Below are 144179 nucleotides of genomic sequence, written 5' to 3'. Positions count from 1 at the left end.
GAGGTAATCCTCCCCAGTTTCGCGAACACTGTCTCGAAAGAGCATGCACAGCATTTTGCAGAAGAGTGGGCTCGGGCACTCGCACCGGCTCTGTACCGTAACCAATGTGGTTGGGATAAATTGTCCCCTTGCCACGAAATTCCCTTGCGGTCTCAGCCGCAGCCTCAACCTCAATATCCCATTTGGCGTGAAGCCAAGGCTTCCGTCGTGGAAATCCTTGAACAATTGGAATATCAGGGAGTTATTGAAACGTGTGTGTCACCGATGAATAATCCTCTTTTTACTGTGACCAAGCCTGATGGATCGTATCGTTTGGTATTGGATTACCGGCATTTGAACTCGCATTGCCGTAACTGTGCAGTACAGAATACTCACGGCTCTGCCCTAGTGGATAGTCTAGTGCGTAAGCGTTTTAAAACAATGCTTGACATTTCCAATGGTTTCTATGCCCACAGATGGGATAGCTTTAGCTCCCAATGGACCAGTTTTACATGCGCTGGGGTCCAAAAACAATTCCGGCATCTCCCAATGGGCTATAAGAATAGTCCTGGTATATTTACCGCACGCATAGTCTCTCTTTTGGGGAGGATCGACCCAGATGCTTGCTCGTATGTGGATGACATCTATCTCACAGACGACGAAATTTGGGACCATCTGTGTCGTGTAAATTCGATTATTTGTAACTTTGCAGACATGGGTTACAAATTTAACTTTGCAAAATCGCACATTGCTGAGTACACAGTGTTGTTCCTGGGCTATGAGCTCAACAATGAGGGTAGAGGTTTGGCTCCTCACTTCTTGGAGAAATGCGCACATTTGCGCGCTCCTACAACACTGAAAAAATTACAGTCTTTACTGGGCTTTTTAAATTTCGGGAGGACATACATTTCGGAATATGCCCAGCGTATCAAGCCTTTGTATGCTTTGATACGACCAACTTTTTTCAAATCATGCTGGCTGCCTGAGCACTCAGCCATCTTGCAATCCTTGCAGGCTGATCTGCTCGCTTCTAAATTCCTACTGACTCGTGATAAGTGATGGAGAAGTGTGACTCACTGGTTAGAGGCGGCAGATCCGTAAGCAGAGAACGGCCCGGGACCAGGGTTCGATTCCCGACGCGGCAGGGTCGTGGACCAGGGTCAGCGGACTCGATAATTCTCGCCTCGGTGCCTACTCTAGTCAGAAACCACACTCGGCAACTCTGGGCATCAGCTTGCCTCATCTTCACAACGGCCCCCCCAGATCGCCGGGGATGCTTGGTCGCACCTTAGAGATACCCATCAGGGATTATCTCTCAGGGTGAGCCAGGACGGGTTCCCCAGCGGTCGAAGCGTGGAGATACTCCTCCGGGAGTCGATTCCTAGCGCTATATAAACCCACAATTAAATTAAATTAAATTAAATACCCACACCAACCTGGTGATAAGAATAATTCCAGGGACAGTGGGTTTCACGTACCTCACTTTTAATGAAGGAGACACAGTACCTATTGCTTACAAGTCACACTTGTACACTTCGGCTGAGATGCGGTTTCCCACTGTGGAAAAGGTTTTAACAGCTGTGCAGATGGCGATTCTTAAGGAACGAGCTCTGTCACAGGGGAAACGCATGTTGGTTGTTACACCCTGTCCTCATTTGGAGGCAGTCACGAAAGCCAGTGTACCAAATTCAAAAGCTTTGCACCCTCGGTGGATTCAATGGGCTGCGTCCTTGACATCCACGGATGTCACGTTTATTTTTGACGCCTCGTTACGGTCGCAGGAGTACTTGCAGTATGAATACGTTCATCCTGCTCCTCTAGCAATGCGACCTTTGGAGGACTTCCATTGCATCATTTACACTGATGGTTCGGCGCAGGTTGCGCATGACTCTAAACACGCCTTCGTTTCCGCATGCGCCATTGTGGTCGGTACCATGGTGGACAATGAGTTACAGTCCAAGGCAGTACACACGCAGCCTCTAGGGGACTGCACAGCACAATTGGCAGAGCTTCGTGCTCTCTTACTAGCGTTGGAGTACGCTGATCCTGGTGTGACAACTCTTATTGTGAGTGATTCTTACTAGTGTGTACAGTCTTACAATGAAAACGTGTTCTTTTGGATTCAGAATGATTTTCGTGATTCCAAGGGTAGCACAATAAAACACAAGATGATCTGGGTTCAAGTGGCGGAGCTTAAGGCTACGTTGCCACTCGTTTTTGTGATTCATACTCTCGGCCATCAGCGTGTTGGAGTCCACGCTGTCGGTAACTCGCTTGCTGATGAAGCAGCGAAATCAGCGGTTTCTACATACTTAGTTGCAGCAGTTACTAGGTCCAAAACTAAAATTGATGGTGACATCTTGGCGGCTGTTGCTGCCACTGAGAAGGGAGGTAAACATCCTACGGGGTTCCCTTCGAAGTACCCTTACCACTTAAGTCCCGAAAGGTTCCTTTTGTGAAAATTCCTGATGTTGGAGAACGTTTGATTCCCAACTCGGATCGCAGGGCTGACTTGATTACAGCAGCACATGAAGGTGTGGCGTCTGCGCATGCGGGCGTCTCGGCCACTGTAACTCAATTACAATAACGTTTCTGGTGGCGGGGACTGTACAAACAGACGCGTGATTATGTCCTTCAATGTGACATTTGCCAGCAGATTAAACCTTCGACTGCTGCGCGTCCGCCACAGACACAGTTGTACATTTCTAATAAACCACTAGGTTGTGTTTATTTAGATCACTGCGGTCCTTTTTCCTCTGATACTGCGTATAAGTACATCTTAGTAGCAGTTGATTCATGCACACGCTTTGTGTGTGTCGGCCCCATCGCAGCGCTGATTCACGGACTGTCATTAGAGATTTGCGTATCTTTGTAGGGATTTTTGCCTGTGGTACCTTCCATTCGGATCAGGGTCCGGCTTTCGCCTCTAAGGCGTATAAGGATGCCATGAATTCGATGGGGGTCCAAGTCAAGTTTTCGTCTCCCTACAGACCTGAGGGTAATAGTGTAGTGGAGCGAATGAACCGTGATTTAAAGCAATCTTTGACAGCTCGAGTTATAGGCACTGGCAGAAACTGGCTGGCCCACCTCAATGGCGTGCAGCGTGCTCTTAATAATCTCCCTAGAAGGTCTCTGGGTGGGCGGACCCGGTATGAAATGCTCTTTGGCATCAAGATGTACGTCCCTGACCTTGACGGTCTAGACTGCTTGGCTCGCGCCACACCCTTTTGACGTAGATGAACATTGCAATGTTTTACAGGATCTACAAAAGACCAGAGACAGTCTTGCAAAAGAACATTTGCCCTCCACATCGGATGTTGCGTTGCAGATCCCGGTAGTCGGCTGGCTACCCCAAGTTGGAGAACTGGTTCGAGAGAAGATCGATAACAAAAAAGAATTTGGTCCTTCCTATCGAGCTCCGGTTCCAGTGCTTGGCGTGAAGGGCACAAGAACAGTCATTTTACCACCACTTCCTGGTCGTAAGGAAAACAGGTTTATCTCAATTGACAATGTCAAGATACACAGAGTGGCCGATTCTTCTTAGCATGACACCGGCAGTTTCCTGTCCTTCCATTGTGAGAAATTCAGTTTTGCCCACTGCTTCTAATCAAGAAACTGAAGTGGCCATCGAATTACCTGCAATTTCCAGTCCTTTATTAAGTACTTTGCCCGGAACAGACCATGATGAAATAGACTATACTTACCCCACTGACTTGTCCATGCCTGACCTGCAAGCACGTTTGGCCACGGAATCCAGATTTTCTTTTGACACTGTTTCCAATGCTTCGAAAAGACCCTCACGTTTTGCAGTTTATGCCACCTTATTTAAAAAACATTTTTTGATTCCCCCTTGGACATATATTTGGCTGGTGCTTTTTTCAATTTACCTTTTTATGTCAATTGGGTTTGTGTTTTATTTTTTCCGAATTATGAATGGACACTATGTCGAAGAAAGAACATGTATTCGACATCTAAATTGAACTTTGGCCCCCCTTTCCTCATCGCATTCTGCGCACAGATTGAAAACAGACTTGACATTTGTTAACATCACTGCTTGGCCTGTCCTTGATGGGATAGTGTGGGATGCCGTTAGGTTTCAAATTCATGGCCCTACCGAGGTTGTTAATGTCCCTAATGTGCTTAGAGTTAATATGGGAGATGTAGTGAAACAAAACATACGTTCTGATGATTGGGATGTTCAGGCCGTAGAGTCTTTGTTTTCTGATTTGAAATACTATGCTGCCTTTGATGCTGAGGATTTGCTTTCAACATTTTGGCAATCACTTCTTACATAAAACGACTTCCAGAAGGAATACTGTAAATTATACGCAATGGGAGCATTGCCCAGCACCTAAACAAGGCAGTTCAAGTACTTTTTTGAAAAAGTACACTTATTTTACTGACTTCAATCAGTCTAATCCCGAGTCCTTTTATTTCACAATGACACAGAAGCCTATGTCCAAGGTTAGACTTACCGATACCAAATTATTGTACTCGAAGTCCTTTCTTGATCAGCTAGCTGTTGGCGGCTATGAATTATGGAAGGAAACTATTGACTTAAAATCTGTTTGGGGTTCTAAAAGCTGGCAGGTACAAGGCACTGAGGCTTTGCACCGTGCTTGTCTCATCCCGAATCAAATGTTGTTTTTTAATTCTTCTATTTCACAGACAACATGCTTTGGATTGGCTACTTCTAAAAAATTGAATACTCCAACCATCCCTGAGTTAGAAGAATATTCTGGCTGGATTAATTATACTCAGTTTTCGATTAGGGACTTGCAAACCCTATTGCTGAATTCATCCTTTAACATATCCAGTATGGATTCAAAAGGTTGGCTGATGTGGCACAGGAGTGCTGATTCATGCCAGCATCGTTTTCTGGGTTTATCTGATGGCTTTACACAGGTCAGACCTGATCCACGTTTTGAAACTGAGCATTCTGTCACAACTTACTCTGTGGGCAAATTATGTCAAAATTGGCTGAAACATTCTAAATTGTCTGCAGTTAAATTACATCTTGCAAAGCTGAATGATGATGTAGATTTAAATGATTTCATAAAAGGCCCGGCTAGTGGTAGATCAAAAAGATGGATATATGCTGTTTACAATGAAATCTGGAAGACATCACAGATTGAGGCAGCGACACGCCTTAGAGCTATAGATCAAGCCAATCTAGAAAAAGTGCTTGCTGTGGTAGATAATAGTATTAACATGCTTTCTTCCCGCATTTACACTTTAGATAATATTGTGTCTTCTGTAGTGGATATTGTGCATGATGAAGTGTCTGTGTTGTACCATGGTCAGAATCAATTACGTTCTATCATGCAATTTGCTTGGACCCTTCAAACGCTTAAATCTGGCAAGGTGCCATGGACTTACATGAATGTTTCTTCTCTCTTTGCCCCCTTTAATTTGACTGACAAGCAGCGCTTGCTTTCCATGCGAGATGCTTCATTTTCTATGTTACATATTGAGAGATTGGAGTCCTTGCCTTTTTATGTGGCAGAGGCCAGCGCTGCAACGTGGCTTATCCACGGTTTGATAACATTACCTTTTGCGTTGTATAAAGTTACCAATTGTATGAGATATGTTGCCATAGGTCGCTATGAGCCCTTAGGTAGTGCGTTTCTCCATGAAGTCTGGTCCCTTCCTTTCACTTATAGATATTTGAAAGACGGACAGGAGGTTTATCTGAATGGGGAGGAGTGTACAGAAACACCGGATCACTCGCTAATGTGTAGGCATTTACAATTGCACGGTTCTTGTAACCAGGACCGGCCGAACTTAGCCTGTGTTTTAAAAGGGACTCCAGTTCCTGCAATCACCCCGACTTTTACCTTGCTGGGAAACGGAAGTTATTTACTTAAAGGTGTTGCTTATGTGGTTACCGTAACTGAGCGTGTAGTTTGCTGCAGAAATGTTCTGTACCCGCCCACACATGAAAATAGGGATGTTTCCATCTGGCCACGCATCCCAACCTTGACAGCAGAGTTCAACAGCATGAGCAGAATAAGAGCTCTATTGTCCCAGAAAGAAGTGGCCTTGAGTTCGGCTCGGGAAACTTTCGTGCTTCACATAGCTAACACCCGAACTGAGGTTCAGGCCCTTTTAAATACTGATTTACCGTTGCATTTCAGCGAGATGGTTCATTCTATCTTTAACGCGTCCTCCACAACTGGGCTGGTGCATTTTTTTAAAACTGTTAGCAGCCGTCTTGTAACTTCATTTGAAAAAATATTTGGGGTCATCCCTGCTTTCTTCCATTCCATTTTTTCGAGTTTGTTTGGTGGATTCCCGGTTTTACTGGCACTAGCGGCAGGCTATCTAGTGGTTGTTTGCTTCCTTAAATATGGATGCCCCACATGTGGAAGGAGCCGCCCAGCCCCTACTGGCGCTGTTTCGCAACCGGATGCTTGAGTATTATGGCACGCTGCCGCTTGCGATTTTAAGCACGGCATATGGATTATCGTTTCGATTTTCCTACTTCACCTGTGTCCAGCCTGTGTTTCATTGCCTACGCTGTGATTTTGACTGGGCAATTGATTTGTGTCTCTGCGGACCGGTTTCTCCTGACGTCGACTTTAATCAGCTGATGAGTCCCATCGTTACTCACGAGTTGGTTTGTACTGGCGAAAGGATTATGGCCTTGGCAGCGATGCATGGACTAATGGGTCCTTGGAACATTCTCGAAGCAGCGCAAGATTTCTTGGCACTGAGCTTTCTTGAGAACCCACCGAGTTGTCCTCTGATGGTAATAGAGGCTCCGGTACTGGGTGAACACGTTTGTTCTTTTCCTGTTTTGAATTGGATGGCTGAACTGTTTTCGGATGAAGACGGTGATTTCATGTTGGAGGCTGTTGCTGCATATTTTGCATATTCGGTCTTGACTTGATGACCTTCATTAGTTTATGATGATGCCACCTTTTTCTTTGCATTTTTTCACCTCCCAGTCCTATTGACTTGAGTGCTGTTGAATACTAAAATTGACATTTTGAGTTTTGATTTGGTTCATGTAGTTTTTTCCATCTCTTATTATGATTATAATGTTGTTCATAGTTCTTGAACTCTGCTCTCATGAAGTTGCCCTTATCTTATCTTATCTTATCCGTGCTTGGATCATGGGGGGCTGTCATATAGCTACTGTTTATCTTTATAATGTGTTAAGTTAGCATAGGCTTATTAAATGTTTAAACGCCATTTTTCCTTTTGCTGCTTCTGCACACGACACTTAATTGTTGGTTTAGCTTTCAACCTAGTAGCCCGTTGTGGTTTACATGAGAATAATATGTTATTGCTCTGATATCAGCTTTGCTTAATAAACTATGTCTGTACAGAGAGTGCTGAAGCTTCAGGAATAACACGATACAGAATTGTTATGAGGTCTGATCTCCGCACCTTCATAGACATAACATAAGTGCAGCTTCTGACAACTTTAGGCTTTAGGCGGGTTTTATATTGCTTTGCTTGGAGCACAGATACACACTTGATGCTGTTCGCATGCAGAGAGAGCTGGTGTATGCTGATGTGATCTCTTCATTCTAGGATCTTGAGGTATGGGCCCGCCCTGTTAAAACCCAAAGAGACCTTCTTAGTTATTAATATAATATGTGAGTAAGGGAGGGTGAGAAATAAGTGTGGTTAACCCTTATTCATTACAGCATGTTAACATGCTGTCACTGTTTGCTTTCTATTGACTAGTAACTATGCTGATAACTTTGCTTCTGATAATATGTTTCCTTGTATTATCTAAGATACTGCGTTTGAGAAAACGGCATTAGGAAATAAATATTTCAAATGTGCACGTGTCCTCATTTACTCTGCGTTCTGGTTTGAAATGATTGTATAACGAAAGAGTGCTCATGTGTTCCACGTAACCTGAGGTATTGTAAGTTCATGTTCTGGTTTGTCTAAACATTGGGAGTTTGTTATGACCAATGAGACACTGTAGCTAGCTCGGTAAGGGGTTTGTTGGGTACTGAGGTGAGTTTTGGATCACCCTAATTCGCCGAGGTTCCAATCCTCTGTGCACAGTTGTGTGGGGAGAACAGAAACCCTGCTACACTACCTAGCTAAAACTAACTTTATTTGGTGCTGCTAGCTTCCCAGATTAAAAATGGTCCCCTTCAAACCATAATCAATAGATCTACGCTGACATGTTTCGTTGCCAAGGGAGAATTTCGGGCAACTTCTTTAGGGCTATTGGGGTTCCAATTCAATGTCTCATGGTAGGTTTATATCAAACCATTTGGTTGCATCCATAACATATACCTGCAACCATGTGTAAAAGGAGAATCTGGTATGCGGCACTGGAGTAAGGACCGGACGTATCCGGTAGCGGTGAAAAGACTTATGGGCATTCACTGCAGAGAATCGCGATCCAAGTCCCCTTGGTGTTACTACCGTGAGGTGCCTCCTTTCCACACCACTCTTTTTTCATGCACATTGGGTGGATTATGATGGTATAGATACTTTTTTAGAATTTGAACACACCACAGCTGAGAGTCTTAGTTAAGTCCGGGAGTCATGTCATGTCATGTCAAAGGTTTTTATATAGCGCATCTTATTACCGCAAGGTCTCAAAGCTCTTGCAGCATAAAAAACAGATGGAAAAAGAGGCAATATCCAAAAAAGAGGGCTGTTAGCAGCTAAACAACAGGCAACAGTTACTTGGGAAAGAGCCAGGTTTTCAGGGCTTTGCGAAATTGTTTATGCTCAGCGATGGAAAGAAGATGGGAGGGCAGTTTGTTCCAGAGAGAGGGAGCCAGGTAGGAAAAGGAGCGCTGCCCGTACCTGGAGGTATGTGCACAAGGTTGTGTCAGTAGAGACTTATTACTGGACCTTAGAGACCTTTTAGGGGCATACCAGTTACGTTTTTTCTGAAGATATTGAGGCCCTTTGTTATACAGAGAGTTGTGAGTTAATCACAGGATCTTAAAATGGCTTCTCTGATGAATGGGAAGCCAGTGCAGCTTTTTCAAACACGGAGATGACGCAGTTCTAGGGGGCAAATCCAAAACTAGTCTGGCCGCCATGTTCTGCAGGGTTTGCAGTTTTACCAGTAGATCCTCGTTTAAGCCAAAGTACATGGCATTACCATAATCAAGATGGCTAACGATGAGGCCCTGGACCACAGGTTTTCTGGCTTCAATGGGAAGCCATCTAAATATCTTCCTGAGGCTGCGCATTATACCATAACAGGTACCTGTCACTTTGGCAACGTGATTTCTCATTGACAAGGTGCTGTCAATGATGATACCTAAGTTGCGAACCGCAGATTTGGGAGAGGGACATACTCCCAATTCCGTGGGCCACCAGTCTAGCGTCCAGTACCTTTCTGCCCTCCCAAACAAGATAATTTCTGTCTTGCCCACATTCAGTTGTAGTTTGTTGTTCCTCATCCAGCTGCTGATCTCAACCATACAGTTTTTAAAGCGTGTGCGAGTGCCGACGGGATCCACGACGCATGTGATCAGCAGCTGGGTGTCGTCTGCATACGACACAGTCTCAAAACCATAGGAATTAATAATTTTGGCCAAAGGAGTCAGGTACAGGTTGAAGAGCAGCGGGCTCAGGATCGACCCTTGAGGCACCCCCACTGTTACAGGGCGACTGCTGGAGACCAAGGTGTCGACTTGAGCGGTGGTGAGGCGGCCGGTGAGATAATCTTCAATCCAACCCAGTGCCCCTCCTCTGACACCTATCTCCCACAGACGATGTTTCAAAATGCAGTGGGAGATGGTGTCAAATGCAGCGGAGAGGTCCAGGAGGATGAGAATGGCTGATTCGCCCCTATCCACCGCGAGTCTGATGTTGTCTACAATGTCAACAACAGCCGTCTCTGTACTGTGGGCGGCCCGGAAGCCGGATTGAGAAGGGTCGAGGACTCCGCGTGCTTCTACGTAGGCCGCCAGCCGGGTATTTACAAGAAGTTCCAGCACTTTCCCAAAGAAAGGTAACAAAGATATAGGCCGGTAATGGGATGTCAGAGTGGGGTCATCAGAAAGTTTCTTCAGGATTGGCTTCACCTGGGCGTGCTTCCACTTCAAGGAACAGTAGCTTGCTCAAGTGAAGCGTTAAATATGGCCGTGAGAGGGTCAGCTAGCAGAGGCATAATTGCAGTGCAAAGGCGTGGCGGGAATGGGTCCAAGGGGGATCCAGATTTTATTTTAGTTAGGCCTTCCAGAGTTTCCGAGACAGTGATCAAGGCGAATTCCATCAAGTACGAGGGTTCGCTGCGGTCCTCCAACGATGGCGTGGGCCTCAGACTACTTTCTGAACGGGGCTGATCTAAATCTGCACTAGGGAAGGAGGAATAGATTAATTTAATTTTGTTATCAAAGAACTCGGACATTGATTCAACCCATTTTTGAAAGGGACTGAACAGAGACTGTTCGGCACCGGGGGACGAAAATTCTCTCAATATTTTATATAATTCTTTACTGGAACTAGCAGAGGTGTTTATACGCTGAGTCAGGTATGCCTTCTTGGCTAATTTAACGTTCTTTACATAACGCGAGTGTAGTAATTTATACTCTGCTCTGGCCTCATTCGTTTAGGTTTTCCGCCAGTTTTGCTCAGCTACTCTGCTGGCTTGTTTGTCTTTTTTTAAATCACTCGTGAACCACGATTTAGCTTTAACAGTGGTTTCAGGGATGATTCGGGCTAGAGTTTGTAATATAGAAAGCTCCAATTTGGCTACCCTTTGTTCCAGAGGAAGAGCCGGACAGTTAACAGGTTTAAAGAGGGTCACAAAGGCTTCCGAAGTAAGTTTACGCCACGGGCGAATCGGCACTCTTTTACCACTTGTAGGCTTAGTGAGAATCTGGCTAAGAAGACTGAACTTTAAAAGATAATGGTCAGTCCAGATCATTGGAAGAGGGTCTTCCGTACTAAGTTTAGAAGAGCTAGTGAAAATTAAGTCAAGGGTGTGGCCCGCCCGATGGGTCGGGCCCATCACTCCTTGGGTTAGACCCAGGCTTTCCATGGTTCTAATTAGAAGGCACGTGTCCGGATCTGAGGAGAGCTCGGCATGATAGTTAAAATCGCCTAATAGGATAAAGTTCTCAGGAGCCAGTGTATGGGTGACTATTATTTCTATAAATTGATTAACAAAACCTGTTTTATCGCCCGGGGGCCTATAGACTAATGCACCTCGCCAACTATCCAAACAGGAGAGTTTAATATTAACTATCATAACTTCAATCGTAGGACTGGAAAAGGATTCCAACAGCTTGATCTCATTTGGGACTTTAGCTGCAATGGCTATACCTCCGCCCCTCTGCATCTCCCTGTCCACCCTTGTTAGGAGGTATTCCGAGGGAAAAGCGGACGCTATGTCCGGTGACGACTGGCTGTGGAACCAAGTTTCCGTAAAAAAACAAATGTCAGGTTTATCTGCCTCCAGTAGACTCCATACCTCAGTAGCATGCTTGGGTATTGACCGTGCGTTGAGGAAGAGTGCAGTGATGATCTTATCTTTTACTGAGCTATTCCTGACTAATATGGTTGTCGGGCTTGATAACAGAGTCGACTTAGCTCTGCACATAGCCGTGGCTACAGGAGAACATTTCGATGTCTCATTCAGGAGGGTCACAGAGGGAAATGCTCGCGGCTGAGTCAGCTGGGAAATTGCTCTTAAGTCTGAAGTTCTGCCGGGGTCCTAGGGCCAGATGTAGGAGCCCAAATACCGGTCAGTAACGGCCGATTTAGGCCGTTACCGACTGGTATTTAGGAATTGGAATGTAGGGGCCATTATTTTACAGAATCGGTAAATTTACCGATTAGGTAAATTTACCGATTCTGTAAAATACCGAATCGGTAATTTTACCAATTCGGTAAATCCAAATGTAGGTGACACTTCTGAGAGTGTCACAGGCCCTTAAGAGTCGGTATTTTACCACACAATTCTATTGTGTGGTAAAATACCGAATCCAGGTGTGCATGCACGTCTGTGCATGCACACTGTGCAATGTGACACACAGAAATGCCCTTAAGGGCATGTATGTGTGCCACATGTCACACATGCCTTTACTTCGGGTGCTAGAGGGTGTCAAAGTGACACCCCCTGCACCCTTGCAACATTCGGTATTTACCGATTCGGTAAATACCGAATCGGTATTTCCCATTGATTCCGATGGGCTTCACAGCCCATAGGAATCAATAGGAAATACCGATTCGGTATTTACCGAATCGGTAAATACCGTATGTTACCGAATCGGTATTTCTATTTTAAAAAATACCTACATCTCCCACCGTCATATTTACCGATTCATAAATACCGAATCGGTAAAATTCGGTATTTATGAGTCAGTAAATGTCCCTCACCTACATCTGGCCTCAGGAGTTTTAATTCTGCACTGGAATACGATAACATCGTTCCCACGGCTTGCCAGGCAAACAGTTGCTATGAGACGGGGGAAAGAAATAAAAAAGGGCAGAGGTCCGGGCAACGGGAGACGTACAGGCGCGGACGGGCGCAGACGGGCTTGCCTTTGGCACGCCGCTGCGCGCGTCCGCGCTGAGAAGGTGTTTAAATGGGGAAGGGGGCGTGTCGTTGATAAAGACTCTGGCCAATCCGAGAGCAGATAGGCAACTACTACATTCCTTGTCCCTCCGCTCAAACGGCACAGGCCGCGGCAGAACGGGGACCGGAATGAGTGTGACACAAGTAAGCAAGCAGCACAAATTAGAGACAGTGATTACAAGAAAATGTGGAAACAAGGTTAAAACAGCCTCTAAATCAGGCACACAAGATAACAGGTCTGCAGTTTCAGCAGCTACCCCCAGACGCTAGCGCAACAGCGTAGAAACAGAACTAATGCCGATTTTTTGAGGGAGTGAGTTATAAAGTATAGGTGACCGCTCCATAGCTGGATACACAGAGTTAAGTGTAATACTGATTGATCAGGCCCCTTGTTGATGTACTTTTCTGGGGTCAAACCAAACTTTCTGATTAGGACCTCCTTCTTGGGGAATACCTCATCCTGTCACTCCATTTTAGGGCCAGTAGAGTGTCCCTCCTCTCACCAGGGGTATGCCTCGCTCCCCAAGCCTCCTCAGGGACCTTGTGAAACTATAAAGCAATTTCATAGGCCTCAAATCATCTGCCTGTGTCGTCTACCACCACAAAGTCAGACACCTGATCCTTGTGTATGTGGACCCTTCTGTCAAGTGGCATTGAAGAAATACTTTCATCATCTTGGCTGGACTCAGCATCTGTTTTGGATGTTCAGCACTTTTATGCTCAGCTCCTGAGCCAACATAATTTTCTTCTCCTCCATGAACAATCTCTTTTTCTTTACCTCCTCCACCATGGCCAGCCTTCTCTTCTATAAGACTCTCTCTTTATCCAATTGGAGCTTAGCTAGTTCTAATGTTAACTTTCTCTCTTCACTGCTGTCCGCCAACTCATATGGGGACCGGCCTCTAGATTAAACACTGCTCCTTGGCCTGGGAGGAACCACTGCTCCCTACAAGGTATTGACCTCCTGGCCACAATCAATCCTAGATTCTCCACTAAATCCTGGCCCAGCTCCTCACCATCCTCTTTCTCCTCATCCTCTCCCTCTGTGGTCTCATGTGCTACATCCCTAGCTTCTATCGAGGCCCTCTGCCCCTTTTGCAGCTCCACCTTTTTGGTGAAGCCTTTGGTAGAAACCTTAAACCCTTTGCAAAAATCTTTGAGCTGGGTCACAGTATCATCTCATAATCCATGTTTGCATGTTAGTCATCTCATAATCCATGTATAAAGGTGCAGCAATGGGACCTCCGATCAGTGAAAATGATTTTAGGACAAGCAGAAAAATGCCAATGGGAGATCAGAGACAATTGAATTGAATTGGATGGCAGTGTTCACCAAATTACTGTGCGGTACTGCACAAACACTTGTCCTCTGCCTACCACTGATCATCAAAGTTAGAAATGTGGTCTCTAGTTGGCAGAGGTTTGCACCCTGTCCAAATAGGGAACACAATCCTAGTGAGGTTAAGTTAGATACTCAACCTAAATTAACCTGTCCTCACCCTGCGGCAGTTTGGCACAGAGCATGCTTAACTAAAGATACAATTTTTTTAAATATTAAACTGCAATACAGTGCAGTAAAAAGTGTGGGCATCTGGACACTTTTTCCCAGGGAAATCCAAAAGTTCAGTCCTATTGCGATGGAGTGCGGGTTAGATACAGGAACTATGCAGGCCCCGCTGAAAACAGTACCTTTCCAGTGGAAGTGACGACGCCGAAAAGCAAGTTGCTTCAGTTCTGAGTTGAGTAGTTGGAAGATGCGTTGCTGGCGAACCCTTTGAGGTGTTGTCATCGCGCCACGGAGTGAGGAGCTGTGTCTTCGTCGTACCTCTTGGGATGCAGGCGATGAATCGCCATCGAACCTCGTAGTTGGGTGCCACACCATCATCGAGCCACGCAGTCGGTGCTGTGGTATCCTCAAATCAGTGCTGTGTTGTCGTTAGAGGGTGTAGAGTTCAACTGGCTCAAAGGGGACAATGCATGGATTTTGAAGAGAAACAGCTGTGGAATCCACTGCTATGGCCCAGGGCTAGATTGGCATCTCTTGGCAGGGCTCACAGATGGCAGAGTTCAGCAGCTGAAGAAAGGTAGTTGGAAGGCTTTGATGTCCCTGAAACTTAAGAACAGGAGGCAACCCACTCAAACCCTTGGAGTCACTTAAGTTCTTTGAAGATGTTGAGATGCAGGTACAGTCCTTCTCACTCCAAGGCAAGAGGCAGCAGTTCAGCAGAGTGGCAGACCCCTCCCACCCTCACCCCCTTACCGGAAGCACAGAAGTCCTTCTTCCTGGCAGAATGTCCTCAGGTCCAGAAGTGTACTGAAGTCATGGTGTCAGAGGTCCAGTACTTATACCCAGTTATGCGTTTGAAATGGGGGAGACTTAAGGAGAGACCTTTGAAGTTCACAAGGTCCCTGCCCTGGCTCCTGACTCACTACAGAGAGGTGCGCAGCTCTTTCTGTGATGCATGTCACCTGGTTTAAATTTAGAACACTTATTTGATTTGACTGTGTTTAATTTGATAACTTATCTGGGACGGTAAAGTAGTGACGTTTCTTTAGTGCAGGTATTTTATAGTTTATACATTGGCACATTTATGTTTACTCATGTAGTGAGTTTTATTAAGACACAAGGTGTGGGTGCACGCACAAGAGTTTTATGTATATTTATTGCATGTGTTTGGCTGTAAGTTTTTGTCACAGAGTACATTTGTTTTTCAATTGCTAGAAACTTGAAAGCACTATTTTGAATAAATTGGTTTGGTTGCATTTTATTATGTTTGTTTATTATTAGCACAGGAATATGGTTGTGCATTTATTTGACTTATTGATTGAATGTCATGCAAATTACATTACAAGACATCATGTTTATTTTTAAGTTTGTGACTGTTGATATGTACGGGAATTTTCTGTAATTATAGTTACCCCTGAGGAAGGGCAGTCTTGCCCGAAATGCATCAGGTCTACATTTCACATACTGCGCTATGAAGAACAGTGAACCGATGCGTGCTTTAGCGGAAATCCTGTTTGGCACCTTTTGAAACTGTTGATGAATTACTACATGGATGAATTTGGATTACTTATGGACTAAACCTGATTAAAATGGAAATAAGCAGTTAGAACTTGTTTGACTGACAATTCTTCGGTTGTGCATCCTGGTGCCTAAGGAGCCTGACGAGGTTTAAGCATCTTTTCATTATTTCACATGCATGGACGGAGAGAGTTCTAGGGTGGCACGCCCTACGTTCTTGCCTGTAAGCAGCAACAGCAAAATTGAAGACTGGAGTGCTTTCTATGGCATTTTTTCAAGTAGGTCAATTTGCCAGATCTAAATGGCAGTTTAAAACTGCACACACAGGTTCTGCAGTGACAGACCTGGGACACATTTAAAGGGCTACTGAATTGGGTGGCACAACCAGTGCTGCAGGCCCACTAGTAGCATTTAACTGACAGGCCCTGGGCACATATGGTGCACTTTATTAGGGACTTATAAGTAAATTAAATATGCCAATTGTGGATATGCCAATGTTACCAAGTCTGGAGTACAGAACACATGCACTTTAGCACCTGGTAGCAGTGGTAAAGTGCCCGGAGTTATAAAGCCAACAAATATGAATTCAGGAAAGAGGGGAAGAAGAATGCAAAATGTTTGGGGGTGACCCTGCAGAAAGGGCCACATCCAACAATCTACCAGTGGGTTGAACAAGTAAATCTGGGCCCTTGTCTGGTTTCAGTGGTGAAATTATGCACCAGGTGAAACCACTATAAGGGCAGGTTCTTTGGGCCTGACCGATGCAGCACCATGAGTCACCATATAAAACTGACCCTCTGACAACAGCACTGACCCTCTAACTGCCAACTCCTGACTCTTGCTTGCTGCCCGCTGGCATTTTCCAACTGTTCTGAGCTGATGGAAAATGCCAGGGGACTGGTTCCCAAATCGGAAGAAAAACACACTTAATTGGATTTGACATTCCTATGTCCTCGTGGTTATTGCCCATTCTGGGGACATAACTCATAAATACCAGCTTTTGGTGCTGGCATACTGGCTAGAATTGAAACTCAGAACTGGTAATGAGAGCTATTATGTTTTTTGTTACCCAGTTCATTCAAACCATTTTAGAACAGGAAATTGAAACAAAATTTGAACTGCCTATTTTAGTGGATTACAAGTCTAACTGTTAGTTCTAAAGTGAGTTTCAAATAAATATTGTGGCTTCAATCTGTAAAACTAAAACATAAACAATCACATACGTAGAAAAAAAATGTGGTCCCAATACAATTTGTGGATGGATTTAATACCACATATTGGTCTTTATTAGGGTGTTATATTTATTTACTTTTAGGAAGTTCTTTCAGTTTTAGAGAAAATGCAGATTTGCCGGTAAAAAACAGCATCTGTCTTAAATGTCTGTCTTCTCTTGTGCCTTTCTGATAGGGTCAACATTTCTTAGCAGCTCCGTTCATTAAATGGACCATTACCAATACAGAGGGAGGACCAAAAGAGGCACACTGGGTTGTATTAACGTTATGCAATATAGATCACTTGAATGCCATGTTTGGCCACCACCTGCAATGCAGACCCTAAAAGAAATGTTTCTCATATGTCCCTCCGAAATGGAAATGCTACTGCACAACCTCCAATCCAAGGTTAGAAAGTCAGGAAAGCCCATCTGTATCAGGAATGGAGGCTTACCTGTAATCCTGTTCAGGTCTTCGGCTGTACGATGTATGGGTAACTGGTTCCAGAAACAGCAATTTAGCCAAACGAGGGAATAAGTAGTAACCAAGTGCCTTCAAGCAGCTACCACCTTCTCAGGAGGAAAATGCTGAATATTTAAAAACCTACTCATTGGATTAAGATTTCAGATTATTGAAGAAAGCTAGGATTCTGGAATCCAATAGAAGAATTATTCAGGAGTTAGGAGTCAGGATCTGCAAGTGGAGGGAGGGATAAAACATGCAAAGGAATACAGCTTTGTTGTGATGCACCCTCCAACCAGACTGAATCCTTGGTAAAGTATTAGAAAAGAAAAAGGAAATGAGAGCAAATACCACATGACAGGAACATGAAACATGATGGATTGGCAAAAGCTGGTAGGAATGAAGGAAGAAAGAGTAATGATGGAAAAAGAAAAAAAAATAATGAAAACCTGAATTAGACTAATTGCAGGGCAGATTTAAAAGGCAGCAGTGTCATGTGGCTGGGTTAGGCCAGGGGAGAAATGCTCCCATTTTAAATACACATGCTTCTGGGCTCCGCAACCTACATAATGTAACTTTATGCGTGTTAGAGTCAGTCCCTCATCAGCCAGGAGGCTGGTCAGACTGGACTCCACTGCAGTGTATTTTGTGAATAAACTAGTTTGCTTATATTCTCTACTGCGTCATTGACTCTTCATTACTGGAAGGCAAGAGGAGGTCGAGAGTGACCCAGGTGACCCTAGTGGGTCACTTCCTTCAGTTGGTGCCCAAATAGGGACTCCACCAGGTGACCCATCCGGCACGTAATCTGGTCGAGGGGGTCGGCGTTGCGTCTGGTTGATGGGCAGATCGGGGATCCCCATATGGTAGAGATTGGTTCGCCTGTCTGATCGGGCGGCTCCTTGTCTAGTGGTCATCACGGCTGGGGTCTTGAAAAGGCGAAACCCTTGGATCTGACCGTTTGGTCCGAAGAGTCGGCAGTGGAAAATAATCTTGTTTGACTTGTGTCCACCGGGTGAGTTCATCTTGACTTGTCGGTCTGTGGATACTTGTGATACGGCGCGTTCACGAACATTGTGCTAGGCCGCTTGTTTAATTTTGCTTAATTTTGAAAAGGCCTGGGGCTAGAGCCTCTCTTGTCTTGGTGCAGTCTACGGACTGACTTGGAGAGCTCTTCTGTTTGTGTGTTCTTATTGTGTGTGTGTTGGTTTAGGTGGAGAGTGAATGTGTCTGATTCTACAATGCCTTGTTGGAGTAAAGTGTTGTGCTTGGGGTGCTGCTGAAGTTCTGCTGAGCATCAGCTGGAAGAAAAGCAGCCTGCGCCTCCACAAGGCACTGTCTGTTTGAGATGTATGTGAAGCACAGTATTGGCCCTATTTATGTTTCGTACATTGTGGCACACGTATATGAGGGACAATACTGAGCTTCAGTGGCCACTAGATGGTACCTTTGATGAACAAAAACTTAATTATTTACAGGAAGAAGGCAATGCAAACTGTGGTTCAGAAAGCTGTAGCTTGTGATAAGGAGCAAACTGAAAAGGGTACTGAGTGTGCAGATAGGAAGTTTTGATTGCAAGTTCTATGTTATTCGAGAGGATCTGTGGAGGATCTGTTGGACACCCGTCCCCCACCTCCCTATGCTTCACAGAGAATATATCCTGTTGTTCCATCGTCTCAGTCCTCCATTGCTCCACCACCCCCCTCTGGTCTTTCCTCAGATTCGTACAAAAGGGGGTGGTGATGGACGGAGCATCTGAACCAATCAAACACTCACACCCAGTCTACAGATCTGGGTTTAATCCATCACCGTTCTTTAGCCCACTCTGCCACCCCAGTTCAGACATGGCCATATGCAAATCAGTCTGACCCTGTGCCTCATGGGAACAGTCCTTAGAAAAGGAAAAGGAGTTAGGTCCTGGGACGTGTAGTCAGTTGGACCAACAGTATAAGGAAAAATATTTTTTACCAACTACAAGTTGTTTTAAACCTACTATTTATAGGAGAAAAAACTTACCATATGGAACTTATAGGTAATTGGGGCATATATTATTCGTGCCCTTTTATTTCATTATTTTCTTATTTTTTCAAAAATATAATTATGTCATGAGAATTGGGAAACTAAACATTTTCTACACATTTAACAATTTCTAATCATATATACAAATATACAAGACATTTAGACAATATAATACAACATTTACTTTGCAATATATACAAACAAATATTTCTCTAAACAAAAGAATCAAGAGTAAAGCTTGCGACTCATAAGACAATTTGATCACAAACCTAATTGTAAACAATTTTTTACACAACAATGGACCCTAGATAAATTATATGGTCCAGTTAAGCAACTATTTGCTATCCTTTGTCCTAGTGCCGACGCGTTTCGAACTCAGTGTATTCAATTATGAGTTCTCATCAGGGCTTGATCTCTTGGGTGTTTCTGGAAGTATATAAAAAACAAAGCGGTCTTACTTTTTTTGTTCTTGGCCTAGCTGCTTTTTGGCTGCATGTACAAATGTCTAAATAATTACCTTTGGGTTGGCAGCCGCCGATCCGCAAGTATTTTATTTATTTTTCTTTCTTTCAGGCTGGAGTTAATGGGACCTGGGGGTGAGTAAGGACCTTATGTAACTTATATATAATCTCTATTCAAATCGCCTTTGCTGGAGTTTTAATTGCACTTATTCCCAACATACCTTTAGGGCTTCTTTAGAAGATCTTTAATGGAGCCACTGGGGTATCATGCACTGCAATCCACGGCGCTTTATTTGCCTGTGGAATGACAGTGTATTACTTACATTATACATCCTCACCAAAGAGAAAACCGAGAAGGGATTCATTACTTCAAAAATCCTACCTTGCTGGCCCTTTTGGTTTAATGCTCAGGCTGCAGCGTTTTTTACCCTCTCTCACTGGTGTTTGGCAAGCATGCCTGTGGAGAAAAGTACAAATCTGATTCAAGGATCTGGTCTATTTACCAATCACCCAGCCAAGGCATTCACAACACTAAAAGGGGCATACCTGGCGCGCGCGCCGCTTTTCATCAATCTACAGCGTATCTCGCTGATTATTCTTTTATGGCGAAATCACTCGTTCTGCTCGAACTCCGGTCTATTCACCTATTCAAAAAAACAATCGTTTAGGGTCCATACCGCGAGGGGAGGTTTGCTGAAGCCCTAGCTCAGAACTTGCACTTACTTTCAAGAGACGGCAATCCGGCGACTTGCTCCTCGAGTCTGTGGATGCGGCGGCCATCTTGCAGTGGCTTTTTAAGTCCACCACTTAATGGCAGGGAATCAGATCGTCCGTGGCGGCCATCTTTGAGTGTATAGCGTACAAGGAAGGAAGGATCAAAACCACACAGTGTGACCAGATTTTTACACCAAAATGTGTTTGCTGGCCTTATTTTTACAGCCTAGCAATTTCCGATAGGGAGTTCATACCGTGCAATGCACTATTGAATTTCAGAATAAGGTATGCCTCTTTCTGCAGCAATATCAAATCTGAGTCCATGGGCTTAGTTTGTTGCAAAACATATAGGACTGACCACTTGAAGTCATTTTCTGTGTGGTTCTTCTCGATAAAATGTTCTACCATTGGAGCAGTTAAGGTTTTGTTTTTCAACCTGGATTTGTGCTGCGTCATCCGTGTATTCACTTGCTGTGTGGTCTTGCCAATATACAACTTTTGGCAAGGGCACACAATGACATACACGACATTTCGTGTTTTACAATTCGAAAATTGTAAATGTTTCCATTTGGTATTGCCATGCTGAAATTCCTTTCCTTCCACCGTGTTAGCACAAGCCACACATGACCCACATTTATGGTGTCCCTCTACTGGTTTCATCCCCCATCTAGATAACAAGTCGCTTTTTGGCTTTGGTAGTGCAATGTCAGCCCTAACCAGTTGTTGGCCAATGCTCCTATTTTTGCGATATGCAAACAGGGGACGTGGGAAAGGGCAATCCAGATTCTCGAGAAGGTGCCAATTTTTTAGGACCACCTGTCGAAATTTATTAGTGTCAGGGCCAAAAGTTGTTACACAGACCAATTGGTCCAATTCAGGTTTGATTTTTGTCTGGAGCAGGTACTCGCGAGGTGTATACCGTGCCCTCTTGAACGAGTGCTTCAACAATTTTTTAGGATAACCTCGCTCCGTCAATTCCTCACAGAAGCGATTTGCATGACTTTCATAATCCTTAATTTCTGTGCAATTCCTCCGTATTCGGAGCATTTGACCATAAGGCAAATTTGACTTCAAGTTCCTGGGGTGGGCACTCCGATGATGTAACATCGTGTTTTTATCCGTCTTTTTCTTATACAATGTGGAAATTAGCCGGCCTTCATTACATGTGATTTCCACATCTAAAAAGGTCATTCGTCTGTTACTCTGTTCCATTGAGAATTTTATATCTGGATGCTTGGCATTTAGCCATGCATGGAACTGGATCAGTTCGGTGTGGCTCCCCTGCCACAGGAGCCACACGTCATCGATGTAACGCAACCACTGTTTGATATTTCCATTGTATGGATTATCACTGTAAATGAACTTTTTTTCGTACTCAGCCATGTACAAAATGGCCATTTCTGGAGCATAGGGACATCCCATGGCTGTCCCCTTCGTCTGTAAAAAGAATTGTTCATTGAATCGGAAATAGTTTTTCTTTAGAGCGATTTCAGCTAGTTTCAGGATGAAGCTCGTGGGGACCCGATGTGGTCTTTCCCGGGTGTCGAGGTAAAGTTCTATCACCTCCAGTGCCTCATCCTGAGGGATCTGGGTATACAGTGACGTCACATCCATGGTGACTAATAGATGTGACGTGGGATCAAATTCTGTGCCTTCAACTTTAACCAGAAAGTCCATGGTATCTTTCAGATATGACTTGACTGTACTTATACAGGGTTTTAGAAAATAATCCACGTACTTAGCCAATGGCTCCAGGCAAGAATCACACCCGGAGACAATCGGTCGTCCGGGCGGTTCATTTAGATTTTTATGGATTTTCGGGAGGAAATATAGGACTGGCGTCCTAGGGAATTTTTTGATTAAAAATTCTCCTTCTTTTGTTCCCACATAGCCGTTATCTATTCCAGTTTGAACAATGCCCGCTATTATGCCTTGAATATTTTTAACAGGGTCCTCACTGAGGACTCTGTACCATGTATTGTTATTTACCTGTAGATCAGCTTCTTTGAGATATTTGTCTCTCGACCAGAGGACTACTGCACCGCCCTTATCAGCCTGTTTGATGACTATTGACTGATCCTCCCTTAGATTTTTTAGTGCATTCCTTTGTCCTTTGCTTATATTCTGAGGGATAAATTTATTGTTGGTCTTAGCAAGTTTATCAATAGAAGATAGCAAGATTTGTTCGAATGCGTACACCTGTTTCGGAATTCTTAGGGTGGGTACAAAATTAGATTTGTTACGCAGCCCTGTGGTTTCTCTCTCAATCATGGGTGGCTGATTGGCAAAAAAGGCCCTTAATCTGATTTTACGACAAACCTCGATGGTTTCCAGCTTCATTTGGGTAAAATCTGTGGGCTGGCGGGGAACAAATTTGAGTCCCAAGTTCAAAACGGACTCCTCGTCCTTTGTTAGTAATTTTGGTGATAAGTTCACCACTGTGGTGGTCTCATTCACGACTTGTAGTAGTTTCTTCTGGTCCGCATCTCCCATGGTTCTTTGAACCGTGTTTTTGCCTGTTGGCCCTTTTCTAAAAAAGACACCTGTTTTTTATTTTGATTCCCACGACTATCAGATCCTGATGATTCCGCAGAAGAAGAAGTTTCTGAAAAAGTTTTAAACCTATTGCGGGATCTTCCCTGAAAACTCTGAAGTGCCTGCCTTGAGTCAGATTGTGTGTAAAAATCGTCTTTAAGAAAAGGGTACGCCTTTTCGAGTGTGAATGCCTTTGAATCTTTTTCGTACTGTGCAAGTTTATTATTAAGCGCGTTGTCTTTAAAGGTCAAAATCTCCTTCTCAATTTTCTCAAGTAAGGCTTTTGCGTCAGATATTGTTGGACTAGCTTTAATGGCATCTGTGAGTGCCACTATTTCATCTAGTTCTTTTGCACTTAGTCTCTGTGCAGTCTCAATGGTGTGGACCATTAGGTCCCTGCTGCACTTAGTATTGATGCAACTGAATCCCTTCCTGTACTCAACGTCCTCGGTAAAGATTACAGGAACATTCTTTACCTGTAAACCCCACGGTATCGTCCCACCTCTGAGATGTTGCAACAAGAAGTGGCCGTGGAGATCGGTCCTAATGTGTTTTTTACTCAGTCTGATTAATTTTTCGGACTCATTCTGCTGGTGAGCAGTGGAGCTTAGAGTGACATTTGAAAAAGCAGCAGAAGCTATTAGGCTCTGTATGTGATCTTCACTGAACGACAAAGTATCCCGCTCAGACATACCTTATGAAGGATAAACTATCCTTCCTTATCTTATTTTTCAAAATTCAAAAAAAGGGGAGGAAGAAATTAATCATATGCCCTTTGAACTCTCGCGGGGGTTACCCGCTCTGTACTTAGAAAAGGAAAAGGAGTTAGGTCCTGGGACGTGTAGTCAGTTGGACCAACAGTATAAGGAAAAATATTTTTTACCAACTACAAGTTGTTTTAAACCTACTATTTATAGGAGAAAAAACTTACCATATGGAACTTATAGGTAATTGGGGCATATATTATTCGTGCCCTTTTATTTCATTATTTTCTTATTTTTTCAAAAATATAATTATGTCATGAGAATTGGGAAACTAAACATTTTCTACACATTTAACAATTTCTAATCATATATACAAATATACAAGACATTTAGACAATATAATACAACATTTACTTTGCAATATATACAAACAAATATTTCTCTAAACAAAAGAATCAAGAGTAAAGCTTGCGACTCATAAGACAATTTGATCACAAACCTAATTGTAAACAATTTTTTACACAACAATGGACCCTAGATAAATTATATGGTCCAGTTAAGCAACTATTTGCTATCCTTTGTCCTAGTGCCGACGCGTTTCGAACTCAGTGTATTCAATTATGAGTTCTCATCAGGGCTTGATCTCTTGGGTGTTTCTGGAAGTATATAAAAAACAAAGCGGTCTTACTTTTTTTGTTCTTGGCCTAGCTGCTTTTTGGCTGCATGTACAAATGTCTAAATAATTACCTTTGGGTTGTCAGCCGCCGATCCGCAAGTATTTTATTTATTTTTCTTTCTTTCAGGCTGGAGTTAATGGGACCTGGGGGTGAGTAAGGACCTTATGTAACTTATATATAATCTCTATTCAAATCGCCTTTGCTGGAGTTTTAATTGCACTTATTCCCAACATACCTTTAGGGCTTCTTTAGAAGATCTTTAATGGAGCCACTGGGGTATCATGCACTGCAATCCACGGCGCTTTATTTGCCTGTGGAATGACAGTGTATTACTTACATTATACATCCTCACCAAAGAGAAAACCGAGAAGGGATTCATTACTTCAAAAATCCTACCTTGCTGGCCCTTTTGGTTTAATGCTCAGGCTGCAGCGTTTTTTACTCTCTCTCACTGGTGTTTGGCAAGCATGCCTGTGGAGAAAAGTACAAATCTGATTCAAGGATCTGGTCTATTTACCAATCACAATCGGGTCCCCACGAGCTTCATCCTGAAACTAGCTGAAATCGCTCTAAAGAAAAACTATTTCCGATTCAATGAACAATTCTTTTTACAGACGAAGGGGACAGCCATGGGATGTCCCTATGCTCCAGAAATGGCCATTTTGTACATGGCTGAGTACGAAAAAAAGTTCATTTACAGTGATAATCCATACAATGGAAATATCAAACAGTGGTTGCGTTACATCGATGACGTGTGGCTCCTGTGGCAGGGGAGCCACACCGAACTGATCCAGTTCCATGCATGGCTAAATGCCAAGCATCCAGATATAAAATTCTCAATGGAACAGAGTAACAGACGAATGACCTTTTTAGATGTGGAAATCACATGTAATGAAGGCCGGCTAATTTCCACATTGTATAAGAAAAAGACGGATAAAAACACGATGTTACATCATCGGAGTGCCCACCCCAGGAACTTGAAGTCAAATTTGCCTTATGGTCAAATGCTCCGAATACGGAGGAATTGCACAGAAATTAAGGATTATGAAAGTCATGCAAATCGCTTCTGTGAGGAATTGACGGAGCGAGGTTATCCTAAAAAATTGTTGAAGCACTCGTTCAAGAGGGCACGGTATACACCTCGCGAGTACCTGCTCCAGACAAAAATCAAACCTGAATTGGACCAATTGGTCTGTGTAACAACTTTTGGCCCTGACACTAATACATTTCGACAGGTGGTCCTAAAAAATTGGCACCTTCTCGAGAATCTGGATTGCCCTTTCCCACGTCCCCTGTTTGCATATCGCAAAAATAGGAGCATTGGCCAACAACTGGTTAGGGCTGACATTGCACTACCAAAGCCAAAAAGCGACTTGTTATCTAGATGGGGGATGAAACCAGTAGAGGGACACCATAAATGTGGGTCATGTGTGGCTTGTGCTAACACGGTGGAAGGAAAGGAATTTCAGCATGGCAATACCAAATGGAAACATTTACAATTTTCGAATTGTAAAATACGAAATGTCGTGTATGTCATTGTGTGCCCTTGCCAAAAGTTGTATATTGGCAAGACCACACAGCAAGTGAATACACGGATGACGCAGCACAAATCCAGGTTGAAAAACAAAACCTTAACTGCTCCAATGGTAGAACATTTTATCGAGAAGAACCACACAGAAAATGACTTCAAGTGGTCAGTCCTATATGTTTTGCAACAAACTAAGCCCATGGACTCAGATTTGATATTGCTGCAGAAAGAGGCATACCTTATTCTGAAATTCAATAGTGCATTGCACGGTATGAACTCCCTATCGGAAATTGCTAGGCTGTAAAAATAAGGCCAGCAAACACATTTTGGTGTAAAAATCTGGTCACACTGTGTGGTTTTGATCCTTCCTTCCTTGTACGCTATACACTCAAAGATGGCCGCCACGGACGATCTGATTCCCTGCCATTAAGTGGTGGACTTAAAAAGCCACTGCAAGATGGCCGCCGCATCCACAGACTCGAGGAGCAAGTCGCCGGATTGCCGTCTCTTGAAAGTAAGTGCAAGTTCTGAGCTAGGGCTTCAGCAAACCTCCCCTCGCGGTATGGAGCCTAAACGATTGTTTTTTTGAATAGGTGCATAGACCGGAGTTCGAGCAGAACGAGTGAATTCGCCATAAAAGAATAATCAGCGAGATACGCTGTAGATTGATGAAAAGCGGCGCGCGCGCCAGGTATGCCCCTTTTAGTGTTGTGAATGCCTTGGCTGGGTGATTGGTAAATAGACCAGATCCTTGAATCAGATTTGTACTTTTCTCCACAGGCATGCTTGCCAAACACCAGTGAGAGAGAGTAAAAAACGCTGCAGCCTGAGCATTAAACCAAAAGGGCCAGCAAGGTAGGATTTTTGAAGTAATGAATCCCTTCTCGGTTTTCTCTTTGGTGAGGATGTATAATGTAAGTAATACACTGTCATTCCACAGGCAAATAAAGCGCCGTGGATTGCAGTGCATGATACCCCAGTGGCTCCATTAAAGATCTTCTAAAGAAGCCCTAAAGGTATGTTGGGAATAAGTGCAATTAAAACTCCAGCAAAGGCGATTTGAATAGAGATTATATATAAGTTACATAAGGTCCTTACTCACCCCCAGGTCCCATTAACTCCAGCCTGAAAGAAAGAAAAATAAATAAAATACTTGCGGATCGGCGGCTGACAACCCAAAGGTAATTATTTAGACATTTGTACATGCAGCCAAAAAGCAGCTAGGCCAAGAACAAAAAAAGTAAGACCGCTTTGTTTTTTATATACTTCCAGAAACACCCAAGAGATCAAGCCCTGATGAGAACTCATAATTGAATACACTGAGTTCGAAACGCGTCGGCACTAGGACAAAGGATAGCAAATAGTTGCTTAACTGGACCATATAATTTATCTAGGGTCCATTGTTGTGTAAAAAATTGTTTACAATTAGGTTTGTGATCAAATTGTCTTATGAGTCGCAAGCTTTACTCTTGATTCTTTTGTTTAGAGAAATATTTGTTTGTATATATTGCAAAGTAAATGTTGTATTATATTGTCTAAATGTCTTGTATATTTGTATATATGATTAGAAATTGTTAAATGTGTAGAAAATGTTTAGTTTCCCAATTCTCATGACATAATTATATTTTTGAAAAAATAAGAAAATAATGAAATAAAAGGGCACGAATAATATATGCCCCAATTACCTATAAGTTCCATATGGTAAGTTTTTTCTCCTATAAATAGTAGGTTTAAAACAACTTGTAGTTGGTAAAAAATATTTTTCCTTATACTGTTGGTCCAACTGACTACACGTCCCAGGACCTAACTCCTTTTCCTTTTCTAAGTACAGAGCGGGTAACCCCCGCGAGAGTTCAAAGGGCATATGATTAATTTCTTCCTCCCCTTTTTTTGAATTTTGAAAAATAAGATAAGGAAGGATAGTTTATCCTTCATAAGGTATGTCTGAGCGGGATACTTTGTCGTTCAGTGAAGATCACATACAGAGCCTAATAGCTTCTGCTGCTTTTTCAAATGTCACTCTAAGCTCCACTGCTCACCAGCAGAATGAGTCCGAAAAATTAATCAGACTGAGTAAAAAACACATTAGGACCGATCTCCACGGCCACTTCTTGTTGCAACATCTCAGAGGTGGGACGATACCGTGGGGTTTACAGGTAAAGAATGTTCCTGTAATCTTTACCGAGGACGTTGAGTACAGGAAGGGATTCAGTTGCATCAATACTAAGTGCAGCAGGGACCTAATGGTCCACACCATTGAGACTGCACAGAGACTAAGTGCAAAAGAACTAGATGAAATAGTGGCACTCACAGATGCCATTAAGGCTAGTCCAACAATATCTGACGCAAAAGCCTTACTTGAGAAAATTGAGAAGGAGATTTTGACCTTTAAAGACAACGCGCTTAATAATAAACTTGCACAGTACGAAAAAGATTCAAAGGCATTCACACTCGAAAAGGCGTACCCTTTTCTTAAAGACGATTTTTACACACAATCTGACTCAAGGCAGGCACTTCAGAGTTTTCAGGGAAGATCCCGCAATAGGTTTAAAACTTTTTCAGAAACTTCTTCTTCTGCGGAATCATCAGGATCTGATAGTCGTGGGAATCAAAATAAAAAACAGGTGTCTTTTTTAGAAAAGGGCCAACAGGCAAAAACACGGTTCAAAGAACCATGGGAGATGCGGACCAGAAGAAACTACTACAAGTCGTGAATGAGACCACCACAGTGGTGAACTTATCACCAAAATTACTAACAAAGGACGAGGAGTCCGTTTTGAACTTGGGACTCAAATTTGTTCCCCGCCAGCCCACAGATTTTACCCAAATGAAGCTGGAAACCATCGAGTTTTGTCGTAAAATCAGATTAAGGGCCTTTTTTGCCAATCAGCCACCCATGATTGAGAGAGAAACCACAGGGCTGCGTAACAAATCTAATTTTGTACCCACCCTAAGAATTCCGAAACAGGTGTACGCATTCGAACAAATCTTGCTATCTTCTATTGATAAACTTGCTAAGACCAACAATAAATTTATCCCTCAGAATATAAGCAAAGGACAAAGGAATGCACTAAAAAATCTAAGGGAGGATCAGTCAATAGTCATCAAACAGGCTGATAAGGGCGGTGCAGTAGTCCTCTGGTCGAGAGACAAATATCTCAAAGAAGCTGATCTACAGGTAAATAACAATACATGGTACAGAGTCCTCAGTGAGGACCCTGTTAAAAATATTCAAGGCATAATAGCGGGCATTGTTCAAACTGGAATAGATAACGGCTATGTGGGAACAAAAGAAGGAGAATTTTTAATCAAAAAATTCCCTAGGACGCCAGTCCTATATTTCCTCCCGAAAATCCATAAAAATCTAAATGAACCGCCCGGACGACCGATTGTCTCCGGGTGTGATTCTTGCCTGGAGCCATTGGCTAAGTACGTGGATTATTTTCTAAAACCCTGTATAAGTACAGTCAAGTCATATCTGAAAGATACCATGGACTTTCTGGTTAAAGTTGAAGGCACAGAATTTGATCCCACGTCACATCTATTAGTCACCATGGATGTGACGTCACTGTATACCCAGATCCCTCAGGATGAGGCACTGGAGGTGATAGAACTTTACCTCGACACCCGGGAAAGACCACATCGGGTCCCCACGAGCTTCATCCTGAAACTAGCTGAAATCGCTCTAAAGAAAAACTATTTCCGATTCAATGAACAATTCTTTTTACAGACGAAGGGGACAGCCATGGGATGTCCCTATGCTCCAGAAATGGCCATTTTGTACATGGCTGAGTACGAAAAAAAGTTCATTTACAGTGATAATCCATACAATGGAAATATCAAACAGTGGTTGCGTTACATCGATGACGTGTGGCTCCTGTGGCAGGGGAGCCACACCGAACTGATCCAGTTCCATGCATGGCTAAATGCCAAGCATCCAGATATAAAATTCTCAATGGAACAGAGTAACAGACGAATGACCTTTTTAGATGTGGAAATCACATGTAATGAAGGCCGGCTAATTTCCACATTGTATAAGAAAAAGACGGATAAAAACACGATGTTACATCATCGGAGTGCCCACCCCAGGAACTTGAAGTCAAATTTGCCTTATGGTCAAATGCTCCGAATACGGAGGAATTGCACAGAAATTAAGGATTATGAAAGTCATGCAAATCGCTTCTGTGAGGAATTGACGGAGCGAGGTTATCCTAAAAAATTGTTGAAGCACTCGTTCAAGAGGGCACGGTATACACCTCGCGAGTACCTGCTCCAGACAAAAATCAAACCTGAATTGGACCAATTGGTCTGTGTAACAACTTTTGGCCCTGACACTAATAAATTTCGACCTCTTGTGTCTTTCCCAGGCATTTCATCCTTGGTGTTGGATAGTGTTGGGACACAGGTGCGAGAGTCAGATGGAGGGGATTTGGCAGCAGCATAGGAGAGAATGGGGCGGGCATTGATTCGGTCTGATGTGGGTGAAAAGGAGAAGAAGATGGTTGCAAATCAGGCAGCACAATGTGTGCAAAATCCAATATATAGTGTGGAAGATTTATGGAGTATGATGAAAGATTTTGACCCGTTTGTACAACAGCATGCCCTTCAGCATATGTCGGCTACATTTATTGGTTTGTGGGAACAGTGTATTGGAGGCACAGCTCCTCAGGTTATTTATGATATTTGAGATTGTGTATATTCAGTTACTGTGGACCCTGCAGAAGTTTTTGGTAATGTTGGGACGCTCCTCGGTTATCGAGAAATATTGCATCACCGTACTCCAACTACAGTGGCCCAATTTCTAATCAGAGTGATGCACCCTGTTTTTTTACCCTGAGATCCCAGAACAGCGTAACCAGAATGGAGATGTGGTTCAGCAGTGGGTAGAGGCTCATTTTCGGGAACAATGGGTCTATACCCCATGGAAGAGAAGTGAGGTGTTTGCTCTTAAATGTCAGTTACTGGACCCTAGGACAAATCCTACAGCATAATATAAAGAATTAAAAGAGGCTGCCTCCAGTGGCGGTGTGTCCATTGGGGCACTAGGGCGTTGCCCCACTGAAGCCGCCTGTGCCCGCACCTCCCTCTGCATACTTAAGTAAAATGTCTTCAGTAAGTGTTTACTAGTTCAGAGATGCCGAGGGAGAACTGACAATCATTTCAGTCAGCATGAGTCTGAAGGGGGTGAAAGGTCCAGCGTCATGTTGACTGACATGCATTGTTAGAGTGAAGACCAGGGGCAGGCAGCAGCACAAGTGCGCATGACTGGTGAAGGTTGGAGAATTTTTCCGACGAGCCCAGTCAGGCACACTAGTGTCTGCTCTGGATGGTGGCTGCACATTAGGAGAGCAAGTGTTGATCAAAGGTGCAACCCTAGGTCTCCTAATGGGCAGGTGGGTGGCGAGTAACCCTGCTAAGCCAATCCTCTCGTTGCTGGAGCAGTGTCAGTATTGGCTGAGAGGGGTTGCCACTCTAGTGCTGTAGGTGAAGGCGCCAAGGGTTTAGGAGCAGAGGCGGCGCTGACCGGCGGTCAGGTAATCTTTCTTTTTTTAAAGAGTCGGTGCGGGAGCACACTGCTTCACCTCCCAGCAGAGTCGCCCCTGAGCATCATGGTAGATGCAGTTCAGATCGACAAGCGAGTACACTTGGAAAGTCTTGAGTGTTTCACCAGGTGGGTGCAGATTAGTGCTGGCCATCTCTGGACACGTGTTTCTGAATTATTATTCGTCATCAGCAGAGATTAGGCAAAATTAATCGGGGTTGCTGAGCAGGCTGCCGTATCCTTGGAACGTAGTATCTCTCCAGGCGCGCAGGTGCCTCTCCACGAGCTCGTCAGCCCACAGCGGCTCAAGGGAGCCTTTAAGTAAAGAGTCGGTGCGGGAGCACACTGCTTCACCTCCCAGCAGAGTCGCCCCTGAGCATCATGGTAGATGCAGTTCAGATCGACAAGCGAGTACACTTGGAAAGTCTTGAGTGTTTCACCAGGTGGGTGCAGATTAGTGCTGGCCATCTCTGGACACGTGTTTCTGAATTATTATTCGTCATCAGCAGAGATTAGGCAAAATTAATCGGGGTTGCTGAGCAGGCTGCCGTATCCTTGGAACGTAGTATCTCTCCAGGCGCGCAGGTGCCTCTCCACGAGCTCGTCAGCCCACAGCGGCTCAAGGGAGCCTTTAAGTAAAGAGTCGGTGCGGGAGCACACTGCTTCACCTCCCAGCAGAGTCGCCCCTGAGCATCATGGTAGATGCAGTTCAGATCGACAAGCGAGTACACTTGGAAAGTCTTGAGTGTTTCACCAGGTGGGTGCAGATTAGTGCTGGCCATCTCTGGACACGTGTTTCTGAATTATTATTCGTCATCAGCAGAGATTAGGCAAAATTAATCGGGGTTGCTGAGCAGGCTGCCGTATCCTTGGAACGTAGTATCTCTCCAGGCGCGCAGGTGCCTCTCCACGAGCTCGTCAGCCCACAGCGGCTCAAGGGAGCCTTTAAGTAAAGAGTCGGTGCGGGAGCACACTGCTTCACCTCCCAGCAGAGTCGCCCCTGAGCATCATGGTAGATGCAGTTCAGATCGACAAGCGAGTACACTTGGAAAGTCTTGAGTGTTTCACCAGGTGGGTGCAGATTAGTGCTGGCCATCTCTGGACACGTGTTTCTGAATTATTATTCGTCATCAGCAGAGATTAGGCAAAATTAATCGGGGTTGCTGAGCAGGCTGCCGTATCCTTGGAACGTAGTATCTCTCCAGGCGCGCAGGTGCCTCTCCACGAGCTCGTCAGCCCACAGCGGCTCAAGGGAGCCTTTAAGTAAAGAGTCGGTGCGGGAGCACACTGCTTCACCTCCCAGCAGAGTCGCCCCTGAGCATCATGGTAGATGCAGTTCAGATCGACAAGCGAGTACACTTGGAAAGTCTTGAGTGTTTCACCAGGTGGGTGCAGATTAGTGCTGGCCATCTCTGGACACGTGTTTCTGAATTATTATTCGTCATCAGCAGAGATTAGGCAAAATTAATCGGGGTTGCTGAGCAGGCTGCCGTATCCTTGGAACGTAGTATCTCTCCAGGCGCGCAGGTGCCTCTCCACGAGCTCGTCAGCCCACAGCGGCTCAAGGGAGCCTTTAAGTAAAGAGTCGGTGCGGGAGCACACTGCTTCACCTCCCAGCAGAGTCGCCCCTGAGCATCATGGTAGATGCAGTTCAGATCGACAAGCGAGTACACTTGGAAAGTCTTGAGTGTTTCACCAGGTGGGTGCAGATTAGTGCTGGCCATCTCTGGACACGTGTTTCTGAATTATTATTCGTCATCAGCAGAGATTAGGCAAAATTAATCGGGGTTGCTGAGCAGGCTGCCGTATCCTTGGAACGTAGTATCTCTCCAGGCGCGCAGGTGCCTCTCCACGAGCTCGTCAGCCCACAGCGGCTCAAGGGAGCCTTTAAGTAAAGAGTCGGTGCGGGAGCACACTGCTTCACCTCCCAGCAGAGTCGCCCCTGAGCATCATGGTAGATGCAGTTCAGATCGACAAGCGAGTACACTTGGAAAGTCTTGAGTGTTTCACCAGGTGGGTGCAGATTAGTGCTGGCCATCTCTGGACACGTGTTTCTGAATTATTATTCGTCATCAGCAGAGATTAGGCAAAATTAATCGGGGTTGCTGAGCAGGCTGCCGTATCCTTGGAACGTAGTATCTCTCCAGGCGCGCAGGTGCCTCTCCACGAGCTCGTCAGCCCACAGCGGCTCAAGGGAGCCTTTAAGTAAAGAGTCGGTGCGGGAGCACACTGCTTCACCTCCCAGCAGAGTCGCCCCTGAGCATCATGGTAGATGCAGTTCAGATCGACAAGCGAGTACACTTGGAAAGTCTTGAGTGTTTCACCAGGTGGGTGCAGATTAGTGCTGGCCATCTCTGGACACGTGTTTCTGAATTATTATTCGTCATCAGCAGAGATTAGGCAAAATTAATCGGGGTTGCTGAGCAGGCTGCCGTATCCTTGGAACGTAGTATCTCTCCAGGCGCGCAGGTGCCTCTCCACGAGCTCGTCAGCCCACAGCGGCTCAAGGGAGCCTTTAAGTAAAGAGTCGGTGCGGGAGCACACTGCTTCACCTCCCAGCAGAGTCGCCCCTGAGCATCATGGTAGATGCAGTTCAGATCGACAAGCGAGTACACTTGGAAAGTCTTGAGTGTTTCACCAGGTGGGTGCAGATTAGTGCTGGCCATCTCTGGACACGTGTTTCTGAATTATTATTCGTCATCAGCAGAGATTAGGCAAAATTAATCGGGGTTGCTGAGCAGGCTGCCGTATCCTTGGAACGTAGTATCTCTCCAGGCGCGCAGGTGCCTCTCCACGAGCTCGTCAGCCCACAGCGGCTCAAGGGAGCCTTTAAGTAAAGAGTCGGTGCGGGAGCACACTGCTTCACCTCCCAGCAGAGTCGCCCCTGAGCATCATGGTAGATGCAGTTCAGATCGACAAGCGAGTACACTTGGAAAGTCTTGAGTGTTTCACCAGGTGGGTGCAGATTAGTGCTGGCCATCTCTGGACACGTGTTTCTGAATTATTATTCGTCATCAGCAGAGATTAGGCAAAATTAATCGGGGTTGCTGAGCAGGCTGCCGTATCCTTGGAACGTAGTATCTCTCCAGGCGCGCAGGTGCCTCTCCACGAGCTCGTCAGCCCACAGCGGCTCAAGGGAGCCTTTAAGTAAAGAGTCGGTGCGGGAGCACACTGCTTCACCTCCCAGCAGAGTCGCCCCTGAGCATCATGGTAGATGCAGTTCAGATCGACAAGCGAGTACACTTGGAAAGTCTTGAGTGTTTCACCAGGTGGGTGCAGATTAGTGCTGGCCATCTCTGGACACGTGTTTCTGAATTATTATTCGTCATCAGCAGAGATTAGGCAAAATTAATCGGGGTTGCTGAGCAGGCTGCCGTATCCTTGGAACGTAGTATCTCTCCAGGCGCGCAGGTGCCTCTCCACGAGCTCGTCAGCCCACAGCGGCTCAAGGGAGCCTTTAAGTAAAGAGTCGGTGCGGGAGCACACTGCTTCACCTCCCAGCAGAGTCGCCCCTGAGCATCATGGTAGATGCAGTTCAGATCGACAAGCGAGTACACTTGGAAAGTCTTGAGTGTTTCACCAGGTGGGTGCAGATTAGTGCTGGCCATCTCTGGACACGTGTTTCTGAATTATTATTCGTCATCAGCAGAGATTAGGCAAAATTAATCGGGGTTGCTGAGCAGGCTGCCGTATCCTTGGAACGTAGTATCTCTCCAGGCGCGCAGGTGCCTCTCCACGAGCTCGTCAGCCCACAGCGGCTCAAGGGAGCCTTTAAGTAAAGAGTCGGTGCGGGAGCACACTGCTTCACCTCCCAGCAGAGTCGCCCCTGAGCATCATGGTAGATGCAGTTCAGATCGACAAGCGAGTACACTTGGAAAGTCTTGAGTGTTTCACCAGGTGGGTGCAGATTAGTGCTGGCCATCTCTGGACACGTGTTTCTGAATTATTATTCGTCATCAGCAGAGATTAGGCAAAATTAATCGGGGTTGCTGAGCAGGCTGCCGTATCCTTGGAACGTAGTATCTCTCCAGGCGCGCAGGTGCCTCTCCACGAGCTCGTCAGCCCACAGCGGCTCAAGGGAGCCTTTAAGTAAAGAGTCGGTGCGGGAGCACACTGCTTCACCTCCCAGCAGAGTCGCCCCTGAGCATCATGGTAGATGCAGTTCAGATCGACAAGCGAGTACACTTGGAAAGTCTTGAGTGTTTCACCAGGTGGGTGCAGATTAGTGCTGGCCATCTCTGGACACGTGTTTCTGAATTATTATTCGTCATCAGCAGAGATTAGGCAAAATTAATCGGGGTTGCTGAGCAGGCTGCCGTATCCTTGGAACGTAGTATCTCTCCAGGCGCGCAGGTGCCTCTCCACGAGCTCGTCAGCCCACAGCGGCTCAAGGGAGCCTTTAAGTAAAGAGTCGGTGCGGGAGCACACTGCTTCACCTCCCAGCAGAGTCGCCCCTGAGCATCATGGTAGATGCAGTTCAGATCGACAAGCGAGTACACTTGGAAAGTCTTGAGTGTTTCACCAGGTGGGTGCAGATTAGTGCTGGCCATCTCTGGACACGTGTTTCTGAATTATTATTCGTCATCAGCAGAGATTAGGCAAAATTAATCGGGGTTGCTGAGCAGGCTGCCGTATCCTTGGAACGTAGTATCTCTCCAGGCGCGCAGGTGCCTCTCCACGAGCTCGTCAGCCCACAGCGGCTCAAGGGAGCCTTTAAGTAAAGAGTCGGTGCGGGAGCACACTGCTTCACCTCCCAGCAGAGTCGCCCCTGAGCATCATGGTAGATGCAGTTCAGATCGACAAGCGAGTACACTTGGAAAGTCTTGAGTGTTTCACCAGGTGGGTGCAGATTAGTGCTGGCCATCTCTGGACACGTGTTTCTGAATTATTATTCGTCATCAGCAGAGATTAGGCAAAATTAATCGGGGTTGCTGAGCAGGCTGCCGTATCCTTGGAACGTAGTATCTCTCCAGGCGCGCAGGTGCCTCTCCACGAGCTCGTCAGCCCACAGCGGCTCAAGGGAGCCTTTAAGTAAAGAGTCGGTGCGGGAGCACACTGCTTCACCTCCCAGCAGAGTCGCCCCTGAGCATCATGGTAGATGCAGTTCAGATCGACAAGCGAGTACACTTGGAAAGTCTTGAGTGTTTCACCAGGTGGGTGCAGATTAGTGCTGGCCATCTCTGGACACGTGTTTCTGAATTATTATTCGTCATCAGCAGAGATTAGGCAAAATTAATCGGGGTTGCTGAGCAGGCTGCCGTATCCTTGGAACGTAGTATCTCTCCAGGCGCGCAGGTGCCTCTCCACGAGCTCGTCAGCCCACAGCGGCTCAAGGGAGCCTTTAAGTAAAGAGTCGGTGCGGGAGCACACTGCTTCACCTCCCAGCAGAGTCGCCCCTGAGCATCATGGTAGATGCAGTTCAGATCGACAAGCGAGTACACTTGGAAAGTCTTGAGTGTTTCACCAGGTGGGTGCAGATTAGTGCTGGCCATCTCTGGACACGTGTTTCTGAATTATTATTCGTCATCAGCAGAGATTAGGCAAAATTAATCGGGGTTGCTGAGCAGGCTGCCGTATCCTTGGAACGTAGTATCTCTCCAGGCGCGCAGGTGCCTCTCCACGAGCTCGTCAGCCCACAGCGGCTCAAGGGAGCCTTTAAGTAAAGAGTCGGTGCGGGAGCACACTGCTTCACCTCCCAGCAGAGTCGCCCCTGAGCATCATGGTAGATGCAGTTCAGATCGACAAGCGAGTACACTTGGAAAGTCTTGAGTGTTTCACCAGGTGGGTGCAGATTAGTGCTGGCCATCTCTGGACACGTGTTTCTGAATTATTATTCGTCATCAGCAGAGATTAGGCAAAATTAATCGGGGTTGCTGAGCAGGCTGCCGTATCCTTGGAACGTAGTATCTCTCCAGGCGCGCAGGTGCCTCTCCACGAGCTCGTCAGCCCACAGCGGCTCAAGGGAGCCTTTAAGTAAAGAGTCGGTGCGGGAGCACACTGCTTCACCTCCCAGCAGAGTCGCCCCTGAGCATCATGGTAGATGCAGTTCAGATCGACAAGCGAGTACACTTGGAAAGTCTTGAGTGTTTCACCAGGTGGGTGCAGATTAGTGCTGGCCATCTCTGGACACGTGTTTCTGAATTATTATTCGTCATCAGCAGAGATTAGGCAAAATTAATCGGGGTTGCTGAGCAGGCTGCCGTATCCTTGGAACGTAGTATCTCTCCAGGCGCGCAGGTGCCTCTCCACGAGCTCGTCAGCCCACAGCGGCTCAAGGGAGCCTTTAAGTAAAGAGTCGGTGCGGGAGCACACTGCTTCACCTCCCAGCAGAGTCGCCCCTGAGCATCATGGTAGATGCAGTTCAGATCGACAAGCGAGTACACTTGGAAAGTCTTGAGTGTTTCACCAGGTGGGTGCAGATTAGTGCTGGCCATCTCTGGACACGTGTTTCTGAATTATTATTCGTCATCAGCAGAGATTAGGCAAAATTAATCGGGGTTGCTGAGCAGGCTGCCGTATCCTTGGAACGTAGTATCTCTCCAGGCGCGCAGGTGCATCTACCATGATGCTCAGGGGCGACTCTGCTGGGAGGTGAAGCAGTGTGCTCCCGCACCGACTCTTTACTTAAAGGCTCCCTTGAGCCGCTGTGGGCTGACGAGCTCGTGGAGAGGCACCTGCGCGCCTGGAGAGATACTACGTTCCAAGGATACGGCAGCCTGCTCAGCAACCCCGATTAATTTTGCCTAATCTCTGCTGATGACGAATAATAATTCAGAAACACGTGTCCAGAGATGGCCAGCACTAATCTGCACCCACCTGGTGAAACACTCAAGACTTTCCAAGTGTACTCGCTTGTCGATCTGAACTGCATCTACCATGATGCTCAGGGGCGACTCTGCTGGGAGGTGAAGCAGTGTGCTCCCGCACCGACTCTTTACTTAAAGGCTCCCTTGAGCCGCTGTGGGCTGACGAGCTCGTGGAGAGGCACCTGCGCGCCTGGAGAGATACTACGTTCCAAGGATACGGCAGCCTGCTCAGCAACCCCGATTAATTTTGCCTAATCTCTGCTGATGACGAATAATAATTCAGAAACACGTGTCCAGAGATGGCCAGCACTAATCTGCACCCACCTGGTGAAACACTCAAGACTTTCCAAGTGTACTCGCTTGTCGATCTGAACTGCATCTACCATGATGCTCAGGGGCGACTCTGCTGGGAGGTGAAGCAGTGTGCTCCCGCACCGACTCTTTACTTAAAGGCTCCCTTGAGCCGCTGTGGGCTGACGAGCTCGTGGAGAGGCACCTGCGCGCCTGGAGAGATACTACGTTCCAAGGATACGGCAGCCTGCTCAGCAACCCCGATTAATTTTGCCTAATCTCTGCTGATGACGAATAATAATTCAGAAACACGTGTCCAGAGATGGCCAGCACTAATCTGCACCCACCTGGTGAAACACTCAAGACTTTCCAAGTGTACTCGCTTGTCGATCTGAACTGCATCTACCATGATGCTCAGGGGCGACTCTGCTGGGAGGTGAAGCAGTGTGCTCCCGCACCGACTCTTTACTTAAAGGCTCCCTTGAGCCGCTGTGGGCTGACGAGCTCGTGGAGAGGCACCTGCGCGCCTGGAGAGATACTACGTTCCAAGGATACGGCAGCCTGCTCAGCAACCCCGATTAATTTTGCCTAATCTCTGCTGATGACGAATAATAATTCAGAAACACGTGTCCAGAGATGGCCAGCACTAATCTGCACCCACCTGGTGAAACACTCAAGACTTTCCAAGTGTACTCGCTTGTCGATCTGAACTGCATCTACCATGATGCTCAGGGGCGACTCTGCTGGGAGGTGAAGCAGTGTGCTCCCGCACCGACTCTTTACTTAAAGGCTCCCTTGAGCCGCTGTGGGCTGACGAGCTCGTGGAGAGGCACCTGCGCGCCTGGAGAGATACTACGTTCCAAGGATACGGCAGCCTGCTCAGCAACCCCGATTAATTTTGCCTAATCTCTGCTGATGACGAATAATAATTCAGAAACACGTGTCCAGAGATGGCCAGCACTAATCTGCACCCACCTGGTGAAACACTCAAGACTTTCCAAGTGTACTCGCTTGTCGATCTGAACTGCATCTACCATGATGCTCAGGGGCGACTCTGCTGGGAGGTGAAGCAGTGTGCTCCCGCACCGACTCTTTACTTAAAGGCTCCCTTGAGCCGCTGTGGGCTGACGAGCTCGTGGAGAGGCACCTGCGCGCCTGGAGAGATACTACGTTCCAAGGATACGGCAGCCTGCTCAGCAACCCCGATTAATTTTGCCTAATCTCTGCTGATGACGAATAATAATTCAGAAACACGTGTCCAGAGATGGCCAGCACTAATCTGCACCCACCTGGTGAAACACTCAAGACTTTCCAAGTGTACTCGCTTGTCGATCTGAACTGCATCTACCATGATGCTCAGGGGCGACTCTGCTGGGAGGTGAAGCAGTGTGCTCCCGCACCGACTCTTTACTTAAAGGCTCCCTTGAGCCGCTGTGGGCTGACGAGCTCGTGGAGAGGCACCTGCGCGCCTGGAGAGATACTACGTTCCAAGGATACGGCAGCCTGCTCAGCAACCCCGATTAATTTTGCCTAATCTCTGCTGATGACGAATAATAATTCAGAAACACGTGTCCAGAGATGGCCAGCACTAATCTGCACCCACCTGGTGAAACACTCAAGACTTTCCAAGTGTACTCGCTTGTCGATCTGAACTGCATCTACCATGATGCTCAGGGGCGACTCTGCTGGGAGGTGAAGCAGTGTGCTCCCGCACCGACTCTTTACTTAAAGGCTCCCTTGAGCCGCTGTGGGCTGACGAGCTCGTGGAGAGGCACCTGCGCGCCTGGAGAGATACTACGTTCCAAGGATACGGCAGCCTGCTCAGCAACCCCGATTAATTTTGCCTAATCTCTGCTGATGACGAATAATAATTCAGAAACACGTGTCCAGAGATGGCCAGCACTAATCTGCACCCACCTGGTGAAACACTCAAGACTTTCCAAGTGTACTCGCTTGTCGATCTGAACTGCATCTACCATGATGCTCAGGGGCGACTCTGCTGGGAGGTGAAGCAGTGTGCTCCCGCACCGACTCTTTACTTAAAGGCTCCCTTGAGCCGCTGTGGGCTGACGAGCTCGTGGAGAGGCACCTGCGCGCCTGGAGAGATACTACGTTCCAAGGATACGGCAGCCTGCTCAGCAACCCCGATTAATTTTGCCTAATCTCTGCTGATGACGAATAATAATTCAGAAACACGTGTCCAGAGATGGCCAGCACTAATCTGCACCCACCTGGTGAAACACTCAAGACTTTCCAAGTGTACTCGCTTGTCGATCTGAACTGCATCTACCATGATGCTCAGGGGCGACTCTGCTGGGAGGTGAAGCAGTGTGCTCCCGCACCGACTCTTTACTTAAAGGCTCCCTTGAGCCGCTGTGGGCTGACGAGCTCGTGGAGAGGCACCTGCGCGCCTGGAGAGATACTACGTTCCAAGGATACGGCAGCCTGCTCAGCAACCCCGATTAATTTTGCCTAATCTCTGCTGATGACGAATAATAATTCAGAAACACGTGTCCAGAGATGGCCAGCACTAATCTGCACCCACCTGGTGAAACACTCAAGACTTTCCAAGTGTACTCGCTTGTCGATCTGAACTGCATCTACCATGATGCTCAGGGGCGACTCTGCTGGGAGGTGAAGCAGTGTGCTCCCGCACCGACTCTTTACTTAAAGGCTCCCTTGAGCCGCTGTGGGCTGACGAGCTCGTGGAGAGGCACCTGCGCGCCTGGAGAGATACTACGTTCCAAGGATACGGCAGCCTGCTCAGCAACCCCGATTAATTTTGCCTAATCTCTGCTGATGACGAATAATAATTCAGAAACACGTGTCCAGAGATGGCCAGCACTAATCTGCACCCACCTGGTGAAACACTCAAGACTTTCCAAGTGTACTCGCTTGTCGATCTGAACTGCATCTACCATGATGCTCAGGGGCGACTCTGCTGGGAGGTGAAGCAGTGTGCTCCCGCACCGACTCTTTACTTAAAGGCTCCCTTGAGCCGCTGTGGGCTGACGAGCTCGTGGAGAGGCACCTGCGCGCCTGGAGAGATACTACGTTCCAAGGATACGGCAGCCTGCTCAGCAACCCCGATTAATTTTGCCTAATCTCTGCTGATGACGAATAATAATTCAGAAACACGTGTCCAGAGATGGCCAGCACTAATCTGCACCCACCTGGTGAAACACTCAAGACTTTCCAAGTGTACTCGCTTGTCGATCTGAACTGCATCTACCATGATGCTCAGGGGCGACTCTGCTGGGAGGTGAAGCAGTGTGCTCCCGCACCGACTCTTTACTTAAAGGCTCCCTTGAGCCGCTGTGGGCTGACGAGCTCGTGGAGAGGCACCTGCGCGCCTGGAGAGATACTACGTTCCAAGGATACGGCAGCCTGCTCAGCAACCCCGATTAATTTTGCCTAATCTCTGCTGATGACGAATAATAATTCAGAAACACGTGTCCAGAGATGGCCAGCACTAATCTGCACCCACCTGGTGAAACACTCAAGACTTTCCAAGTGTACTCGCTTGTCGATCTGAACTGCATCTACCATGATGCTCAGGGGCGACTCTGCTGGGAGGTGAAGCAGTGTGCTCCCGCACCGACTCTTTACTTAAAGGCTCCCTTGAGCCGCTGTGGGCTGACGAGCTCGTGGAGAGGCACCTGCGCGCCTGGAGAGATACTACGTTCCAAGGATACGGCAGCCTGCTCAGCAACCCCGATTAATTTTGCCTAATCTCTGCTGATGACGAATAATAATTCAGAAACACGTGTCCAGAGATGGCCAGCACTAATCTGCACCCACCTGGTGAAACACTCAAGACTTTCCAAGTGTACTCGCTTGTCGATCTGAACTGCATCTACCATGATGCTCAGGGGCGACTCTGCTGGGAGGTGAAGCAGTGTGCTCCCGCACCGACTCTTTACTTAAAGGCTCCCTTGAGCCGCTGTGGGCTGACGAGCTCGTGGAGAGGCACCTGCGCGCCTGGAGAGATACTACGTTCCAAGGATACGGCAGCCTGCTCAGCAACCCCGATTAATTTTGCCTAATCTCTGCTGATGACGAATAATAATTCAGAAACACGTGTCCAGAGATGGCCAGCACTAATCTGCACCCACCTGGTGAAACACTCAAGACTTTCCAAGTGTACTCGCTTGTCGATCTGAACTGCATCTACCATGATGCTCAGGGGCGACTCTGCTGGGAGGTGAAGCAGTGTGCTCCCGCACCGACTCTTTATCTTTCTTTTTTTAATTTAAATTTAATTTCCCGGCCCCACACGTATCCCCTCCCCCGTGAGTATTGCGATGCGAGCCGCGACTGGCAAGGTGGGATAACAGTAATGACTGGAATAAGGTAAATTCGTGTATAGGTAATGTAGCTTGTCATAGCAACTACAGTAAGACTTCCACTGGTACTTGTTGGTGCAGGAATGGTGTTGCTGTGGGTGGCAGAAGTAGGAGTTACATTTACTTCCAACACTGGATGAGTTAGTTGCATTACTTCATTGAACCGGGATCTCAGGCCTTGGATTGTCAGGGTAATAAAAAATGCTTTTCTGTTTGGGGACCAAGAAAGTACTAAAATATGCATGTGCAAAATGTGAATTATGCACGTTAAAAGTTCAATGTTTATTCCTAAACGGAATATTTTGTAAATTGCATGACGTATGACGAGCTCAAAGAGAAGCAAAGATAGAGATCGTTATGGATAAATACCATTGATAAACTTTAAAATATGCAATAGATTGAGGCTTAACCTCGTAAGTGAAACTTCCAGGCGGTGCCCGGCCTGTCGCTTTTATGTTGACAAATGTGCTTGTAAAGCGGGACCTCGCCTCGCTGCGCTCTATAGGTATGTGGGAGGTGATTGGTAGACACAGAGAGAGAAGGAACCGGAAAGAGAGACACTTGGGGTAAATGGGAGTGGGGGGGCTCAGGGATTGGGGGGGCGAAGAGAGTACCTTGGATGAGGAGATAAAGGTAAATGGGCACAGAGATGGGACAAACAGTTGTTGCTTCATTAGTCTCTGTGCTTCCAGGTTCACTGCACCGATACACCCATGAGCACTAGCAATGCTCCAGTCTCCCCTTGCTGACGGCGGATGTGCGTTTGGACGCATATGGCGGATGTATGGATCAATGATTGTGAGCCGCTCTACGTCATTTAATGCAACAACATTCAGACACGTTTTTTCGAGTTTCATGTAAACTACAGGCACACTTCAACCAGTTGTGAAGAAGGGATCGATAGTAATAAGAGCACTGGCATCAACGTGACTGTAATTTAACTATACTCCGGGCTACTAGAATGATGCAAAACTAGCCCTTTTCTGCATGATTATGGATTCATCATGTAATGCAGCATCTTCTGCACAACTAGCAGACCTCTCCAATGAAAATAGTTTTATTTTTAGCTCAAACTGATTAAAGATTATTAAAGAGCGCAATGGCAGATTCTTTACAATGGTTAACTGATGTCCTTTCAGCTGGTGGCTGATTGCAGTGTTCAGGTGTTAAACTGGTACTAGTGAGGTGCAATTTTGTCATGCCCGTATTTCTAGTGCAGAAATTACTATCCTAATACAAACTGCTGGTCTCCCCCGTTAGTACAAGAAGGAGAGCGTATTTTTCCAAAGTTAATGCTGCATGCAGTGCAAGACACTCGGCAAGCATACATTTTAAAGGGCTAAAGTTGTCATGCAGAACAATTTACATATTACAGTAACTGTTGAACAAATTAATGCAAGAAGATACAGGCCAGTTTTTAATGTGTTTAATTTTTCAAGACTATACGTTCCCACTGCTCAATAAGCCTTGCTTTATCACTGCATTCATTTGCTTTAAAAGGCAACATTTGGGAATCTTTTTTAAAATTCTTTCTCAGGAGAGGGACTCTCCCTAGACCCCAGGTTTATCCAGCGAACTTGTTCACATCACTAACTAGTGTTTTCTATTGGAGAGGGTAGAGCCAAAGCAGTCTTGCTTAGTACCCTAGCCCTCTTCAGATGTCAGACTTGCTTGGCAACTAAGACATTCTCTGAAATAATGTATGAGTTTACTTTTATGAATGCCTAGAAGAACTGAATTTTTAATCCATTTATCACAGAAATAGTGCTGAAATTGCACAGAAAAGATGCCAATTTAAAAATCTTCATGGGGAGAACCCCTTATTCCCGTTGGGGTCGCTCGCTGCGCTCGCTCGTAATCGTTCATTCGTTCCGCATACGCCTCACCAGTTTCAAATTCCACCAGCCGCCACTGTCTGCCTCCTCGTCAGTTATGACTTTAGAAGACATTCAGATGTTTTTTGGGCTTTTGGTGCCAGTGGACATTTGGCGGCAAGTGCATACGCAGGATCATGTGGCAGAGCTGGATGGTACTTGGAATGAGATTAAGGCATGGAAAAAGGAGAGAAAGGCTGGTGAAAAGCCCAAAACTGAGATTTTGGGCTTGCCAAGCTGCATCATTACCGTTATGCATTCTCCTATCCCACCTAGATGGGTGGATTGGGACTAGTTAACGGCATGTCGTCGGAAGAAACAGGAGAGTGTGTCAGATTTTTTCACTTGTTTTGAAAGGGTGTTTCTAGATTCTAGTGGGCAGGAAGTGTCAGTTGTTTGTTAATAGGTTTGTCAGAAATTTTCTTCCTGGAATTGTCACTCGGCTGCAGGCTTCTGAGAGTACTTGAACTACTTCCTCCCCTTCAGTTTTTGTTGATGACAAATTGTGGGGAAAATCTATTAGGATTGGATTTGTTGAAGAAGTTACATGCTACCATTTATTATTCCCCGGATGATGTTTATTTAATGTTCGGACCTAATGTGGTTAGTGCTAAATAGTGTTTGGCAAAAGATGCACCGCTTCCTGTTAAATTTAAGGATGTGCCGTCTTCATTGTGGGCCACATGGGATACTTACATGGGTTGTTAGAGATACCACTTGTTTCAATAAAGGTCAAAGATAACGTTGTACTTCCTCGCATTCCCTAATACAAAATATCACAGGCTGGGGAACAGGCTTTTTATGCAGATTATACAGGACCTGATTAAGTCGGGGGTGGTAGAGGAGACAGTAGCGAACGTGTGCAATATCCCTATTCTCCCTATTCTTAAAAGGGCACATGTGGATTCCCCTGATGCCCATCCTGATGTCTATCGTTTTGTGATTGATCTGCGGGAAAAAAACAAAATAGTTGTCCCTCAGTTTCCGGTAGTCCCTGATGTTACTGTCCTTTTAACAATGATTCCTTCCACAGCTAAATTCCTTTCTGTTATTGATTTGAAAAATGCTTTTTTCTTAAAATTCCTGTCCATCCTGACAGTCGATATTTGTTCGGCTTTGCTTTAGCCGGCAGAAGTTTTCAATTCTGTAGAGTTTCTCAGGGGTATACTGAAAGTCCTAGTATTTATAGCCAAGCTTTGAAAAGTCAATTGGACTCTCTCTTCCCACAGGTAATGTATTATTGCAGTATGTGGATAACCTTATGATAGCCTCCGATACTAAAGAGGGTTGTCGGGATGCCACAGTCAAATTGTTAAAGCATTTGGCAAACACAGGACATAAAGTGTCCCTTTCCAAATTCCAATATTGTCAACAGCAGTTCACCTATTTAGGTCACCTGCTGTGGATGGAGGGTCGGAGGCTATAAATAAATAAATAATAAACACCCGAGCGAGTTGATGCCTGTCCCTGTGACTCAGAGGGACGTGCGTTCTTTCATAGGCATCACTTCGTATTGTCGGCACTGGATACCTGCTTATTCTTTATTAATGCAGCCTCTGCTTTACTTGATAACTAAAAATGTGCATGAACCTTTGCCTTGGACATCTGCTTAATTTAGATACTCTGTCCATCACCACCCCCTTTTGAATCATTTTGGCCACCACAAGTGTGGAAGGGTATGCTCAGATGTGAGTCCCTTGCTCACTGCACCATCAGGATTCAAGCAAGCCGGGCCGAAGATGGCTGTAATGCCAGAAACCGGTCCCCGGAAGCTTGTTTCCTTTCCAGTAAAGAATTGGTTTGGTAGTTTGGTCTGCCCTGTTCCCATGATGCACTGGGCCAGGTTCAGACTAATTTGCATATAGCCAGGTTCTGAACTGGGATGGTGCAGTGAGCTAAAAAACGGTGATGGATCAAGCCCTGATCTTTTGACTGGGTAGGAGTGTTCTGCTTAATTCAGATACTCTGTCCATCACCACCCCCTTTTGAATTGTTTTGGCCACCACAAGTGTGGAAGGGTATGCTCAGATGTGAGTCCCTTGCTCACTGCACCATCAGGATTCAAGCAAGCCGGGCCGAAGACGGCTGTAATGCCAGAAAGCGGTCCCCGGAAGCTTTTTTCCTTTCCAGTAAAGAATTGGTTTGGTAGTTTGGTCTGCCCTGTTCCCATGATGCACTGGGCCGGGGTCAGACTAATTTGCATATAGCCAGGTACTGAACTGGGATGGTGCAGTGAGCTAAAAAACGGTGATGGATCAAGCCCTGATCTTTTGACTGGGTAGGAGTGTTCTGCTTAATTCAGATACTCTGTCCATCAACACCCCCTTTTGAATCGTTTTGGACACCAAAAGTGTGGAAGGGTATGCTCAGATGTGAGTCCCTTGCTCACTGCACCATCAGGATTCAAGCAAGCCGGGCCGAAGACGGCTGTAATGCCAGAAACCGGTCCCCGGAAGCTTGTTTCCTTTCCAGTAAAAAATTGGTTTGGTAGTTTGGTCTGCCCTGTCCCCATGATGCACTGGGCCAGGGTCAGACTAATTTGCATGTAGCCATGTTCTGAACTGGGATGGTGCAGTGAGCTAAAAAACGGTGATGGATCAAGCCCTGATCTTTTGACTGGGTAGGAGTGTTCTGCTTAATTCAGATACTCTGTCCATCACCACCCCCTTTTGAATCGTTTTGGCCACCACAAGTGTGGAAGGGTATGCTCAGATGTGAGTCCCTTGCTCACTGCACCATCAGGATTCAAGCAAGCCGGGCCGAAGACGGCTGTAATGCCAGAAACCGGTCCCCGGAAGCTTGTTTCCTTTCCAGTAAAGAATTGGTTTGGTAGTTTGGTCTGCCCTGTTCCCATGATGCACTGGGCCAGGGTCAGACTAATTTGCATATAGCCAGGTTCTGAACTGGGATGGTGCAGTGAGCTTAAAAACGGTGATGGATCAAGCCCTGATCTTTTGACTGGGTAGGAGTGTTCTGCTTAATTCAGATACTCTGTCCATCACCACCCCCTTTTGAATCGTTTTGGCCACCACAAGTGTGGAAGGGTATGCTCAGATGTGAGTCCCTTGCTCACTGCACCATCAGGATTCAAGCAAGCCGGGCCGAAGACGGCTGTAATGCCAGAAACCGGTCCCCGGAAACTTGTTTCCTTTCCAGTAAAGAATTGGTTTGGTAGTTTGGTCTGCCCTGTTCCCATGATGCACTGGGCCAGGGTCAGACTAATTTGCATATAGCCAGGTTCTGAACTGGGATGGTGCAGTGAGCTAAAAAACGGTGATGGATCAAGCCCTGATCTTTTGACTGGGTAGGAGTGTTCTGCTTAATTCAGATACTCTGTCCATCACCACCCCCTTTTGAATCCTTTTGGCCACCACAAGTGTGGAAGGGTATGCTCAGATGTGAGTCCCTTGCTCACTGCACCATCAGGATTCAAGCAAGCCGGGCCGAAGACGGCTGTAATGCCAGAAACCGGTCCCCGGAAGCTTGTTTCCTTTCCAGTAAAGAATTGGTTTGGTAGTTTGGTCTGCCCTGTCCCCATGATGCACTGGGCCAGGGTCAGACTAATTTGCATATAGCCAGGTTCTGAACTGGGATGGTGCAGTGAGCTAAAAAACGGTGATGGATCAAGCCCTGATCTTTTGACTGGGTAGGAGTGTTCTGCTTAATTCAGATACTCTGTCCATCACCACCCCGTTTTGAATCATTTTGGCCACCACAAGTGTGGAAGGGTATGCTCAGATGTGAGTCCCTTGCTCACTGCACCATCAGGATTCAAGCAAGCCGGGCCGAAGACAGCTGTAATGCCAGAAACCGGTCCCCGGAAGCTAGTTTCCTTTCCAGTAAAGAATTGGTTTGGTAGTTTGGTCTGCCCTGTTCCCATGATGCACTGGGCCAGGGTCAGACTAATTTGCATATAGCCAGGTTCTGAACTGGGATGGTGCAGTGAGCTAAAAAACGGTGATGGATCAAGCCCTGATCTTTTGACTGGGTAGGAGTGTTCTGCTTAATTCAGATACTCTGTCCATCACCACCCCCTTTTGAATCGTTTTGGCACCACAAGTGTGGAAGGGTATGCTCAGATGTGAGTCCCTTGCTCCCTGCACCATCAGGATTCAAGCAAGCCGGGCCGAAGACGGCTGTAATGCCAGAAACCGGTCCCCGGAAGCTTGTTTCCTTTCCAGTAAAGAATTGGTTTGGTAGTTTGGTCTGCCCTGTTCCCATGATGCACTGGGCCAGGGTCAGACTAATTTGCATATAGCCAGGTTCTGAACTGGGATGGTGCAGTGAGCTAAAAAACGGTGTTGGATCAAGCCCTGATCTTTTGACTGGGTAGGAGTGTTCTGCTTAATTCAGATACTCTGTCCATCACCACCCCCTTTTGAATCGTTTGGCCAACACAAGTGTGGAAGGGTATGCTCAGATGTGAGTCCCTTGCTCACTGCACCATCAGGATTCAAGCAAGCCGGGCCGAAGACGGCTGTAATGCCAGAAACCGGTCCCCGGAAGCTTGTTTCCTTTCCAGTAAAGAATTGGTTTGGTAGTTTGGTCTGCCCTGTTCCCATGATGCACTGGGCCAGGGTCAGACTAATTTGCATATAGCCAGGTTCTGAACTGGGATGGTGCAGTGAGCTAAAAAACAGTGATGGATCAAGCCCTGATATTTTGACTGGGTAGGAGTGTTCTGCTTAATTCAGATACTCTGTCCATCACCACCCCCTTTTGAATCATTTTGGCCACCACAAGTGTGGAAGGGTATGCTCAGATGTGAGTCCCTTGCTCACTGCACCATCAGGATTCAAGCAAGCCGGGCCGAAGACGGCTGTAATGCCAGAAACCGGTCCCCGGAAGCTTGTTTCCTTTCCAGTAAAGAATTGGTTTGGTAGTTTGGTCTGCCCTGTTCCCATGATGCACTGGGCCAGGGTCAGACTAATTTGCATATAGCCAGGTTCTGAACTGGGATGGTGCAGTGAGCTAAAAAACGGTGATGGATCAAGCCCTGATCTTTTGACTGGGTAGGAGTGTTCTGCTTAATTCAGATACTCTGTCCATCACCACCCCCTTTTGAATCGTATGTAAACAAAGCAGCTGGATGTGCACTCTCTGTGTTAACACAACCCTATGGAGGTAAGCAGAGGCCGTGTGCTTATGTTTCTGTTACACTTGACCCTCTCAGCAGAGCCCTCTAGAGTTGTTTAAGAGCCACAGCGACTGCGGCGGTCTCTATCCGACAATCGGCAGGGCTCATTCTCAATCATGATCTCATAGTAATGGTACCACATGCTGTGGATGTACTTTTGAATAAAACAAAGACACAGCAACTTACCAGTGTTTATGTGTCTGGCTATGAATAAACATTGTTTGCACCTCATATTACTATCAAAAGATGTGCTATACTGAATCCAGCCACGTTACTACCCCTCCCTTCAGAAGAAGAGGACACGTATGTCCATCATTGTCTATTCCGTACAGAGGAGGAGATAAAGGGATGGGTCAACCTGACTGATGTTCCCTTATCTGATCCTCAAGGGGAACTATATGTCGATGGCTCTTGTTTCAAATTGTCAGATATCACCACTAAAGGGGCGAATGCTATTACCACGATGCGCAGTGTAGTTGAGACGTCACGTGTTCCTCATCAATCAGCGCAAGCTGCGGCGCTAATAGCTCTTTTTCGAGCATGAGGATTAAGTGAAGGACTGGCTGTCAATATTTATACTGACAGCCAGTATGCCTTCGGGGTGGCCCATAATTTTGGATGCCTCTGGACAGAGAAAGGTTTCTTGACTTTACATGGAACCGAAATTCAAAATGGTCCATTGATAGAGAGACTTCTGAAAGGTTTGACTCTTCCCAAACGACTGGCAATAGTAAAATGTAGTGCTCATAAAGCAATTAGGGATGATGCGGGGAGGGTAAATGCTTTTGCTGATCAGATAGCGAAAGAGACAACCAGGTTGAGAACGACTAAAATGTTTGTGGCAGGTCCTGCTAGATGGTTACCATGCGTTGGTATGTTTGAGAATTCGCTGGAAACTGTTAGCGAGATACAGAGTGAGGCAACAGTAGAGGAGTTGGCAGTGTGGCAGGAGAGTACAGGGCGCCTAGATGACGAAGGATGTTGGACTGACAAATCTGAGAAACAAAGATGGATGCTACCAGATGCTTACGTACTTCCCGTAGTTACCATGGCACTTGGTCCGGCTCATATTAGTACCAAAGGCATTTGTAAACTGCTAGATCCTGTGTTGGAAAATGACAATATTTTAAAAGTTTCTGCTCATCTGGTGAAGCACTGTATTATTTGTTTGAAACACAATCCTGGGAAGGGTACCCATACACCTTCTGGTAATTTTGCACCCTCTTCTTTCCCTTTGGAGGCACTCCAGATGGATTACATAGAGCTACAGCGAGTTAATCATTTGAAATATGTGTTAGTGGTAGTTTGTGCATTTAGTAAATGGATAAGAGGCTTACCCAACAAAGGAAAACACTGCTTTGGCAACGGCAAAGCCTCTTATTAAGGAGTTTTTCCCACGCTACGGCTTGCCCTGTTTGATTTGGAGTAACAACGGAGGTCACTTCAACGCAAAGGTGATCTATCTGGTGTGCGATGGTTTGCACATCAAGCAAAAATTCCATGCAGCCAATCACCCTCAGTCAGCAGGTTTAGTTGAGAAGTTCAATGGTACTCTCAAACTAAAATCGGTAAAAATTAAGGAAAGTACTGGGTTGCAATGGCCAGATGTCTTACCCCTTGCCCTGTTGTCCAACAGAATGACAGCTCATTCTAGGACAGGATTAGCACCCTGTGAGGTGATTTTTGGTCATCCAGCAAATATGTGGGGTGTCCCTAGACCGAATACGTTTTCTGAGATAGATTATCCTTTATTGGTTGATTATTTGTATAAACTCACTAAAAGTTTACATTCCATTCACCAACAGATACACAAGGTTTTACCTTCAGCACCTGAGGTGCGCGGGCACACTATTCAGCCTGGCGACTATATCCTTGTGAAGAGCTTCCAGAGACGAGACAGTTTGGAGCCTAGATGGAAGGGACCCTATCTGGTCCTCATCACAAAGGGGACAGGGGTAAGAGTGAAAGGCCGGAAGCACTGGATTCGTGCATCCTACTACGGTCGGATGCCATTACCCCTTCCATACGACGCCTGGGTGCGTGATGGCATTGGAGACCACGAGACAGAGAAAGTTCCAAGATTCCTCCCGTCCTCCGATGCCCAACTAGTGTGGAGGCAGACAGAGGAAGAAAATGATGCCGTTTTGAATGTGGCAGTTCCCCCAGAAATTAGGGATGCTCGGGTTTCCACTTCATCTGATGCGCAGGAACCTAAGACTCAGTCCCCGGCGCCCCATGAATTTCAGATTCTTCTCCGAAATGAGACAGTGCCTGGAGTAGAAAGGTACAGTTGCATCGTCAACAGAAGAGTAGTGCACCAAAAGAGAAGTGGATGTAGTTAGGGATGGACTTTATTGGATAAGTTTAGTGCCAATGGCCCTTGTTTCTGCATTTTCCCATTAGACTAGGGAGTGGAAGATCTGGTGCACTGCTTGTGATGCAGGACAGGATAAACTGAGGGTATTTTGCAAGGAGGGAGAGTGCCCTATCCTGAGAACATTGAACATTTGCAGATGGGTTACAACAGTGTGGCTCATCTGCGACGTGCTCAATAGCACCACCGAGGACTGGACAATAGAAGCCTGCCAGGGAGGCTTGGAACGGACCCTGATTCTTTTTTTTTAATGTTTTTTCTTTTTGTTTTTTGTGTCCTTTCCATCTTTGGCTCCATCATATGATGTCTCTTTCTCGGGTGATTGGATTTGTAAAAGTGTGGTAAACATGTATCTGTTTGGTCACCCTCTTGCAGAAAACGAACAGTTTCTTGTCGCCCTGCGCCCGGGGCAGATTAGTTTTGAATGGTTGTTCGGGAGGAAAATATTTTCGGCTGTAGTTATAGTCTTGCCCTTGTTGGTGGGAGGGAGGCTGTTTTGGATATTGGAGTGCTCTGAAGTGACCTCATCATGTGTCTTATATCAGGCTGTTTCCTCACATCAAAGTAACAGAGCCATGTATAGCAATGTCTTCTTAGACACACATCGGAAATTCTTTGGGGATAACACAGCTTGTTATCCCACTGATTCTACTATAAGTTTATGGACCCCCTACACCATGTCATTGGTGAATTACACATATGTTCGTCCTCCCAAATTCGTAGAGGTAAATGGTGAATTCGGCCTGGGATATCCTGAACCTTGCTTATATTACAGAAAGCAGAGGGGAACAGGATACCCTGGAGATATGCCCGATATGTATTGTGGTGATCTGTACCTTGGTAAAAGGAATATCACCCTGACAGGTTGGCACTACCCAGATCTGACTGTTACTCAAGAGGCAGGTATTTATCCTGTGTGTTGCCCTGAAAGAAATAGTACTGATGCTTATTTCTATCTACATTGTTCTAGAGAAGTAGTGTGAAATGTAACGCGTTTAGGGAGAACAGATGTTCCTAGTATGAAGGGAATGAATACAAGATATGCTCCATTAGATTATCAAGGTCCACTCTATGCACATCCAGGTTTTTATTTTTCATCAAATGGTACATATTTTAATATGTACAACGGTACAGAGGACGTGGCTTTGGGAATTGTACTACCTCTTGGGGTACCTTGTAGGTATAGTAGACCAAAAATAAGATGGATAAAAAGAACATTGACCAAGGAATTCTGTGAGGGAGTTACCGATTTGGAAGTTAATAATTATATTAATAGTATCGCCTTTGGATATATCCTTTCCTCTATTATTACGTTTGGTGGTACCGCCAGGGGTGAACGAGCTAGAGAGTATTTTGGGCGTAAGTTGCAAATGTTATCTAACTCTACAGTGGCAGCTTTACGGGACATCACCACTCAGTTGGAAAGTATGCACATATACTCTGAACAAACGAGATATGCAGTCGATTTTATTTTAGCCACAAACGGTGGGTCATGCACAATAATAGGAGAACAGTGTGTGGTTGGTATCATGAATATGGAAAATAATATTGCACAGCATATTTTAGATATTTTTGAAAATGATAAAGGGATGGAGAGTGAAAACTGGAGCTGGTCTTTGTTTGGTGGTTGGGTTTGTATTCTAGAAAAGGTGATATATCTCATTGGTCTTTTAATTTGTTGTTTTGTTTTGATTCAGTGTGTTCCCTGATGTTGCTCATATTGTACTACTTATCTCACTCCCAAAAGAATTTCGATTCATGATACAAATGCAACAATAATGTTTCAAAAGGAGCTTGATACTATCATGCAGTTGGACGAAGGAGTTTTTGGTTCAACTACTTCTCTTGCAGGTTCTATTCCTGATGTTACTTGTACTGCTAATGTTTAGTGTCATATTTTTCTTTTTATTGCCTTTCTCTATATGCATATTCGTACCTGACATATTATCGTCTGTATAACTATATTTTATTTTACTCTGTAAGAATTGTAAAGACCCTTACCTGATAGCAAGAATAAAGGTGTCCGTAGAATTGAAACATAATATTGTCATCTTACTCGTGCTTTACCCAATATTATGTTAGCATTTATATGGCTAATACATTATATTTGAAAATTGCGTGTAGACGCCACCAGTAGATGCAGATGTTGCATTAGTTAGGTTGACATCTATGCCACCATTTTAGTTCTCGAAGACGCAATTTTGTATTATAATCAAAACTGTTATTTGCTCATTTACGAGAAATGGTCCTTGGTAAGTTTTGTTTCTCTAATGCTGAAACTTGCTCATTAGCGCATGCCTTTCCTGTTACATAGAGGCCTTCTCCCACCTGTCTAGAGGGGAAGATAGGCCAAACGACCTTGGATAGTAGATAGCTTGTACCAGACTGCGGAATCCAAACCTATATTCTGGGCCCCCATTGTATTATGACAGCACTTTTCCATAATAGGGGGGTCTTTGTGGGCTCCGCAACCTACATAATGTAACTTTATGCTTGTTAGAGTCAGTCACTCGTCAGCCATCATAGGAGGCTGGTCAGACTGGACATCACTGCAGTGTATTTTGTGAATAAACTAGTTTGCTTGTATTCTCTACTGCGTCATTGACTCTTCATTACTGGAAGGCAAGAGGAGTTTGAGAGTGGCCCGGGTGACCCTAGTGGGTCGCTTCCTTCACTTATCGATGCACTATGAGCTGTCAGGACAATAGGCCAATACATCCTAAGGGGGTGCATAGAATAAGTCTGGCACCATCCTAGTGTTTATGCTGTCCAACAAACGCCCAGTTCCTACTGATGAAGTAGAAGCCGTACGGCAGCTGCAAAATCCTCAGCCAGGTGATTTCCATGTTGGTGCTGGATGAGCAAGGTTCAGCAGGCAGAAAACCCAGGATCTCAATTAAAGGTAGTCTCAAGTGAGTGAACCTCAGGAAATGGCAGGATCATACAAGGTGCCATGGTTCTAGGGTACCCAGGTGGCAGTGATGTCGTAAATGCAACAGTCTGGCCCTGATGACACCAAGGCACCTGGCATGTGCATAGCCTCCCATGGGTCAGGAGATAGGGAATTGCAGCCTACAGTTCTGTTTCTAGAGAGGCCTAAGAACCAGCACTCTGGAAGGCAAAGTGCAGGGAGTAGACCAAGGTCTGCTGGGCACAGGAGAAGGCAGACAGAGTAAACTGAGTGCAGGAACCGCGCTAGGCAGCAAATGGAGCCATGCGCACTGCCCCAGTCAATGAGAAGTGGAGGCAGGACCCTTGTGGGATGGGCTGAGCTCTTTACCAACCTGAGGATAATACATTTTCTTCCTCCGAGCCCTGCTAACAACTGATGGCTATGGGAGGGACTGCTTGTCCTCACTTCTACCTAATCAGCATGCACAATGTGCAGGTGAGTTTGGTGAGAAATTGAAAGTGGGCAAATATTGCATGCAATGGGTATGTGCTACTCTGCAAATTGAGGTGAAAGGGGCACATTAATTCTGCTATGAGATCGCACCTTCCATGCACCGGTAACCCCAGTCAACAGCTGGAATGTGTGTAGGGGCAGCTCGCCCCTGCACATCTAGCAACATCATCCGTATCGGATGCTGTTTACATGCAGGTGTAAATCTATCTCTCCACACAGAAATCCATAATCTGCGAATAGTAAGTAACATGCATTAATGTTCTTAGCAAAACAGCAAAACTCTGGCTGCAAGTGTTGCTTTCTAACAGACTGCGAGCCGTGAGAGGGAACTGCAATCCTGCCTGTGAAAATGTCTTTGACAATTCCATTTCATTTGTGTGCGATTGAGCTTCACGCATTAGTGGAGGCATTACCGCTGCAATGAAGCCACTAGACGAGGCGAACCCTTTTATCCTTCCGCAGCAAATAAAAGAAGTGCCAATTGAAGAAGGTCGATGAAAATTCGATGAGGCAAAGTACCTGTGAAATGCTTTGAACAAAGGCGGGATAGGACATGAGTCTACAGTGCCCTTAAGTGATAGCGAATCCTCACTATGCACTGACAGCGTGGTTCAGAATGCTGACATGCGCCATTATCCTAATGCCTCTGAAAGGAGGTGAGTCCTTCAGGACCTGTCACCAATCAGGAAGACCATTAGAGGGCCTGGCAGCTTCTTCCCAAGGACAATAGCCATTGTCAAATGTTCTTCTCGGTGCGTGGTTGGCAAAAACAAGGAATTTAAAAAGGAGGGCAGAAGCAATGCAAAATTATATTTTAAAGAGAAATGCATTGAAAGGGAAGGCAAGTAGAAGAAACGAGTCTTGTGCTGGGCGCATATGCACTGAATAATTGGTGGCCCAGAGGCAAGCATTAACAAAACCTTGGTGCAAGATTCAAAGTCCTTGATTCTACAAGGCGGCTGGATCACGAAGACTGCACAGCGACAGTCTATGCTGAAACAGTTTTTACAGGTAGGCCCGTCATACTGCATAACTCTACATTCAACAGTCGAAAGATAGCTCAGTTTGTTAAGCGCCTGCTCCTGAGACTTGTGTGGAATCTGTGGGCCGCTGATCTCAATATCAGTGCTATGGCACATTAATAGCACTACTGTAGTAAAGAGAACGGATATGGCACACGAGGAAAGCTCATATGTCTTTAGGTAACTGAAAAATTGGTCTTACTTAACCAAAGAAAGGATGGACTGGGATTTGAACCAGTGACCTGACCTCGGGTCGCTCCCCACGCCGCACGGCTCCTCCCGGGTGCCCGTGTCTCATGTCACTCCCGCTGCTGCCGAGGGTTTGCCACCCCTGGTGACTACCTGGCTGCACTGCTAACCTCTTTTTTGTTATTTCTCCCACGAGTGTTTTTAACATTGTAATCTTGCCTTTTGTTTTGTTTGTTTTGGATTTCTGTCTCTCTGCCTAGGTGCTCCTTTTTACGCCACTACCCCTAAGCCACCCCGCCCCCCGCTTCCCGCCGCTGCTTCCCTTTTGCCTTCTGTCTCCCTGCCCTCGCCCATTGGCCGCCCCGCTCCCGCCTTCCAGCTGCTCCTCCCTCCCACTTCACCTCTTATGGAGGACGCCGCGCGGAAGTGCTGCAGACGAGCGCCGAAGGCACGCCAAAGGCAAGCCCATCTGCGCCCGTCCACGCCTGGACCGCGCCCAGCACCAGAACCCCTGGACCTCGCACCCCCCGCAACGCCAGACTGCACTACGACTCCAGCACCCTCCACGCACTCAACATCGGACGAGACCACCCCTGCTACCGGGCCACTCCAAAGCGCACCCATGGGCCCTTCGCCTGCCGAAACTGCAGATTCAGCCAGCATCCAGCCCACCAAACCACCAGCCAGAGAACCCAACCACCTCCGCTGCATTCTCCTCAACACCCTCTCCGCTCGCAAGCATGCCATCGAACTCTGGGACCTCCTAGACTCCACCCCTCAACATCACCTTCATGACGGAGACCTGGCTGAACGCCACCTCAGCACCAGACTTCGCCATAGCCATCCCATAGGGCTACAAGATCTCCCGCAGAGACCGCACCAATGGAGTTGGAGGGGGAATCGCCATCATCCACAAGGACACCCTCAGAGTTTCGACCAACACCGACGACACCCTCACCACTGCCGAGCACATGCACTTCCAGATCCACACCGACCCCAACACCACCCTCAGAGGAACACTCGTCTACAGACCACCCGGACCACGACCACAGTTCAGCGAAACCATCGCCGACCTCGTCAGCACCCACGCCCTCGCCTACCTCGGACTCAAACATCTCGTGACGACACCCACCCACACTGCTGGACACACGCTGGACCCCATCTTCTCCACAAGCCCCCACGCCTCCTTCAACCACACCACCAAACCCCACTGGACCGACCACAGATGCGTCCACTTCACCTTCAGGAAACCCACCACACACCACCACACCCAACAACTACCACGCCACTGCTGGGGCAAGGTCACCAAGGACCAACTGGATACCACCCTCACCCTGAGGCCACTCGCCGACCCCACTGACCCAGACACCGCCGCGACCAACCTCAAACTGTGGCTCAGCGACGGCGCCAACACCCTCCCCCCTCTAAAGATCTCCACAACCAACCACACCAACAAGAAAGCCGCCTGGTTCACCGAAGACCTCCAGATCTCCAAGCGCACCTGTCGGAAGCTCGAGAAGAAATGGTTCCACGACCGAACACCAGACAGCCACACAGCCCACAAGAGCGCCACCCGCAGACACCACCAACTCATCAGGACTGCCAAGAGGACCACCTTCAAGGACCGCTTAGACAACAACGCACACAACACCAAAGAGCTCTTCAGTATCGTGAAAGAACTCTCCAACCCCAGCGCCAACACCAACGACATCCCACCATCACAAGACCTGTGCGACTCCCTGGCCACCTTCTTTCACCGCAAGATCACCAACATCCACGACAGCTTCAACTCCGACACCACCGAGACCACCACCCCTGCGACCTCCACCCGCACCAGCCGCCTGAACAACTGGTCCTACATCAGCGACGAAGACACCATCAAAACCATAAACTCCATCCACTCCGGATCCCCATCCGACGCCTGCCCTTACCACATCTTCAACAAAGCCAGCACAACCATCGCACCCCACCTCTGGAAAACAATCAACAGTTCCTTCGAGACAGCGACCTTCCCGCAAAGCTGGAAGCACGCCAAGATCAACGCCCTTCTGAAAAAGCCCAAGGCGGACCCCAAAGACCTCAAGAACTTCCGGCCCATCTCCCTGCTCCCGTTTCCGGCAAAAGTGACCGAGAAGATTGTCAACAAACAGCTAACCCGCTGCCTCGAAGACAACGACATCCTGGACCCTTCCCAATCCGGTTTTCACAGCAACCACAGCACCGAGACCTCCCTCATCGCCACCACTGACAACATCAGGATCCTGATGGACAAAGGAGAGACAGCCGCCCTCCTCCTCCTGGACCTATCAGCAGCCTTTAACACAGTCAGCCACCGCACCCTATCAGCACGCCTCCATGACGCCGGAATCCAAGAGAAGGCACTGGCCTGGACCACATCCTTCCTCTCCAGCCGAACCCAGAGCGTCCGCCTCCCACCCTTCCGCTCAAGAACCACCGAGATCATCTGCGGCGTCCCACAGGGATCCTCCCTCAGCCCGACGCTGTTCAACATCTACATGGCACCGCTCGCCCACGTGGCACGACAACACAACCTCAACATCATCTCCTACGCCGACGACACCCAGCTAATCATATCTCTAACCGAAGACCCCCACACCGCCAAAGCCAACCTTCACAGAGGAATGAAGGCCGTAGCCGACTGGATGAAGGACAGTAGACTGAAGCTGAACTGAGACAAGACGGAGGTCCTCATTCTCGGACCCACCCCATCAGCCTGGAACGACTCCTGGTGGCCCACATCGCTAGGCACAGCCCCGGGACCCACAGACAACGCACGCAACCCGGGGGCCATCCTCGACTCCAACCTCTCCATGACCAGGCAAGTCAATGCCGTCTCTGCGTCCTGCTTCAACACCCTCAGAATACTCCGCAGGATCTTCAAATGGATCCCCTCCGACACAAGAAAATCCGTCACCCAGGCCCTCATCACCAGCAGACTTGACTACGGGAACGCCCTCTACTCAGGAACAACAACCAAGCTCCTGAGACTACTGCAACAAATCCAGAACGCTTCGGCACGACTGATCCTCGACGTCCCCCGACACAGCCACATCATACCCCACCTAAGAGGCCTGTACTGGCTCCCCGTCAACAAGAGGATCACCTTCAAACTTCTCATCCACGCACACAAAGCACTACACAACACCGGACCTACATACCTCAACAACCGACTCAGCTTCCACACCCCCACCCGAAGCCTCCGCTCAGCCAACCTCACCCTCGCCACAGTCCCTCTCATCCGGAAAGCCACCGCCGGCATTAGATCTTTCTCCTACCTCGCCACCAAGACCTGGAACACTCTCCCTACCAGCCTACGACAGACCCAGGACTTGCTGGCCTTCAGAAGACTTCTCAAGACCTGGCTCTTCGATCAGTAGTGGCGCCCCCCCTCCCCCAGTGCCTTGAGACCCTCACGGGTATGTAGCGCGCTTTAGAAATACAGTGATTGAGTGATTGATTGACCTTCTAGCTAGGTGTTCATTCCACTGGAGTATGTTACTAACTATGTAGGGTCTTCAAATATGACCACCCTTGAGCCAAAGAGTGAATACAAGCACAAGAATCATTGGTTCAGGATGAATGAATGAAATAGATTTACACAAAACGACTGTAACCAAACAAGGTCGTTCTAGTGCTAAGATGAGGGCTGGCATCCAGAAGCGCAATCCGAAGAGAAACCTCGGCCCCTAGCTAGTGTCATATAGATAGGCTTTGCCTTCACACTGTGTTAAGTTAGCATGAGCTTATTAGAAGTTTAAACGCCATTTTACCTTTCTGCTGCTTCTGCACACGGCACATATTGTTATTAGAGCTTTGAGCCTAGTAGAATATTTTGCTTCACACGAGAATAATATGTTTTCCTATTATATCAGCTTTGCTTGGTAAGCTATGTCTGAACAGTGAGTGCCGAGGCCTTCAAGGTTATTTCAACACAGTGGTTGTTGTGAGGTCCGATCTGCGCACGTTCTAGACATAACACATATGCAGCTGCGGCCAACTCTGGCTTTAGGCGCGTTTAACAATGCACTGCGCAGAGCATGCATACACACTTGATGAATATTCGCATGCAGAGAGCTGGTGGAAGATGATGTGATCCCTTTCCACTAAGATCAGACGTATGGGGCCGCCCTTCTAAAACCCAAAGAGACCTTCTTTAGATATAATATAATATACTAGCAATGGAGGGTAAGACTTAGGTGCCATTTAGCCTTCTTCTCTTTAGCAAGCATTTTAACAAGCTTTCTTCCTATTCTAGCTTTCAGTCCTTAACCCCCTTCACTATTGTTTCCGGAAGACAGTGTTGTCGGACAAACCTACCTATAGTTACATAGGTCTTTTGAAGCTTGAATCTTTTCAAATGGTTTCCTTTTGAATTACTACCAAGTTGTGCTACGTTGTTTTTTGTTGTACCTCTTTCTTACTGTGTCGCTATGGCTGACGTTGACATACCGCAGCATAAGTAGGATTGCGGTTCGCAATCATTTGCAGGCGTGTGACATCGGGTTGGAGGGCATGGCAGTTATTATGGTTGTGAGTGCGGAAGTGGCTTACCCATAAGAATTTTTCTATTCGTGGGTGACCTTCCCGGCTGAGAACGCAAATACTAATGTGTCTGACACTTATACTGCTACTGCCGTGCCTCGGGAATATGTTCCATATAGGACACAGGAAGTTCCGATTAATGCTTGGCAGCATCGAGTTTGGTTTAATGGCGCCATACCCCATACTTTTTTAGGCTCAAGGTTAGGTCCTTTGTCCATTCCAGGCGCTACCTGGCCGGTTTTGGCTGGATGTACTCCGCATCCTAGACATGGAGCGGTTCCCATTGCAGATTCACGGCTGTTACACACAGTCGCAATTAGTGTAATTCGATCGTTAGTGCAATACATTACCCGCAATCTCCTGGGCAGGGCCCCAGGTGCTGCGGCGCATCCAGCTGGACCGGGCGGTATGAAGCTTAGTCCTGTTATGGTTAATGCAGTAATGGGCAAGCACCCCCAGGATAAGGATGATATGCCTTTCTGGCTTGCCGAGAAATTTGACCAACTGGAAGCAGTATTTCCTAACACGACTCCTGTTGAGAAACACAGGATTCTGACAATTAGTTTGCCTAAAGACTTGATACCAGAGCCAGGTGACTGTGAGTCTTGGGGTAACATCTTTGCGGCGGTGTATACGAGGTGCTTTGGCACTCCGTCAATGACCGTACTTCCCTCTCGGTCATTAAACGTGTTCAGGATGATCAGGGATCTGAGGCAGCGGTTGAATTGGGTATGCGGCTCTGCGGCAGTTTTGACGTAGTTTTCGATCTCGTACTTGCGAATTTCAAGGGAGATGCGGTAAGCTTTCGGGTGTCTAATGCCTTGCAGGCGATTCCCGATGCCGATAAACCCCGCCAGTTACCGATAATTATTACGGTGGCTTTTAAGACCGTGGGCCGTAACAGTTTGGGTGTCAAGCCTTTCTCTACAAAAGAGAAAAAACAACCCCAAGGGCAGAAGTCGGAAACAGCCGACAAGCCCAAGGCTAAGAAGCAATATTGGCCCAAAAAACAAAAACAGGGTAAACGAACAGCAACAGAAACAGGGGTCTCGTCCTGCATCACCGGTGCCTGCACCTACAGAACATATTTATGACTTGCGCGATTGCGCGACAATAAAATCTCCTGGTCATTTTCAGGTTTCTGAACAATGCTCTCCTCGTTCTTTTCAGGACTCATCGGTCTCATCGACCGGTGGTGGAGGAGGCGGCAGAGGTCGGGGTGGCCAGCAGGGACACGACCAGCTCTGCCTGAAAGACGGTAAAGGCAAGCAGGACCATTCAACACCAAAATGACCCCAGTTTCAGAAAAAGAAAGTTGCCGCTTTAACAGTGAGATATGCCACAGATAGTGAGAACGCAGCTTCGGAATCTGATATGGGCTCTGACCTTGCTGGACAGCGCGGCGGAGATTACCATAGTGCGAGAGGCCCTGCGTCCACTACTGAAGGTGACAGCGACTGGCCATAGACTTTATAAGCAAATCAAAAGGGAGAGAGAGGACTAGGTAAGCTAGTCCGGGTCCCCTGATTATATGTAGAAATATCAATATAGGACTAGCTAGGTTGTGTTAGTGAGACTCAGGAGGTACATCTGCGGGCAAACCCTTAGGTTTGGTCATGAAGCCCTCACACACCAACCTAGTTGGTGTCATGCTTCATCATCGGGCCCACCACAGTGACACCGAATGTGTCCCGGGTGTGCTGCGACTCCAGATACTGAGGAGCTGGTATGCTTGCTGAGTGTGCAGTGATAGTGAGAATGAACGTGAAAGGTTCGTAGGAGCTCTTAATACACTCCACATCGTCCACAGCCTTTTTATCTTGCTAACAGGGGCCCAGATATTAAAATTTACCTTTCACCCTCGGGAACTGGGACCACCTGTATAGCTTTTAACCTTTCACGTTCATTCTCACTATCACTGCACACTCAGCAAGCATACCAGCTCCTCAGTAATCTGGAGTCGCAGCACACCCGGGACACATTCGGTGTCACTGTGGTGGGCCCGATGATGAAGCATGACACCAACTAGGTTGGTGTGTGAGGGCTTCATGACCAAACCTAAGGGTTTGCCCGCAGATGTACCTCCTGAGTCTCACTAACACAACCTAGCTAGTCCTATATTGATATTTCTACATAGACTTTATAACACAGTCCTTTTAATTGAGGGTGACATACAACGTATCATAAAAGGGGTATTTTGGGAAAATGTTACGACTACTTATGACATCTTGTTAGCGGAGGCTGACTGGCCCCCACGTTTTGTCCTCGCAGCTCCGAGAGGGGAGGAGGTGATCCTCCCTAGTTTCGCGCACACTGTCTTAAAGGAGCATGCGCTGAATTTTGCAGAAGAGTGGGCTAAAGCCCTTGCGCTGGCTCTTTACCAAACGCACTGTGGTTGGGATACATTTTCCCCACACCACGAGATTCCCTTATGGTTTACGCCACAGCCTCAACCTCAATATCCCATCTGACGCTAAGCTAAGGCTTCCGTTGCGGAAATCCTTGAACAATTGGAATATCAAGGTGTAATTGAAACTTGTGTGTCACCAATGAATAACCCTCTTTTTAATGTGACCAAGCCAGACGGCTCGTTCGGTTTGGTATTGGATTACCGGAATTTGAACTTGCATTGTTTAAAACCACACTTGACATTTCCAATGGTTTTTTTGCCCACAATTTAGATGGTCTTAGTTCCCAATGGACCTGTTTTACAAGTGGCGGCAAACAGCGCCAATACAAATGTTTACCAATGGGCTATAAGAATAGTCCAGGCGTGTTTGCCGCCTGCATTGTCTCTCTCTTATACGTGTTTGTATGTGGATGACATATATATCACAGACAACGAGCTTTGGGTGCATCTGTGTCGCGTTGACCGCATAATTTGTAACTTTGCGGACTTTGGTTACAAATTCAACCTTGCAAAGTCTCACATTGCAGAGTACACAGTGTTGTTCCTGGGCTATGAGCTCAACAATGAAGGTCGAGGATTGGCTCCTCACTTGTTGGAGAAATGCGCACAACTGCGCGCTCCTACAACTCTGAAAAAATGACAGTCCTTGCTGGGATTTTTTAATTTTGGGCATACATATATTGCAGAATATGCCCAGCGTATCAAGCCTTTGTATGCTTTGATACAACCTACTTTTACCAAATCTTGCTGGCTGCCGGAACATTCAGCTATTTTGCAATCTTTGCAGGCTGATCTTCTAGAATCTAAATTCTTACTGATTCATGATAACCACACCAACCTCGTAATAAGAATCATCCCCGGGGCGGTGGGTTTCACTTTCCTTACTTTTAACGAAGGACACAGTACCTATTGCTTACACTTGTACACTTCGGCAGAAATGCGGTTTTCCACTGTGGAAAAAGTTTTGACAGCAGTGCAAATAGTGATTCTTAAGGAATGTGCACTGTCGCAGGGAAAACGCATGTTGGTTGTTACCCTGTATCCTGCATGAGAGGCAGTGACGAAAGCCAGTGTACCAAATTCTAAAGCTTTGCACCCACGGTGGATACAATGGGCAGCATCATTGACGTCTCCGGATGTCACATTTATTTTTGATGCCTCCCTACAGTCGCAAGAGTTTTTGCAGTATGAATTTGTTCATCCTGTGCCTTTGGCTATGCGGCCTTTTAAGGATTTCCATTGCATCATATACACTGATGGTTCAGCGCAAGTTGTGCATGGGTCTAAGCACGCATATGTTTCAGCTTGCGCCATTATGGTAGGTGCCATGGTGAACGATGATATCAAGTCCAGTGTCATGCACACGCAGACTTTATGGGATTGCACCGCACAATTGGCAGAGCTTCGTGCCCTGATGCTTGCATTGCAGTACGCTGAACCTAGTGTGATGACTCTTATTGTGCGTGATTCTGACTACTGTGTCCAGTCTTACAATGAAAACCTGTTCTTTTGGATTCAGAATGATTTTCGTGATTCGAAGGGTAGCTCAATAAAACATTAAATGATCTGGGTCCGAGTGGCTGAGTTTAAAGAGCAGTTGCCACTCATGTCTGTAATTCATACTCTAGGTCATCAGTGCGTGAGAGTTCACGCTGTTGGCAATTCATTGGCCGATGAGGCCGCAAAATCAGCAGTATCGACATATTTGGTTGCAGCAGTTACACTTTCCAAAAGTAAGATTGATGATGATATCTTGGCAGCTGTTGCTGCGACTGAGAAGGGAAGTAAATATCCTAAGGGGTTCCCTTTGAAGTATTCATACCACTGAAGTCCTGATAAAGTTCCTTATGTGAAAATACCTGACCTTGGTGAATGGTTGATTCCCAACGCGGACCGCAGGCCACCGCTGATTACTGCAGCCCATAAAGGTGTTGCGTCTGCGCATGCGGGCGTTTCGGCTACTGTATCTCAGTTACAACAACGTTTCTGGTGGCGGGGACTGTACAAACAGACGCGTGGTTATGTCCTTCAATGTGACATTAGCCAGCAGATTAAGCCTTCAACTGCTGAGCGTCCGCCCCAGACACAGTTGTACATTTCTAATAAACCACTTGGTTGTGTTTATTTAGATTACTGTGGTCCTTTTTCTTCTGTTACTGCGTATGAGTACATCTTAGTAGCAGTGGATTCATGCACACGCTTTGTGTGGGTGTGGCCACACCGCAGCGCTGATTCACGAACTGTCATAAGAGACTTGCGTGTCTTTGTAGGAATTTTTGCCTGTGGTACCTTCCATTCGGATCAGGGCCCGGCTTTCGCCTCTAAGGCATATAAGGATGCCATGACTTCGTTGGGGGTCCAAGTCAAGTTTTCATTTCCATACAGACCTGAGGGTAATAGTGTTGTGGAACGAATGAACCGAGATTTAAATCAGTCTTTGACAGCTAGAGTTATAGGCACTGGCAGGAACTGGCTGGCCCACCTCAATAGCGTGCTCTAAATAATCTCCCTAGAAGGTCTCAGGGTGGGCGGACCCCATACGAAATGCTCTTTGGTATCAAGATGTTTGTATGGACCTTGACGGTCTAGACCAGGCTGCTGTTGCTGCCTCCTTTCATGTAGATGAACATTGCAATGTTTTACAGAATCTACAAGAGTCTAGAGACAGTCTTGCAAAGGAACATTTGCCCTCCACCTCGGATGATGCGTTGCAGATCCCAGTAGTTGTCTGGCTACCCCAAGTTGGAGAACTGGTTCGAGAGAAGATCGAAAACAAGAACAAATTTGGTCCCTCTTATCGAGCTCCAGTTCCAGTGCTTGGTGTGAAGGGCACAAGAACATTCATTTTACCACCACTTCCAGGTATAACTCAATTGACAATGTCAAGATACACAGAGAGCCGATCCTTCTTAGTATGACACAGCAGTCTCATGTCCTTCGATTGTGAGAAATTCTGTTTTGGCCCCGGCCTCTGATCCAGTGCCTGATGTTGCCTTCGAGATACCTGCAATTTCTAGTCCTTTATTGAGTACACTACCTGGTACTCAACTTGATGAAACTGACTACACTTACCCTACTGACTTATCGATGCCTGACTTGCAAACTCGCCTGGCTACAGAATCCAGATTTTCATTCGACACTGATTCACGAACATCAAAGAAACCTTCGTAGGTCTCTGTTTTGGCTAAATTGTTTAAAAAACATTTTTTGATTCCCCCTTGGACCTACATTTGGTTGGTGCTCTTTTCGATTTACCTTTTCATGTCAATTGGCTTTGTGGTGTATTTTTTCGACTTATCAATGGACACTATGTCGAGGAGAGAACATGCATTCGATATATCAATGGCACATTGGCTCCCCATTACTCATCATACAGATTGAAGAGAGACTTGGCTTTTGTTAACATCACTGGTTGGCCTGTTTTAGATGGGATAGTGTGGGATGCTGTTCGTTTTCAAATTTATGGGCCCACTGAGGTTATAAATGTCCCTAATGTGCTTTTAGTTTCTATGGGGGATGTAGTTAAACAAAATATACGTTCTGATGATTGTGATGTTCAGGCCGTAGAAGCTTTGTTTTCTGATTTGAAGTATTTTGCTGCCTTTGATGCTGAAGATTTGTATTTAGAATCTGCTAATTACGGGGATTTATATTGTTTCCAACATTTTGGCAATCACTACCTGCATAAAACTAATACCAGGAGGAACACTGTAAATTATACACAATGGGAGCATTGTCCAGCTCCTATACAAGGCAGTTCTGCTTCCTTTTTGAAAAGGTTCTCTTATTTTACTGATTTTAATCAGTCGAATCCCAATGCATTTTATTTTAAAATGACCGAAAAGTCCACATCCAAAGTTAGACTTACTGATACTAAATTATTGTATTCAAAGTCCTTTCTCGACCAGTTGGCTGTAGGTGGCTACGAGTTGTGGAAGGATACAATTGACCTTAAATCAGTTTGGGGTTCTAAAAGCTGACAAAGTCAAGGCACTGAGGCTTTGCACCGTGCATGCCTCATCCCGAACCACATGTTGTTCTTGAATTATACAATTTCACAGACAACATGCTTTGGATTGGCTACTACTAAAAAATTAAATGCTCCTTCTTTTCCTGAATTAGAAGAATATTACGGCTGGAATAATGCTACTAAATTTTCGATCTGAGAGTTACAAACTCTGTTGCTAAATTCTTCCTTTAATATATCCAGTTTGGATCCTAAGGGTTGGTTGCTCTGGCACAGAAGTGCTGATTCTTGCCAGCATCGTTTTCTGGGTTTGGTTAGAAGGCTTTACACAGGTCAGGGTGGATCCCCGTTTTGAAAGTGGCCATTCTGTTACTACCTATTCTGTAGGCAAATTATGTCAGAATTGGCTCAAACACTCCACTTTGGCATCGGTTAAACTGCATTTATCTAAACTGACTGACAATGTTGATCTGAATGATTTTATAAAGGGCCCGGCTAACGGCAGATCTAAATGATGGATATATGCTATTTACAACGAAGTCTGGAAAACTTCCCAGATTGAGGCGGCTACCCGCATTAGAGCTATAGATCAGGCTAATTTAGATAACGTGCTAGCAGTTGTAGATAACAGCATTAATACGCTTTCTTCCCGCATTTACACGTTAGACAATATTGTATCGTCTGTTGTTGATATTGTGCAGGATGAAGTGTCTGTTTTGTACCATTGTCAAAATCACCTTAAAAGCTGGCAAAGTGCCATGGCATTGCATGAACATATCATCATTATTTGCCCCGTTTAATTTGACTGACAAAGGGAACCATTTCCGGAGAAAATCAGCCAGCAGAGGGAGAGCCCACTTACCCGCCATCTCGCCGCAGCGGAGACCGATTCCGCCAGTGACGGAGGAGGAAAGAGCCGAGTCCCCCCTGCCGCCGCAGCTCAACATCCTCGCGGAAGCAGAGCGGGGGGACTCCAACACCCAGGAGCCTGTGCGGGGGCGCGCGATAGTGACGCGCAAGAAGGCGGCCGGAGGCGCCTAAAACAGCGGTGCCTCCGTAGCGCCTTGGGAACCATTTCCGGAGAAAATCAGCCAGCAGAGGGAGAGCCCACTTACCCGCCATCTCGCCGCAGCGGAGACCGATTCCGCCAGTGACGGAGGAGGAAAGAGCCGAGTCCCCCCTGCCGCCGCAGCTCAACATCTTCGCGGAAGCAGAGCGGGGGGACTCCAACACCCAGGAGCCTGTGCGGGGGCGCGCGATAGTGACGCGCAAGAAGGCGGCCGGAGGCGCCTAAAACAACGTCCCCACCTCCGCGTAGCGGGACGCGAGCGGGACGCCCGGGGCGAAGCCCGGGCAAAGGGCGGGCCCTCTACGGCCCTCATCGGCAGGAGGAGGCAGGGGCAGGGCCAGAATCCCTGTCAGAAGCACAAGAGGCAATCAACGGACCAAGTAAGACTGTATTGTTTCTAACAGCCCCACGTACTTTTTATTTAGTTGCCTAGGCTCTGCGCTACATTAACTATAATGTCGAAAAAGAACCAAGGTCCACAAGCTAATAATATGAAGAACTATTTGGTCCAGACTGTGGAAAAAATCAACTCCCAAAGGAGAGATTCATTGGGTCTTAGTCAGTCACCTGACCTACGTTGTTTATCCCCCTCCCTAATCCCATTACCGGATGATATAGTCTCTTTACAGACCTTCCCTGATGCCAGTTATATGTGTCCGAAACCACTGGAATCCGGCCCCATGACCAGTAACGTACCATCTGGATCTGGCTCCGAGGTTCTCTTAGTGGACCTTGGGAATCAAGTGGTCAGCGATGAGGACCAGGAAATTCTTGCATCCCCCACCGATGATGACACCTCTATTACTGAATTTCCCTCCTGTTCGGATTCCGGGAAAAATAAAAATCCACCTAGGCGAGGTGGTCTGAGATCTGGGACTAGGAGGAAGAGGGTTAATACCCCAAAAGTTCCCCCTAAGGAGACTCGAGGGGGGCGTGCAAAGTCTACCAATATCATTGATGAGGACTTATTCGATAGACTCACTGAGTTAATTGATGTGAAAATCAAAACCATCGTCAAGCCTTTGCTTTCTAAAATCGATAAACTTCAATCCGAGATTAAAAAATTGGGAGGGCAGATGAACAAACTAACTGAGGGGGTTGATTGTGTTAAGACAGCTGTGGTAAATATGGGTAAGAGTAGAAGTCAGGATGATGATCAAGAGAGGGTGATTCCAGTTGTAGCCCCTAGTAATTCACCATCCCAGCTTCCTGACCAACCTTTTGGCAGTTTAGGTACCAGTAGAGGGGAGGGCTCCTTAACGGTTGAGATACCCCCTGCTCAAGACCAGCCAACTGACCCACTTCAATTTATAGTTGAAGCCTCCCCGGTCGTCCTAGTTCTGGCGAACGTCCCACCACTAGAAGCTGGTACTGAGGAACTTCCATCGTCCCTGTCTAATAAAGCCCTACAGTGGCTAACAACAAATATGAGATTAGCTCCAGGGGGTGGGCGGCAGCTGGCCCAGGAAATTAAAACAGCCAAAAGGGTCTCATGGCTGGGCAATCGCCCTAAAAAATTTAAGGGGGATTGCGTAGCAGTAAGTTTTACTCACACAGGGGTGTTACCCAACATCCTAATTAACTTACTCCCACCACAACGCAGGCAGGGTTCTGTTGTACCATTGACACTTAAATTCTTTTATGGTGAACAACAGAATGTCACATACCCTAAAACACCAGCTTTTGCCTGGGATTCTAACCCTGACACACACCAGAGATGGGGTTTTGAACAAACTCGCAATACAGTGAATCATTCTGTACCCCAAGGGTTTCAGAATCCTTTTGCTCAACCCCTCTCACTGTCCAACCGCTTTGCACCCCTTTCATTTTTAGACCACAATGATTGACTTCAGCCAGAACAACCCGTAAAGCCTAGGATCAATGTGCCTGTTTTTAGTATCCTTACCTGGAATATTGCTGGCATTAAGACAAAGGCAGATAATGCAACCTGGTTAGATTTTATATCCACGTATGACGTTATCGCCTTTCAGGAAACCTGGGACACTAACAACACCTTTTCTCTTGATGGCTTCAGCTACTTTAGTATTCCTGCCGTGGCTAGCTCAGCAGGAAGGGCTAAGGGGGGCTTGATTAGCCTGTTTAAACTTGATATTAAGGGATGCCTTAAGGTATTAGCCTCAGGTTCAGAACACTGCCTTATCGTTGAATTGTCTCATACTGAGTCTCCTAATATTTTGTTTATTAATTTTTATAATCCCAATGCTGCCGATTGTACGTCATATAGTCTCGGTAGATTGGATGATTTCCTGTCAGTCTACAGTGAGGATGTTAATGTATTCGAAATTATTTTTTTAGGGGATTTTAATATTCATCCGTGCTTATTATCATGTGTTTGTGATGACGTTGAATCCCCCCCGAACAGTGCAATGGTTCATCTGGCGCACAACAAGCAGGGGGAATGTCTAGAAAGCTTTCTTGCTAGATGGAACCTTTATGAATCTAGTTGTGGGGAGGAGGATAGGGCCCCTACTTTTAAGGGCTCAGACAATGGCTCTATCATTGATTATATTTTTATCTCTGCATGTTTTGTATCTAATGTTTTTATGTATAGAACGGTGATATCTGTTTTTAGTGACCACAACCCAGTTTCTCTGGATATAGGAGAGGGTGGATTATTAGGACGCATCCATGGTTCAACCTTTATGGATGGACCAATTAAAGTTAAGGACCAAAGACGCAGACTCAAATGGGACAGTATAACCCCAGAACCATTCATTCAGGAACTTTTGTTAGACTCTGAGGAAGAGGTTGGGGTCTGCTTATCGAATGATGCTAATGATGGGGATGTCATTCTCGCATTTACCAATATATGCTGTAAGATAAGTGGTAGGCTCTCTGTGATCAGTAAGATCAAGACAAAACCTCCTAAAAGATGGTTTGATCACAGTTGTTCCCTAGCACACTCTGTGCTGCTTAACGCCCTCAAATCCGATCCAAAGGATCGTGACCTTATTAGGACTAGTAGGGCCTTATATAAAAAAGCTATTGCAGCCAGAAAGAAAGAGCTTAAAGATGAAGCTTGGGCGCAACTTACAGATTCAGCCATATTAAAAAATAGTGGGGAGTTCTGGAGAATTGTTAATCAACCCCTTCTCACAGGCGAGGATAACTCCCCTCTGGAAGCAAATATTCCAGATCAGGACTGGATTCAACACTTCAGAGAGATATACTCAGGCCAGTCTCTAGCTAAGAATAGTGCTTATGAAGAGTTTACTATCACACTGGGTAACCACTTGCACTTTGAAGTTGAGGACATTTTAGACGCCATTAGTCGAACTCTGACAAAAAAGGCACCGGGACCGGATGGTGTTCCGGCCGATGCTTTTAAATGTTTTCCCAACTTCTGGTCAAGATTGCTTTGCAGGGTTTTTAACGCCTTAAACCGTGACAACATCCCGAAGTCCTGGAAAACTTCAACTATTATTCCGGTTTTTAAAAAAGGCAATAGGCAGGACCCTGTATGCTATAGGCCCATTTCACTGATAGACTCCTCAGTCAAAATCTTGGGGAGAGTTCTATTAGCAAAACTGAATACATGGGCCACCGAGAACAACATCTTGAGCAATGTGCAATACGGGTTTAGACCCAAGAGAAGCACCCTGGACCAGTGCCTCAATCTCCACCTACTGATTGAGAAATACACCAGAGCTAAGGATGGGTCCATGTACCTAGGGTTCATGGACCTCTCCTCTGCATTCGATATGGTCAATAGATCTAAGCTTTGGGGTAAACTGGTTGAGATGGGTCTGGACAGATCTATAGTTAGCTTACTGTCCGACCTGCATTCTGGCCTGTCTGCTAAAGTTAGAGTCTCTACTGATGGAAGATGTACTGAAGTGTTTGCTTCGGAAAGAGGTGTCCGTCAGGGATGCATCTTGGCACCTCTACTGTTCACGCTGTATGTGAATGCCTTAGAGCCCGCCCTAAGAGGGGTCACCTGCGATATTCCACGTGCGGGGGAACAGGGCATCCCAGTTCTCCTGTACGCGGATGACGCGGTGCTTCTGGCGCGAACAGGAGTGGGGCTACAACGGCTGCTGGATGCTTTCGAATCCTTTATGGGTTCCTTAGACCTGAAAATTAACGCAAAAAAATCCCAGATTATGCTTATGGGTCTGGCCTCAAGGAAATCCGCCCATAAAACCTTTCTCTGCGGAAGGGAAAAACTTGTTCGGGTTACTACTTTCCCCTATCTAGGGATCACTTTTGACGAAAAAGGTAGTTGGGGCCCTCACGTAAAAAGTAGAGTAGCTACACTGGCTAGAACTTCCGCGGCCCTTCATGGTTTTTCAAAAAGATTAGGGGGCAGGCCTTTTGAAGCTATTAGTAAAATATACAAAGCCAAATGTATCTCTGTAGCTTCATATGGGAGCTCCCTTTGGGGGCATAAAAGAGTTGACCTCATACAGACCGCGGAAAACAGATTTTTCAGATTAGTTTTGGGCGTCCCGCAGTCAACCCCATCCTATACTGTCCACCAGGAGATAGGAGAAGGCTTCATTAGCGATATGGTTAGAATAGCCCCATTAATCGCATGGCTCAAGCTGTGGCTTAATCCTGAAATTTCCCTAAACCATTCCATAATAAGGGACTGTTTGACCCTGGATAATGTACATAAGATTGGATGGTTAAAGTACATTAAGGACAGTTTTTGTAGGTTGGGGAGGCCTGAACTATATACAGCCATTGACTCCATAACATCCAATGACGTTGTATTCATCAAGGCTGCTATGAAAGACCTTCTTTCCTTGGAGAGGGAGGAAGTCGAGCTACAGAAACCCTGTGTTAGGGCCAGCCTCCTGCTGGCTATACCTAGTGGTCCTGACAACTACCTTAATGTGGTGACTAACCCTTATCACAGGTTCATTTTAACCCGTTTTAGACTTAACCTAATTCATTTTAACTTGGGTTTTTACTCTGAGTGGAGTACCCCGGAAAAGGCCCCGCCATGTTCATGTGATCTTTTTTCAGATCAGAGCACAATGCACTTTATAATGTTTTGTAGCCATTATAACGATGCCCGGAGGCAGTTTCTCGTTCCTATACTTAAGGAAGCGGGATTCATTCTGGTCCGACCTGCTCTTATTTACCTACAAATGTTGCAAACTCCAAGGATCATGTTTTTCGTGGCAAATTTCCTGGTAAGAGCAATAAGAAGCAGGAATACCAGACTCAAGAGTGCAGACTTGCTTATTAACTAGTCGGGCTGATGGCAACTTCAGGTTAACGAATTTTAGATCAAAGTGTGTATCTTAGTAGATCAATTATTCGGGGATTATTCCTTGGGATATTGCACTTTATCATGTACTTTACTATTAATGTACTTTAATACCACGCAATTACAAAGTCTTAATGATTTGTACATGGTACATTGCTTTTTATCTGAAATGCTCTTTTTTAAAGTTTTAACTGTTTTTTAATTGTTTTTAATCTGCTTCTTTTTATTCATGTTATTTGTTGTTTTTTATGCCATTGTCTTTGTATGATATTAAGTTATCGCAATAAAGAACTTTGACTGACTGACTGACTGACAAAGAGCGTTTACTTTTCCATGTTACACATAGAAAGGTTGGAACCGTTACCATTTTCTGTGGCAGAGGCCAATTCAGCACCGTGGCTTATCCACGGGTTAATAACTCTCCCATTCCCTCTGTTCAAGTTCGAAGGGTGTGTAAAGTACTTTGCGATTGGTAGATATCAACCCCTTGGAAGTGCTTATCTCCATGAAGCTTGGTCGCTTCCTTTTACCTATAGATGCCTTAGGGAGGGTAAGGAAGTTTATTTGAATGGTGAAGATTGCACTGAAACACCAGATCACTCATTGATGTGCAGACATATCCAATTGCATGGCTCTTGTAACCAGAATGAGCCGAATTTGGCCTGTATTTTGAAAGGTACACCTGTGCCTGCGATCGTGCCCACATTCACATTACTGGCAAAAGGGAGTTATTTACTTTTAAACAATGAAGATTGCTGTGGGCTATTAAAAGGAATTGCTTATGTGGTTACCGTCAGTGAGCGTGTGGTTTGCTGTAAGAATGTAATGTATCCACCCCCGCATGGGAAGCTTGATGTTTCCACCTGGCCCACGATTCCGACCTTGAAAGCAGAGTTCAACAAGATGAGTCGCATAAGAGCTCTATTGTCCCAGAAAGAAGTTGCCCTCACATCTGCTCATGAGACATTCGTCCTTCACGTGGCTAACACCCGCACAGAGGTGCATGCTTTATTAAATACTGACTTGCCTTTGCATTTCGGAGAATTAATTCACACAATCTTTAATGCATCCTCCACAACGGGGCTGGCCCACTTTTTTAAAGTTATAAGCAGTGGCCTTGTGACTTCCTTTCAAACTATATTCGGTGTCTTCCCTGCTTTCTTTCATTCAATCTTTTCCAGCCCATTTGGTGAATTTCCCTTACTACTGGCTCTGGCTGCAGGCGTTCTATTGCTGTTTTGTTTAATTCAAAATTGATGCACGTCCTGTGTTTCGAGACGAGCTGTCACGTCTGGCGCAGTATCGCAACCGAATGCTTGAGTACTATGGAGAGCTGCCTCTTGCAACCTTAAGTGCAGCTTATGGATTATCGTTTCGATTTTCCTATTTCACATGTGTCCAGCCTGTCTTTCATTGCCTGAGTTGCGATTTCGACTGGGCCCTGGATTTGTGCCTCTGCAATACGGTGTCTCCCGATGTGGATTATAATCAGCTTATGAGCCCCTTAATTGCTCATGAATTGCTTTGTTCAGATGGAGGGATTATGGCCTTTGCAGCGATGCATGGAATACTGGGTCGTTGGAATGTGTTTGCAGCGGCGCAAGATTTCTTGGCATACAGCTTCATTGAGAACCCACCGAGCTGTCCTCTGATGGTGCTAGAGGCTCCGGTAATTGAAGAGCGTATATGTTCTCTCCCACTGTTAAATTTGCTGGCTGAACTGTTTTTGGATGAGAAAAGTGACTTCCTATTGGAGGCTGTTGCTGCATATTTTGCATATTCAATGTTAAGATGAGCAGAGTCATCGCTTCGCTTTCTCATAACCGAGGTCATTCATTGAACATCGAACATTTTTTTTAATGTTTTGTTGTTATTCTTTTTTTCTAGCCTCTATGAAAAATTTCTCTGCCACAGGCCTATTGACTTTGCTACGGCAAATGACTAAATTTACTTGGTTATGAGAATTTTAAAAGACAACATTTTTTTTCTTTTTATTTTTTTACCTTGCGCAAATTTGAGCTGACTGTCGTTCTTGAACTCTGCATTTCTGAAATTTGCCCTTTATCTTATCTTATCTTATCCGTGCTCGGATCAAGGGAGGGTGTCATATAGATAGGCTTTGCCTTCACACTGTGTTAAGTTAGCATGAGCTTATTAGAAGTTTAAATGCCATTTTACCTTTCTGCTGCTTCTGCACACTGCTCATATTGTTATTAGAGCTTTGAGCCTAGTAGAATATTTTGCTTCACACGAGAATAATATGTTTTCCTATTGTATCAGCTTTGCTTGGTAAGCTATGTCTGAACAGTGAGTGCCGAGGCCTTCAAGGTTATTTCAACACAGTGGTTGTTGTGAGGTCTGGTCTGCGCACGTTCTAGATATAACACATATGCAGCTGCGGCCAACTCTGGCTTTAGGCGCGTTTAATAATTCACTGCGCAGAGCATGCACACACACTTGATGAATATTAGCATGCAGAGAGCTGGTGGAAGATGATGTGATCCCTTTCCACTAAGATCAGAGGTATGGGGCCGCCCTTCTAGATATAATATATTATACTAGCAAGGGAGGGTAAGACTTAGGTGCCATTTAGCCTTCTTCCCTTTAGCATTTTAACATGCTTTCTTCCTTTGTATTTTATGGACTAGTAACTATGCTGATAACCTTGTTGCTTATAATATGTTTGCTTGTAGCAGCTAAGATACTGCGCCTGAGAACACGGCATTAGAAATAAACATTTCAAACTTGCACGTGTCTTCATTTACTCCTTGTTTTGGATTGGTATGTTAGTATAACGAAAGAGTGTTCATGTGTTCCACGTTATCTGAGGTGTTCTAAGTCCATGTTCTGGGTTGTCTAATCATTAGGGGTATGGAAGAACCAATGAGACACTGATTGCTAGTCTGGTAGGGGATTTTGGATACTGAGATGAGTTTTGGTACACCCTAATTCACTGAGGTTCTAAGTTCTCTATGCACAGTTCTGTGTAGGAGCAGAATCCCTGCGACACTAGAGCCCGTTCTGAGCACCGTGGTCTATTAATCTGTTTTTCCTGAAATTGCCATGTCATACATTAACTTTTAAAATCTCTGATTTAGAGCATGAACTGCAAGCAACAAAGCTCGAAAACGCACAGACGTAATTGAGTCTCTCTGGACCCGATTCACAAAGATAAACTGAAATAAAATTCTAACTTTATGACTTTCGGTATTCACAAAGGGCATTTATGAGTAATAAAGTCAGACATTTTTCTCAGTTTAACCTAAGTTTTGGTCTTAAGTTTCACTTAGACTAGACTTTTGGTTTCAGTTAAACTTAAGACCTAAACTTAAGTTAAACTGAGACAAAGGTCTAACATGACTACTTGTAAATGCGCTTTGTGACTACCGAAAGTCATAAAGTTGGACTTTTCTCCCAGTTGACCTTTGTGAATCAGCCCCATTGTACAATTCCAGGTTAAGCGTTCAGAAAAAGATCATCACATGGCCCAGAGAGTTGAAATGAGGAGCCTGGTATCCAACAGAACCCACACTGAGAAACACCACTAACACCTTAAGCAAAAAGGCAACTAGAGTCACCCAGGGGCGTAACAATAGCCCAGCAGACCCCACGGTGCGGGGGTGCCCCAAGCTCCAGGGGGCCACGGCCCCCTCAAAGACTGCAAGGCAATGACGGCATGGGAGACTGGGCCCTCCATCCTCCAGCACTATCATCAGAGAATGGATGAGGCGGGCAAATTCACTTTCTGTTTCTTTTGTGTGAGGCTCAGTAAGGTCCACGTGACTGTATTGGCCATGCACTCTGTGTGCTAACAATCAAGCCTTCACAGGCTCCTTGACGCACGTGACTGGAACTCCCTGCTTGCTATCCTGTCTGCACCCAGCCAGGAAGGCATCTCTGCTATTTAAGGCGGGCCCGCCGGAAAACAACATTCTAGGGAGTCTCTTCGAATCACTGAAACCTGTCAGTGGCTCGCCGTGTGCTCTGAGCAGCTGTTATTATTATTTATTTTTATTATTTATTTAACTTGTTAAGCGCTACAGCTACCCAACAGGGTTTCCCGGCGCTTATAGAAAAAGTAGTGCAGAGGGACATGATGACTAGAGTGAGACAGGCCGTGGCTTACTGGTCAAACAGCCAGGTTTTCAAGGATCTACGAAAAGTGACAAAATTGGATTCAGTACGGATTGCCAAAGGGAGTGAATTCCAGTACTTGGGACCTAGATATGAGAACGATCTACATCCCATTCTAGTTAGCCGGACTTTAGGCACATTGAAAAGGCCTTGGGAAGAGGATCTAAGGTTACGGGTAGGTAGATAGATATGCACCAGATTTTTAAGGTAATTCGGGGCAGATCCAAATTTAATCCTATGCATGAAGCAGAGCGTTTTAAATTTTATTCTGCTCTCAACTTTCAACCAATGCAGAGCTTTCAAATGTCCTGTCATGCGTTCTCTTCTATGGCATTTGCGTAGAAGACGGGCCGCAGCATATTGTCCCCGCTGAAGTTGGTTCAGAACAGCTGGGGTTGTCCCAAGGTACAGAACTTTGCCATAGTCAAGCCTTGATGTGATTAAGGCATTGACTACAGACTTCTTGGTATCTTCCGGGAGCATCCAAATAATCTTGCGCAGCCATCTCAAGACAGTAAAACATGTGGCTGTAAGTTTACTGACTTGAGGCTGCATCGTGAGTCCTTTGTCAATGATGATGCCAAGATTGCGAGCTTGGACACATGGGGTGGGAAGAGGGCCCATGATGGAGGGCCAGTGGGAGCTATTCCAGAGATCAGGACTGGCACCAAGGATAAGCACCTCGGTTTTTTCCCCATTAAGTTTTAGCAAATGAGCCTGCATCCAGGCCTGATTTCAGAGGTGAAGGTGAAGCTTTATCCGCACTGGTCAATGAGAAGATTATTTGGGAGTCGGTGGCGTAGCTAAACATGGTTAAGCCTTCGTCCTCCGCTATACGGGCAAGAGGAGCCACGTATAGGTTGAAAAGCAAAGGGCTAAGCACTGAGCCCTGTGGGACACCATGGGGAGAGCGATGGACGCCAGAGGTGCCAATATTGTACTTTATTTGAAAAGACTGCTCGCTAAGGAAAGAACTAATCCATGCTAAGGCTGTTCCCCTTATGCCCACTTCAGAGAGGGAGTCCAGTAAAATACTGTGGGAGATGGTATCAAATGCTGCACTGAGATCAAGCAATATCAGTGCAGCAGAGAAATCCCTATCAACCAGGCTCCTCAGATGGTCTACGACCCCCAAAAGGGTGGTCTCAGTAGAGTAGCCTGGTCTGAAACCCGACTGAGAGGGATGAAAGATGTTATTAGTCTCCAAGTAGTGGGCCAGGTGGATGTGAATATGCTTTTCTAGGAGTTTGGAGAAAGCAGGTAGCAGGGAGATTGGGCGGAAGTTACCCAAAACTTTGGGGTCAGCCGATGTTTTTTTTAGCAGTGGTGTAACCTTAGCATGTTTCCATGCAGTAGGAACAATGGCGGAGCCCAAGGATTGATTTAAATTCTGCAGATTACGGATATGTGCCTAGTATCAAGTTTTTTCAGGATTGATACAGGCAAAGGATCTGCAGGGGAACCTGATTTTAATTTCTCAATACTATCCTGAAGATTTTGGGTTGTGATCTCGGGCCACTCATTAAGGGGGAGCTAAGTCAATTGCCCTTGAGTATGAAGAGAATGAAGATGGTTAGTGGAGGACTTATAGTCAGTTTCACCTAGTTGTTGTTCAAAAATGTCCTTATGGATACTTTCAATTTTATTTGTGAAATACTGAGCTAGCTCTTCACATTGCACATTATTCAAGTAAGGGGGATCAGCAGTGGTTTTGGATCCTGCCAGTTCTTTCACTATGTTAAACAAAGTCCTGGATTTATTGGAAGCCGCTATGACAGCTATAAACTGTTGCTCTGGAATAGCAGCACACGTCGGTGAGTCATGCATTTTTTGCATTCTGCTTAGAGTTCACACCTTTCTAATAGAAAATTACTGGCCATTAATTGTTATTTTAAGAGTCTGTAAATTCCTCGATCCTGGACATGCCCTATAGCAACTGGAAACAAAATCGTAATTAGCCATTTGTAATGTGCAATTTCTGTGTTTGTTAACTTTAAGTATCAGTTGGTCAGACACATGTAAACATGCATTCTATTTATATGTGTGTACATTGATAAATGGTAAAAAATATAACCCATCTGTGATTTTGCTTATTATTTTACTGGCTTGAACATCAACAAATCAGCCCTGTGTATATTTGATCTCAGCAGCACGTACTTCACTGTATTCATTATTAGGACGCAATAAAGTTCAATGACATCTGGGTTTATCACATTTTTTGATGATTTCTTTACTTTTCTATTTTCTTGGTACACAAATAGTTTTGTATCAGTATTTTAACCTTCCATTTTACGGTTTTGAAGCAGTTGAAAGATGTTTCATTGATCAAAAGGGTATAACTTATTTCCGTGCACTTCATTGCTTGGTTTTACTTGCAGGAAAATGTCACACTAAGTGTCACACATTTGGGAGTTGAGTGTCATTCACAAGTGCACTGACTATTATGTCAGAATCTGTAAACTTGCCAGCTATGTGTATGTAGCCTTTTCAAACGCCTACGCTTCCCTCAAAACCACAGGATCTGGGGCCCGGCTGCAGTGACACACAGTCTCCAGGTAGCAACCCATTGTATGGAGCCTTCTCACAACTACCGCTTTCCTCAAACCCCTGACTATGGGGCCTGGTTGCAGCAAAGCACAGCCTCCATGTAGCACCCCTATGTAAGGGCACTACGTTAGTGCCCTTCCATTTCTGGTGCTTTGTAGCAGTTTTAATATCTTCTTAGAGTTTCTTGTTGTTCAATGGGTGTAATTTCTGATATTTAAATGTTTCCCTCATCTTCATTGCTTGATTTGGCATGCTAGAGTGTGTCACTCATAGTCGTTGAATGTCACTCATAATTACACTAAAATTATGAAAATGTCACACATAAGCAATCCGAAACCTTGCCCATTATGGACTGGTAATAAAGGTCATTCATCTCAAAATTATGTGGGAGTCAGCAGCAAAAGTAAAATACCGGAAAGATGCTCATCGCAGAAAATAGTCAGAGTTTTAGGGGGGATGGGTCAGCTACGTATGTGCCGGGCGGGCGTATGGAGTGATTTGCCTTTGTGGCACAGTCCGGCTTACTGGTGTCATGATGGTGGTCGTGGCCATTGTAAGTGCTACGATGGAGCGACTTTAGTGCGCACGTGCAGATGGCCCCTTGCTCAGAGCCTGGCCGCTTAAGTGTGCACTCTACTGTTCTGTCGGCACTTTGGTGTCTTGTTATTTAGCCTGCGTGAAAGGCCTAGCAAGTGCAAGACTTGAGAGGATGAGATGAGACTTGAGGAGAGGATGTGGCCTTCCGGCCAGAGATGCCGACTTTGGAACGTGAGACCCAGGTTCGAGCCTCGGAGTCCGCTCAGCACCCTGTGATTCTGGGCAAATCACTTACTCTCCCCACGCCTACCAAAAAATGAATGAGTTCTTGTGTAATGTAACGGTTATCGTTTAAATCGCTCCAATACTTTTAGGTCAAGTTTGCGCTATATAAATCTGCAGAAAAAAAAGACTTTGCTGCTGAATGGAGAACTTATAGACCATCAAAGATTTGCAGTGTCACACCTGCCTTCATTCCCTTGCTCCTGATGATCGAACAGTGGGAGAGCACCATAAGAATATTAAATCACTTTTAAAAGCTGCTGAAGCCTGCCCTTTTGATCCCAAGCCCTGGATAACTTATTGACTGGGAACTCGCCAGCAGTTCCTAACTGGCACTGCGGCAGCTTGGATCCAGGAGACGTGTGCATGCCCATGTGAAGTCAGGGGAGAAATTCCTTCATCACTATATGAGGTCGCCCTCATTGCCCACAATTTCAAACTGAATAGGAGGCCTAATTTTACCTGCTGTTGACAAAAGCCCACATTTCTTTAAACTTTACAATCATGTATTAAGGTTTGAAATTAGATTTTCAAGAGACAGCTACCCATCTCCATGTCCGATGTTAGATCACGGAAATGTAAAGTGATCTCATGAAACCTGCAATACCTTATTTATAGCAGGTTGCTCGGCCGTCTGCATATCTGGACTTGGTATTTCATTTTTTTGATAACCATAAGCCGAGTCCCAGAATAAAATATACTTCAAGTTTGGAGGGAAGTGCACAATATAGATTTTTTTTTTACAATTTACTGCTGGCTGGCAACTTTACATATAATAGGTCTCCTCACAAAACTGCCCATCGTCCATGATTATAGTTCTGACACATTCTAGACCCCGTTTCTACTCTGAAGTGACAGCAAGCTATGCAGATTACCTTGATGCCACCTGCTATGCTGACTAAGATTCGTAGAGGAGTCCCAACATCAATCTAAATCAGAAGTGACCAAATAATAGAAGATTTGTGACACATGAGTTGGTCACGGCTGGGGTGTGTGTCCATGTGTAGCTGTCTCTAGCTATCTATATATGTAAAAGAAAGAGAACTCCTTTCCCACACTATCCTGACTTCTTTTTCCTTTTTCAATGACTCCTTTACCTCCTCAATGTCTTCTCTCTCAATTGTTCTCCTCCACTACATGTGTAACTTACAGTCACTCCCACATTCCTGTGAAGGCCCATACTGCACACCTGTGGCCATTGGTCCCTAGAATATAGTAAAAGACGCCCTGCATAGCTAGGGAGCTCCCAGATGTTGGGAGCCTATATGTGAGCGGAGGGTTTTTTCTGAAATCAGTGGGTGCTACAGGCCAAAACTTAGATGAATTGCTTGAGCTTGACACACTTACACACACTAAACAAGAGACTCGACACTGTAGTATTGAAAAATATCACCTATATTGTATATAAACACATTACAACACAATTACATACATCTCAATCAGTTTGCCAACTAGGCAATTGTCATAAGCATAACAGTTAGAACATTGCAATACACACTTTTAGATTGCTTATTTAATTAAATAACTTCCACTGCACATTATAGGAAGGGCCCACAAACAGGTCACTAGTTCTATGGTCTTCGGAAGGGGTAAAGAAATACCAGTTATTATCCATCTACAATTACCACATGTAGTGAAGGAACAACACCAGGATTACCACGTTGTTGTTAGCACTATGGTATCAATGATCTTTGAGCACACCGTTCCGGTGCGAGGTTGCTGTTTCTGATAATTAAGCCGCCTGCCTGAACACCAAAGCAAAATGCAGACAAATAAAGAAAATGCCCCCAACAGATTTGCACAGAGGTGTAAGGCGCCGCTACTGTAGCGGTGCTTGGCATGCCAGCCCCGAGCAGCTGGTGTAGCAAGGGTGGGGTTCATGCTCCGGTCACCCGCAGAATATCCTGCTCTGTCTCGCCTGGGTGCTCCTCTCAGCGGTGCTGGCTGGCTAGACAGCTACTGATGACGCGCGTCTTCTTCGGCCTCCGGGGTGTTGCTGGGCAATGCCGGGAACTCCAGTTGGCTGCGTGGTTGCCTGACAATGCTGAGGACTCCTTTAAGTTGGCTTCCTTGAAAGCAGCCACGTTTGCACTTTCAAATCTTCTCCGTCCTTGGCCTCTGCACACAGCGGGTGGGGACTCAGCCCAGAACTTTTAGAAAGATAATCGCTCACTTGGCTTCCATGGAGCGAAGCAGAGGGAGGTTTCCACGAAGGGACACACAAGAAAAACTCCCCAAATGAGTGAAGCACAGAGTAGCGCTCAGTAAAGCACATGGAAGACTTTGATGTCCCTAAGTCTTCCAAAACAGGAGGCAAGCACACACAAGCCCTTGGAGATTTTTCACAAGTACGCTACCACAGTAGAGCAAAAAGAGTCAGACCTTTTCCTCTGCCACAGACAAAAACAGCAACTGCAGGCCAACCCACCCCTCACACAGAAACTGTAGTGCTCCTTACACAGCTCTTCTTCTTGGGAGGGTCCTCTTGTTTCTAGAAGTGATCTAAAGTCGTGGTGTTTAAGGTCCAATACTTATGCCCTATTTTCTCATTGGTCTCTTTGTGGCAGTGGTCTCTGAGCCCAGTCCAAACCAGTCCTGGTCTCCTTGTCCAGCTCAACCACAAAACATGGAGACAGCATTGTGAAAAGGAGATTCAGCCAATTCAGGTGCTAGTGAAACACATCCCAGCATTGTAAATGCAGACAAGGTCTATTCAGCCTGGCAATGAGTCACCCAGGCAAGGCAGGGCATGCCTCAGACCCCCTTGTGACTGTCTAATGTGAATGCCCATCCCCAGCTCCTGTTACTTCAAAAACCAGAAGGTGAATACACAAACAGGCAGGGGCACACAGGATGATTAAACAAAAAGATGCCCATTTTCGAAAAGTGGAACTTTTAAACACACAATTTAAAAACAACTTTTGATAAAAGGTGAGTTAATACATTCTGAGTCCAGAGAGCCTAAACTCCATTTCTCTATCTTGCCCCAATGACAAGTTACACTTGTAAAATGTTACAAGGCAGTTCCCATGTAAACCTATGGGATAAACAGCCTTTCAACAGTAGAAAACAAAATACACACTATTTTGGATCAGGACATATAAAACACACCAGTACATGTCCTACCTTTCACCTACACTGCACCATGCCCATGGGGGAAACTTGGGCCTACCTGAGGGGGGCCTTACAAGTAAGGGAAGGGAACGTTTGGGCCCGGCAAGTGGGTACCCTTGCCAGGTCAACATGGCAGTTTAAAACTGTGCATGCAGACTGTTGGGGTTCAATGGGGCCTGGTTCCTTCTGTCTAGTTCCCCGTTAGCGTTTTTTCTTTAAAGTGCCAAGTGCATATGCGAATTTATGGACGCTCCCTAGAGCTCGCTTTAAAAGGGGGCTGCCAACAGGAAACAGGTGCTTGGTTTCTTTATTGGTCCCTTGCCGTGTGTTTCCTGTTCCTGTGGTTCTACCTTGTTTCCCTTCCTTCGAGCTCCGTTCCAGCGGTCTTTTCTAGTGCTGGGTATTGATCCCCTTTTTCCCCTGCTCCCTTGTTTTCCTATTCCCTTGGGCATTTCAGAACCCTTTATTGGGGACCTGTTTTTGATCTTCGGTGACATTCTGGGATTCGCGGCTGCGTTTCCTTTGAGTTTTAACGTCCCTTTATTATCCCTTTTTTGTATCCAAACCATCTTGTTATACGCTGTGTTTGGGTGGTTTCACGAAGGAGCTGAATAACGGCCATTTTTGTGCTACCTTCGTGTTCTTTTTTAGATTCCAGGGTTTTTTTGGGTGTCTTTCGTATTTCCTTTGATATCATTTTTCCCCTGTCCTTTTTTTTGTCCTAAGAATTGTGAATTCCACCCCCTTTGTCATTCTCGGTGTATCCCGAGGGGGCGTGGTTGGTCTGGGGTTACGCAAGAAACAACCAATACGATTGCAGTGGAAGAATTCCTGTTTCGTATCAAGCCACTCCCGTTTGTTATCTGGGGTAAGCAGGGAGGTCGGTGGTTCGTGTGTGTACTTGGCACTGGTAATAGTAGTAGGGGTGTGTTTAATCTTGTCTCCTTCTTTCATTTTAGCGTTCTCGTCTGTGTCAAGCTGTCAGCTGCCAAGAAGCCAGAGGAGACGAGTTGTGTTCCCCAAGACCTTGGGTTCCCTTGTTTTGCTACCCACCTTCTCCCGGTGTTGTGTTCTCCACCATCCGTTTTGATTGCGGGTGTTGGGGGTCACGGTGATGGTAGAGGATTGGGACGTTCTTCACTCCTGCGGTGTTGGGCCGGTCGGCATCGGAACAGAAAACCAAGCCCACGAATTGACACACCGCCCGAGTGAAGAATGGATGAGGAGGCGGCAGGGGGGGCTTCTTCGATGCAGGAAATCATGCAGGCTTTAGCGCACATACAGGGTGAAGTCCAATCCCTGCGTCAGGAGAATCAGGAGTTACGGGGGACACTGAGTGAGGTGAAGGAAAGCACTAAAAGAATAGGGAGGGATCAATCCGTTAAGGCTAAGCCCCCATTGATTCAACCAGCCACATTTCAATATGAGAGGAGTGGGGGGCAGAGTGTGTCTCCTTCTCCTTTGTCCGTTACAGTGAACACTCCCGTGCCGGTGCCTCTAGCAGCTCCAGAGAGGTTTTCCGGGGATAGTAGCAGATATGCTATATTTATGAACCAGTGCCATTTGCACTTCATGTGTCGACCAACCGCTTTTCCTGACGACACTACTAAAGTAGCGTTTGTGATCTCATATCTTTCGGGTACTGCAGCTAGTTGGGCGGTCCCCTTAGTGGAAAACAATGACGCTGTGTTGAATAGTTTCCCGGCCTTCAAGAACCAGATGCATAGTCTGTTTGCTAAGCATGCTTTTATGCAGGCAAGCGATGTTGAATTGTTAAAGCTCCGGCAGGGTAAGCAGGATATTTTGGGTTATGTGGCTACATTCAATCGCCTAGTAGCAGAGACACAATGGCCCATGGCAAAAAAAACCTCTTTGTTTTATCAGGGCTTGTGCGAGGACTTAAAAGATATAGTCTCTCAGGTTGTAGACCCCCCTGAAGATTGTGTTGAGTTCATCGATTTGGTTGTCAAACTCAACCATCGTATGAGTGAAAGAAAAGGGGAAAAGATCAGGTTTCAACCCCCAAGGACAACTGTAACCAAGAGAGAAACATATGAGAATGGGGGCGTGAAAACAGATCCTGAACCTATGCCTTTGGGTGGGGTGCGGGGTCCCTTATCCAAGGAGTAAAAGGAGCGAAGGCGCTTGTTGCAGTTGAGTTTGTATTGGGGGAGGAGTGGACACTTTGCTCGAGAGTGTCCAGTGAAACCGTCCCGGATCCCGGAGAATAAGGCTGTGGCTTTCGTGGGAAGGGATTGCGCGAGTCCTTTAGTCCATGAAAGAGGTTTTTGTAACCCATATGACGTACAAGGGGCGGTTCAAAGAGTCCCGCATCATTTCACGGTATCGGCTTGCTTCGCTTACTCATCTTGTGGTAGAGCTTCCTTGTCGGTATTATTGGATTGTGGGGCCACAGGGAACTTTATGGACATTGGGTTGGCCGAGTCATTGATGGTTCCCTGTGTGATGAAGAAACAACCTGAACCCGTGAGGGCTATTGACGGCACGGAGCTAACCTCTGGGTCGATTGTACGACAAACCGAACCTTTGTTGATGACATTTGATAATGGGCATTCTGAGACGGTCTGTTTCAATCTGATTGCCGCACCAGCATTTGGGGTGGTACTCGGGGTACCCTGGTTACAGGCCCATAATCCCAGAATCGATTGGGCGCGGAGGCTGGTTACGCTTGATTCGGAGTATTGTCTTCTTCACTGTTATTGTGAGGCGACTGATAGGGTGTCTCCGTTGTCTTGTGCAGCGAGTGGTTGCGATCAGAACGGTTTGCCTCCTTCGTTTGTGGCATATAAGGAGGTGTTTGATAAGGATCAGGCGTGTGTATTGCCACCACACAGGGCTTTTGATTGCCATATTGATTTGGTTCCGGGGGCCATTTTGCCCTGTAGTTGGGTTTATGCATTGTCGGAGCCGGAGGAGAAACATCTACGGCAGTATTTGGATGAGATGTTAAAGAATGGGTTTATTCGGCCTTCTTCTTTGCCTGTGTCTTCCTCCATATTTTTTATACCGAAGAAGGAGGGTGATCTTCGCGCTTGCGTGGACTACAGAGCGTTGAATAGGGTCACAATAAAGAACAAGTACCCATTACCTCTTATACCGGTGTTGTTAGACCAGCTGCGACATGCCAAGGTGTTCACGAAGCTTGATTTAAGAGGCGCTTACCATCTCGTTCGAGTCCGCGAGGGCGACGAATGGAAAACAGCGTTCCGTACTAAGTTTGGTTTGTTTGAATATTGTGTTATGCCTTTTGGTTTGTGTAACGCCCCTGCCGCTTTTCAGTTTTTTATAAATTAGGTTTTGCGAGAGTTTTTGGATGTCAGTGTGATTGTTTACATTAATGATATTTTGTTTTTTTCCCCGTCCTTTGAGGAACATGATGCTCATGTTTCGCAGGTTTTGTCTAAGTGGTTGGAACACCGTTTATTTGTCAAGCTGGATAAATGCACTTTCGGTGCGACACATGTTGAGTTTTTGGGATTCCTGATATCTGCAGATGGTATAAAGATGGATCCCCGGAAGATCGAAGCTATAGTTAACTGGCCCATACCCGCATGTGTTAAGGATATACAGGTGCTACTTGGTTTCGCCAACTTCTACAGATGTTTTATCAGTCATTTCTCTGACATTGTTTCGCCTATGACTTCATTGTTGAAGAAGGGAGTGGTGTTTGAGTGGACGCCTGCGGCACAGTTGGCTTTGGAAAGATTGATTGGGCTTTTTACATCTGCTCCTGTGTTGATGCATCCTGATCCTGCTCTTCCGTTTTATGTAGAGGCGGATGCGTCCCAGCTAGCCGTTGGGGGCGTGTTGTCTCAGCGTGACAATGAATCTGGGTTGATGCATCCAATTGCGTACTTTTCAAAGAAACTACTACCTGCTGAGCAGAATTATACGATTGCCGAAAGGGAACTATTGGCCATAAAGCTGTCTTTTGAGGAATGGCGCCATTACCTTTGGGGGGCTCGTCACCCCATTACCATCTATACGGATCACAAGAACTTGGAGTTTTTCCGGTCCGCTAGGGCTTTAACTCCCAGACAGATGAGATGGGTGCTATTCTTCAATGAATATGATTTTACCATCACGTATAGGCCAGCTGCTCAACAGGGGAAATCTGATGCATTGTCTCGGATTTATGCGGATCCGTCACAAGGAAACAAGACGGAGGAGTCCTGTTTTATGATTCCTGGTGATAAGATAGTTGGTTGTGCTTCCATGGACGATTTCATGGTTAAAGTGCAGGATGAAATGAAGCAGTTAGATCTGGCTCCGTGGCTGTCGGAACCTGGAATCACATTAAAGGATGGGTTATTGTATCAGGCAGAGAAGTTGGTTGTGCCCCCCGAATTGCGTACACTGGTTCTTACATATTGTCATTCATCGTCCTTGGTTGGGCATCCGGGGGTCAATAAGACCAAAGAGCTGTGAATGCGTTGGTTTTGGTGGAATTCTCTGGCCCATGATGTAAAGGTGTTTGTGGCCTCATGCCTGGTGTGTGCTGTTAGTAAGTCCTCGCACATGTCTCCGTCTGGGTTGTTGCACCCATTGCCAGTGCCTCCTTCCCCCTGGCATAGGTCAGTATGGACTTTGTGACCGATTTGCCGCTTGATTCAGGGTTTACGGCCATTTTAGTTGCTGTGGATTTATTCACAAAAATGGCTCACTTCGTTCCCTTGCCAGGGTTACCTACATCTAGAGAATTGGCTGATGTGTTTATGGCCCAAGTGATCCGACTGCATGGGGTTCCTACTGCTATCGTTTCAGATAGAGGGGCACAGTTTGTTTCACATTTTTGGACTGCCCTGTGTCGATCTTTAAAGATGAAGTACATTTGTCAACAGCTTACCATCCACAAAGCGATGGCCAAACAGAACGTACCAATCAAACCATGGAGCAGTATTTGCGCTGTTTGCTAACGTCACTGACGGGCAGTTGGGTACAAGCCCTTCCTGTGGCTGAGTTTGCATATAATAACAGCATGCACTCAGCTTTAGGCATGTCACCGTTTTATTGTTCAACGGGGTTCCATCCCAAGACCATTCCTATTCAGCCATCTGAGAGGGTACTAGCAGTGGATTCCCTGAGTAGAGGTTTGATTGAAATCTGGAAGAAAGCCCAACAGCATTTATTTGAGTCCAAGAAAGCCATGAAAGTACAGGCAGATAGGCATAGACGGCCAGCTCCTCTGTATGCAGTTGGGGATAGGGTTTGGCTATCAACGAAGAATCTGAAGTTTTCAGGACCAAGAAAATTACAGCCTCGGTTTGTAGGTCCCTTTCCTGTCCAGAAGGTGGTGGATCCAGTTGTGATCAGGTTGGCTTTACCGGCTGAGTATGGTATTCATCCTGTATTTCACACCTCTTTGTTGAAGCCATACGTCACCACTTCTCAAGAGTTGCCACCCCCTCCTCCCGTTTTAATAGATGATAACATGGAGTATGAGGTTAAAACTGTTATGAATTCCAAGCGGATGAAGGGACGGCTGTATTACCTAATTGACTGGAAGGGTTATCCCCCAGAGGACCGTTCTTGGGTTCCGGCAAGTAGGGTTCATGCTGCCCGGTTAGTTCGTCTGTTTCATCGCCTGCACCCTGGCAAGCTAAGGCCTGTAGGGAGGCTTTCGGGAGGGGGTACTGTTGGGGTTCAAGGGGGCCTTGTTCCTTCTGTCTAGTTCCCCGTTAGCGTTTTTTCTTTAAAGTGCCAAGTGCATATGCGAATTTATGGACGCTCCCTAGAGCTCGCTTTAAAAGGGGGCTTCCAACAGGAAACAGGTGCTTGGTTTCTTTATTGGTCCCTTGCCGTGTGTTTCCTGTTCCTGTGGTTCTACCTTGTTTCCCTTCCTTCGAGCTCCGTTCCAGCGGTCTTTTCTAGTGCTGGGTTTTGATCCCCTTTTTCCCCTGCTCCCTTGTTTTCCTATTCCCTTGGGCATTTCAGAACCCTTTATTGGGGACCTGTTTTTGATCTTCGGTGACGTTCTGGGATTCGCGGCTGCGTTTCCTTTGAGTTTTAACGTCCCGTTATTATCCCTTTTTTGTATCCAAACCATCTTGTTATACGCTGTGTTTGGGTGGCTTCACGAAGGAGCTGAATAACGGCCGTTTTTGTGCTACCTTCGTGTTCTTTTTTAGATTCCAGGGGTTCTTTGGGTGTCTTTCGTATTCCCTTTGATACCATTTTTCCCCTGTCCTTTTTTTTGTCCTAAGAATTGTGAATTCCACCCCCTTTGTCATTCTCGGTGTATCCCGAGGGGGCGTGGTTGGTCTGGGGTTACGCAAGAAACAACCAATACGATTGCAGTGGAAGAATTCCTGTTTCGTATCAAGCCACTCCCGTTTGTTATCTGGGGTAAGCAGGGAGGTCGGTGGTTCGTGTGTGTACTTGGCACTGGTAATAGTAGTAGGGGTGTGTTTAATCTTGTCTCCTTCTTTCATTTTAGCGTTCTCGTCTGTGTCAAGCTGTCAGCTGCCAAGAAGCCAGAGGAGACGAGTTGTGTTCCCCAAGACCTTGGGTTCCCTTGTTTTGTTACCCACCTTCTCCCGGTGTCGTGTTCTCCACCATCCGTTTTGATTGCGGGTGTTGGGGGTCACGGTGAGGGTAGAGGATTGGGACGTTCTTCACTCCTGCGGTGTAGGGCCGGTCGGCATCGGAACACAGACACTGTGGTGGCAGGTCAGAGACAGATTTACAGGGCTGCTCATGTGGGTTGCACAACCAGGCTGCACGCCTACTAATAGCATTTGATTTACAGACCCAGGCACTCTCAGTGCACTTTCACAGGGATGTACCAGTGAATTAAATATGTAAATCATGGATAACAAATAATAATCACAAATTACACAGGGATAGCTTGCACATTGACCTGATCAGCAGTGGCAAAGTGTCCATAGCATCTAAACCAGCAAAAACAAAATCACGCACACAGTCACAAATGCAGGAGGTAGAGGCAAATAGTCAGGGGAAACCCACCAAGCCTAACATGAAGCAACCAGCAAATATTGAGATAGGATTGTGCATGGAGACGGGAGTTGTGAAGACCATTCTGAGCTGATTGGAAGCATTGCACTCACCAATGAACCCTTTAGTGAATAGAGGGTCTTGTATGGAAGAGGGGGGCCCATACTGTTCAGTGGCTCTGTGCTGAGCAATGCGCCCCGCTAATTGCTGAGTGGAGAGCTCTGAGCCTACCTGTACTATGTACTGAGCAGATAGGACTTCAATTAGCGCAAGGATGCTTCTGCTGAAGCAGCTGTTTTGCACTTTATAAATCCCCTTCATTCATTCATCTTAGCAGAGTAGTCCTATACTGAGTATCCGGGGATGGGAGCTTTATTCTATTTTTAATCACTACCATTTAGCATGGAAGAATAAAGTTAGTACCACTAAATAGGTAGTTGATAGAACACACACTTTAGATTTATTTTGATTCACTTTGCACTCTGCCCCTCCTTACCACCAAAGAGTTGGTAGAACCAACTAGTGCTTCGCACTCCAGCTCCTTCCCTCTTGGGTAAAGTCGTAGCCCACACAAGGTACCTTGCGGTCCCTGTGTGTTGGAGAAACCCAATGATGAAGCATGTCACCCTAGGGTGAGTGAGGGTTTTCGTCCAAAACTGGGTTGTTCCCCCAAATTGTTCTACTCACTACTTGCTTTCAGCTTCATTATACATTTTTGTAGCTACCCTATAATTTGTGTGAGATTGACTAGTATTGGAAGATTTATGGGATAGACTTTGTCTATATTGTAGCAATATACTTCCATGTGCCCTTTCATGTGAGCTATTATACAGCCCATAGTGTCACTAAATGTGTAATCACGTTCACACTTCAAAGAAGTTAGACCACTAGTCCAGAGCTTTTATGCTAGGTGAAGAGGAACCAGCTGTAGATGAACCTACAGCAGTCTTAATAGGGACTGAAAAAGGTTAATCAAGGTACGTTAGTAACATAAATGTTGGGGCTTATTTGTGAGCACCTTGCGCCACAGGTGCGTCGCTTTTAAAATGGGAAAAAGTGGCGTACCGGCGGCGCAAGGGGCTTGTAAATAAGCCCTGTTATCTTCAAATAATTTGTAACTACTGGACATGAACCCACTTAGTGGTGGATAGGCGACACCTATTTATATAAACAATTACACTTAACAAATCTAATACTTTTATTGCCTAGGGGTTCCACTGCATGCATGACTAATCTCCCTAATTTTGTTTGTTGATAGTTTTTTAAGGTCAGAATGTGCTACTTGGCTGGTCTTTCCTGTCCAGCTTCATCGTTACATTTACGAGAATCATTCAACACAGGTGTGGGAGGACAGGATCCATTGCAGATTTTCAGGCTAACTACTGACTATATAAAAGAGTTCCAATAAGATGAATTGTGTATGGCTGGCAAGGGCTAGACCATCTGGCCTCAATATGAACTCATGTGTTTAACAAGAAGTCTGTGACCATCAGTGTTGTCAGACTTATTTATTGGTAGACTAGAAGGTATTGAGATTGGAAGACACCCCTGACAGCCAGTGCCTCTGACAGGCCGGGAGAGCTATGAGACTGGACTGCTGAGACATCTTCCAGATTCAGTTTAATCAAGACTGCCTCTGGTCACAGCATCACCAAACCATTGTTAGCCAAAGTAACTTTGCTTGGCCAGTGGATCTCAGAGGAAGAGTTGGTCTGGGTATTAGTGAAATCAGATTTCCTCACAGGTGATGAACTCTACCGCACTGACCTTTCAGAGGGACATTTACTGACCTTTAAAAAGGACAGTTCGTTCACACTACTTCAAGTTTTCATATTGGCCAATCAACCCAGGCTGGAAGCAAAATTATTCCAACTTAGGGCCTGATTATGATGTTGTTAGGAAAGGCTCCGGAAGGGATTCGGTGTTGCAGAAACCAATTCGGTATCCTTTTTTCTGACCGAATCATACAGATTTCCCAAAGACCGATTACAATGCCCGGAAACCATTCGAGCAGTCTGAATTGGTCCCTAAAGGCACCTGGACAGCCCGAGTCTTTCAAAGCCGATTCGTACAGCTCCATGCACACAGTTTCAGGACAAGCGATTATGATGACCGATTCGGTCAGTCTCTCCGATTCGGTTTGCCCGAGACAAAATGGCTGCTAGAATCAGTCTTTCGGGGCCCGTTGTGGGACCCCCTTCATATGGAGACGTAAGAATGTAGCCCATGGGGGCACCCAAGGTAACCCTCTTCCCAACCATGCACAATGTGGCAGGCACCATGGGGTGCACACCACAGGGTGCAAGGTTTTCCCCAACCTCCCCCTCAGTGGGAGCCTGTGTTCTCGTTCGGAATACATGCTCCCATAGAAGTCAATACGAGTCTGACAAAACCATGTTGGGAAGCATCGTAATCGGTCGTCCGGACTCGCGGGACCCGAGTCGTTTGGAAACTAGTCCAGAACCGATTTGTATGGGACAGTTTACTAACCACATCGTAATCGGGCCCTTAGGGACCGATTGCGATGTCGGTCGGAAAGGAACCGAACAGCATTCGGATTCTCCTAAACCGTTACGGATCAAATGTTTCCGACCAACTCGGAATCCTCTCTGACTGACAGAATGTGATAGGAGTTAACCATTTGGGCTGTTCGAATCGTTTCTGATTGGCACTCGGAGCCCCCAAATCATTCAGAGCCGATTGGTACAGCTCTATGGACACCGTTTCTGACTGATCGATTACGATGTCAGAGGCTGACAGCTGTTCCGAGACGGCCTGTCTAACACAAAATGGCTGTCAGAAATTGGGGGCCCGTCGCAGCCCCACCTTTATCCTGAGGCCCCCAGTTGGGGACCCATTTTTAAAACCATGCTCAGTGTGGCAGGCACCATGGAATACCTGCGACAGGGCGCAAGGTTTACTGCATCCACCCCTTTTTTTCAATGGGAGCCTGTGTTCAAGATCAGAACACAGGCTCCCATTCAACTCAACAATGGGAGTCTGACCGAATGGTGTTCGGAAACACCGTAATCGGTCGGTTGGACTCACCTAATCTGAGTCGATCGGAACTGATTCCGAAACCAAATTGGTCAGAAGAGTTTCCGACTGACATCGTAATCGGTCCCTTAAAATTATGTTAATCCTCAGGTAACTTTTACATGCATTAGCAAAGCCAATAGGTTTCGCCTATGCTAGATCTATTGACTTAAAGTAAAGGAAAAAAATCACTATGACGCAGCCAGCATTGATCGAGTCGTAGCACTTTCTTGTTCTTTAAGCTATGTTGCACAGAAGCCTACGCTGCTGTGCAAAATGTCTAGAAATATTAAACAAAGCCAAATAAGGCTCGCATCCGTAGGAGCTATTTGGCTTTATTTCATTTTTTTGTGGTGAGTGGGAGGTTCGAAAGGGCCAGGAGGAATCATGGGGGGCATCAACACAAGGGACATCTAGATGAGAGGCAAGCAACAAGAGGGAGGTGTGGGAAAGAAGAGAGAGCACAACAACATATTGGAGGGCTTGGAAGTGTGGAGGGGTAAGCAATACAAGAGACATGTGAGGGAGCAACACTATAGGGAGAAGGAAGAACGCAGGGGGGCAAGAGCACTGAGAGTGTGAGGGACTGGAGACACATAAACTCTTATAGAGTGCATGTAAAATAGTAATAAAAAAAGATTTTAGAAGTACAGGATGCTGTGCCTGGTCCATGCTCTACAGCTGGGACAAAAACTTGAAGCCCGAAAAGGAAGCAGTAGGCGAGCAGGAGGTGGTGATGAATAAAATGCAAGGAAACAAGAATGACATCACAGCCAACCAAAGATAAGTCATGGAAGGGCTCTAATCCTATTTAAACCTTAACATATTTTTATTACAATTTAACCATAGGCGCATGTGCATTGTCTCAGACAAATTCTAAAAATGAAACACTCATAAGCAACTTCTGCATTATGAACCATGAGTAATATTAGAGATTTTATGCTTTTAGATATTTGAGCATCTATAATGACAGCCAGAAAGTATTTTAACACTTGATATATACATGTATATACTGAAGTGCTGTTGCTTTTGAAACAAATTTTCTATGCTATGTAAAAGGGTGTTTTCTCATTCTTTCTTAAGGTTTACTAGGCTTAAATTTAGGTATAAAGGAAGCTTGTTCAAACTGAAAGTTACCTTTGTCACTCATGTCTTTCCATCTTATCAGCTCACTGTTGTATTTTTCTGAAGCCTCAAATCAAGCATTTTAATTATTTATTTCCATTGTCATTGATCCTGAATACTTCAATGAACTTTCTTTTTTGAGTCATAAAACTGCAACTATTTCTCCAAGTCTTTCCACTACATCACTGTGCTCTATTCATTCATATGCACGCTGTTGTACATGCTTCTAGTTTGTTCTAGCATTTATGGACGACATTAGTATAGTGGGTTGAGAATAATTACTTCTGTAGTAGGATAGTGTTTAGGTGTTAAGGCAATATGATATTTAATTATACTGTGCTCTGTTTTGCTGATTAAATTACATTTTACTCACACCACAGTGATTCTGCAGTTCCGTTAATTTAATATGTGAAAACAATGTATAAAATACCTAAATTTTAGGGATGATCCAGAAGACTTTCCTGTTCTTCTAGGGATGCTGTCTATTACTCTCTCAATTTTACTGCCCTCTTGGGACTACGAATAATTTCTGATTCGCATTATTTTCTAGTGCCTTTTCATTAAGAGTTTTCATGGAATTGACTCTATGAGGAATTGGATTTTTCTCAAGCAATAGCCACATTCCTTGTTGGGGCAAACCACAAATGTCGTCAAATTAACTTGTGCTTAACCCTCTAGTAGCTTGGCACAAAAGCAGTCAGGCTTAATTTAGCGACAATGTGAAAAGTGTTTATGCGGCACTCAGAGACTAATAAAATGAAAACACAGCACAAGAAAAATCCCACATCGATTTAGAAAAATAGAGTAAGATTAAGTAAAGTATTTGACACCAAAATGAGAAAATGAGTAGAACTATTTTTTAAAGTTTTTGGGTAAGTGTTAGACCTGGTATCCGTAGGGTGGTTATCCCCCAGTATTTTGCCTTTTATCTCCTGCTTTTGCTTGTTCTTTTTTGGCCTTCTTTTACCTCCTGTTTTTGCTTATTCTTTTTTTTGCTTAAGACTCTGAGCACTTTACTACTGCTAAAGTGCATGTGCTTCTCCCCTAAACATGATGACATTGGTGTATACTTGACTGGCATATTTTTTGTACAGGTAAATCACTTGTAAAGTGGTATACCATATACAAAGGGAGGGACTATGCTTCTAATGCCACTAGTTGGCCTGCAACACTGACTGTGCCACCCACATATGTACCCTTTCTAACCTGTCTGAGGCCTGCCACTGAAGTACCAGTGTGTGCAGATTACTGCCACTTTGGCATTTAAAACTACTTGCCAAAGCCTTAAACTCCCCTTTTATTACATGTATGTCACATCTAAGGTAGGACCTAAGTAACCCTAAGTAACCCTAAGGGCAAGATGCTATGCAAGTAAAAGGTTGAGCATTAGGCATTCCATATTACAGTTTAAAACTGTAATTCCTGATCAAATAGGAGTAGCTTTTTCATGTTTCCTGTTTGGAATGGCAATGATTAATTCTCCTTACTAGTAAAGTTGGATTTAACATTACTATTTTAGAAATGCCACTTTTAGAAAGTGGACATTTCTCTGCACTTACAGCTCTGTGTGCCTGACAACCTGTCTCCAAAAAAGGTGTGAGGTGAGTGACAGTGACACTTTGTGCATTCCCTCTAGACAGCAGCCAGGAAGGACAGATGTGTTTGAGTACCCATACTTCATACATCTGCATTCTGATGGCCACTTTACTTGAATAGACAGTGTCCTGTCCCCACACAAAGGACTAATTACCCCACACAGATAGCCTGGCAGACCGGATTGGTTTGAAGGAGATACGTGTGCACTTCAGAGCTGCTTTAAAGTCACCCCCCGTACTGTCTCACTAAAATAATGAAACCCTCAACCCCTTGGTTCTCGGAAGAGCCCATGTACCTTGGGCGGGAATGTCAAAGACAAGAACAAAAATGGCGTGCTGACCCCTGCTCCAGTGAAAAAAAAAGCAAAAATCTCTTCTGCAGAAATATAAACAAGATATTTTCCATATCAACCTGCTACTCACTGAACAGTTCAAGTCGGCTACCAATTCCTCTAGCATGCTGTTTGAAGTCATAAAGGGATTTCTGAGGCACCGAGTACACAGCTGCTGAACCCCTCTCAAGAATTCTGTGATAAGCTTGCAGTTTATTTTCAGGACCAGGTCCTTAAGATTGTTCATCATCTCATTTCCTCTGGAGATGAGGAACCAACTGTTGTGGAATTATCTTAGGACACTTCAGACCCTTGTATGCCACCCATTCTCAAAATGGCTCCTGACCTAGTGACCAATTTTCTCTGCGGGTATTCAACTACACACTTCAATTTGATAGTTATCCGGTTATCTAGAAGGAAGCCATTGTCTCACAACTTCTCAAAAAACCTAATGCTGACCCCCTGGATCTGAATATTTTTAGCCCAGTTTCTCTTCTACCCGCCCCTTCTGAGATCCTGGAGAAATTAATCAATAAAGCGCTGATGAAGTACGTTGAATTTCAGGAGATCTTTGATCTCTCTCAGAATGTGTTCTGAGCCATTCACGGTACTGAGTCTGCCCTTATTGCGGCAACTGACTGTATCCGGCTGCAGGTTGATCAGGCTGGGCTGCGGTTTTGATAATGCTCGACCTATTGGCAGCATTCAACACCGTCTCCCCGGTGCATATGGTGCAGCGCTTACGGCAAGTGGGAATCGCTGGAAATGCCTTGCAGCTTCTCAACTCTTTTATGCCTAACAGGGCCCACATCGTCAGCTGCAGAGGCTTTAGAGCAGAGGCCTTTAGTCTTCCATGTGATGTGCCCCAGGGCTCATCTTTGAGCCCTACTCTTTTTAACCTCTATGTGACCCCACTGGCAGATCTGGTGCGGTCTTTCTGATTTCAGGTGCTTTTTTTATGCAAATGATACGCAGATTATTGTCTCCATCTCGAATGACCTGCAATCGTTCTTGGAGTAGCTCAATCAGTGCGTGTCCAGCATTACCTGCTGGATGAAGGGCAATTCACTGAAGATCAATGAAGACAAGACTGAAGTGCTGGTAATTCCAACTGGTCAAACTCTTGGTGGCTGGCAGTTTGTGGTCCCCACCCTGTCCCAGTTAGGACAGCAAAAAATATGAGGGTCATTTTAGATGAAGGTCTGAGCTTTGATGCACAGGTTAGCCGCACGGTTAGTACTTGCTTTGATATTCTGAGGACTCTTAGAAAGGCTTTGCCTTTTATTCTGTCCAAACTACATCAGTCAATCATCATTGCACTAGTCACCTCTCTCCTGGACTATAGCAACGCCCTGTACCTCAATATCAATGCGGTCTCCCTTAATAATCTCCAGGTGGTACAGAGCACAGCGGCGCAGCTGATTTCTAAAATTCCCAAGCGTCAGTCAGCCAGTAATGGGATTAATTCCCTGCATTTGCTCCCCATCAGGAAGCGTATTTTCTTCAAGGTTCTGAGCATGGTATTTTAGGCTATGCATAGAAAGAGTACGCCACATCTGAAAACTCTTTTTTAATGGTAAACTCCTGGGAGGCTCTTGAGATACTCCTCACAGAAAAAACGAGTGACTCCCAGATCTCCCAGGTCGAGATAGGGCGGCCGCTCCTTCTTGGTAGCAGTCGTCAAGCTATGGAATACCCTGCCCACCGTTATCTCCAACCGGACTCTTTACAGGTTTTTTAAAAACATCTGAAAACCTGGCTTTTTTCATCTGAGATGGCTGCAGGTGCATTTCTTTTTTTTTGCGTCTGTCTGCTCAGCGCCTTGACACCCTTGGGAATTTAGTGTGCTCTATAAATAATATCCTATCCTACATCAAAGGCACTTTTGGGTATATGTGCTGGGTCTATGACCCCTTAAAATCAGACATTTGGATCTTGAACTGAAACTAAGCCTGAAGGAAGACTACTGTGCTGCTTAACTGACTCATCTTTGGACAGCAGACTTGGAAGGCCTCCTATCCTCTTGTGTTGCCCTGCTGACTTCTGCACCCTGACTTTGCCGAAGAAGAGCTAGACTCTTACTTTCCTCCAAAGGCTTGTTAGCTTGCCTCCTGTTTGCTTGAGACTAAGGGCTATCAAAATCTCCACCCCAGCTCCTGTGTCTGGCTCACTGGAAGTGACCTAGATACTGGCAACATGGATTTTGATGCATATTCTGTCTTTGTTTAACAGAGCCGGCTCTGGAGTAAAAGCAGCAGTGTCACCAGCGCTTTGCCTCGAGAAATTGATGTATCAGACAGTGTATATTTGCCACTGCAGCTTGGTGCGTTTGACGCATTCCCTCGACTGCGTGGCAGATTTTGGTGCATAGCTTTACACCTCTCGCCTCCGGCACGCATCTTCAAAACTGACACATTACCTTTATTGCTCCTTGGTTCTAATCACTTTACTGATTTTATTTCTTTAAAATTCAAAATCTCAACTTCTATACATTGGATCTAGTTCTGTTTATAAAATGATACTCTATTTTATTAGCCTCTTTTGAGTCTTTTTGTGGTGTAGTCATTGTGTTACAGTGTGTGTGTGTGTGTGTGTGTGTGTGTGGGTGTGTGTGCGTGTGGGTGTGTGTGTGTGTGTGTGTGTGTGTGGGTTCACTGACAAAATATCGATTACCAAAATATCAAAGTACAAAAATATCGAGTCAGAAATATCAATGTAAAAAATATTGACTTCCTATACTTATAATTGAAATTAAACAAATATTGGAAAAAAACAATATCACTGTCAATAAAATAATTGTCTAAATTATCCATTTTTAAATATATATATATAAATCTAAATAGTAAACATTAATTAACCTAAATAATAATACTAATATAATAAAAATGTAACTGTATTTAATACTTTTTGAAAAATATAACAATTATTATTTTCAAAATCTTTAATTTATATTGCAATTTAAAGCTTTTTAAAATGTAATTATAGAAAAAATAAATATATATACATATATCCAATAAGATATATTTTTAAAAAACAAACCATTTTAAATACAATTAAATAATGAAACAACATATGTTTTTACTAAAAATAAATGAAATATTAAAAACATTCATAAATATAAATATTATAATTCTAAATAACTAAAAGCATATGTATATACATTTGAACAATATGAAGTAAACTACAAAATGTTAAATTAATGCATATACTATTTCCATTACAATATTATACAAGAGTAGACAGAGTGTCATACTGTAGGGGCATTTGTTACGCCACTGCAGGAGGTGTAAAATTTACAAGTCCCCCAACACTCAACTATAGGGAAAATGTTAGATTGTGGAAGTCAGTGCAACAGTAGGGAAAGTGTTGGATTGCGGAGGGGTAAAATTTACTATTCTCACTCCAGTAACTTCAACATTAGGGAAAATGTTGGATTGCGGAGTGGTAAAATTTACTATTCCCACTCCAGTCAGTGCAACAATAAAATAAATTAAAATATAAATATGTTGAACACCGTATACAAACTTATTTATATATTTAAAATTACAAATGTAAAAAAATACAAATTAGAATGTTAAATACATATCACAAATACCTACAAATATTATTATAAATAAAATACAGAATAACTTTCATACAAAAACATATTTTTATTTAGAAAGTATTTGTTAACAAAAAGATATGTATTACATACATTTAATTTAGATACTTCCCACCCTATAACCACACAAAACACACAACCTGCCCCTAACACTTAACTAAAACAAAAAATGATTAATTCATTTTTATTAATGTATTTTCTGCCATATACCCCCACAAAAAACACACAACACAATCTTAAAATTTAACAGAAAAGTATTAACACAATTAATATGATCAATTATCAAATAAATTACTAATAGTACTTAAAAAAATATTATTTATTTAAAATTAATTTACTTCTAATCCTATACCCCTACAAAAACCACAACACACATCTAACATAAAAATACATTGACTGCACAATTAACATAATTAAACGTCAACAAAATAAATATTTATTAAAAACTAAATATAAATTCTTTAAAATTACCTTCCCACCCTTTACCCCAATAAACCCCACAACCCCCACCTAAAATTAAAATAAAAAGAAACTGATAACACAATTAAAATAATCAATTTACTAATAAATAATTAAAAGTATTTAACAAGTGATTATTAATTAATGAAAATGTATTTACTCATCACCCTTTCCCCTATAAACCTCCCACCTAAAAAGGATGTAATTAAACAAAATACTAAATTATCAATTCATGAATTATTATTAACTAGCAACTCATTATTAATTAATTAAAATAAATGACTCCCCACTCTTTACCACAATAAACGCATAACATGTTCAAAACATTTACATAAAAAAATATTAGCACAATTAACATAATTAAAAATCAATTAACTTAATAATATGAGATAAAAAAATATTCAATAATTGATTATAATTAAATTAGGTCTCACCCTATACCTCTATAAGCCCACAACACGCTACGGAAAAATTAAATTTCATAATTACCAAAACTGCAACTAATGTTGTAAGATACATAAACAATAATCAATCAAAAATACATCATAAACATTATAATGTATACCAACATACATAACAATAATTTTGAAACGTTAAACACCTATGTACCTGATTACGACTTTGGCGCAAGGACAGTTGACCGCATTACGAGTTGAAAATGTGGAACTCGTAATACAGTTGGCAGTCCTTTAGCAGTTCCCATGGCGGTGCCTTGAAAACTGGCATCACAATGGGAACGGGCAAAAAATTCCAGCACAATATGGACGGTGACGTCCCTGCCATGCTGGAACTGGGGGAAGACAGACAGGGGGCCAGTAATTGTGCCCCCCTGAATGTATCCCCATGGCATGGGGCTCATGGTGGGCACTGAAGAGCCCCCTTTGTTCTTGCAGCACCAGCTTTTTCATTGTGTGGCTCTGCCATGAAAAGGCTGGCAATGCAGGAACTCAAAATGAATTCTGCAAACGATATTAATTACTTCTATATTTTAAAAATTGATTTTACTTACCTAAAAATCAATATTCTTGCCATCGATATTCTTGATGTCGATATTTCCCTGTCGTGATATTTCTGACTCAATATTCTTGTCTGTCGATATTTACAACTCAATATTCTGTCAGAGGTGGAGCACAGGTAATCTTTAAATGGGTACCTTGCTTACCCTGACTAGAGTGGCAGTTTCTGCCTGGCCTGGGTTCACACCTCAGCCAGCCAAGAATCCCATTTCTAATAGTAAGTATAACATTTGAAAGCAGAAAGCCCCAACTATGGTTTTCTGGACACTCCAGACTGGGACAAAGTCATAAGTTCAGGCTGATTGCAATGGAGGGAAGTCCAGATACAGGGACAAGGTTAGTCCCACTGAGGATTGTACCTTATGGTGTTGCATCACACTACATCAGTACCGATGAGGCCGCTGATCAGGGGCTGCGAGGTGTTGCAATGCAAGGTCCTGTGTTGCGCTGCATTGAGTTGCGGTTCTCTGTGTTTGTTCTGACGGAACCCACAGTAGGTCTAGGAAGAGTACACTCTTATTCCAGTCAAGGGTTCAGGACCTGGGAGGGCACCTCTTGGAGACCTGGACTCACTTCAGCACTTGGCACATCCTTTTGAGTCTGGGCAGCAGGGCTGATGCAGGACAGGTCTCTGTAGCTTGTAATGATCCTTTTGCTCAGAACAGGAGGCCAGTCAGCTAGCCCTTGGAGTCACTCTGGTGGTTCTGGGTTGAAGGAGCAGGGCCAGTCTTCCTTCTTCATACAGCAGGGCTGTATTTCAATCAGCAGGGCAGCAGGGTAGTCCTTCCAGCAGCAGGGCAGCAGAGCAGTCGTTTTCTGAGTCTTCCACAGGTCCAAAAGTGATCTGAAGAGTGGGTCTGAGGGTCCTATATTTATACCTGGTGCTTGCTTTAAAAGTGGGAGAAGCACCTGTATTTTACAACCCAGAGATGTGTCTGGAATGTCCTACCCCAGTCCCAGATTGTCTGGGGTCACTGTAGACAAGTGTGAAACCCCTTTGTGAGTGTGCTGAAACAGTGTCTTTGAAGTGCAAGTATGACAGGTAACAGCTCAGCCCCTTTCTAAAAGTGGCATTTTCAGAATTGTGACTTAAAATCTGGAGGGTTTTAAATTACAAATCCTCAGACACCAAACACAACATTGCGCCATGCTTTCAAACAAAAGTTATCACTTATCAAATGTAATGAGGTACCTTGATGTTAATCTATGGAAGATGTAGGCCCCACAGTAGTACAGAGAAATGAGTGTGTGAGTTTTTCACTATGAGGATATACAAAACCGTAAAAAAACATATCAATCTTTTTTTTAAATTCAATGCTTTGTGCTCTAGAGACTGTTTAGGGCCTACTGTAGGTGTGACATATATGTAGGCTTGGCAAAAGGTTTATTGTTCCAAGTCAAATTGGCAGTATAAAACTGCACACACAGGCTGCAATGGCAGGCCAGAGATATATTTTAAAGGCTTCGTAAGTGTGTGTTGCTGGCCCACTAGTAGCATTTAGTTGACAAGACCTGGGTACCACTTTGTTTGGGAATTACAAGTAAATTAAATGTGCCAAATGGGTGTAAGCAATGTTTACCTTTTTAAAAGAAGAGAGCATCAGTCCTTTTAGCAGTGGTTAGTCACATGGTGCAGGGATGTTTAGGTGGGCATAGGGGACGACAAGGGGATAAGGGGGGCACACTTGGGGCCACCAAAGTCACTTTCCGCTTGCCTTTACATGGCGGGTTAACCACCATGAAACGGCCAGCGGAAAGGGAGATTGCAATCACTACGGAGGTGTCTGAACAGGTACCACCACTATTGAAGGGATTGCAGTCCCTCTGACGGTCTGGCAGGCTCCTTGAGCCCGTTGGATGTGTGGTGGACGGTCTCTCCACCAGCCCACCATCCGCTCGCCATCATAATGTGAGGGCGACCATCAGGGGTAGATAGCAGTGGGACCGCCACCAATGGCCTGACGGTGGTAGTCCCACCGCCATCGTAATCAGGCCCTCAGTTACTAAGTGGACCCATTTGCTTAATTCATTGTTTTCCTCATATTTTGATGCCTTGGGAGGTGCATTAATGGGGGGACAAATTGCTTCTTGAAATTGAGGTTCCAGTAAAAGTGGACATTCTGAATCAAATTATTTTGGGGTGTATGGAATTTTGAGTTACCCCATGCCCATAGTAATGTATTATCATTAACCACTCAGATGATTGGACCCCCAGGATTTTGCCGGTTCGTTTACAATTTTTGCAGACAAAAATAACAGAATTCACTTCCTGAAATCTCATGATTTGCAGCATTACTGCAGTAGACATCACAAATAACTTCCAGTAACCTCACAGAAGCTCCAGCACCACAGTGCCTGGAATTAGAGGATGGTTGGTGTCACAAAGGGCAGACTGCAATGAGCAACCTCTATTATCTCTGATACTAGACAACCAATGTTGCCTGCAATGCACAAGATAGCAGGTGTTGTGTGAAGAGTCACAGAAGTGGGTTTCTGATGGTGGGAGGGCCAAATGAGTCATGGGAGGAGGTGGGACAGTAGACCAGAGAAGGCAACTTATCCAAGGACCCACACATATTGCGGGACATACCTTAGACGGCATGTTTTCCAGCAACCCGGCTCTCCATTGTATCCACACCCTCCCATTAACCTGGTCTGACCACCATGCTATTCTTTTTAGATATAAACCCCTTTACGTGATGAAAAGAATAAAGCTCCCATTAGGACCACTGGCAGACTTTGGCACCGTATCGACCCTGAGGTCATTTGGCCCTAACCCAGTCCGATCTTGAGCCAAATACTGATTCAGCAGCCATAAATGATTCTTCATGGATGGACGCTAATTGCCTCACCCTTGCTCCTACTGTGACCATCAACAGTAATAGGAAATTGCCCTCAGCCCCCTGGTTCTCTGAAACCCTAAGATTGGATAAACAGGCCTCCAGAAGACAGGAAAGAGCATGGAGACAACACTCTGAAGCTCCGGAAAAAGCTAAATACAAAGCCCTTATCTCTGAAAAGAGCCAGTATTATACCTCTCGGATTGAAAAAGCTGGACACTCCAGTAAGGAACTTTTTCAAACAGTTAAACTTTTAACATCCAATAGTAATGATGATTCAGTCAATCACAATCAAGAATTCTGTAATGTCCTTGCTCATATTTTTAGAGACAAGGTGGACCAAATTTGTAATCAATTTGCCTCCTCTAATTCTAATTCTTATGAGAAGATAGGGCAGCAAGATGCTGCAAACCTCTTCTTCTCAATTTTATCCCCACCTCAGAAAGCCAAATAGCTACCTCCATTTCTATGGCTAAATCAGGATCACCGGAAGACCCTTGCCCTCCTAGAGTTCTAAAAAGTATTGGTCACTTTATAGGACCCTATATGTCCAAACTGTTTAATCAAATGCTGACACAAGGATGCTTCCCTTCGGTTTGGAAACGGACCTGTATCCTCCTTTTGCTGAAGAAACCCAATCTTAATGTCATTGATCCAAATAACTATTGTCCTATTGCCAGAATCCCCCTACCAGCAAAGATAATAGAGAAAATTATTAATAAAGAACTCTCTACTTTCATATCCAATATCGAAGTCCTAGATTATAGTCAATTTGGCTTTAGGTCTAATCATAGTACGGAAACGGCGTTGATTAAAACTACGGAAGGAATTTGTTCGTCTCTTGACAGCGGTGGGTCAGCAGTTCTTATACTGCTAGACCTATCCGCTGCATTTGACACGGTAGACCACAATCTTCTGGTGCAACGCTTAAAATCAATAGAAGTCGGAGGAGCTGCTCTCTCTCTTCTTACGTCCTTTTTGTCTGACAGAACCCAATTGGTTCAGCTGGGCAATTTTAAATCAGCCCCTTTTACCCGGCCATGTGGAGTCCCACAGGGCTCTTTGTTGAGCCCCACCCTTTTTAACATTTATGTTGCGGAATTGGCCCCTATAATCAGGAGTTTTAATCTTATTCCTACCTCCTACGCCGATGATACCCAATTGGTTATCTCAACAGTAGACAAGGGTATCAACTTCTCCACTAAGCTTCATGACGGTATGACTAAACTTAGGGGCCGATTAGGATGGAGGATTTTCCGCCTCCTCCGGGCCGGCGGAAGCCACCTCCGGCCCGGAGGAGGCGGAAAATCCTCTGCGGAGTCACCAAAGACCCACTGCCGCATTACGATGGCTGGTGGGTCTTGGTTTCTGTCCGCTGCTTTTCCGCCGCGGTCGGATTACAACCGCGGCGGAAAAGCTCTCATTTGGCTGGCAGTGTCTATCAGACACCGGCAGCCAAATTAGGATGCATTTTTAAACATGCTTTTCCGCGGCGGTTTTTCCGCCGTGGAAAAGCATGTGTACTTTTGATTTTGGGGGCCCGTTGCTGGCCCCCAGGGTGTAGGCGGGTGGGGGGTGCACATGGGGGGTACAAACGCTGCTGCGAGACTTATAATGGACTTGCCTAAATATCAGTCAGTCAGAACTGGTATTCAGGACCTTAATTGGTTGCCAGTTGCCCAAAGGGTAAAATGTAAAGCCTTATGCATTGCTCACAAAGCTCTCCATAAGAAAGTCCCTACATTTCTGAAGATCTCTTTAAATGATATACCCCGAATAGATCTTTGAGATCCTCCAACTCTCACCTTATACCTATGACCAGAATAAGAAAGGTGAATTGGGGAGGACGTAGCTTTAGTTATAACACCTCAAAAGAATGGAACTCTCTCCCTCGTTATTTGAGGGAAATACCTATGCACCTTGAGTTTAGGAAGCAACTGAAGACTTGGCTCTTCTAAGCTCTTGTAGTAGTCTGAAACTTAGTAAGGAGTACCGGAAGCGCCAAGACACCTATGGGTATTTGCGCGCTATACAAATTGCATATAACATAACATAACAGAGACGTCATGAGAAGTAGAGGGTTGGCTCGACAAAGAAGACTAGGGAGCTGAGGGTTGACAGAAGACAGCAGGCAGCATAGGGAGATGGGCCAGGGGAGCCAGAGGATTGAAAATGTGCAGTGGAGGGTAGGGGACAGGAGTGCGGTCTAAGGGTCTGTGGAGTCTGCAGGTGACACACTAAAATCGTTGAAGTGGGCCACAGGCTTATTGCGCAGGAGGGGTCGACAGAGGAAGTAACCACCTCTGCTGCCTGCTGCCTTGTTGCTCATCCTCCTTTTATTGGCTCAGTGAAAGCAGAGATCCAATAAACAGGGGGTCCACCTCTGTTTTTAACTCCAAGTTTTTCTGACAAATTGCAGAATCTCACTATTGTGGGTGCTCTGGATAATGATAGACGATCATTTTGTACTGCCAATGCTCCATTTCTGACCCTGAAATGTAAACATTTTAAAGCTAGGATATTGAATACATGGCAGTAAAATATTGTCACCAGAAATCTCTTTCTTTTTCTGCAGGAAATTCAGAAACATATGGGATTGTCCAGCTACATTACAACAACGCAGACATTAAGAGACAACATAGATTTGACTACAGGATGTACATTCCCTACAGCTTACTGAAAGCCAGAAGGCCCTGCTGAAGCTCTCCCCTGCTGCTGACTTTGACCTTGTATGGAATTCCTGAGGCTTTAAAGTAGTCGTTAGACATAGAATCAGCATCCTTCAGTGCTCTCTGCCCCTCACCAGAGACAAGTGGAGGCCTGTTTCATAAATTGAGCTGTGCCTATGAGTGCATGCTAGGAGAGCAGTGTCTCTGCCTGGCCTGTTGAGCACTCTCTCTGCAACGACTCGTTCATTGTTTTATCCTTTATGTATTCTGCTGTTTGGGAGAAGGCCCAGCATGTGGTAGACATGTGTGGCATCTGAACTGAGAAAGACTGTGTTGTACTGTGCTGTCCAGAGTGAGATCTTTATATCTGTCCTTTTGCACAGGCTGTGGGGTGTGAGAGAGGAGTAGCCAGCTTGGAGCTTCTAGCGCCACATTTTTGAAAGATATTCCCTTTTTACTGAACCAATGCCATGATCCCTAAACCGTGTTACAGCCGTACCTTCATGCACCCTGTACACCAGAGAAACTTTCATTTCTTTTGCAGGCTGCCTTCTGTTTCACTGTTTTCGGGTTGCCATTATGTTCCTTTTTCCTTCAGATGATTTTCAATGTAGGCTATATTTATGATTACAAAGGGTAAAGGTTTGCAAAGCTTAACAAAATAAGTTAGCAAACAGCACGTTTGTGAACATTGCATGAACTGATCCATAGGGACAGTAAATGCTTTGTGTTGTGTTTTGTTAAGAGTGTTCCACTTTACCAATAATTCAGTGGTCGTGAATGGTATGCACTCTGGTTTCATCACTGAAATGTTTTTTTAGTGTAAAGTATACTAGAGGAAAATTCAGGGCAAGCCTTGAAAAAGCGAAAGGAGTCACACAATACGTGCTGACTGTATAACGTTTTTAATATTAATTTACCTAAAAGATTTTTTGTCTTTGCTTTTCTTTGATCATTGTAAGGCAGTGGTTCCCAACCTGTGGTCTCGGGAACCTTGGGGGTCCTCGAAGCCTCCTTGGGGAGTCTGAGACTACTTAGAAAGTTAAATAATATTAACAGATTATTAAGGTGCTGGTAAATTAAGTAAAGAAGCTAAATGTATAATTGACAAATTTGAAACGTACTGTAAATGTGAAGAAATTGGAAATTGGAGGCTACAATTTAAATGTATATCTTAAGATTGATTCATGGGAGCAGTGCAGGTGCATCAAACAGAATATACTATGGATGACTAGTTGCAAAAAGTGAATTTAGAAATGCTCCAACCTTTCTATTAAAATTAAAATTTGGATCTTATATTTATTTATATGTGTTTGTGAATTAAATAACGTGTAACCATTTCTATAGTTGTTTGATGAATGCTTTACTCTGTATTTTTTGTGTATTGTTCTGCAGCTCAAATTATCGACAATTATGGTCCACGGCATCTAGTAATGACTCAGGGGGGGGAGGGGGGGCCTCGGATTCCAATAATGATTCAGCGGGGATCGTCAGGATCCAGTAATGATTCAGTGGGGGTACCCAAAAGTCAAAGATTTAAGAACCACTGTGGCAAGGAAATGCCTCTTTTTGCATGATCACAGCAAAGTTTTGGACCAATGCTACAGTTTTTTTGACTTTGAGAGTGCGCTGATGCCTGAAGATCAGTGTTCTAACCCCTTTTAAAATATATGTTGAATTAGCTACTCCCAATTAAAATGGTAAATTTCATATAAGTACCTAGTATATGGTCCCCAAGGGGAGCCAGGGCCTGTAAGTTACAAGTCCACTCAGGGCTGCAGCACTTATTGTGCCACCCTGAATGGGGCAAAGCAAAACATGGCTCCTAACCTGCCAGTGCTGACCGGAAGGGCAGGTTTGAACTGCCAGTTTGACTTAGCCATTTACATTTATGGCAAAACCTCCACATCCCCATACAATATATGTTTGTCTCCACTAAGGGAGGCCTATTGAGCCCTAAGGCAGGAAGCTGTATATGATTAAGTAGGACATGGGATCTTATATGTCGTAACACTAAAATTCCTATATTATTGTTTTTACTGTGGGTAGCCCACCAGGCCAATTGGCAAGCACAGAGTTACACACTGTCACTTCAGCTGTGCTAACATTCTGAATGGGATCACCAAAATGGGCACTTCAAGATATCAAATTGATTGTGGCATTAAACCTGACTTGATGCCCCCAAGTCGAATTTAATGTGACTTTTAAGGAAAGGCAACTATTAGACAGTTGCCACTCTTTGCCCAGCTATTCCGGTGGCTAAATACAGTTGCTGGCTACCAGACAGCCCTCCAGGTGACACGTGTAAATGATTCCCCACCACTAGGATACTGGAGGCCTGCCTCAGAGGGAGTTTTTACCTCCTCCTCGCAGAAAGCCACACAGGGCATTGGCCCAAAAGGTACGTTCAAAGGAGAAGACACCTTTGATGGGTGAATATCAACCCCTTTTGAGAAGAGCTGCTCCTCTGCTCAGATAGATGGGTTGAGGGGAGAGGGAAACCAGTTGCAAATCATTTTTTCCATGGACATGTAGCCCACAGAAACCAACACCTCTAGGGTAAGAGCTACCAGGCTCCTGACAACAGAGGAAGGGTTCAGACATCTTTGGAGTGAGCAGAATAGTGCACTCTGGGATTGCTAAATGCCACAGATAGCCAGAAGTCATCATAGGGCAGGAAGGGTAGCCAATTCGCTAATATCTGCATCACCCTCCTCAGGACACTTTCTTGTGCATAAATATGGCACCACTGGCACCATGAACATCAGATTACATCTAGACTGGAGAGACTGGAGAGAGAACTGAAGAAGGACTCACTTGCTGATGCTTGCTGATGCTTGGACCTGAGAAGAGTGGCTACACCAACCGCTGGCTGCACCTGCTGCTCCTTGGGCTGACTAAGAGAAGACATTGCCTGTGGATCCTGGCAACTTAAACAGTTGCGTCAGAGCCCCAGCCCACAAAGGTGGATTCTAAGAGTCAGTTGGCTGACTTCCTGTTCCAGGGCCACAAAATTTGGAGTTGTCAGAGACGAGTAGCCCTGTTGTTGCCGAGCTTCTGTTGTCTCAAAGAGGACTTCAATGGAAACCAACCACTGTGGCCCAAGACGCCCTACTTCACTCGTGGATCGAGGAATAACCCGTCGACCACACAGCATCCAGTGCATCTTTTCAGTATCCTGTAACCACAGTATCAGGACCACTCCAATGAAGTCAATGACAGTCCTTGAATAAAGTGTCGAACTGTTCTTGAGACACATTTAGTGAACAGGTAACTGTCCAAATGCTCCTTACCTGCCCCCTGATCTTCCCCCTGTTGGTATTGATCACCGAGTCTGGGTCACAGTAGTCAAACACAACTCTTTTTGTTTAGCAAAGCTTGTTTGTGGAGTCTCTATTTGAGATTCCTTAAATGCAATTCATTAACCATTTTAGAATTGCGAATTCGCAATCTGGGGCCGCTATTTACCGCAAAGTCTGACTTCGTGGTTAATAGCGAAAACTTAGAAAAATGCACTTTAGCACATCATTCTAAGTTGGATGTTACACACACACACATGTCCTTTGGACATTTGTGTGTGCAACACCAGTGTAAATCACCATTTCAGGGGTGCTACAGGGTGTCTTTTGGACACCCTGGCACCCTTGAAATCGCTTCCTTATTTGCGATTCGCTAATTGCTAATCGCAAATAAGGAATGACTCCCCAATCGCAAACAAGGAAGCAGTAGAAATCGCTATAAATTTTGCGATTTCTACATGCATCCCGTTTTACGAGTCTTTAAGGACTCGCAAAAGAGGAGCATGATGAATCTAGGGGTAAATCTCCAGAACCCTCTGGTGGATTTGTTTTTTTAATGTCTTAAAATTCATAAAAATATCTTCTATTTTTATCATTTGCTGTCAGACTTCTTTCGTATTGGGTGACTTCCTTGATTTGCTGTTTTGTTCATGCAAATGCTTATAACCTGTTTCTTTATTGAAGCCTTTTCTGCTCGAAGCCACAGCTATTCATGGTTGAGCAGGCTGCTTACAAACGAGCCTGACTGGACCCAAGACAGCTTAGGTGAGTGTATTACACTGTAAAGTCACACAACCACACCATATAATACAGCACAATCCTCAAAATCATCAATATGGTTTTGAACTCTTGAAATATTGTTTCCAAACAAAAAACATTTGTATCGAATTGAACACATTGTATTATTTATTGGATTGACTAAAATCTATGCATAATGAATTAAATCAGAGTGATAGCTATAAATGTTTTTCACATTACTAAATTGTATTCTGTATTTGAAGAGGAGCCTCTTACATTGTTTCTTTATTTATAGTACATTAATAGTGAATGGTAGGGTAAACGTGACCTTAGAGAACACTTTTCACGCTGTACAGAAACTCATTACACTGCAATTTTTATTTTATTTTATACTTACAGGTGGAGTTTATCACTTTGGTAGCCCTTTCTTTGTTTCTAGTCTTGTTTTAGATAGTGTACCATCGAGTGGTGTGTCGTGCAGTTCATCTTGTCCCAACTTACTGTATCCAGTTGTTTAGCTCTATAGCCCATATCAGTGCATTATGGTCATTGTAGAACAACCTTTCACGTATTTTGCTTTCATGGAGCCTCTTAAAGCAATGTAACAAAGCTATCCTGAACGCAGTTCAAATTTAAAATATTCACAAAATAGTATGATCATCTGTTCAAGCATATCTGCAAGGGATTATCTACCACAGTTTCACCCAGGAAGCCACAGTGGAAAATCAAAAAGCATCACAAAAGTGCACACACCCTCAAGTTAGAATATTAATTACAAGTGCATTTCATGACTTGTGGGGTAGGTGCCTGGGGAGAATCTTTTGGAGGGGGTAGAAAGTGGTCTACCAGCTGGGGCAGACAAATTTCCTCCTCCTCCTTAGTCACAGTGCCTGACAGTCTTTTTTCTGATGAAAATGCAAAGAACCTACCCTTTCTTACTACTTAGGAGTAATGAACAACTTCTGCATAATAAATGTTTGCTGTACGAAACAAATAAATGACTTGGTTTAGTTATTACCTATTCTTCATTGAGTGCATGAACATGAATTACTGTCCACAGCAAACCCAACCTCTATGTCACCCTGTGATCCTCTTAGAATTACAAAGAAGAGTATTGACAATGGTCCAACTACTTACTAGTAATTTTAATTACACCATATCCTACTGGTCCTAGATCCAGATTAAAGGCACCTGAGCACGCCCTTTAGATTAAAAACAAAATACATATTTGGTTCATCTCATTGCCATGGGGATATATGTTATGTTATGTCAAAATACTTGTATAGTGCATGGCAGCCCCAGCATCAAGGAGTCTCTGCACTAAATCGAGGCGTCCCACATCTGACCTGACCTTTCTCCCAGAAGTTCTGTTTGAGATACCCAAGCAAAACCAAATACGTCAAAGACTTGGGGGTCTATTAAGATGGCTGGCGGAGCCACAACTGCGGCGCTGGCAGTGCAGAAAAATGCATTTTCCCGCCCACGAGTAGCAGACCTCATGCCCCCCATATTAGAATGGCCAAAGATAGCCCATTTTCCTTCCTCCGCAGTGCGACGCGAACCGCCATCAAAGTGCGCCCGCAACCGCGGCGGTGTGAGCCGATGGAGACTCACTGCTGTGTGGAATGATGATGCTCCACTCCACAAATTAGGATGCCCCTGTGGGCACCTTGCACCAGTCCAAATAACCCTTATTGATGGTAGGTTAAAGACAACGGGGCAGATTTACAAGCCCTCTGCGTCACTTTTGCGTCACTTTTCCCATGTTAAAAGTGACGCAAAAGTGGCGCAAGGGACTTGTAAATCTGCCCCAACCTTTATAGAAAGCTTCAGTAGTTACAACATTGATACAGCTACAGCCGACACGTGTTTCGTCGCCATTTGCGACTTTTTCAAGGCTCCACTGGAAAGTATGGTCAAAATTCGAAAATCGCATATATTCAAGCGGATCAAAATACACGAGGTCTGGATGAAGTTTGTCCAGAACAAGAAAAGTGTTTGAAGTGTAGACTGTCATGAAGATCGTTTGCTGAACAGAATTTGCTACATGATTGTTTTGTATTAAATATTTCTGCTGATGGGGCAAAATCAGCTGTTTACTTATTTCATGCTGTGCTCTGTCTATGTTCTGAAATTCATTAATATATACAGATAATTCTGCATGTATTGTGTGATACTGTGGGTGGCAAGGTATGAAGACATAGATACAGGCATTAAAGGAGAGAGCTACAAACATAGTGGAGGTGCTGGCTGCTTTAAATATCCACTGCCACCATTCTTTTGTCTTTATAGAAAGCTATCCTAGTGGTAGCTGTGGAGAGCAGCCTTCAGGCTAAGTCTTGGAGGAATGTAAAGCACCTTGTTTTACCAGTCTATAATCTCGTGAATGACGAAATGAAAGGAGAACAACACCAGGTACATATATAAAATATATGTCAGTCAGTCAGTCAAATACACTTTATTCGATTTGTTAAAAATCATAAAAGTAATAAAAACATTTACATACAAAAGGTTTAAAATACATTTTCTAGGTTCATTACAAATTACAAATACCTTAAAAAACGTGTACAGTATAATTCATCTGCAGTAATACACATAGATAAAAGTGCTTTATACATTCACAGTCACACTATGTGGCTTAATTCTGGATGCCGCCACCAGAAAATTAGCCACACAGAATATAATGTGGGTGCTACTCAAGGACTGGAGATAAACTAGAGCTGGCCTCACGTGAATGAAGCCAGCATCCCTTAAAATAGGCAACAAATATTTTTTCCTTATATCCGCAAAACATGATAAAATGCATGGTGTCTTGAGGTGAAAAGTTACCACAGTTACAGGGTGGGCCCCCCTCTGGTTTGGCCCATGACTGGTAATTACCCAAATAAAAGTGGATCAGGTTAAATCTGAAGTTAGTCAGCAAAAATCTATGAAATGGCCTGGAAACGATCTTAAGGTATGGCTCAAGTGAGGGGGAATACAATAACATGTAATGCGATCTAACAGTAGGTTTCAGAAATTCCCGTTCCTCCCGGGCCAGTCTGGCCCTTTCCATAAAGTACATTTTGGTCAAATTAACATCCTACCTCCTGATGCTGGATGGGAACAAAAAGAGCTCTGGCCGTCCAAGCTGGCCAAAGGACTTCCTCAGAAATTCCAGCCAGGGCACTTTTTTAACATTATCTAATGACAAGACATCAGACAGGATTGCGTGATTCAACGTTAGTTCCTTGTTGAGCCATGTCTTTAACCAAAATGTTAACGGAGCCAAACTAAGCCTATCAGTGACATAGTCCAAACCTACCTCCGCATGAATTGAAAAGGTCGGAGTGGATTGGGGGACAGACAGAAGTGATCGCAAAAACCTGTTTTCCGCCCTCTGGATCAAATCATTATGTGCATAACCCCATAAGGGTGAACCATACATAGCAATTGAAATGCATTTAGAATGATAAATATTTAAGAGAGCCTCCATAGGCCTTGCCCCCAGCCTTTTTGCGAACCTCAAGAGGGCAGAGGTCGATCTAGCCACGGACAAGCTTTTTGCCTTTATCTGGGGGCCCCACGAACCATTCTCATCAAAGAGGACCCCCAGGTAAGGGAAGGTAGCTACCCTGGAGACCACCTCCCCTTTGCAAAAAAAGACTTTAGATTTGCTCTTATTTTTATGGTGACCAACCACCATCGTGTGTGACTTTTTTGCATTTATTTTCAGGTCCAGCCTATCCATAAATATCCCAAAAGCGTCCAGCAATCGCTGGAGGGCCATGCCAGTACGAGCTATTAGTACTGCGTCGTCCGCGTATACGAGAGCCGGTATCCTTGCTTCTCCTACACGCGGAACGTCCCCGTCCACAGCCTCCAAGTGACTTCCAAGGCCATTGATGTAAATAGTGAATAGGAGAGGGGCCAAAATGCAACCCTGGCGCACTCCTCGCTCTGATTTGAAGCGGCTCGTGCACCTTCCCTCTTTGGTGACTCTAACTGTGGCAAATAGCTCCTGGTGGAGGGACGCCATAAAATTTACCAACGCCACCTCAATCCCGATCTCCAATAACATGGCCCATAGTTTGGCCCTGTTCACCAGGTCGAAGGCCGAGGAGAGGTCCATAAAGGCCAGGAATAACGAATTAGAACATTGCTCCAAGGTGCCTCTCCTTGCTCTGAACCCATACTGAATATTTGATAGACCCCCACTTCTCTCGATGCTGTCCCTTAACTTTGCCAGCAAGACTCTGCCTAGTATTTTAACCGCCGAGTCTAGGAGGGAGATGGATCTATAACACCCTGGATCGTCACGCTGGCCTATTTTAAAAATAGGCACAATAATTGAAGTAGCCCAAGAAGAGGGGAAGTGATTGCCGTTAGCAGCAGAAAAAACATTTGTTAAAAGCCTAGCCCAAAACTTTGGTAGGTGTCTATAGAGATCGTCCGGGACACCATCCGGCCCAGGAGCCTTGTTCTTTGAGGTCTCCAGAATAGCTCTCTCTACTTCCGTTGGATCAAAAAGTAGGGGGGCAGACTCGGTTACTACCAAAGGAGAACCTTGGTGTCCTGATTCCGAATCTCCATACACCTCTCTAAAGTGACACAGCCATTTTTCATCAGGTATGACACAGTCTATGACCGTGTTATCTTCCTCTGAGAAGAAAGGCTGGTTAATTATGGCCCAGAATTGACTACTGTCGCGTAAGACGTCAGTAGAAAGTAGGTTATCCCAGGCAGCCTTTTTTATGTCATTTTTCCGACCCTTAATAGTTAGCTTGTACTCCTTCCTAAGGGAGGCAATGACAACTTTATCTCTTGGGGACTGCTTTAGGGCTTGTATAAGCGCTCTGTGTGCTTTCGAGCAGTTTGAATCAAAACATCTATGCTGATTTTTACCTCCATTACCTGATTTGGCCATTAGGTCTTTAGAGATTTGTGCACATACAGATTCAAAGGCCCCCATGATTTCATGGGTAGCAGCGTTTGAACCCTGCCAGATCATCATATTGCCCCTAATTTTGGGAAGTATTTCTTCCATAAAATTTTCTGGAACTGCATTTGACCATTTCAGCCTTCTCCCTTGATCCACAGGAAGTAATGCTGACCTTGGTTGAGCTGGGCAGAACTTATGAACCACAAAATCGCCCCATGACACCTCAAGCAGCACGGGGTTGTGGTCACTGTATGGGGAAACGATTGCTCTATAAGAAACAACCCTATATAGAATGCCTGGGGACAGGAAAATAAAATCTATTATTGAACCTGGGTCAGATCCCTTATAGGTAATTGTTCTGACCCCTCCCTCAACCTTAGTCGATTCAAATAAGTTAAAATTTGCCAACAATGATTCCAAGGCCCATCCGGACTTAGTGTGCTCGAAATGGGGGACCTCCGAGCCAGGTGGGGCCCCAAGCTCTTCAGTGCGGCACAAATCTCTGCAGGGATGAATATTAAAATCACCCAATAAGATAAGCTCAGGGTTAGTGAAGTTATTTTGACTGACAGTGAGTAAAAGGTTTTCCAAGGTGGCAATGTGGTCATGACCATTGTCCCTTGTCCATGAGTTATAGAAGTTAATAAAATTAGTTTTACGGGTAGGAGATACCGCCCATTCCACAACTAAGAGGTTCGGGGAAGCAACTTTGACCAATTTAAAGACCCCCTTAAGATTTAAAGAAAAGAGAAGGATGAGGCCTCCCTTTGCTCTGCCGGCGGAACTGGGAATAGCCGGGATGCAAAAGCTAGTGTAGCCGTCCATCCAGAAACTGGGAGACATATCCCAGGATTCCTGGAATGCTATAATGTCATGACTGCTAACAAAATTAACCCATGCGTCGTCTGTCCTTTTAGCTCTAGTTCCAGCTACGTTCCAGTTGATGATTTTACAAGCAGCTACCCCGTTTGTGGTAGGTACCCTAGCTGAGGGGGGTGACAACGGGACTGGTAGTCAATCAATTTCCTTGATGTCTGAGAAAGGGGAGAAACGGTTACTCAAGACCGGTCCGCCACCCTCCTCAGGTCTATGTACTATTTGAGAATAGGATGCAACCTCAACTGCTGTCTCCCTTCTTAAGCATTCTGAGCGTGTGTGCCCGCCTAATCTTTCCCCACTTGAAACTGGGGTTATCCCTCGCCTTCTCATTGGTAAACAGTGATCACCTTGATTCTTAAATGGGGGTGGGTAGAAGAAGCCCAAAGGAACCGGTCTCAATTGGGCTGATTCCGATATTTACGAGCCATCCCAAAACAATCTCTCGGCCAGGTCACGGCTATCGAAATTTATTATCACACGGTCCCCCTGAATGATCTTCGCATGCTTCCCAATCCAGCCCACCCGCCTAGCCATGATGATCCTGTTGGAGATGTTTGCCCCACCACTGCAAGCATCAGCACACCAGGATCTAGCCTTTGCTATTAGATCTGAGGTGGGTTTGCATTCTACCTCTTTAAGTGGGGGGATACTGGTGAAAATTGCAACTAAAGGGGCAGCTTCCGGAGGTAAATCTATTTTTGCTTGACAACCCCCTGCCCCTTTGTTAAAGGCTAAGCCAGAGGATTCGACCGGCCTACCGGACCTACCAGGATTAGGACGGTTTGCCTCTGAACTAATGGGGGCTGTGTTTGGGACCCCCAACCTGACATTTACTACCTCCACCCCGCTGTATGGTAACACAGTGACAGATGATCTAGCATCCTTTAATATGCTGTTCCCTGGCATAGCTGTCTCTACTCCTGGTTGTTCTGACAAAACATAGCGTTCATTAACAAGTCTGTCAATAAGGGCACATTTCTTTAATAAGCCCGCAAGGCAAGTGTTCATGGTGTCCACAATGTCTTTTGCAATTCCCAATAGCAAGGGCTCAGTTCTCGCAACGAATAGGGCCTCAAGTTGTTCGCCGAGCAGGTTGTTAGCCCTCGGAGTTGCAGCTACAATGCTCTTAACTTTTTCCCGATTTTTCCTGTTCTTTTTTAAAACATGACCGGTCAACTGGGTCTTCGTTAACCTGGGTGACACTTGAGTAGATCCCAAAGGAGGACCAGTAGTGGATTGCGCCACAGGTGTAGTTTTATAATAGTCACCACTGGCTCTAGTGGAATATGAGCCACAGGGACAGTAACCTGAATATCCTGGGAGTTGGAGGTGGTTGTGAAGGGAGGGGTACCAATCCCAACTCTTGCACGGCAGTCTCGATTTCCTTAGTAAGGACCCCCACAGCTGATGAGAGGTACGATATATTGGACTCTAAGTGTCTAGGCACCTTAGCCTTCTTCCCCCCTCCTCTACATTAGTTGGTTTCTTGCACTTACCCATGATTCTGTCGATGTCAGAGGGTTGGCCCAGCCCTGCCTCCTCTTGCCCCGGACGGCCACAGACGGCCCGCCCTTTGCCCGGGCTTAGCCCGGTGCCGCCCGCGCGCGTCCACGACGCGGAGGGAACTGCCGCTGTTTATTCGCTTCCGGGCGCGCTGAGGCGGAAGTGGGCGGTGCTGGTTGCTGTGCAGGCTGGGAGCTGTAGTCTCCCCCCACAGCGGCCGTGCGATGTCACGAGCAACGGCGGCGGGGGAAACACACAGCGTCAGGGCCCGAGGAGCAAGTGTGGTAGCAAGTGGTAGGTCTGTTTTGCCCCTCAAAGATTTTCAAATGTAAAGCAGCTTGTTTTACTAGTCTATTATCTCGGAATGACCAAATTAAAGGAGAACCACACCAGGTATATATATATAAAATATATGTATTTATTCTAAACACATCCCTCTAGTCTCTTTATGAAGCAAGAGGCAAAAGTACATTTAGTAAACTTAATATGACACAGTAAATTAGCACAATATACGTTGAGCCCTAGGGGCATACCAAACCATATATTAAGATAGTGGTGTAACAACCATGACTTGCATAGATACAAGGCCTAGAGCCTGTAGAACTGCTGGACCCACCAGGGACCACCCAAGGTAGTTACACAGGGGACCCAAGGGGGACGTGTGCAGTGTGTGAACACAGCCGCAAATCACCATTAACCTCTATGGGGAAAGTTGTGGTTGGACATTACGAGATAAAGGACACTAAGTAGAGGACTTGGAGCAAACCCCTTTAGACTTGAGGGGTTCTAGAGCCAATACCCATGGGAGCACCGGAGTACTCGAGTTACCTCACCCAGGGAAGCTGGGTGCATAGGTGTCTTTTGGTGTCAGATTTCGTCTTCGTTTTTAATGGCGATCTGTGGCAAACTGCTGCTGCCGTCCAAGTGGAAAGTGTCTGGTGTATTCCAAGCCTGGATCGAGGATGAGAAGAACCTGAAAGCAGAGAGGACAGAGTCTGGGTCACTAGCCAGTGACTAGGAGCCCGATAGGCGGATCCCAATATGTCGGGGAATTTCAGGTGAAGAAGGTGAAGCTTGACTCTTCAGCCACGAGGACCAGGAGGCTTTGAAGACAACCAGGATCTGAAATCAAGCTGTCCCACAAAGGATGTTGAGTGCTGATGTGTTGGTGTCCAGATTAGACCCAACAAGACTTGGCAACAGCAACCCACGCAGGATTCAAAGAAATGCTTTGGTGTGGACCAGCAAGGTCTGAGGGACTCACCACGCGGTGGAGAGTCAGGGTACATCTGGAGCCACCAGAGAAGCCCAAGGAAAGTCAGAGTTGCCTTTCTGGGGACCCACCAGTCGATGGATCAGGGATTGCGAAGGAGCCTCAAGCTGAAATGCAAGAAGCGGGCTCATGGAACACTCGTGGAGTGTAGGCCCACAATCTTCAGTAAAGACGGTGCTCGGGGCTTGGGCTACAATTAACCCAAAGCACAACTTCAGGAAACGTCAGGAAGTCAATGCACGAGCAAATGTACACGGTGTCCAAAGGTTCCGGTTCAACATCACTCGTGAGTGCTGTGGGTCTGAGCTTTGCTGGGGACTAGGGTCGGCCTCTGAGAAATCTGGAAATCCTCTTCCTGAGCTGCGGAGTCTGGCGAGAGCTTCGGAGAGGCAGACTGGCAAATGCTTCATTGGGGCCTGCTTGAGCAGGGGAGTCACTCCTTGACCCCAAGAAAGATTCTTCTGTTTTCTAGTCTTTAGTAGAGCGTCGAAATTACAGGATTCAGTTTCAGAGTTTCGCCCAGGCGTAATCTAAAGTCCTGTTGCCAGGGGTCCCTTACTTATACTGAAGAAAGGGGTTGGACATACTCTGGGGACTGACCAATGGGAGTGTCTGGAAAGAGGGGTGGTTACACCCATTTCCTTTGTCCAGTTTTATGCCAGAGCAGGGGCTGGTAGCCCCTGTAACCGGTTTAAACTGGGCTAGGCACAGGGACACCAAATGTGCCCCCAGTGCAGACTTTCAAAGCACTCATGGAGTGCACCCAGCCAGCCCCAATACGCTAAAGCCTGTCTGGGAGGTGGTTAAACCTCCCTGTCACAGGAAACCTATTGTACAGGCCTCCCTTGTTGGAGTTTCAGTCAGCAGCAGGAGCCAGACTTCTGTTTGCAGCATCAATTTTGTGATGCCAGGGCTCCTTTAAACTGCTGGTTAGACCAGTGTGTAAATGTCTCTCCCTCTGGAAGAGTGGAATTCTACCCCCGCTGCCAAGACTGGAGAGGGGGTAGAATTCTGAAGTGTTTGACACCAAACACGATATGTTTTGATGCAGCCATTCCAAAGTTAGCATTTACCACGAGGTTATAATGCACTTAAGAGTATATGGTCTGGCTGCATCCCAGAACAGCCTCAGAGAATAGGCTCCGAAAGCTGCAGAGGGGCCCAGCTCATGCATGGGCACCCTCTCACACAAAACCAAGCACTCTGCCTTCAGGATTTATAAGGCCGGCCATAGGAGTGACTGATAGGTTTATATACGTCAGTGATTAAAGGTAGATATAGGTAACCTATATCTTAGTAAGGGGTGCATGCACTACCTTACCCAGGCTGCAGTAGCAGTCCTGTGGTATCATTTTAGAAGGCTTCCCTGGGGTGGCATAATACATGTTTCAGCCCCTGGTAGGCCTCTGGGGTACCTATGCCCTTAGTATATGGTGTAATATATACTAGGGGCTCACAAGGGTACCCCAGTAACCAAACTGGAGTGTACCTAAAGTACATGCAATCAATTTAGAGAGTAAGCAGTTAGGTTGGGGTCCTGGATAGCAGGACCCCAGCCACACTAAAGTAAAAAAACAGTGAAACACCAGCAAAAAGTGGGGGTAACCATAGTAAGCAGATCCTACTCTCCTACACAACCCCCTCCCCCCAACGCAGGGACATTAAACTAACCTTGACCAGTTAAGTCTTCAAGTTCTAAGTGGAAATAGCTGGATAGTCCATCTGCATTGGCATGGTTACTCCCAGGTCTATATTCCACTGTATAGTCCAGACCCTGTAGGGAAATGGACCACCTCAAAAGTTTAGAGTTTTCACCCTTCATCTGTTTTAGCCTTAAGAGGGGCTTATGGTCAGTCTGAACAGTGAAGTGAGTGTCAAACAAGTATGACCTCAGCTTCTTCAGGGCCCAAACCACAGCAAATGTCTCCCTCTCAATAGCTGACCAACTTTTCTCTCTAGTGGTCAGCCTTGTGCTAATAAAAGCTACTGGCTGGTCCTGACCTTCATCACGACCCCCAACTCAGATGCATCTGTTTGGACAATGAATTATTTGGAGTAGTTAGAACTTTGCCGAATTGGTGCAGTGCACATGGCCTGCTTCAAGTCATCAAATGCCTTTTGACAGCTGACTGTCCACTGAACTCTCTTAGGCATTCTTTTTGAGGTTAAGTCATTCAGGGGTGTCACAATTGATCCATACCCCTTGACAAATCTTCTGTAGTACCCAGTCAAGCCTAAGAAAGCTTTGGCCTGAGTCCGGGTAGTTGGAGCAACCCAGTCCATGATGGTCTGGATTTTGACATGTAATGGTTGAACCTGGCCTCCACCTAAAAGGTGGCCCAAGTACACAACCTGACTCTGACCTATCTGGCACTTAGTAGCCTTGATAGTTAGGCCTGCTTTCTGCAGGGCCTCTAAAACATTTCTCAGGTGATCCTCCCAGGTGGAGCTAAAGACAGCAATATCAGCTAGATATGCTGCACTATAGTCTTCCAGGCCTGTTACTACTTCGTTCACCAACCTTTGAAAAGTGGCAGGTACATTCTTCAAACCGAAGGGCATTACCTTAAATTGATAGTGCCCACTAGGGATAGAAAATGCTGGTCTTTGGCGTTGTATCATCAGCTAATCTGATCTGCCAGTAGCCAGCTGTAAGATCAAATATGCTCAGAAACGTGGCTGAGGCCAAAGTATCTATACGCTCATCTGCTCTTGGGATTGGATGGGCATCAGCCCTAGTGACTGCATTGAAACCTCTATAGTCTACACAAAACCTCATCTCTCTCTTACCACCCTGGGTGTGAGCTTTAGGTACCAAGAATACTGGACTAGCCCAAGGGCTATCTGAGGGTTCAATAACTCCCAAATCCAACATCTCCTGGACTTAAGTCCTTATACAGTCCCTGACATGGTAAGGTTGCCTGTAAATCTTATTTTTAACAGGCAGACTGTCCCCAGTGTCCACTTCATGAGTGCACCAGGTAGGCTGACTTGGAGTCAGTGAGAACATGTTCCTATACGGATTGAGCCCCTGTCTACAATCAGCTTGTTGCTGAGTGGAAGAGGTATGGCGCAGCGGCCAGGGCGACTGACGCTGGGGATCACAGTTCGATCCCGGGCTCCTGTGGCAGGGGTTTGCCCAGCACCATGTGACTCTGGGCAATAGCTCACTTAATCTTCCCGATGGCCCCCAGCGCTTTGACACCTTCAGGTAATATTTCACTCTTTACAAATACTGGACATTTTACATCTGAGCAGTGAGGCTGCCTGCCAAGACTACACCATCATCTGACTCATCATCAGGGTTCTGTGAGAGCAGGTCAGGGAGCGGATCACTCTCTTCCTCCTGTCCCTAATCAGTAGCCATGAGCAAGCCCATGTCTGCCCTGTCAACATAAGGTTTCATTCTGTTGACATGAAGTACCCTATGGGGGCTCCTGGGAGTTCCAAGGTCTACCAAATAGGTAACCTCTCCCTTCTGTTCAACAATTGTATGGGGGCCACTCCACTTGTCTTGGAGGGCTGCTGGGGCCACGGGCTGCAACACCCACACTTTCTGTCCTGGCTGGTAAACAGTCAGCACAGCCTTTTGGTCATGCCAGGCCTTTTGCAATTCCTGACTCGCCTCAAGGTTTTTGGTTGCCTTTTTCATATACTCAGCCATCCTGGAGCGGAGACCAAGTACATAGTCCACTATGTCCTGTTTAGGGGGTTTGAGAGGTTAATTACCATCCCTCCTTCACCAGACACAATGGACCTCTTACAGGATGCCCAACAGAAGTTCAAAAGGGCTATAACCAACCCCCTTCTGATGAACCTCCCTGTATGCAAATAAAAGGCAGGGCAGTAGGATGTCCCATCTCTGCCTAAGCCTTTCTAGGAGACCCTTGATCATACCCTTTAAGGTTTTGTTGAATCTTTCAACTAAACCATTGCATTGTGGGTGATAGGGTGTGGTGAATTTATAATTCACTCCACACTCCTTCCACATTGCAGTGAAGTAACTGGACATAAAGTTTGCACCTCTGTCAGAAACTACCTCATTAGCGAAACCCACTCTTGAGAACACTCCCAAGAGGGCCCTTGCCACCACAGGTGCTGTAGTGGTCCTAAGGGGCATTGCTTCTGGGTACCTAGTGGCATGGTCCACCACCACCAGGATAAATCTGTGCCCATATGCTGTCTGAGGATCCATAGGACGAACTATATCAATCCCAACCATCTCAAAGGGAACCCCCACCACAGGTAATGGTATCAGGGTGGCCTTTGTTGTACCACCTGCCTTACCACTGGCTTGACAGGTGACACAGGAGCGACAAAACTCCTTGGTGTCTTCAGACATGTGGGGCCAATGAAAGTGAGGGACAAGCCTGTCCCAAGTCTTGTTTTGGCCCAGAAGACCTGCTAGGGGAATATCATGGGCTAGTGTCAATAGGAAGCCCCTGAACTTCAAAGGTATAACCAACCTCCTGGCTGTACCAGGCTCGGGGTCTCTACTCTCTGGGTACAGCAGTCCATCATCCCAATAAATCTTATAAGATCCACTAGCATTCCCAGCAGCCTCCGCAGCTGCCTGCTGTCTGAGGGGTTCAAGAGAAGGGCAGCTAAGCTGCTCCTGGCTCAGATCTGCCCTGGAAGGGCCCCCTGTCTTCAAGAACTTTTACTCAACCTGATCAGGCTCAAGCTCATCTGGGACAGTTCCTTCTTCAGGACTACAATCATCTCCCCAAAGAGACTGATCTGTATTCTGAGACAGGGGGGAAGGCTCTGCCTTAACCCTACTTTTCTGGGAATGTGCCTGGTTCATTCTTCCAGAATCCAGGGCCTGATCAATGTTAGACATTTTGGCCTGTGACCTAGTCACAGCAAACACATGTGCAGAGATTCCTAACATTTCTGCATGGGTCCTGAGCTCTACTTCAGCCCAGGATGAAGTTTCCAAATCATTGCCAAGCAAGAATTCAACAGGAAGGTTTGCAATCAATCAATCAATCATGCCATTTGTATAGCGCACTACTCACCCGGGAGGGTCTCAAGGCGCTTGGGGGGAGGGGTATGCTACTGCTCGAACAGCCAGGTCTTGAGATGTTTCCTGAAGGCGAGATGGTCCTGGGTCAGCCGAAGGTGGATGGGGAGGGAGTTCCAAGTCTTGGCAGCCAGGTAAGAGAAGGATCTTCCTCCGGCGGTGGCTCTTCGGATGCGTGGTACGGCTGCGAGGGCGAGGCTGGTGGACCGTAGCTGGCGGGTGGGCGTGTAGAAGGTCAGGCGGTCGTTGAGGTACTTGGGGCCCAGGTCGTGGAGAGACTTGTGTGCGTGGGTGAGGAGCCGGAACGTGATCCTCTTGTCGACGGGGAGCCAGTGCAGGTTCCTCAGGTGGCTGGAGATATGGCTGCATCGGGGGACATCCAGGATGCGTCGGGCGGAGTCGTTCTGGATGCGCTGGAGTCTTTTCTGTAGATTGGCTGTGGTTCCAGCATAGAAGGCGTTTCCGTAGTCCAGTCGGAGTTACCCCAACATTCTTACCCCTCCCCAGGAGAAATTAACAACTGCCAGGGCATGGTTGGTCTTGACATTGCTAGCATTGGTCACTTGATAAGTTTCACCAAGTATGAGCTACTCAGGAGCCACAAGTTCTTGTGTCACCATTGTGACACTTTCCCATGTGTCCCTATAGGCTGTAGCCTCCTTTCCATTGATCAAAGTCTGCTGTCTGTATTTGCCCAAGTTATTGGGACTCACAAAGGAGGACATATCAATGCCTCCATCGCAGATCAGTACAGTCTGAGTTGGAACTCTGACTAGGCCAGAGTCCATCTCAGAACCCAGGGTTAACTCTACTACACCCTTATTCTGAGTATCACCACTTGGAGCTAAACTAGGGGGAACAGTTGCCTTAGGGGCAATGGTGGCTGGAGTTGAGTCGATGGACCTATTACAATCACTTGTCCAATGGGTATTCTGTTTACAGATTTTACGCCATGGTTTATTTTGGCCTTTCTTCTTGGAAGATTGGGATTCCTCACCAGTTGAAGATTTTTGGGGACCTTGAGAAGACTTCTGGTCTTTACCCTTTTCCCCACCCTTATTAGGATCTTGATTCTTCTGGTCACCACCTCGGTTCTGAACCTTCTGCTTCACCCTGGTTCTGACCCATTTATCTGCATTCTTTCCCAATTCTTGGGGAGTGGTCAGATCAGAGTCTACCAGGTGCTGATGCAACAGCTGATTTTGACAATTATTAAGGATCTGCTCCCTCATAATTAGGTTGTACAATCCTGTATAATCACACACCTTACTGCTAAGTAACCAGCGCTCCAGAGCCTTAGTAGCACAATCAACAAAGTCAATCCAGTCCTGAGTCTGGGCCTTTTGGGTATCTCTGAACTTTATCCTGTATTGTTCAGTCGTTAGGCCATACCCTTCAATGAGAGCACTCTTCAGGACTATATAATCATCAGCATCCTCTTCTCTAACAGTGAGGAGCTTGTCTCTACACTTATCTGCAAAGGAGAGCCACAAGATAGCTGCCCACTGCTCCTGGGGGACCTTCTAAACTTTGCAGGCCCTTTCCAGTGCAGTTATCCATTTGTGGATGTCATCCCTACTCTGGTAAGGAGGAACAACCGGTTAGACCAGTGTGTGGACCAGCAAGGTCAGAAAAACTTACCACGCAGTGGATAATCAGGGCACTTCTGGAGCAACCAGAGAAGCCCAAGGAAAATCAGAGTTGCCTTCGTGGGGACCCACAAGTCGATGGACCAGGGATCGCAAAGGAGCCTCAAGCTGGGGCGCTAGAGGGCGCGCTTGCGGAATGGCTGCCTAGACCTGCAGCTCCCGCTCCTTGGACATTGATCCTACACTGATCCGCTGCCACGGGGTGCCGTGTTACCCCCAGAAGCCCGGTTCCTGCATCACGAGAGTGCTCCCTGCACTCGGTCAAAGTCTGGGGCGGCTGCGAGCCTCGGCGCCGGAGATACGAGCTCCCGAAGTTTGCCCGACACCAGCCCTGGAGCTCACTGGGGAGGGAGTCCGGCCACTGCAGCTACGCGACCCCGAGACCTGCCACGAGGCGACCAGGCCGCACAGTCCCCTTGCCTGCCTCACCCCTCCGAGCCGGAACACTGTGTAGATCGAGAGGGTGAGCGGAACCAACAATCCTACGTTTGGTCTCCTCCCAAGCGCAGCTTTACCGGCACGGCGTGCGACCTGCTTCTACCGGGACGCCTGCTGCCTCGGCCTTGCTGGCAGCCGTGCTTGTCCCCAGCGCCGCCACTGACCCGGGGCTGCGTGACGCAGCCCGCCAGCCTCGACCGCCGGCTTCAGCGACTAGGAGACGGGGCTGCTACAATTGCGTGGAGTCCCCTTGCCATTGACAGCACTACTTGCCCAAAGGACGCCACGGATCCTCTGAGTATTGGCGGCACAGACGACTGCAGTCGGGAAGCCTGACTGCCCTTCCTTTACGGTACTGCCTGGTGGACTGCATTGCACCTGATAACGGCTGGTGAGGCGTGCTCCCTGGAATTGATCCGGAGGCTTGACACGAGGACTGGTGCTTCGGCGCACGCGTTGCTTGACAGGTACCTGGGGCTACTGCTGGGGGCAAGGCGGGCGGCTGCTACCATCGTACAGTTGCTGACCGTGTGGCGCTACTGGTGACGCTGCACATACTATGTGTCGCTGCTGAGCTCCAGCCCTGAGGCACTCCTGGCGTGCGACTGGCTGCTAATCGCCCGCTTGGCTACTACTACCCTTGCCACGCTGTCTGGACCCTCACCTGCTTGGAGGCACCGCCATGGGGCGTCCTGACACTCGTCAGCCCAAACTGAACTTTGATGGCTCTCGCAAAGGCAACACGTCGGCGCAGATGCGCCCGGGTCCCAGCGAGCCGCCCCCGCAGCCTGCCCCACCTGATGCCCCTGCTGCGGACATTACAAACCTACTACAGGAAATGCGGCAGGGATTCGCTACCGTGGTGGAGAAGGTGGACGGAGTCACGGCCCGGCTAGACGCCTTGGTCCATAAAGTGGACCGCCATGAGGAACGCCTTACAACTGCGGAACAAAGAATCTCCGACAACACCGACGCCGCCACGACCCACGCGACGCAGTTGGCGAGAATGGATAACCTCCTCCGCATAATTGCGGCAAAGAATGAGGACTTGGAAGCGCGAAGCCGCCGCAACAACATTCGCATCACCAATGTGCCGGAATCCACTGCCACAGGCAGAATGGAGCTCTATGTGGAGAAATTGCTCAAGGGCTCTATCGGGGAGGAAGCCTTCTCATCCCAGTTTATAGTGGAGAGGGCTCATCGATCACTGGCGCCTATGCCCCAGCCTGGCCTGCCACCGAGACCCATAATCGCTCGGCTTCTGAATTACCGAGACCGCGACGCGGCCCTTCGAGCAGCCCGGACACAGAGATCGCTGAGGTATGAGGGCATCACCTTTTCCATCTATCCTGATTTTACACCGATGGTTCAGGATGAGCGGCGCAAATTCCTTCCAATAAAAAAGAAACTGCGGGAAGCCCAGATAGACTATGCACTTTTGTATCCGGCAAAGCTGAGGATTACTCACCAGGGCAAACAACGCTTCTTCACCAACCCGCAGAAAGCCGAGGATTACTTTAAATCCATCCGGAGAGCACGCAGAGACGACCAGGCGCCTGAGAACGACCTAGAGAATGATGATTTGCCTCCTGAACGCCAAGAGGATTAATTGCCTTTATGAACTTCGACCTAAGACGACAATGTACTTACTTGCTGGTCGGCGCTGATTCACCGTTTGGGAGATGGGCAGGACCACGAGAATCGGACTTACTGGACATCGCACCCCCCCGTGGTAACGTATACCAAGGACTGCTCTCTCTGCCCTAGCTTCCACCAAGGGCGGTACATACTGGAGCTACGGGCCGGATAGTGGCAGCGCGCACCTTCAGATGATCCCTTGTTGGGTGTTCCCCGTTGATCTATTGTATGTTTGGCTACTTGCCACTCTGAAGTTGGGGGGGAGGGGGATGAGGGAGGGCAGTTTTGGGGGATTTCGTGGCTGCTGGCATGTTTGGGATGCTGGGGTGGGTGGGGGGGGATTGGACTTCATGAGGTTACCATTGCATAAACTGTGTATACATATTCTGGTGTGGTGTGGGGCTTGGCGCTTCTGGTGCGGATGTGACTCCATGCTTTGGCCCGATTGGGCGCCTTCTTCTTTACTATCGATGTGCTCATGGCTGTTATGAACTCGACTGCGCGATTAACATGTCTTTCATGGAATGTTCGGGGGTTGAACGATGCTCGGAAATGCAGGAATGTTATCGCCTACTTGAATAGACATCATGTACAAGTAGCTCTGCTGCAAGAGACACACATGCCCGTGCGCAGGAACGCCCCGTTTGGACTGAAATGGGCGGGAACCCGCGCTTTTTCCTCCTATTCGTCTTATGCCAGAGGTGTGGCGATTCTTGTCGCCCGTGGTATACCTTTCCTTCACATGGGGGAGGTGGCGGACAAAGAGGGGAGATATGTTTTGTTGTGGGGGAGGGTGGGACATGACACCTATCTATTTGTCTCAATGTATGCACCAAATATTGACTCACCTGTTTTTTTTTCCACACTGTGGGGCAAAATTGTTTCAATCGGGGCGAGACATGTCATCTGGGGAGGTGATTTTAATCTGGCCCTGGTGCCCTCACTAGATAGGGCAGATGGTGTTAACTCTTACAAGCCCCGAGCTAGAGAGGCTTTGGAGGGAGTGATAGAAGAGGGTGGGCTGTTTGACGCCTGGCGACAGCTACATCCCCACGGGCGGGAGGGCACGCACTTTACACATCACACCGGGACCTGGGCGCGCTTGGATTATTTTTTGGTAACCCGGGGCGTCACTAGGGAACTGTTAAAAGTCGACCATTTGCCTAGAACCTATTCAGATCACAGCCCTGTTAGACTGCAGTTCCGTACTCCTGGGTGGGATAGTCCAAGACCGCAGTGGAGGCTGAGCCCAGATACGCTCGTTGATGAGCTTTTTCGCACGGAGTTGGGTGAGGAGATCAGGGACTTCTTCCCTAGAAACAAGGGCTCAGTAGAGTCAGTGGAACACATATGGGAGGCTTTCAAAGTCACTATTAGGGGCTTCTGCATTTCTAAGAGCCACGGGGTCCTGCGGGTTATTCTACGTACCATTACCACATTGGAAAGTGAGCTGCGAACACTAGAGCTCCAAATGGTGGCAAGTGATGACCCACACCTACAGTTGGCCTTTAGGGACACACTATCCAAGTATGAGGAGGAGGCTGCCAGGGAGGCGAAATACCGGGGCAAACACTGGGTGGCCCGGAAATACTGTGAGGGGGATAGGCCTGGTAAGGTGCTCGCCTCACTCACGCGCACGCCACGAGAACACAACACCATATTAGAGCTTACTGATGAGACTGGCACTGTCACTAGAGAATCGGATGAGATACTGACTGCATTCACGACGCACTATTCAACACTATATACTTCCAAGGCAGAAGCGGATGCTCCATACGCTGACTATATGAACGACGTAGCACTGTGCTGGCTCAGTGATGGCGATAGGGAGTTCCTGGCGGCGCCTTTTGAACTCGAGGAAGTTCGCGAGGCTATTATGTCCCTACAGAATGGGAAGGCCCCAGGGCTCGATGGCATCCCAGCCGAATTCTACAAAGCTTATATTGATATTATGGCACCCGTGCTTCGCGAAGTCTTCACTGAATCGTTAGCTGATGGAAGGTTACCCCGATCTATGCGCGAAGTGGTTATCACCTCCCTTCTGAAACCTGGCAAGGACCCTACTTCCTGTGACTCCTACCGTCCACTCTCCCTTCTAAATTGTGATGTGAAGATCCTTGCCAAAGTTCTCGCCACGAGACTCTCACTGCTAATGACTAGAATCGTCCTGCCCGACCAATCTGGCTTCGTAGCAGGCAGGTCCACTTCCCATAATCTACGCACCCTTTTCTCTCTGCTTCGCTCGGTCCATCCTGATGTCCCAGTGGCGGCTGTTTTCCTTGACGCCACCAAGGCGTTCGACTCTGTCGAGTGGCCCTACTCTTCTCGGTCCTGGGACGCATGGGATTCCCTAAACTGTTCTTGGCCTGGGTGCGCCTCCTTTACACGGACCCCACAGCGAGAGTACTGATCAATGGGAAACTATCGTCACCTATCAGTCTCACGAGAGGCACCCGCCAGGGGTGCCCGCTCTCACCCCTATTGTTTGCTATTGCGGTCGAACCACTAGCATGCCGCCTGCGCCAATTACACCGAGAGGGAGCGATTCAATGCTTGCAGCGGCAAATCGATGTGTCCCTTTATGCGGATGACATCACACTATATGTCAAGTTCCCGGAGCTACACCTTAACCCCCTACTCCGTGAATTCGTCCTTTTCGGAGGACTATCAGGTGTTCATATAAACTGGTCCAAATCGCAATTTTTTCCCCTTACTGATGCGGTGAGCGCTTTCCCACTGGATTACCTGTTGATGTGGTGCCCAGATGATCTTCGCTACTTGGGGATCCGTGTGGCACGAGATAAAGATGAGACACTTCGCTCCAATTATGGAGTGGCCATAACCAAATTGGCCGCCTCCGTCGACAGATGGATCACGATGCCACTCTCCATGGCTGGCAGAGCCTCCCTCATAAAGATGGTGATATTGCCCCGCTTTTTATACTTTTTCCTAAATATCCCCTATTACCCAGGCGCTTTTTTCTTCAGGACGCTCCGCGCCGAACTGCGCAGACTCTTTTGGGGTGGCAAATCTCCCCGGCTAAAGTGGTCCACGTTGACCCTTCCTTATGACCAAGGCGGCTTCGACATCCCTGATTTCGAGGCGTACTACCTGTGCGCACAGGCGCATTTTGCCTACCACTGGATGGCTCCTACCCCCGTCATGCCTCACATAGCAGTGGAAGATTGGATAGCGCACCCACTCCCATTGAACGGCCTGATATATTGCCCCGAGACTTCCATCCCTACAGCGAATACCTCGATCTCCTGCACCCTAGACGCGTGGCGACGCATCGCCCGGCGGCTCCTCTGCGCGCTGCCCTACTCTCCTAAACTTCCTCTGGCCTATCACCCAAAACTTGCCTTGCTATCGGAACTAGGGTTTCGTCAGCTCTGTAGCAGACTCCATATCACCTTATGGGGTGACCTGTTCCAAAACGGACTTTTCAAAACAGCGGATCTTTTCTTCAAATCGCAAGCCCACACGCCCCTTGAGCTATTTTACTATATTCGTTTGCGCGCGGGGATGCGGGACGTCCTTCCGGATTACCCTGCTGAACCTGCGACCTTACCACCGCTACACCACCTCCTAGAATCACAGGATGGGGCCCATTTGGTCTCTGGGCTCTACCGTCAATGTCGCGGAGCTGCTCCCCTACCGGTCTCTGCTGCCAGACAGCACTGGTCAGCGGAACTTGACACCGAAGTCTCGGACGACCAATGGAAATACTGCTGCACATTGACTTCCCGCATCTCTGCCAGCTGCAGGTTGAAAATAATACATTATAAATACCTGCAGAGGGTCTACTACACACCGGTCCGGAAACATAGATTCGGGCTGGCCGATAGTGACCGCTGTGAACGATGTCGCGCAGAACACGCTGACTTTCTCCACTTGGCATGGTCCTGCCCCCAGGTTGCTGACTACTGGCGACAGGTCATCGAGGCTGTTGCGCAGATGGTGGATAAGGAGATTCCTGCGGACCCTCTGGTGGCTATCCTTGGATACACAAAGCACATATCTAAGGAATGCAGAAAATTCGTCGATATAGCATTCCTCCTAGCCAAGCGACGTGTCGCTTGCCGCTGGAGCAGAGGCAGAGCGCCCAAGTTCAAAGATTGGCTAACCGACCTAATATATTGCCAGGATCAACACAACACCTTTTCTGAATTATTGCCTCTCACGAGTAGACCTAGGAACGTTTGGGACCCGCTGGTACACTACCTGCTCAAACGCTCGGACGATGATACGATGTCGGGCGATGAGTTCATCGCTTCCCAATCACATTAACACTTTTGATTACCTTATTGATGCCTGGCTATGGCAGACACATGCTGTTTTCCTCCATTTGAGTGACCCCTATGCCCCTGCAGTCTCCTCGTGGAGTGTGTGGCACTAGCCTCCACGGTACTGCCCCCCTAGCCTCCCCTTCCTGCGACTACCTTCCCCCTCAGACGCGTTACAGGGTGTCCCCCCCTCCATCCGGAGAGTGCTATCCTGCATACCACTAGGAGCTCTGCGCTGTCACCCCACGGACTACCACTGACCTAGATCCTTGAGCCTGGGACATTCACCGCCCCGCGCACTGGCGCCTAGCAGAGCCACCACACTACACCACTACCATACATTGTTGTCGCACGGTAATGCACCACCACATACACGTAACCTCGTTGAGAAGTTGGGGTTCTCTTTTTTCTTTTTTTTTTTTTCTTTTTTTTTTTCTCTCCTTATTTCTTGGTTCTGGTTCTACTCGTTACAAAAAATAGGAGTGAGATTCACTACTTGCTCACACAAAACCTGTTCGACTGCAGCACATCCTTCCTTGGCCTGCTCCACCGGACGGCGTTGTGAAAAGCTTTATTACTGTGATGTGCCGCCGGGCCCCCGGGATACCGGCTACTAGGCTGTGTAATGTTGCTCCACTATTGCTGCCGGCCTCCGGGTTGTAGGCGCCTCAAGCTGTGTATCCTTATGTACTCTTATCAATAAAGCAATTTGAACACCTAAAAAAAAAAAAAAAAAAAGGAGCCTCAAGCTGAAATGCAAGATGCAGGCTCACCGAAAACTCATGGAGTGTAGGCCCACAAGCTTTGGTGCAGATTGTGCTCAAGGCTTGGGCTACAAGTGACCCAAAGCACAACTTCAGGAAACACCGGGAAGTCAATGAACTAGCAAATGTGCACGGTGTCCCGGGGTGCTGGTTCCACGTCACTCGTGAGGGCTGCAGGTCTCAGCTTTGCTAGGGACACGGGTCGGCCTCTGAGTAGTCTGGAATTCCTCTTTCTGGGCTGCAAGTACTTCGGAGTTTGGCGGGAGCTTTGGAGATGCAGACTGGCAAATGCTTTGTTGGTGCCTGCTTGAGCAGGGGACTCACTCCTTGACCCCAATGGAGATTCTTCTATCTAAAGTCCTGTTGCCAGGTGTCCCTTACTTATACTGAAGAAAGGGGTTGAACATACTCCGGGGACCCACCTATGGGAGGGTCTGGAAAGAGGGGTGGGTACACCCATTTCCTTTGTCCAGTTTCGTGCCAGAGCAGGGGCTGGTAGCCCCTGCAACCAGTTTGAACTGGGCTATGCGCAGGGACACCAAATGTGCCCCCAGTGCAGACTTTCAAAGCACTCATGGAGTGCACCCACCCAGCCCCAATACACTAAAGCCTGTCTGGGAGGTGGTTACACCTCGCTGTGACAGGAAACCTATTGTCCAAGCCTCCCCTGCTAGAGTTTCGGTCAGCAGCAGGAGGCCAGACTCCTCGTGTCTGAGGCTGCAGCATCCATTTTGTGATGCCAGGGATCTTTTAAGCTATTACCGGTTAGACCAGTGTGTACATGTCTCGCCCGCTAGAAGGGTGGAATTCTGCCCCTGCCACCAGGGCTGGCGGGGGTGGGGGGATAGGATTCCAAAGGGTTTGACACAAAACACAATATGTTTCTATGCATCCATTCCAAAGTTAGCATCTACCATGAGGTTATATTTCACTTAACAGTATATGGTCTGGCTGCATCACAGAACAGCCTCAGAGTATAGGCTCCGAAAGCTGCAGAGGGGCCCAGCTTATGTATGGGCACCCTCTCACAAAAAACCAAGCACTCTGCCTTCAGGATTTATATGGCCTGCATAGGAGTTACTGATAGGTTTATATGTGTCAGTGATTAAAGGTAGATATAGGTAACCTATATCTTAATAGGGGTGCATGCACCACCTCACACAGGCTGCAGTAGCAGTCCTGTGGTGTAATTTTGGAAGGATTCCCAGGGGTGGCAGAATACATGCTTCAGCCCCGGGTAGGCCTCTGGGATAACTATGCCCTTAGTACCTGGTTTCCCATATACTAGGGACTCACAAGGGTACCCCAGTAACCAAACTGGAGTGTACCTAAAGTACATGCAATCAATTTAGAGAGGGCACAGCTAGGCCTGGATAGCAGGGCCACAGCCACATTAAAGTAAAAAAACAGTGAAACACCAGCAAAAAGTGGGGATAACCATAGTAAGCAGATCCTACTCTCCTACAGCTCCAAACAACCAGTTGCACTGCAGCGGAGAATCCTCCCAATCAAAAATGGCGGAAGCCAGACAGCGGAGCGCGTAATCACCTCCTGGTCCACACCACCCGGGCAAGACCGCAATGGACCCGGCCCTACACGTCTTTCCGGTGCTGTACCTGATACCTCACCAGCAACTCATCGACCATCGCGGATGCCGCCGCAGGTACACAATAACACAACCCCGAACACAGCCACAACACACAACTCTTGGGCTGATACAGGGTCCCTATCCACATCAGACACCCTGGTGGGGATAGGAACACATCTACAAGTGTACCCACACATGACCTACCTGCCACCAAGTCACCCCTCCGCATCCAGTACACACATTTTCTGAGAGCTTGCAGAATTGTCCTGGTCACGTCACCGCAGCAGTGAAGACAAGGGAATACATGCGCACAATGCAGAAGGCAGGGCCAGCGCCAGACATGGGCAGGGCACAAAGACCACAGGGCCACACCTTCACCCTCCACACACTAGCCCCCCCTGAAGGGACATGCCATGTGCCCCTCCTGCGCTCTCCCATGCACAACAAGCCAGGTGAATCCACACCGTGCACCACACACCAAACAACTAGGGAGACAGCCACAGCAGGAGTGGCTATAGAGGAGAACACAGCACAGAAGCACAGGGCCAGGGCAACACACACACCACAACAACACCACACTCATGGCAAGAAAACTGAGTCCAAGCATTAAATGAACACACGCACATACAAGGAACAAACATCCAACTGCACACACAGCCTGCCAAGTCACACAGACATACCCCACACTGACACACAGACATATACACAGACCACATGCCACCAGCAATGGAGCTCAACAAATAGGAAAGCCAAAGTGAGGTGCACCCAAATGGAAGGCCAAGGAGACAACCACCAAGCATGAGTACATCACATGCAAAACAAGGAACATAGAACAACACCCTCAGCCCATCAAAGCACACATGGCTGGCACAGTGAGTGAAGTCAAACCACAGACAGCTCAGTGCAACAACCCAGGGACACAACAAGGCAACCTATGTATAGGCACAAAGATGAAAGGATGGCCCTGAACTGTGAACAGCCACATATATGTATACAACTACTTCACAGGAGTACACCAGCAGCACAGCACACAGGGCCCATTGACACACTCCATGACTGTCAAACACTTGCAGGAGTCTGCACACAGCCCCCCTCACACCTGCAGCACACAACACCAGTGTCAAATACACAGAAGGGTGTCAATAATCTCCAGTCAATACACAGATAATCACACACGCTGGGGGTAGCCACAAACATCTCACACACACACACACAGGGATGCCAAAACAAATATCTGCACAAAAAAACAGACAAACACATAACCCAGCAGAAATACACAGACAACCACAACAAGAATAGGCATGCCCTGTGCAGCAAAACTGTGGAAAGGCAAGAGGAATACAGACACAACAGGAGTGCACAACCTCACCAGTCAGGAACAATTCACAGACAACATACCACAACACAGACAAGAAATGCACCATCACAGATAAACACAGCCACATCAAACAAACAACAGATGCACAGGCAAAGAAATCACATAGCAAACACAACAGGACATCAGTGGGTGCACACCAGTCAATGACAAAGTAACATACACCCACAGCACTGCATGCACAACAAGCAGTGTGTACACACCAAGCATACCAGCAACACACAGATATGAGTGACACAACATGTACCCACACAACACTAATAAGCACAGCACAAAGACAAAATCACACCCATGAAATGAAGGAGTACCACAGCAAACACACATACATTTAACACAACACCAACAGATGCACAAGTCTGGGACAGAAAGGTGGAAACAACTTGACCAGAGGACAGGGCAGTACACACAGTTGAAGTGCATATGAGCAACCATGACTGCCAAACAGCACAAGAACATCACATATAACCAATTGGGGAAATGTCCTGAGTGGCACATTGCTCCTTACCAAAGAACTGCACCTCAAAGCACAGTGTCACAAATGAAGTGATGGGTAGGCACACACACATGTAAACCAAGGGGACAGCTGACATCTAAGTGAAGTGTTTTGCACATCGGTAGTGGACATGGCAGGAGTATACCATACAGAAATAGAGGGAGTGCCGACTCACAATGGGAAGGCATCTGAAGCACAGATAGGGGATGGTATGACACCACACACAACATGCCATACTGGAGGCAAAAATGCACCATGTGACAGCAATGCATGAGAAAACACAACCACAATGGCAGTGTGGATCAGCAGGTCTGCACAGTCTCGACAAACAGTATCAAGACAGATGGATGATCAACAAAACACAACACTGATTTGCCAGTCACACACTCTGCATACTCACAAGTGACAAAAACAACAAGTAGGAGTCAGCCAGAACTGCATGGACACACCGACACACTGCACAGTGCACAACATATAACTCACACATGTGCATGCAACCACATCCACAGGGCTGAACAATCCAAACAACAGGCACGCAACTCCTGGGTGAAACATGTGTGTAGTTGACAATGCAGGGGCAGACACACATCAACACTCCCGACAAAGTCACCCCCTTCACACTGCACACTTCTTGACCATCTAAGAGCACACATTGAAAGTAAGCCATGGGACTTGGATGACTGGCCATCACAAGATGACCACATACATACACTACTGGGCACACATAAAGTAAGAACACACATACATGATGACCCTGACCAGCCTGCCTGCATTCCTGTGGATAGAATCCCACTCTCTGCTGGCCGTGCCCCCAACCTGACATGTGCACAATATAGCCAACATGAACACATTATGAACATGACAACGGCATTCTATTTAAAATTGACATCATTGCCCCCACAAGTATCAGGGTCAGGAAGAACTGAAGTCCCTGTCACCCCTGTAAAAAATAAGTAAGTGATCCAAGACATTGGCAATGTTGAAGTGGCATAGTAAACCATATACACACAGCAAAAGAACGTTATTCAGTAAGGACACTGACAAAACAGACAACAGGAGCAACTGTCTGTATTCACATATTGCACAGATAGGCACAAAGAGTAGAAAAGAGAAAGGCACAAAATGCAGAGCATGTCCATGAGAAGCTGCACAGGCAAGGGCAAACCAGCAAGGCCAGTGGCCAGTCCAAGGTATAGGGTATGTCCATGAGAAGCTGCACAAGCAAGGGCTAAACAGCAAGGCCGGTGGGCAGGACAAAGTGCAGAGTGAGCACATGAGAAGCTGCACAGGCAAAGGCAAAACAGCAAGGCCAGTGGCCAGTCCAAGGTGGGTACAGAGTATGTCCATGATAAGCTGCACAGGCAAGGGCTAAACAGCAAGGCCAATGGCCAGTCCAAGGTGCAGATTATGTACATGAGAAGCTGCACAGGGAATAGGTAAACACAGCAAAGAGCAACAAGGCCAGTGGCCAAAATGAAGTGCAGAGCATGTCCATGAGAAGCTGCACAGGCAAGGGCAAAACAGCAAGACCAGTGGCCAGTCCAAGGTGTAGAGTATGTCCATGAGAAGCTGCACAGGCAAGGGCAAAACAGCAAGGCCAGTGGCCAGTCCAAGGTGCAGAGTATGTACATGAGAAGCTGCACAGGGAATAGGTAAACACAGCAAAGAGCAACAAGGCCAGTGGCCAAAATGAAGTGCAGAGCATGTCCATGAGAAGCTGCACAGGCAAGGGCAAAACAGCAAGGCCAGTGGCCAGTCCAAGGTGTAGAGTATGTCCATGAGAAGCTGCACAGGCAAGGGCAAAACAGCAAGGCCAATGGCCAGTCCAAGGTGCAGATTATGTACATGAGAAGCTGCACAGGGAATAGGTAAACACATCAAAGAGCAACAAGGCCAGTGGCCAAAATGAAGTGCAGAGCATGTCCATGAGAAGCTGCACAGGCAAGGGCAAAACAGCAAGGCCAGTGGCCAGTCCAAGGTGTAGAGTATGTCCATGAGAAGCTGCACAGGCAAGGGCAAAACAGCAAGGCCAGCGGCCAGTGCAAAACAGCAAGGCCAGCGGCCAGTCCAAGGTGTAGAGTATGTCCATGAGAAGCTGCACAGGCAAGGGCAAAACATCAAAGCCAGTGGCCAGTCCAAGTTGCAGAGTATGTACATGAGAAGCTGCACAGGGAATAGGTAAACACAGCAAAGAGCAACAAGGCCAGTGGCCAAAACGAAGTGCAGAGCATGTCCATGAGAAGCTGCACAGGCAAGGGCAAAACAGCAAGGCCAGTGGCCAGTCCAAGGTGTAGAGTATGTCCATGAGAAGCTACACAGGCAAGGGCAAAACATCAAGGCCAGTGGCCAGTCCAAGGTGCAGAGTATGTACATGAGAAGCGGCACAGGGAATAGGTAAACACAGCAAAGAGCAACAAGGTCAGTGGCCAAACCGAAGTACAGAGCATGTCCATGAGAAGCTGCACAGGCAGGGGCAAAACAGCAAGGCCAGTGGCTAGTCCAAGGTGCAGAGTATGTCCATGAGAAGCTGCACAGGCAAGGGACTCACAGCAGTGAATGACAAGGCCAGTGGGCAGGACAAAGTTCAGAGTGAGTACATGAAAAGCTGCACAGAAAATGTGTGCGACTGTACCCTTCCATGGTCAGCAACACAGTCAGGGGGTAAGAATGGGCAGTACAGGCCCCCTGTGTGAGAGGCAGGTGTGTGAGGGTGACTACCACTGAGGCTTGGTTGTCAGGCGGACTAGGAGGTGGCTGTGTGTCGGGGACAGTTGAAGCACTTTACCGGGGAGGTAATGGCCCAGCTGAAGTAGGGCTATCAGTGGCTTGGCAAGCCGAAGCGCTGCTTGGACCAGGTGGTGTAGTGGCACATGGAGGCGGAGTCATGCTGACGTGAGACACAGTGTGGCTGGGAGATTGTGGAGGGGTGCCTTTACACTTCTTGGGGGTTCTAAATGGCTTCCCTGACTTGGAATGAATTCGAAGTGGTGTGGACACAACAGGCACACTCACCACCAAAGCTGCATCAGATGCAGACTCTGGCATTCCCACTGGGGGCGTGCTGGATCCAGCGGAACGCTTCGCCTGGCCTCGCCTCTGCCCCTCTATGCCCTGTTTACCAGGTGTTACCCCTACAGCGCCCTCCTTCCCCTGCTTCGCTGGGCTTGGAATGGAAGTCGAGGTAGTGGGTGAATCTGCCTTGGAGCCCTTCTTAGGTGTACCATTGGCATGTACCACCTTCTCAGTGGGCACAGAAACTGTATGCTTCTCTTTGTGAGATGGTTTAGGGATAGGAGAGTCCTTGGCTGGGGATGCCTCTGAGGCATGTGAGCCTGAGGTCTGCTTCTTTGCTTTTTGGCCCCTGATGTCGCCTGATGGGCTTTCGTATTTGCGCTCTGGGGTGGCTTTAGTCTTCTGTAGGGATGGTGTCTGCGCGCTTGACCGCTTGGGCTGCTGCTGCTGCTGTCTGCTTTGTGTGTTGTATTGTGACTTTGAGCTCTGTGGAGCATGGTCACTATCGTCAGACACGGCCACTGCCAGGGGGGTGGACAAAGGGACCGGAGCTGGACTTTGAGTTTGTGCCAGTTGAAGGGCTGCCGTCACTGTGGAGGACAAAGACTGGATAGTCTGATTCAGCCCACCCAACGTCTGAATGTATGCCCTCCATGAAAGCAACCACCTGTGCCAATTTTCTGTTGTGGTCTATGAAGGCATTGAGGAGAGCTGTCTGGCCTACACACAGCTGGTACAAAAGGTCCACAGACTCAGCACTGATGGCAGCAGTGGGGACAGGGGCAGAGCAGTGGTGCCCGGGGTGAAGGACATTCTTACCCTCTTATTGGGGCAAACACGGGCAGCACTAGAGGAAGTGGCTGGGAGGTTGGGCACTGGTTGCTGTGTGGTGGAAGATGATGCAGAGTCCCCGTTCCCTGTGCCCGCCAACATGGATGCATCACCGCTGGCATCTGATGACTTTGAACTTTGCGTCTGAGGCTGTGATTCCTCGAGCAGACTCCTGTCCCGCTCTGAGGTGCTGGTCACATCTGTGTCACTGGGCTCCTGTGCAGCTGTTGTGCTTGTTTCACCACCACTGATGTCCGTCCCCTGTCCCTCCGTGACCACAGGAGATGCTGCATGAGAGAGAGAGATGTAGGGTCAGTTCAGTGGCAGCAACATTACAAACATATGTGTAGTAATCTTCATGTTTAGCTTTGTAACTATCTTGTATATTGCCATTGCCTTATGCTAATGATCTTTAGAACACTCTGCAATGCTTAGTTACTGTGGAATGTTGAAGGCGCACTCTTGAGCTAATTACTGTTGGAGCTGGATATCTCCTCGCCTGGCTCACATCCATGTAACCAAATAAACTTCAACTTCTCAAACAATCATCTGTTTCCTGCAAAATTACTTTAATATGCAAGCAAAGCATCACAGAAGAGGACTAAATCTACATGTTGCACACCACCCTTTGCAATGACATTGTGCTGACTCACTTTATTGACTCATATAGTGCATATAAACTGGAAGTTCAAGCATAAGAGAGCCATGTGATGACCACACAGCACAACACCCTGCTGGTGGCTCCGTTCAACCAGACACACAAGTAGCTCTGAGCACACCTAGGGCCCTGATGGGTGCACACAACTTGTTCAAAAAAACAAGGTGGGCAATGCACTGCGTTGTTACGTGAAAGTATTTTGAATGTGTTCACGACAAGTACTTGTTTTTTAAAGGTGCTCCAACTGGTGGCGTAACCGTCCGTTTACGCCAAAATATAAGCTATGAGTATGTGTGAACAAATCAATGCGCACATCCCAGTATTTGGGCACTCCCTCTGGTTCAAAGATATAGACTCCGATGAATTTCAAAAATTTATTTAAATTGGATTGATTTTCATGTTTTCATAAACCTTTTCATTAATGGATTATTTGCATCCAGTTAATTAGGCTCTACACAAAATCAACGTTGCTCCAATGCATTTCGGGTCGATTACCCTTTTTCAAGGAGCTCTGTAAGAAATGAGAACGATCTACATTTGTATCAGCGTAGCATTAACAAATAATTGTGTGCAAAACAAACAATTCCCAATGGTGAATATGAACAAACAGAAGTCTGTGCGCAAAAGATGCAGAGATAACCGTCACACATAAAATATACTGTCAAGATGGCTCAAATGTGCAAGAAAATAGTAGGCGCACCCAGAAGGGAGAAATAAAGTCTGTGAGCGGGTAGCGAGTGGCAACAATAGGGAAAACAAGTGAAAAAATGCTCACGTGTATGTCGGGCTGAAATGCGATGCTGGACGGATCAAAAAGTGAAAAGAAAATAGTTAGGGAAACGCTCGAGGAGCGGGTACAAGTAAGTTTAAGGCTCACTGCCAAACGCTATCGGGCTTACCAAAGCGGGATTCTGTGGGGGGACTGTCAAAGTCTCCGGGTCAGTAAGTTGCAACGTGAAGTCGCCGGGTTGAAGTGAAGAGTCTCTGATGAAGCTGACTCTATGTAAACACGGGGCGAGGAGGGTAGTCGTGAAAATCAAGGAAGGACTAACGTGTGGTGACTGTGGGCGCCATGTTGGAACGGGTAATGAAGCGTGAGTGTAAAGTGGGTGGGAAAATGTGAGAGGAGCTAACAGACTTTTCAGAAAAAATAAAAGGTGTAATGTCATAGAGGGGTGAAAGAAACATATCAAGGAACAGGTAAAATAGCAATGTAAACAATAGATGCATGAACATCTCAGTGAACTCGCACAATTATGAATGTGTCCTTATATACCCGGCCGGGTATTTATAGAAAGCAGCTTAGTTCGATACGGTCATTAAGACCAAAAGGTTTATAAGATTGTAAGCGATAAATCCATGAGGTTTCTCTTTGGAGGAGGAACTTGTCATTGTCTCTTCCTTCTTTTTTATCCACAGTTTCAAGGACCATGAATTTGAGCTGTGCCACAGTATGATGATTTTCCATAAAATG

This window comes from Lissotriton helveticus, chromosome 5_1 (genome assembly GCF_964261635.1).
Source record: "Lissotriton helveticus chromosome 5_1, aLisHel1.1, whole genome shotgun sequence".
Lineage (NCBI taxonomy): Eukaryota > Metazoa > Chordata > Amphibia > Caudata > Salamandridae > Lissotriton > Lissotriton helveticus.
This window is presented reverse-complemented; position numbering follows the sequence as displayed.